Here is a 144,179-nt window from a genome sequence, read left to right on the forward strand (position 1 = left end):
TTGTAAGAAACTGTGGGAAAATATCACAGCATTATACAGAGAAGAAGGGAAGAGTGAAATAGGCAGCTTTCCTACATCCTCGGTCATCACTGTCCTACTGGCACCAATTTTTTTTTTTTTTTCTGGGATATGGAGGGTCACAGGAACCATCATGTAGGACTCTTTAGTCCGAGTTGCATTACAAGCATGTTGGTGAGCACCTGATGGGCAGAATTACTGGGAAAAGTGTATGAGATGATCTATTTCTTCTCCTTCCCTCTCTCCTTCTCTTTCCTACTAAGATTTACTTATTCCATCCTCATACAGTGAGCTGCTATAGAAAAAACAAATCACTCTTGCTAAAAGTTCAATTAATTGCTTACAGAAGCCTTTTGAAATGAAGTTATAGAGTGCAAGTTGTTTACCCCAAAGTCCCAAGGAAGGCCTAGGGAAAGCATAGCTGATTGAAAGCGCCACTGTGCTCTCAGAAACATTCTCAGGAGTACACAGATCAAATCCAATCCAATCAATCTTTATTACAGTCATAAGGAAGGTGGGATACAGTAATTAAAAAGCATAAAGGATAGATCAAGAGTAAAAATAAAAAAAATCTAAATCTAAAAAAGTGAAAAGCTAGAAGATATAGAAGATATATGAATTGAAAACTAAAAGTGTAAATACAAAACAAGAATCTAAAATAATCTAAACAAGGGGTAGATGCTTTTGATGGCTGTAGGGGAGCATAAGTCTGTGGAAGACTATATCAAGTTACAAAGAACTCTAATATGGGAAACCAGGTGCTCATTAAATCTAGCTGATAGCACAGGTCATCATCTGATGAATTTTGAGTGCTGACACAGAACCTGACAACATTGTATGTTGTAGCAGGGTGGAGTACACTGAGATCCAATGAGGGGGAAATTTTTCTTCCTTTAAAAAAGTTAACAGTGGTTTATTATTTTTGTCTGTAGCAGATGGGCAAAAACTTTCTTTAATGCTGCCCAGAAATGTAGATCAAGGGATGCTGAACAATAAAATTTCTCTAATAAAAGAGAATACATGTAGTTCGGGGTTGAACAGTGGAGTCCTTGGTGCTCTCTGAGCTTGGTTGCTGGTTTGCAGACCTTTCATTACCCAACTAGGTAACATCATTAGTGTCTGCCAGCACTGATGATGTTACCTAGTTGGGTAATGAAACGTCTGCAAGCAAACAACCAAGCTCAGAGAGCACCAAGGACTTCAAAGTAAAATGTCTGCCATATTCATAATCCCTGCTATCTTTCACACAAGCATCCTTTGGTTACTTTCTAGCACACTGATGCTAAGCACCTAACGTCACTGAAACTTCTGTGTTCTAATATGCCTCTTGAAGAATGCATAGACTCAGATAGGAAGACGCTGTTCTTTGATCTCCTCACATGAAAAAAAATAAGATTAGTGCCCTATTAATTTCCACTTAGCTCTTTTCAGAATAGTTCTCTGTGAATCCTCATGCAGTTTTAAAAGACTTTCTTTTAAGGGGTGGGGAAGTTGCCTTGGTAGATATTTTGTATTGGGGAGAGGTTCTTAAAAGATCAGAAATCACAGGCATTAGTTTTCAGTGAAGTATGGCTTTGTGGATACTCTTTCTGTTGCCATGGATACATCAAACAAGGCACATAAGAGTTCTTATTAAGAAATGTAGTCTTTCCAAGAAGCAAGAAGTCACTGGAGAATCCCAAAATCTTTTTTTTTTTTAATTAAGATGACAATACAATGCAATTTGAAAGAATATTTTAAAATTGAACCATTGTTGAGAACTGAATGATCATCAAATTCTTGACCGGCCAGCCCCACAATATCAAATGTCTACTTTTTTTTTTTTTTAAAGAAGGAATTACATTATTTTAAAATGAATTTTACTTACCTGAATTGATATCTGACTGTTTCTACAAAAGTCTCCATTTTCCTTGTGAAAGCCACCTGAAGGGGAAGCCTGGTAGAGGATATTTAAAGGTGAAACTGAAATGTTTTTTTCCTTTCATAAAGAAATACATGGGAAGGAAGAATCCAAAAGACAAGGCCGTCAGACCTTAGTTGCAACACTTTCCTCCTGATACTTATCCTCCTCTTCATCTAAGATCAAACTTGGATGGTGATAAGCTGTCCATCAATTTGGAAGCAAAAAGAAGCAGGAATGTTTTCCATGTTGGTAGACTCTTTAAGCTCATCAGTTATCTCAGAAGGAAAAGCAAAATATCCTAAATCACAACAGGTTGATATTTTATTATATTGCATTTATTATATGTAATACCCACCAAGATTGATCAAGAAGTGGCTGTATATGATGTTATTTTATTTAGATGGTCATGTTGTTCTCTGTGTTGAATATTAACAGTCGATTCCTCTGCAAAAAAGAGTCAGATGCCCTATACCTACTTTACTCTAAGGTGACTTCATGAAATGAAATCTTAATAAATTTTCCAGTATTACACTTCCCCAAAGAAATAATGAAAAGACCAGATGTACTCAAATGTCAACATTCATACCACTGAGGTAAATACTGCCGGAACAATTCACCAACTGAATCCAGGAAATTCATTTTCTGCATTTTTATGAGTTCTAAATGGCTTTAGTGTAAAGCAGTTTACAATATATGTTGCCTTCTCTTCTTCCCCCCTCTTTTATCTCTCAGCCATTCATAGCATTCACAACAAGCATTCTGTGCAAATACATAAGTATTCCTCATCCATAAGTAAGTTATTTGGAACAACAGTGTATTTATTTTAAAGAATATTTAAATTGCATTAAAAAAAAATCATTTATTCAATTTCTATGGCCGCCCATCTCAATCCAAGTGACTCTGGGTGGCGAACAATTTCAATCATTAAAACAATTACAATGATACATATAGGCAGCTGAGAATTATCACAATCATTACATAAAAATTAACAGGGCAACCAAGTAACGGGTACCCTAACCCTTTCGGGACCCCAGGCTCAGGCACATAGCCAGGTTTCTAAAGCTTTATGAAAGGCTAGCAGGGTCGGGGCCCTCCCAATCTCTGAAGGGAGGATGTTCCAAAGGGCAGGGCTGTTGCTGAGAAGGAACACCTTCTGGTACCTGCCAGCTGACATTCCTTGGCTGATGGGAACTGCAGCATCGTCAATCTACTACACCGAATTGGACAGGTAGAAATGGTTGGGAGAAGACCATCCCTTAGGTAACCTAGTCCCAAGCCCTGCAGGGCTTAAAAGGTGACAACCAGCACCTTGAATTGCACCCGGAAACACAAAAGCAACCAGTGTAGCTCCCGTAATAGTGGTGTTACATTTGCTGTATATCCGGGACCATTTTATAATTTCTGCAATAGCTAGGACTTAGCTACAATAGCAGCAGTCATCGACTGGAGCTTCAATCTCATGGTTGTACCCACTATCTTGACTTTTTGACATACATGCACACGCACAGAGGCAGACACTCCTGATGGATTAGGAGGTATGTCACCCCCCATTCTACCCAAAGTAGGTTTTCCCCCCCAGAACAAACGTGCTGTAGATCCCTGCTTATGCAAAAGAATTGAAAGGATTCTTCTGGGAATCAGGGAGCTTGGCTAGAAGCTTAGCAAAAATTCTTAATATTTCATTATAAGAGCTTGCTGAGACATGAATCAAAAACTGTCCATTTGTGTGGACACTATTTGGGATGTATGGGGGGGAGTGTGTAATTTCTCTGTGGTGGTCTTGGGAGACAAACTCGTAAGGTGATGAAGTTCTGCAGGCCCAGTTTTTCTGCTGTCCCAACAGCGTCTCCATTGTCTCAGATGTATTAATTTGCAGATCGCTACTTTTCTACCGAGCACACGCAAACCCACATGCACACACATATAGTATTTGTGCACTGGGTACTTGCCCAACATCCTAATTCCTTCTGTCAGATCTCACAGAATTGTCTAGCTAGCCTTTTCTTTGGAACTCTGTGGCTCTGTGGGGCTTTTGTGTGATCTATTTCTATGTCCTCAGGTCCTCTTGTGCATTCCCCCCTCAGGCTTTTGAGCTTTCACCATTCTAGCAAGTGTTTCAATGCAAAGGTGGTTTCACAGTTTAGCCAGTGACCCACAGAGGAAGTACTTGATTCACTATCCCAACCCCAATATGGAACCCTACAAGAGCTTACCCTAAACCAACCAAACAAAAAATTGTAGAGATGCCAAGTTTTTTATTTCATTTATGCATGAAGATGGAGAGGTTTGGCAGAGTCCAGGACTTATGGCTGCTTGTAGCAGGACAATCATTAAATGAGATTTCAAGGTTAGCAGAAATGAAAATGATATGGGGCATCTCAAACTATTGTTGAGGGCTTGGAGGGTAGAACTGTAGGTATGGAAGTGCCAGTATAACCTTCATACTGTTAGTTTGCTAACTGAGTACCAAGTTTCTAAATAATATGTTTTTTTTTCCAGCAATGATGTGGAAATTAAGGGAATCCAAAGTTGATACTAGCTTCAAAAGTAATATGAAGATATTCAATAAGTTGATTCCTTCCATATATTATGAAGCAAAACTTCACAATGGCAGGATTTTTGTATCCTCCCATATGAGTACATATATTCATTTGAGAACACAGCATATGTATCACATACATATATGAGAAAATATAGGTATATGGAAAAGATTTCTTCTAGGTAGCAATGTAGTCAAAGAGATATGAAAAGAAGCAAAGTTCTCATGTGGTAAATTGCGGGTTGGTGCCAGAATTAGATAGGTAAACTACAAGGAATTAACACTTGTGTTTTGTACCTACTTGTGTGGAATATGCACAGTGCACCATTATTTTGGATCTGCAAGTGTGCAGATATACAAAAAAGTGAGTCCTTTTCAGAATGAATGGAGGGATGCCTAGATTGCATAGTGCAGTGTTTCGTGGTAGAATTTTATGAAGCAAATGTATTAGGTTTTTATAAGGTGCTTTACAAGTTGCACAGATCAAAGATCTTTCCACTGATACCTCCACATACTGTATAATACTTCTGCTTCACTTTAAAGTGGTATGAAGAGAATATATCAGGTTTTCTAAAATATGTTGTACAACTTATTCAAATCTATCTATCTATCTATCTATCTATCTATCTATCTATCTATCTATCTATCTATCTATCTATCTATCTATCTATCATCTCCTCTAATATATCCATGCTTTTTTGGCATTAGCATAATCGTATCAGATTTATGTTCAGTAATATGGTAGGAGTGAAATTGAAGTCCCTTTAAATTGCCATCCCATATTTCTGTATAACCATTAAAATATCTCTAATATCTAGAAACTGAGTAAAAAATGAATAATTAGATCTTAAGAGTTCTAAATCTTCCAAGCTTTCCTATTAAATTTATCTCACAGTTAACCATTATTAATGTGATCAATTGGTCTCTATTTTTCTTGCAACTTCTGTATTATATCTCCAGCTACTAAGCGGAATAAACTCAGGCCATGTACAAAACAAAAGCTACTATTTATGCCTAGATCTTGGGACATGTGTGCATAATTTTCCAATTTACTGTACTTGAAATGCATTTAATTCATAAGATATATTACTTAAGTCAATGTCTGCAGAATAATTTCCTGTAGCTTTTAAGTATTTCTACAGAAAAGAACAGGGAAAGAAAATTTTCCTAATGAATAAATAAAACACCCAAGGCTCCCACCCCCGCCCCCCGTTTCCTATTCTTTCCCGTTTTAAATAGCATAAGATAAAACTGCTTGGTAAAGCAACTATTTCCCCAAACATTGACTTTTCTCCAATGAAATTTATGAACCACACCAAGAGTATGAGCAGATGATGAATTCAAAAAGTAAACAATTTGTAGAAGACAAAGTGCCACTAGGGCTCAAGCCAGGGGGCTGTGTCTTAATCCACACCTTTCCATTAGAGATGAAGTAACATAATCATGATCATTTGCATAAAATTTGCATTGGCAGGGTGGAACCAGATCACCATTGGCCAATAGGTTAGGCTGTTTCTTGTCTTCTGCTTGAACGGTTCTTGACATGGCAATCCGAATGGGATCTTTTAGAACTGAAAATCAGAGGGAGGGAGGGAGAGGGAGAGAGAGGAGATATGGGATCAACTTGAACCAAATTTTCTTCATAAATTTGATAGGACAAATTAGTGTTTGGGAGAAGCAAAACTGACTATCCATCCAGGCAAAAGACTTTGAATGCATAGACCCCCATCTCATAAAGGGGAAAGAAAGTTTTCGAAACAAATTGAATGGGAGAGAAAGTTGAAGTAGCATATTTATCCATCCTTAGCTTCAATAAGTGCTAGGTGTATTGCATGCTTTGAACGATAGATTCCTCAAAGTTGGCAAAAAGTTGTTATTCTTTATATTCAGTATTGCTTACTGACTACCAGACATATGGGAAAGACTCCCTCGGGTCAACAAAACCCCTCACTGCCTTCATGGACACATCCATGTATTATAGTGGAACCTCGAGTTACGAATTTAATCCGTTCCGTGACTCTGGTTGCAACTCGAATTGGTCGCAACGCAAGGCAAATTTTCCCATAAGGTTCAATGTAATTACCATTAATACTTTCCGGCATCCGCGGACCACGTGTCAGGGGTGGAAAATGGCTGCGGATCACGCGGCAGGGCGGAAAAACGGCTGCGGACCACATGGAACGGGCGGAAAAATGGCCGTGGACCACGTGGAACGGGCGGAAAAATGGCCACGGACCACGTGGAACGGGCGGAAAATGGCTGTGGACCACGTGGCATGGGCAGAAAAATGGCCGCGGACCATGTGGAACAGGTGGAAAATGGCCGCGGATCCGGTTCGTAAGTCGAGGTGAGTTTGCAAGTTGAGGTAAATTTTTGGGGCCGGAGCTGGTCGTATCTTGAAAAATGTGTAAGCAGGGGCGTTTGTAACTAGAGGTACCACTGTACTTCATTGGCAACAATGTTGATGTGATTTGTCAATGCTTTTTTCCAGGAGGTTCGGTTCTTTTTACTTTCCAGTCTAGCTAGTCTGCAGCCCTGGGATTTCTTGAAGGTGTTCCAACAAGACACCAACCAAGGGCAATCCTTCTTAACTTTTTTTTTTTTTAATCAGCCAAACTCAACTAGGTAATGCTCCTTGTTGCAATTATTGGTTTGGATTATCTACTAGCTATAATCTGTGCAATTCTATACGGTACATCAGCGTTACTGTTTCTATAATGCAACAGTGAGGGAGAATGGCTAAGAAATCTACCTTGACTAAGACCTCGTGAGTTCTTAACAAAGTTGAGATTTGAAGCAAATACATTCAGATTCATCATTATGTGTCTGTATGCTACATCAGCCATCATGATCATTTTTAGGTTAAAGCAATTAAGCTCTTGCGGTAAGCAACATCTGCTTTTTTAATGTAATCTGACTGGGGTCATTTGATTTTCAGTGAATTGCTTTGGTTAAAACATTGCTTTGGATAAAAGTATATGATCAAGTAGGAATTGAGGCCTTGCCTGTAATTTTGTCTGTGTTTTCCCATGTATCGCATACAGTATCTTGGTGACTGTTGATGTGTAATATGAATGAGTGCAGGGAATGTACATTTATATGCAAGGTCCCTTCCTAGTATACAAGGAAACCTGTAAAAAAAAGTGCCTCTTTGATCTGATAGAGATAGAGCTATCTAACTGGCATCTGTTTATATTTCTGGCTGCAATATTTAATAGTTCCAAATAAAGCTCATGATGATGTCTGAAAGCAGGTCTCAGGAAGCCTTGGCAATATTTGTTTCTATCTCTTTTAGGAGGATTTGTTTTCTGGGGGGAAAAAAGAGAAAGAGAGAGACATGAAGATGGGCCCAACTCTTATCTTGTTTTAATGGACCTATGACTTTCCTACAAATTAAGGAGTATGTGAATTTCTGGGGAGGTGATCTTTCACAAAAAGTTTCTCATCCTAGATAATGTTATGAAGTAACCAAGGATTTCATTCACCTCTTATTTTTCACTTTAAAAATGAAAGAATGAAGCAAGCTTTTTTAAAAACATATTTTTGAGTTGTTAAGGCTTGGATAGGTTCTTGCTCTCTTTGTACGATATTTTCTTTCCTATCTTTTTCCAAACCTGGCTGTGCATTTCTCTCTTTTTTTAAAACTTCCTTTCTAAAGCCTCCCAGCTCTTTTTATTCTTCCAGCTCTGTCATATTTTCCTGCTCAGAAATTCCATAAAGGTGTTTTGAAACTCAGATTTGAAGGCAAGGGGAGCCATGGATTCTTTTAAACATTAAAAAAAGCAGAAAAACCTCAACTATTTGTCTACAGCTAAGAAAGTTGCACCTCTTCCCCTGTCTTTGAGGGATGTTTCCTTTCCCTCTCCACCCAGTTTCAAATTGTTTCAAATAGCTTTAAAGTAATTTTCCACATTGGGTCTCAAAAACATGTTCATTGGATGTCAACACACGTGCTTCTTTCATGGAGTCAATTCACATTCTTAGCTCTTAACCATCCAGTGCTTAGGAATCAAGTAAGGCATACAAGTTACTATATAAATAGGCTACCATTTTCCAGAGAGGAAGGAAACCACAACAGTTGCTTATAAGAGAATCCCAATTTTACTGCTGTGCAATGGTAATAGACAAACATGTGTAAGCACCCCGGTGTATTTTGCATGTTCTCAACAGACCATTCTGTCTTAGGCTTTACAAGCCCCTGAAGGTTGTGTTTATTAAAGAAGCAGCTGATTGGAAATTCTGCCGTGTTAAAAAAGATTCCCTTTCAACAGGAGCAGCATCACCAGCACTCAGGCAAGTTCTAGCATTTAAAAACATCCCATCTGCTCTGTATTTCCTTCCAAGCTGGTGATTTTTCATGCCTCCTCTAAAGCTGTCACATCTATCTAAGATGCTAAACATTTAAAACTCAGTATTCTGGTTACAGTAACGATCAGCAAGCAGGGGATATGGCAGTGGCGTGTGTTGCCATGGCAACCAGTGTTGCCAAACAACAGGTTTGGAATTGCTATGTTTTAACTTCTCAGCAGCTGGGAGATAGCAACTGACAAGGAAGGAGAAACAATGCATTTTGCTAGGGTCTTCCATTGTGCGTTTGTATTTATGGATCTCCTCCAACTAATATTGTGGGGACGATCCTTCTGGTGCAGTGACTGTTTACTCCATCCAAAATGCTGATGCAGATGCCGATGTATTCAACCTATGCAGTTCTTCCATTGATGACCGGTATAACTCACCTTCCCAGTTCACTGGATTCAGAGTCAGTGATGGGTGAACATGTAATAATGCTGAAAGAGAGGATGGAGAAAGCTTTCTTTGCAAACTCTTCTCCTCCATCACATTGCTGGAATGTCTGACCCCCAGGGAGAAGCTTTCACCAAGTCCTCCAGATGTTTGGATTATAGCTCCCAGGGTTCCTCAGCATTCTGAAAGTTAAAGTACAGATACTAGAGTGTGCCCAAGTAAGGGAAGGCTGCCTGAAAGCATCAAGAGAAGCAGTGCAGAGAAAAGGAACAGTTGGGCAATACTATCTCTTGCCATTCCTTTCTTTCTACAAGGACTTCTCTTGCTTTTGGTCTAAAGTTGCATGAATGAAAGACATCTTTCCTTTCTATAAGTAACATATCTAGATTATGCCAATAAAGCAAAATAATACTTGGCTTTGTTTTTTAGTAAAATGTAAATAATCCTTAATATGATATACATCTTGGAATCCCATTCCAAAACACAGTCACCTAGATAATGAATTTCTTGTGCTTTCCATTCAAACTTGGAGGATTCACAACTCACACTTCCTCATTGCACTTCTCCCCCTGTCTTTGAGGGATGTTTCTTTTTCCTTTCCACCCAGTTTCAAGTTGTTTCAAATTGCTTTAAAATAAATTTCCACATCAGGTCTCAAAAACATGTTCACTGGATGTCAACACACGTGCTTCTTTCATGGAGTCAATTCACATTCTTAGCTCTTAACCATCCAGTGCTTAGGAATCAAGTAAGGCATACAAGTTACTATATAAATAGGCTACCATTTTCCAGAGAGGAAGGAAACCTCTGAAGAATTTATGTTTATGTTCAGCAGTAGAAAGAGAAACTTGTGTGGGTATTGGAAAAATATGAATAATCTTATAGGCGATCCAGAAGTGCTTCTTCTCAAAGGAATGACTTGGAAAGTATGGCATCAGCAATAGCTAAGAGGAAACCTATAGGGAAGGAAAAGGCCATATTGTACTAGCATGCCACCTTTGAACCCAAGGGACCACACAGGATCAGGAATCAGAGGCTACACTTGTGAGGACCCATAACCATGTCCATTTCTTTCCACTTCAACTCTGCCCAATTCTTCACTTACACCCTTCTTCCTATTCATGATGAGCAAAGTCACTGAAAGGTAATGAGGTTCTGTGATGGGATGTGAGAGTGACCTTGGAAGATGGGGGGAAGAGATGTTACCTAGGGAATGATCAGATACAAGAGAAAGGAGCCACAACAGAGTATGGCAAGGAAAGAAACTTAGGAAGGACCCATCCTAACTACTCAGGCAGTAAATAGGGAGGGTGGGAGATTCGTATTTTCAGACTTGCAAGATTCGGTTAATGTAACCTTGCAATAAAGTAGAATTAGCTCATCTAGTCATGTTTTCTGACTGGTTTACCTGGGACAGCTGACAGTTCTCTCTAATTTCCCATTGCATATCACTTTTTTCTTCCCACCATTAGTAATAGAAAAGCAGCAATCCAGATCCCACCATTGAGCTTCCAGGCTTCCAGTAGGGAGTGTTTCCTTTGGTTTCATGCCATGAAGGGCAGGAGGAAATTGGTAGAACTTTCCTGCCAGCATCCTGATGTGCTTCCAGGGCCTGGAGAACTGGCAGATGAAAACATGGTGTCTGTGGGGTATGTCCTATATGCATAAACCAGGAATTCTATCTTGTGTTTGTCAACATTAAGCAGAACTACATAAAAGTGCATCTAAAGTCAGTGCGTACTTTCTAATTGGCTTTCCATTCACGAGTGCACAGTGCCAATTTCTAAACTTTGAAGTGGCGTTTTAAAGTTTATGCTTACAAAAAGCACAGGGACTGTCATGGAAAAAGGTTTTTTTCTCCTAGGGGGAAAAAAAAAAGTCATAGATGACTGACTGGAACATGTCATTAATTAGTGAAATGGAAGCTTGTTTTCCTCCCAAATGGCACATGTAACTGCCATCAACTGAAATGGAAGGTAGTTGTATGAGTGTGCCAGGAGTTGAATTCTTTCTTTTCTTGCCCTCTAACATTTCATTTCACTTTGTGTTTGTCTAATTGGCTGCCTTTCAAGGAGCAAAGAATAATTTCTGAAAGCCGGCAATAGAAGAGGCTCCATTATTTTCTATTAATCAGTTTATTATACTAATTAGTCTTTCTTTGTAATGTTCGGCAGCCATAATGCCTTCAAACAAATATGTCTGTGGCAGCTTGATGAAGAACAAGCTGGATTAGTCGCACTACAGCTCGTGTTCCATTTGCAAGTGGAGAAATATTCTGTGACTGTTGTCTCTTTTCATTATCCCCGCTTGTATTGAGAAAAAGGCGTCCTTTGCATTGGTGTGACCCATATTTTGTAAAATAGAGGCTTTCCATCTAATATTTTGGCAGCAGGTTTCAAATCAAAGGTGATTCTTCACCTCTGCAACCTTCTGCTTTGTTTTGTTTTTTTTTCTCCTGGCCCTTCATTCTCCCAGTTTACTTACTTTCTCAGACTTCCTTCTAAAACTTTCCTTTGGATCTTCAGTCCATCCATTTGGATGACCTAGATACTTTTTGCTGCTTTTTTTTGTGGACCAATTATTTTCTTACGATTTGTTTCTCTCCTTGTTGGCAGCGTTGTGCCACATTCTGCACCCTCCCACTCATTTGCTAGGCCCTATAATATTGCTGAACCCCACCTTTTCCAGGATTCAGAAAAGAAGCCGGAGAAGATTTAATCTGTGTGCAGTTCATACGGCAAACATTGGACGTTCAAGATAGCAAGGCAAACAACTATCTGTAGGACACAAAATTCAGTTCTGAATATTTAGTGCTCATTAGGTGTTCAGATAGGCAAATGTTCAGTTTCCAGGCACAGAATGTGGATATATGTCAAGATCTTTGCACTGAAGCAATGTTCACTAGATGAACAAAGTCCAGGGCTGGGTTTTCTTGGATGCTGGTCTAGCTTGTCATCTCTCCTTCTGACGTTGAATCCCTCCTTAGGCAAATGGAGTTACTGTGCAAAAATAGAAAGATGTAGACACATTTGAATGGATCCCAAGGTAAGCATTAAAAAGGTATAGGGGAAAATATTTAGGATACACCTGCATGGGACTTTTGAACCATTTCCGAATTAGCACTGGTTATGTTGGCCATGTCCAGGAGTCAAATTATTTCCAACTCTGCTTCAGGGTATCTGAAATCACAGCAAAGTTATAAGCATCTTTTTGAGGTGGTTGTTGAAGGGCTACACCACTGCCCTTGACAAGAGTGTTTCCACCTTCCCCACATCTCCCCCCTTCCACTTATAGGTCCTATAGCATCATACTATTATTTTAGAAGCCTCCCAGATCCAAAATAGCTACAGGAGTGGGAGGGGAGGATTGATATGACTAGGGAAATGAACTAAAAACATGGATTCGTGCATTCTTTAGCAGTGCATTCTTCCCCATTTCGTACAGACTAGAGGAAGGAATTCTGCTGGTGGTAGGGCAGGACCAACCAATCTTTTCAATCTTTTTTTTTTTTTTTTAATTAGGGCTAAAAGTGCTTTAACAAAAAAGTGAAGAAATAGAACAAAAGAAAAGAAAAGAAAAGAAAAAGAAAAAACAGAAATACTTACCTGGCAGGGGAGATACCTTGATCATGAATCAACTTCAATCTTTGCATTTTCCTATTGGCTGGCTAGTGAGATAACTACTGGCTTATGGAGTTTTCTGTGAATTCTTGCAAATTTTTAATATTTTGAAGATTATGAAACCAGTCAAAGATCAACTTTAGTCTGCTTTTGTAATGGATTGGGCAGTGGACATGCTGTGGTATGGAAATACTCCAAGAGGGAGGGAGGGAGGGAGGGAGGGAGGGAGTGGGTGGATAAAATTGTGTATAGCAGTGATTTGTCTCAACATTCCCTGATTAACAGAACACTTCCTAAAATACTTCCATATTTTTGTGCGGACCAAGTAGGAGGAGGGAAGAGTTGCCTATGCTGATCATTCAAAGGTCATTTGACAGGCATGTCAATGTTGGAAGGATTTGTTGAAACTGAGAAAACCACCATTTTGCACTTTAGTGTGTCTGGTGCCACCCTTATCTCTTGTTATTGCAACTACAACAAGTGTGCGTGTGTGAACCTGCCCAGAACATAATGAAGGTAATGAAGCAGTTCCAATTCTCTCTTAGATGCTGACTGAACAGGAAATTGTCAGCTTTTCGACAACTGATATTTGTCAACACCTGATACAAGATATGGCAGTTAAACTCTCCTCCATTCCCAGATTTAAAGAAAGTTATAGAAGTAGTTATATTTCAGAATTTCTCTGTTTAACAGCACCCAGAACTCTATGCTTTATATTTGCCACCTTCTAGGTTTAAATCTTGGGCCTTTTCCTCCCACCTTTTTGACTCAGTGGTCCTATAGATGTTCTTTCCTTAACCCAATAGATTTCTGCCATCTGCTTTTTCTGCCATGAGAATTTGGGATTCCCACCTCATCAGCTTCAACCCTTACATGAATTCCACAGAAAATGGGCCTTGAGAGAAAGAAAGAGACAGCTTACCATCATCACAAGAATACTGAATTTCTCATGGTTTACCCCCCTACACACACTTGTTTTAAAAAAAGAAAAGAAAAGAAAAGAAAAGAAAAGAAAAGAAAAGAAAAGAAAAGAAAAGAAAAGAAAAGAAAAAAGGGGAGGGTTTTTTTTTTCCAGCATGAAAGTGAACGGTTGGATTGAAGTACTAGGTGAATAGTTCTGGTCACTAGGTAAGCAGTTATTGGCTGAGTCAAACTGTGTTTATTTATTTGTCAGGAAGGAGAAAATCTGATTGGCTGTTGGTTCTATCTCACACTGCACACTTCCAAATAAATAAAAAATGCCTGTTGTTATAACATTGTAATATCTAACAGTCTGCTTCAGTTTAACTATTTAAAAAAATCAAAGTATTTTAGTGAGGGAGTGTTCCTGATGCACAATTAATTCATATCATCAAATCAAAATCTTTCCTGTCTGGGCATTTTTCCCTAGAATCCTAGAATCATGTTTATATCAGTTATGACTAGGACAGGGTTCCTCAACCTTGGCAACGTGAAGAACTGTAGACTTCAACTCCCAGAATTCCCCAGCCAGCCTCTCTGGGAGTTGAAGTCCACACATCTTTAAGTCACCAAGGTCGAGGAACCCTGGACTAGGAGATACAGGCCCACTTCAATATCGCATGACTGTCAAATTAACTGTTTCCAAACAACTTTGTGCAAGATCAGAAAGGTTTGGATGAAAGGATTTGCAACCAACTCCACAAAGGGAAACTCTACCTTAGCAGAAGAAGAAGAAGAAGAAGAAGAAGAAGAAGAAGAAGAAGAAGAAGAAGAAGAAGAAGAAGAAGAAGAAGAAGAATAAGAAGAAGAAGAAGAAGAAAGGGAGAGAGAGAGAGAGAGAAAGAAAGAAAGAAAGAAAGAAAGAAAGAAAGAAAGAGAGAAGAGAAGAGAAGAGAAGAGAAGAGAAGAGAAGAGAAGAGAAGAGAAGAGAAGAGAAGAGAAGAGAAGAGAAGAGAAGAGAAGAGAAGAGAAGAGAAGAGAAGAGAAGAGAAGACTGGAATTACTGTGGGATCCTTGAGCTTGTATGTGAAAGTATGCAATAAAAGTGCTTCTGCAAATTTGTACATCCTTCCCCATTGCCCTTTCCCCCATTTCCCTCCGACTCTCTCTGTCTCCCTCTTTTTTGGAAAGATTAATAGAAAATATTCTTAGTATGAAGAAGGCGCTAAGGGATGGATCTAAAAATTGTTATTCAGGATGCTTCCAACTGCTTCAGATATGTAATGCTGAGTTTTAGAAGAAAACAAATAACAAATATTCCCCTACAATCCTAGTTGAATAACTTTATATATTCCTTCTCTGCAGGTGACATGTAAATATATTGTAAGATTTATGCTGGTCTATGACCATTATAAAGATTTGATCTGATATTGTAAGAGGTGTGTGTGCGTGTGTGTGCGTGTGTGTGTGTAGATCAGGCAGAGATCCATTCTCATTGGTAGAAGTCAATCAAGTACGATTTTGGGGGCTCAGGACCAAAGATAGTGAACAGCAACTGCTCATGAGGTTTCTCTTGAGTCAAGCCCCACCCTTGGGAATTTCATTAACATTATTATGTAGGGTTCCCCTTTTCTTTTCTTCTGGGATACTTTTTCAACTTTCAGTCTCATTTTTAATTTTATATATCTCCAATCTACAGTGGTGCTTAAAAGTTTGTGAACCATTTTGTATTTTCAATATTTTTGCATAAATATGACCCAAAACATGATCTGTTCTCCTCACCAGTCTTTAAGCTAGATAGAGAGAACCATATTAAACAAATGAGTTAAAAACATGATACTTGTTCATGTATTTTTGAAGAAAATGATCCAAAGCTCATATATGCATCTGACAAAAATATGTGAACCTTTGCTTTCAGGAACTTTCAGGGTGTGCCCCCCTTGGCCAGCAATAACTGCAACTCAACATTTCCAATATCTGTTGATCAGTCCTGCACATCAGCTGGGAGGAATTTTAGTCCATTCCTCCTTACAGAAAAGCTTCAACTCAGGGATGTTGGTGGGCTTCCTTGCACGTACTGCCCACTTCAGGTCCCTCCACAACATTTATATAGGATTAAGGTCAGGACTTGGACTTGGCCATTCCAAAACATTAATTTCTTCTGCTTTAATCATTCTCTGGTTGTACGAGTTGTGTGTTTTGGGTCGTTGTCTTCCTGCATGACCCACTTTCACTTGACCTTCAGTTCACAGACAGATACCCTGATATTTTTCTGTAGAATTTGCTGGTACAATTCAAGAGTCATAGTTCCATCAATGATGACAAGCTGTTTTGGTCCAGAGGCAGCAAAGCAGGCCCAAACCATAATACTGCCACCAACATGTTTCACAGATGGACTAAGGTTCTTATGCTGGAATGCAGTGTTTGTCTTTTGCCAGACATGACACTTTTCATTCAAGCCAAACATTTCTATTTTGGTCTCATCCATCCACAGAACATTCTTCCAATAGCCTTCTGATTTATCCACATGGTCCTTCATAAACTGTAGGTGGGCAGCAATATTCTTTTCAGAGAGCAGTGACTTTCTCCTTGCAACCCTGCCATGCACAGCATTGTTGTTCAGTGTTCTCCTGATGATGGTCTCATCAACACCAACATTTGCCAATGGAAGGGAGGCCTTTACTTCCTTAGATGTTGATAAGGATAATGATAGTTTAAAAATTTAGCTCTAGTCACTAGCTGTTCAGTCCTACCCAAGTTAAAAAGCCAGTCCAGAATGAGGTTTTGAGGACCATAACTATTGAAAAAAAGACTCTACACACTGTATATGTAGCGGTTCAATCTTCACAGAAATAGGACACACCTTCAACATTTTCAACATTCCTCAGCTCATCAGGAAAGGAACATGTCTTGTTTGCTTGCTAGCATCAGAACTTCACAACCCACATTCTTCTTCCTTCTGGTGCAACAATCTGACAATCTTTATGCATAGTCTTAGAAAGAAAGGGAAAAAATGTTTGCAAGAAAAAGTACTTAAAATGTTAAGCTGGGATTTGAAGCACTTCCACAAAGAATAATATTTGGCAAACTCTCTGATTTTGACATAAAATGAGGAGTGTCTTTTTCATTTTTTTCCCATTATTTTTGCTTAAGGGAAAGAAATGCATAGAGATACTGAGCCTATATCTGATGTCTTTCCTTGTTTGTGTGTTTGTGTGTATGTGTTCCTTTTTCCTTATTAATATTAAAAAGAAAGTCTTGCAATCTGGAAAAACAACACACAAGAACCATGGTAGGGTATTAAATTGATGGAGAGGGAGAAAGAGATTAAAAAATGTGTCAGTGTAAACCAAACACTGACCAGGAATGGTTTTGTGACATAGGTTCTTATGTTTATCCTTCCCCTTGTCTTCACCTTTATTGAAATTATTGTGTTTAATGAAGTCAATTAATTTTCAGTAGAGGAGGGAAATTTATACAGTATAGTTTGCATTTCAGTAATGTATCCCCTTTCACACTTTGGGAGCCATAGTGTGGCTTGACACTCAAGTGTCTTTCAAAAAACTATTTTGCAAAAATGTGAAGATCGGGAAAGATGCATAGGATTTTCTCTTCTGAATGTTTTAAAATGCTCCTTTTAGCATTTTTAAAATATCCATCCTGAAATAATGTAGAAATATAATGAACTGAACTTGAGACATTCATCCCATCTCTTATGTTCTTATTTCTCGGTTTTTTTTGGGGGGGAGGGGGTATATTTATTTAGATTTTTTAATTGCCTATTCCTAAAGACTTTGCATTTAAATAAATAAATGTAAATAAATCCAACATGACCACATGATAGGTGTGTTTATTCACCTATCTGTTAAACTCAATTTAAAAAAGAGGGAGAATATGATTTACATATAGAACTCCACATATTATCCCAGTTACACAAGATGTCCATAGTTTACGGAATATGAATCAGGCATAAGAATTAATTATTTATAATAAACGTAACTGAATGAGTTTACATAAAACTTCAGCAGAGTTTAAACTGATCTAATATTGCTTATTAATAATGCCATGTAATATTTGTGTAACCTTCTGAAGTGTATTTATAGGACTTTCAAGAGTTCAAAGTAAGGTGCATGCATTATTTAGTTCTAATCCCTATTCTAATTCTGAATTATAAAACAGGATTCATTATACAACAGCCTAGGAATGACTGGTCCAAAACCAACTTGCAGCTTCATGGCAGGCATTGGAAGTGAAATGCATACTTCCAAATGTAGAGCTAAGCCATTTAATAGTACACCAACTCTGCACTGATTTTCCAAACAATGACAGACTAGGTGGGTACATCTGAATTTGGACCCCAGACCCCCAGTTTTATGCAGTTTTGGCAATCACAAGTAGGTGTTTCATTAATTGTATCAAACCAACAAATAAGTAAGAAAGGAAACCTTAAGTTCAGGGAACAATTTATGCTTGAGTTTCTTCTGTATTGTCTCACATGTCTAGGGTTACCAGATGTCTGGCAAAAGCCCTAAAATCAAATATTATCTCATTCTGTTTTTTTAATATCTAACAGGCCATCTCTTCCTGAGCAGCTTTCCTCTGTGGCCCAGCACTTCCCTAATACTGCTAACCCCAAGTTAACAAGCTCCACTTTGTGACCTTAATTAGTTGCTTAGTACCCTCCTGCTGGCCTGAAATTGACAAGACCTTAATCAGTTACACACTGAAGGTTTTTGCCTCCTAACTGGATCTAGCTCATTCCTGGGATTGAAAAACCAGTCTTTCTGATGCTGGAAAAAGTAAATTCATATACATGTAGGGCTAAGTACATTTTTCTTTTTCTTCTTTGCAGTTTTGCACTGTAATTTTTTGTCATGGATGCCAAGAAAGTTAAACAGTGTGTCCTCCTTTTCCCTCCATTTGACCTCCTTTCCAATGTCCTGTGTCCTCCTTTGCCTGCTCAGATATCTGGTAACCCTACACATATCAGATCTAATCCATCCATGGATTCAGTGGAATTATAGATATTACTCCTTCCATGGGAGGTGTTCCCAGGTCTGCATGTGGAGGAATGTAGTGCATTTGAACTGGCACTAAGATCTTAATTAGAGAAGATGGATTTTGGTGACCTAAATTGGGATGGACCATATGGAAATTAACATTTTTTCTCTACACTGTTTATGCAATGAATTCTATCTCCTCAGAAGGTATCATCTGCCCATGAAGAAACATTCAAGTATAACCACTCACATTCTTCTCATAATTTATATTAGCAGTCTTAAAAAAAGAATCTAATGTACATGAAATTAACAGTGGGGAAGGTTGTGCGTGTGAAAAAAAAACCAAGTAAAAGCCTTCCTTTAACCAGTTCCACGAGTCAAGGAAAATGGCAACAGCGATGTGGCTTTTTGCAAAGGACAGTATAGATAATGTACTCCAGAAGTGTGGGTCAATAAAAAGCCCTTCTTTGTTCTCTTTTAATGATTTATCTAAATGTCCTACAGGTACTGGAAACAAAACCGTTTTCTTTGAAAACTGTTGGACTTCTTGTTATGAAACAATACCAGGCTGCTAGTCTGCTTGTTAAAAGCTTGGAGAAATATATATATATATATATATATATATATATATATATATATATGAATGTGTATGTACATATCACTATTGGTTCAATTTGAGTTAGATGTGCAAAACTGTTGCTGGGAGGGCCAAAGTCAATATAGATGAATATAGTCTTACTCATTTTATTTAGCAAGTAACTCCCTTAACAGTTCTGGTTAGCAAACAAGATGCAGTGTACAGGAAGAGATGACCCTTTAAGTAGCTTGAGCTAAATTGCAGACTTTAATATACCATTTGGAGCACTTGCTCTCAAGGCTTTTAGCTGGTGCTTGGAGGTTATAAGGACCTGGATGGGCCGAACAGGTTGTAGCTCAACCCTGGCAAGACCAAGTGGCTTTTGAGCTTGGGGGCCCAGGATCTGGTGGTTCTTAATCATTACGTCTTGATGGGTAAAATCCCCCCAAAGAGACTGTTTCAACAGGGAGGTTGTGCGGGAACCTCAAGGACACCAGTCATGCTGGGCCAATTGCATTTTTTAAGCAATCTTCAATAGCTGCTCCACAAAAGTGAATTGCAGTATCCAGCCTTAAAGTTACCTGCACAGAAGTCACCAAAGCCACATCTGTCTTCTCCAGATAGGACTGTTTTCCAGTTTAAAGTGGTAAAAGGCTCTCCTTGCCACTGATGCTATGTACTGCCTAGCATCAGTGTGGATCCAAGAGGTCCCCCAGCTGCAAAATGCTTCTATAAGGGAGGCCACAACTATATCTACCTACAACAGATACATCTAGAGCTCCTGTCTAAGTTTAATTTAATCTCCTATGTCTTGTCCCATATAACCTGGAGACATAGGGAAGCAAAACATATGTAAAAGTATGAAAGAAATCCACTAAGGTCATGAAGAAAGAAAGAATGAGGACTGATGTGCAAAATAAATACATGAAGGAAGAGCAACTGGATCCACAGGAGGGGAAAGAAAGTCATGGTTGGATGGATGAGATCTTCAAAAAGAAAATAAGCAATGTGTGAGCTAGGGTATGGCCATGGAGGAAGGAAGAAAATTTGCAAGGATAAAAAGATATAGAGAGGTTTAGTGAACGGTGTTAGAGTCAACTAGTTTTAGCAATGTTTCTCTCTTGTCTCATATCTTTAACTTCTTGCACAATCTCTTGTTCCTTTTCTGTGCCCTGCATAACATTGCTTACAGTAATGAGTATATACTGTATCTAAATATCACCAGAATATTAATGGTAATTGGCTCTGAGAATATTCCCTCCTACCAGCTTCATACAGATATTAAATAAGATGAGTCCCAGAAGGAACAATGCAAAAACCCAACAAAGAGGTCTCCCCGCTCTCCACTTTCTCGATTTCCATCCAAGGAATCCCTTCTTTCATTCACGTATTTAAATCATCTCACTTAAAATCTAATCTGATTTTAGTTTTCTGTGCCTACAAGATGGTGAAGCCCAAGATGACTTCCACATTCTCAACAATTTCTTCCCTGTTAGTAGTAAGTATTCAGTAGAGTAAATTCCTAATACTTTGTTTAAATACATTTTTTAAACTGGGAATTATGGGGCATTTATAACAGCTTGCTTCAAATGTTAAGCAAGCAGAGATCTGTTTGCACAATCTCTCCCTTCTCCTGTCTGCCTTGCTAGTGCGTGCCAATCTGTACAAATGGCCCTCCAATATTTTCAGTAGATTCAGGGAACTGAAGAGGAGATAGGGAATCCAAGTCATCAATAGTGGATTGACCTCAGTAGATGTGTTCCTATGATTAACATGGTAAGGTTTTGCAGGCCCATATAGATTCATTTTATCATCTACATTACAGAAGAATGGTTCCCATAGTTACTCTTGTGCACTGCTCTCGCTCTCTCTTTCCTACACACACAGATACACAGTCTGAAAAAGCAGAACATTTTAAGAAATAAATCCTACCATTGTGCAATATGAATTTATTTTAGTGATTGTGTAATTATGTTTCTTGAAACACAGAGAACTCTGTTAGTTTGCAATGTTGGCAAGATTACACGCTTGTCACAATCATCATCTCCACAGCTTCCTATGAACAAGCCGGCTGCATATTATTGCTTTTCCCATCTTACTTTGGAATCTTTAATTCAGTTTTGTCTTCTTTTGTTTTTACATTTATATTTATTTTTGTAATTAACCCCACTCCCTCTGTATATTTTTAAAATGCATGTTATCCTCATGCCAATGTCATGAGTATTTCCGTTGTCTCTTTTAATGTGCCAGGAAAAATTAGAACAGATTATTCAATGAACTACTTAGGTCTAATTCAGTAAAGGACAGAATTTACTACTACCACCCAATAGTAACATTTAGTGACATCATGTATGTTTGGAGCATGCTTACAGTCTTCCTCCTCCTCCTCCTCCTCCTCCTTCCCCCTCTCCCTCTTCCTCTCCCTCTTCCTCTTCTCCTAAACTAAGCTGCCTTAGGTAATGCCTACATTAGGCCTTGGTTGTGCCTGCAGAAACAAAGAATTTTGAGGCAGGAATGCAGAAAGACAGAAAGACAGAAAGAAAGAAAACTTGGTTAACATGTGTCAAATGTAACATTTTTGAGGAATTCATTTTTATCTCGTTCTAATCAGGAACCTCTCATGGGAATGTTCTTTTCAGAGTTTAGTAGTTTACTCAATTCATACCATACTTCACTTTCCTCCTCCTCCTCCTCCTCCTCCTCCTCCTCCTCCTCCTCCTCCTCCTCCTCCTCCTCCTCCTCCTCTCCCTCTCCCTCTCCCTCTCCCTCTCCCTCTCCCTCTCCCTCTTCCTCTTCTCCTAAACTAAGCTGCCTTAGGTAATGCCTACATTAGGCCTTGGTTGTGCCTGCAGAAACAAAGAATTTTGAGGGAGGAATTTGCGCTCCTAAATTCTGAGGATCTGCCCTTATCTAAAAGTCTTTGACTCAATCATTCTATGTGGTGTTTTAGTTTAAAGGGATCCTAGATTAAAAATTAAAGTTAGAACCTGATTTCACCTCAGGGTTCATGGAAGCCCTAATGCCCACCTTGATGGACGACAACATAGCCTTAGTTATCCCAGAAGAAAGTAATAGTAATCACTTCTGTAATGCTACCAAAAATCATCATCATCATCAATGGATGAAGTAACCAAGAGTCAAGCTGAGGACCATCTGGGAACTGCAGGGCTGTAAAATAGCCTGGAAAGTGGTGGTGGTGGTGGTGGTGGAGGAGGAGGAGGAAAACTCTGGCACTTTGCTTCTGTGTTGTTCTCATGAACTCCTGAATTATAAACAAGTGCATTACTTTATTTCCATTTTATTATATTTGTTCAATAGTATTTAGCATTTATCTAGCTCTTCTTAAACCTTACAACAGCAAGATTTAACAAACATTCATAAATCTCCTTTGCAGAGTGTTCATTACATCTTGCTATGGTTTTAGCATTCTATTTTAGATGGTTTTTTAATTTTATTATTTGGAAAAGAAAACAAAGATTAAACTTCTCAATTAATCATATATATGTGCATAGATAGATATTCTACCACATAATTAATTTGTTTATATTGAATTTATTCATATTTCAGTCAGTTTACCTAACATTAAAGAAAAAATGGAAGGTTAAAAATGTAGTATAGCATATGCAGGTCAAATATCTAAATATTGCTCCTTTTATAAAGGATGCTTATAGAAAGGGGAAAAAAAGGACATAGAAAAATCAGTTTCTTTCTCTCTTTTTTGAGATTTATTAATATGATGATGATGATGATGATGATGATGATGATGATGATGATTGGTCACACAGTCAGCCAGATGTTTAGACTGGATTTGGCATTTTTATCCACCTATCGAGTCCTTCCCAAGGACCTGGGATAGGCAGATGTTGTTGTTTGATGAAGTTAAAGGTATCGTTGCAGGATGTGAGCTGTTCCAAGTAAAGCTGCCTTTTGCAATTGACTGATCGTGATTTTCTCAATGCTCCAGATCTTTTGGGATTGCACCTAAGGTGCCTATAGCTATCTTTGCTTTCTTTTGCCATAGTCATTCTACTTCTATCTGCAGGTCTTTGTATTTTGCGTCTCCAGGTATTGCAATGTACACTATCCAGACTTTTTTGTCTTATGTATTGACAATTGTTAAATTTGGGGTGTTGTGTGGCAGCTGCTTGTCTGTCTGAATTCTAAAGTCCCAGAGCACTTTTGTTTCTTCATTTTCTATTACTTCATCTGTTTTGTGGTCCCACCAGTTCTTGCTTGCAGGCAAATGGTATTTCTGGCAGATATTCCAATGCACCATTGTTGCTACTTGGTCATGCCATTATTTGTAGTCAGTCTGTGTGATCCTCTTGCAGCAGCTAACTAGGTGGTCCACTGTTTCTTCAGCTTTTTTTCTTCCACTTTCATGCTCTTAACCATTGCCAGGTTTTGTTGATGTCTGCTTTGCCTACTAGCTTTTTGCGTATTGGCCATGAAATACTTTGTCTTGACATGTTTCTTTTCTATTCTTCATTTGGTCTTTCTTGTAGGCCAGTTTTGGTATTCAGTAAGACTTCATGGGGTTCTAGTTTCAGCGCATCTTCTTCACTGTCCTTCAGATATTCTTCCACTGCCCTTTTTTCTTCATCAACTGTCTGGTGTACTTGCAACACTCCACACCCACCAAGGATCCTTGGTACATAGAGTCTGTCAACATTGCTGCATGGATGAAGGGCATGATTCATTGTCATTATTTTTCTGGTCTTCCTATCCAGGGCTTCTAGTTCTGCTTCAGTTCACTCCATTATTCCAGCTGTGTATCTAATGACTGGAATTGCCCAGGTGTTAATTGCCTTGATTTTATTTCCTCCACAGTTTGGACTTTAAGATCTTCTTTATTATTATTATTTTATAAAACATATATGATACATTTTATTTTTTTGGTACAGTGGTATTTGTGTAGTTTCTTTCTAATATAGATATTGAAATTAAATATAGAATGAAAAATAAGTTCTTCAGACTATTAGAAAGAAAAAAATCTATTCTTCAGACTATTGTACAAATAATAGAGGACAGAAGTCGGTTGGTTCTTTTGAGATTAACATTTTGGGGTGGAAAGGTCAGAGCTTGTTGAAACTCTCTCCTTTGTCCTTTTGTTAGTTTTCATTCAGAAGAGCAGGAAATCAATGAATCTTCCCCAAGAAAATTAATATGTATGATAACTTCTCGCAAGAAGGAAATGGTGATAGTAGAAGACATCATATAAATATCACTTAAACATGTTGCATTATAGAGTGGTTGGCTGTGGGGCTATGAGCAGAGAGACCCAGATTTAGGTCTCCCATTAGCCTTGGAAGCCTACCTGTGTAACTCTCTCAGTCCCACTCTACTGTAGAGGGTTGTCACCGGGAAAAAAATAAGAGAAGATGCTGTGTGTTCTGCTTGAACTGAATGAAAGAGGATATAAATCTAATGCCTAAATTTATATTGGTTCATTTTGATTCTAAATTTACTTAATGTACCAGGGAGATGCTTGCTGAACCAAACAATAGGATAGAGTTGTTGCTGTGTGATTCCTTAATGCTTCTTAAAGGCTGGGGTAAAACTGGAAGCTGCATCTTTTTGTCATATGTAGCAAACCTTTCAACCTGCCTCCAGCTGGAAAGAAAAGAAAAATATTTCCAAATTTGCAACTGCTGGCATCATTCCCCCCCCCCCAAAGTCTAATATTTTTTCCCCCAATTTATGACAGGTACCTCAAAGAAACTTGGAGATCTTTAAGTCTGCTTTCCATTTCGAAGTACAGTATCTGATTCATTCAGTCCTGAATCCCGGCCCAAGCTTTGTTCTATTCTATACAATTTCATGGGCATTTCACTGCCATCTGATAGGCTGGTCCTGGCTGAGGCCTGCCATTCCTGTCTTTATAGCCCTGCTATGGTTCTGCTGGTGCTCCTATTCCTGTCCCTCATCCTGGCTGATAGCTGGTCTTAAGGTGGTTTTCACTGCAGACACCACAGAGATCATGCAGCTCATATAAAGTCAAAATAATTGGAAAGGAGCAAGATTCTGGATGCCTTATCACATACTATATCTAAAATCTGTCACCCCAGAAAGATTATAAATGCAGTCTATGGCTGTAATGTTGATAACAAACTGAGTAAAGATAAATACAGACTTGACTCAAAATTGGCTGAAGTCTTTGGAATATTCTCACCACCTTCTATTCTCTGCCACTGTCCTTAACAATGAATTGGCCAACATCCTTTGAATCTTGCTCTCTTATTCCCCTTGCTCAGTATCATAGCAGACTCACCACTAAAAACATGTTAGAACAGATTATCTGCAGGAATCATCAAGGGAAGCTTAAAATAAAAACTTTGAAATCATCTGATGTTCTCAACTAAGAGATATCAAGGCAAACATATCAGATGTTAAACAAGCATGATCTTGAAGGATGCTATGAGTTTGGGATTGTTACAAGATCCTGGGGGGTAACTTTACTTTTGTTTAACATTGATTGGGTTAATGCTTATATTAAAATTCCCCCCTTCCATTCCTAAATTCTGGAGGCAGGATCATCTGGGTTAGTGATAGCACATTACAACTGCCTCATTGAAAGTTGTTCTGAAGAAAAGTCCATATTTAAGTCTGTAATTGGTAAGGCTATCATAAGAGTATAAAGTATGTGTGTTATGTAACACACACACACACACAATTCTAGCCACCTACTGTTCTTCCAGATTTTTTGCAGCACATTACGACAAAAGTAGAGGTGTTCATTCATTTACAATTTTTGGAAGTCTGCCTAGAAATGGGCTGATCCCTCCCTCCCTCCCTCCCTCCCTCCCCGTCCCTTCCTTCCTTCCTTCCTTCCTTCCTTCCTTCCTTCCTTCCTTCCTTCCTTCCTTCCTTCCTTCCTTCCTTCCTTCCTTCCTCTCTCTCTCTCTCTCTCTCCTCCCTCCCTCCCTCCCTCCCTCCCTCCCTCCCTCCCTCCCTTCCTTCCTTCCTTCCTTCCTTCCTTCCTTCCTTCCTTCCTTCCTTCCTTCCTTCCTTTATTGTTAGACTGGACTTTTCAACATTTTGTTATGAGCCATTGGTATAGATATTTAATGACATGTCTAATTCATATTGTGTTGATTCCATGTTGCACATACATTAGGTTTATTTAAGGTACAGATGAATGATTCATGGTGACAACCTTAATTTGTGGAAAACCCAAAATTGCACTATAATAATCCATGAGCAACCCCTGCTTGAAGGCAATTCAATTTTCTTCCTTAAATAAAATCAGTAAAATAACAACAAAGAAATACGTCTTTATTCTGGTCAAACAATGGTATAAAATGATAGAAAAGAGAGAGTACAAGGATCGCAGCCATTTTGGCAGTAAATGAAACTTAAGACTGCTAACATAATGATATCAAATATGATGATAATGACATCTAACATAATGATGTCAGTAAAGTTTATACGTGTGTGTGTGTGTGTGTGTGTGTTGTTTGTGAGTGTGGAAAAAGCACCCCCCACCCAAATTCTCATGCAAGCTTTGGTGATTTACTTATTTATTTAAGTGGCCAGTATATGCAAAAAAGTTTGCCTATCCATTTAAGTGAATGGGAATCTAATTCAATTTGAACACTTAATTTAAACAGGGTCAGAAATAAACAGTAAAAAAATCATGCTGGAATGGTTAGGGAGTTAATCTACTGTAGGGTTCTGCTTTTAAAGAGCAGTGAATCAGATAAATCTTGATACTTGGAAGCAGGGTTGGAAAGCTAAAAATCCCTGGGAGTTTATGTCACTCCCAAATATTTTATTCTTCTGGCAATGAAGCTTCCATTCCCGTATGTCACATGAAGTATGAATATTAAACCACGCATTGCTTCTGTCTTTTTTCCTATTATATTTGTAAAGGCATTCTCCCTGCAAACTTACATCCTGAAATATTGGCTTATTGGCAGCTTTCCCTGCAACTGCTTTTTCTTCTCCTTTTTCTTTTTACTTTTTCACAGCTAGAGATATTGAACTAAATCAGTAGGTATTTACAAAAATCCTTCGAAAAACAAACCACTTCATTTTTTCCTTGCAAGATTAATTGAATCAAATGTTGAGTTCCCTCCCTCACCCAAACAGCTCCGAACTGTTCCTGAAAATGACTGAGTAGAAAGTCAGAATAAAACCTGGTTGCTGGAGCTTTTTCTGTCAGACTATACATTTGAAGTTAAAGGCAGCGGTGCCTCTGTATTTTTTTTTTTTTTCCAGTTTAGCAATCTGCTTTCCCAGACCAAAGACTACATAAGGCCAACAATCTGGGTCTTCAATAGTTTACTCAAGAGTAAAGTTGAGTTGTGGGTGCAGGGCACTCCATTCTCCTTGAGGGAAAAGCCATACCATGCAGAAGATCACAGTGGTAAAATCCCCATTGTTTCCAATTAAGGAATGAATAATTTTGAGGATATTAGGCCTACTTCAATTTATATTTAATGAAAGTGAAGATCCTTCAGTTCAACCATATTAGCCCTGAAAACTGTACAGAAGTAGTTTGCCATTACCTTTTTCTTAGAAGTTTTATTTTTTCTTCCCAATCTCATCTATAGCCCTGGGATTATTATCAACTGCTGTAGACTATAAGAATTTACCTAAGACTATATATTTTTTAATCTCAGTAGCCAATATAACATGATCATGGAATGCGAGTAAGTATTATTGAGTTCATTGGTTTCTTGATCATCTTCATTTCTATTACATTTACATTACATTTTGTTGTTGTTGTTCAGTCGTTAAGTCACGTCCGACTCTTCGTGACCCCATGAACCATACTGCACCAGGCCTTCCTGTCCTTCACTGCCTCCCTGAGTTTGCTGTTTCATGCTCATTGCTTCAGTGATGCTATCTAACCATCTCATCCTCTGCTGTCCTCTTCTCCTTTTGCCTTCAATCTTTCCCAGCATCAGGGTCTTTTCCAAAGACTCCTCTCTTCGCATTAGGTGACCAAAGTATCTGAGCTTGAGCTTCATTATCAATCCTTCCAACGAGCAATCAGGGTTGATTTCCTTTAAGATTGACTGGTTTGACCTCCTAGCTACATTACATTTACATTACATCAATTACAACAACTTGCCTTCTTGATATAACATCAACAATATATTCCATTCACTTTGTCTACGGAACATTGAAACATTTCTTCTGGTAGATTTCTTGATGAAGGGCAAATTCATTAAGTAATATTTATCAAGCCATTTTGGTGAACCAATAAGTCTTCAGTCTTCCAATATCATGATGCTGTTTTCTGTTCAACAACCTTCCCTTATGAAAGGTTCATTGTCTTGTGGCTTCAGAGAGCCTGGAAAAATTGAATCATCTAAACCCTTTTCAGTTGGGTTCTGATACCATTGACTATACTATCTCTCTGGATTACCAATGGGAATTAGGAGTGGGGGGCACTGTTACATTAGTGTACAATATAAAAATGCATTATATATTTAACAAAAGTCTGGATATTAAAAGAAATGTATAAAAGAAAAATTGTGTGCCAATCTGAATTTATCTATATCTGTATCTCCTTATTAATTGATACTGAAATGATACTGGAATGGTACAAAGCCCCTGTAAATATAAATACAAGAAGCAAATGTAAAACTTGAAAAAGAAGAAACTGAAAGGAACCAAAACAGGCAGATTTGTCCATTCCTGGTGCGAATGCATGTATTTCAGCTAATCAGATGAAAATACTATGAGTTTGGCCTTTGGTGAGTGCTACCAAAACAGTTTCTTTTAACAGTTACTGTTTTGGAGTGTAAGTTGTTAAAAAAAAATCCTGAAGAAAAATATTTTTCACACATCAAAAGAAAATAGTCTTCTGGAAGACATAGAAGAAATAGGAGTTACAACACATTAACAGAAACAGTTAAACATCACATCTGTAACAACACATTGGCTATGCAGAGCCTTCATAAATTAAAAATTCACATTAACTCCTGGGAATTGGGATTATAAGAGAAAAATGAAGTGTATGTACTTCCTGGAAATCTTGAATATTCACTTCATAGTGAGGACCTTTGTCTGAGTTTTGAAACCTTCCAAATAAGAAGAATTCGGAAGCATCTCTTCTTATGCATTAGATGTTATATGATGGATAATCTCTTTCTTAGGAACACCTCCCCTTTAAATCCTGATTTGCTGCTTCATCATAGTGCTGTCCTGGGGGGGATGAGCAAAGAATGCCAGGAGTGTATGCCAAGAATATATATTCCCGTCAGGGTCACCCGAGGCACAGAGGTCATCCCAGCTGCCTAGCTAAAGCAAGCAGGCACCTACTTTGGGCAGCTCTGACACAGGAAGATGCTGGAGGCAGATGATCACTTTAGTGACAAAAAGGCATCGATTCATACTGGGCAGGAGAACGTATTTTTTCCAAGAAAACCACATGGACAAAAAATATTAAATGATTGATGATATGGTGCTGGAGGATGGGGCCCTCAGATTGGATGCTACTACAGAAGAGCTGAGGATCTTTTGGTGTACTCCAAGTACTGATACAGAAGAAACTGTTGAGTTTTATGGTCAAATTCAATCTGAAATCAATAGAATATGCAAGCATGATGCGCTGCTTGTAGTTGGAGACTTGGATATCAAAGTTGGAAAGGATCAGGAAGGAGGATATAGTTGTATGGCTTCAGAAGGCCTGTTGACTCTTCCCATAGTCTTTATAGGCTGCCCTTCCAGAAGGAGAACAATTCAGCACATCTATTTAGCTAACTTATTGATCAAAATATACTGCAATACGTTTCTGAAATCTGAAGTTTAGAAACAGTTTAGAAACAAAGTTCAAGGACATCATGTCACATCTCATTGGAAGTAGTTTTTGGGATCCTTTTCAGTTTCAACTTCTACACTTTATCATTTTGAGAGGGAAAACATGGCAGAGCACAGCAGAGCAGAATAATATTTGGTCCACACTCTCCAAAATTAGTGCAACTGTGTGTGTGTGGGTGTGGGTGAATGATTTCCATATACCCATTTCCCTGATCTTCTACAGTGAATACGAGTCTCCACTAAACTAACTAGAATTCTATTATTTGTGTTTGATTAAATGTGTTATAATTAGTTTGCTTAAGATATCAGGTGTGGAATGCAAATGATACAAAAACCAAAACGGGTACTAGAAAAGTACTTTCCTTTGAAGAAGCATCATGTTTTAGCAAACATTATCATACAAACTAATCAAAGATATCAGAAAGAACAAAACATTTAAACAGGCCTGGGTAAATAAATATTCCCGAGATGGAGTGCATATTACTGTTGTTATTATTATTGTCGTTATTTGGAGGGCCACAAGTAGGGCTATTGATGAGGCCATGAGATGGGTGGAGTGTTAAGACATCCATTTATATCTGGGTTTTGACTAAAGTAAAATAACAAATGTTGGCATCGCAATCTGGTTGGGCCTTGGAGACTCCAAAATGAGGACCTGGAGTAAGGTTGCCAATCCTTAATTGAAGAGAATTTGCAAGAGTGCCTGTTCTATTTCCCCCACCCCAGAAATTGACATAGAGATTCAAATCTGTTGCCAATCCTGTTCAGATTCTTTTTCTTTCCTTAAACTTTATTTCATCCTTCTCCTCCCTATCTTTCTCATGAGTTGTGGCTGAAGCAGAGACCTGAAGTGGGGCATTTTCCATTATTCCACAACAAAGCCAACTTCTCTGTTTTGCCCAGAGCAGAACTGCAGGTCCTTTGTCCTCTGCTTGTGTAAGTAGCCTTAAATGTCTGAGGATCTTATGGAGGACTTTCTCTTGAGGAAATAATATAAGGTGGAGACCATAGCATAGGAGATTTTAGGTGTCTTTTGCTCTGCTGATAGAGCTAACAAGCTTCTCGAGCACTTGTTCATGGAAGTGATGGTAATGTTGGACAGTTTTGGAGCTGAGCTCAACTCACAGTTGATATATCTTGTTAGTATCCCATCCAAGTTCTAACCAGGCCTGACCCTGCTTAGCTTCCCAACTCAGACAAACTTAGCCTGATGAAACTCGCTGAGAAAAGTTAACAATAGGAGGAAGCAAAAAAATATTGTTAAAAATGTTAAGAAAAAATAATAATATGGGCTAGTAAATTTCATTAAGCTTGAATTTTTAATGTTTCTATGATGTACCACCTTTTAAAGAAATGTCCTGCATCTCTTTCTGGTATTAGAAACTAATTCCATTTAACTGTGTGGAGAAATACTGTAATTGTTTATATGTGTAGAAGTTTGTAACAAAATAATCCATATGCATTAGATAACAATCAGTGAAAGCACTAAGCATTTCTGAATTTTAAATATTATTTTGGACATTCTGGGCAGTGCTATTTATATATTGTTGTTTGTAGACCCTGTTGCCATTTGCCTGTTCATTGTTTCTTTCCAAAACAAAGGACAAACAGATTTTTTTTCACTATTCTGCATACATTGTTTATATAGATGTGAGTTTTGTGATAAAATTGTGTACGTGTAATGTGCAAGAACGTTATTGCTAAATGTAAACATTAGCTATTTGACAAACACCCTAAAAATAATTTTGAATATAAAATACACTCTGGGAATAAATGACATAAAAAGATTGTCAATTAAATATCTCTACGTATTTTTATGAGATTCTTAATTGAGATTTCAAAAGCAGCCTGTCATTTGTGATAACTGTGAGCTGAAATATGTATTTAGACAAGTTCAGTTCAATGTGAAAAGAATAATGGAGTGTTTCTGCTGAATGATTGGACTATTTTTGCCATGTAAAGATTTCCAAGTGAAGGATTGTAGTATATTGGCCAGAGAAGATGGTGCAGTTTAAATTCTACAGAGATGAGGAGGAAAAAAAGAAGGAGAAGGAGTTAAATAAGGGATATATATTGCAGTTCAGTAGCATTAGTTTCATTATAAGTCAGTCAAGTTGCAGTTTGAAAGAAAGGATGTTCACCTTAGAGATACCAGCAATTTTATTTTTTATGCTAAAGAAAGAGTGAATATGGGAATTCCTTTTAAATGAAACATTTGAAGTACGTGAAGAGAAGTCAGAAGTGTTTTGCTAAAAGTACTGCCATTTCTCAGAAGGATTATTCATGTTTATGAATATATTATGAGCTTATTCTTGGATAAACCCAAAAACAAATGTAGATGCTATGAATGTCCTTCCCTGAATATAGAATGAAAAAACTCCCTTCAGTTTCCCCCCCCCCCCCCAGCCATTTCATCCTTCCACTCAGAGGAACCCTGTCTTCCTATGCTATTCTGTCCCCCATTGTTATGAATTACATTTGCATTTACTCATCTCCTCCTCTGATTCTGTTCATAAATTGCCACATAAGCTAACACAATTCTGAGACATGGATGTTCATTGTACATGCACTTGGATTATTTGTGCAACTGCTTAAATATTAAGTTGCTACTTTTCACCTATAGACCTGATTCTGAAATTTGCAAGTCTGCAAATATGTGATTTTCACATGGAAAGAGAAGGGGGGGAAATGGATATTTATTGCATGGGCATTTCCCTCCTTGTCATCTTGCCAGACTAAGACAAGGACTGTTTCTCCTGGAATCTGAATTGTGTATGAATGTATGATTGGTGCTCATTTGTTGTTATATAGCATTATAGATTCTCTCCCCTTCACCCACTGGCCCCTTTTGCACTATAAAGAGGAAATCTAGGTCTGGTTCAGGTAGGTAGTGTGAGCTCACCTGTTTTCCCTTCTGTTCCTAAATTCCTTCTACAAAATCAGAATTAAGAGCTTCTACTTAACCTTTTCCTTCATATACTAATGTTCTAAATGTTCTTTTGTTTTTGGTTGGGTTTGGTTTTTTTGAGGGGGGGATGGGTTTATTTGTTGTTTGGTGGGTTTTTGTTGTTGTTGCTGCTTTGTTTCTTTTCTTTTATTTGTTTTTGCTGTTAGGTATGATACAGCCTAAGAGAAAATAGGCCTTCCATCTTCAAGTTTGTTAGACTATGGTTCCCAAAATTTCCAACCACCATTTTTAAAGCTTATATATTTATTTTTCTTTCCCTGCATGCTTCCCTTAGTAACAGAGATAAATTAATTACCTGCAGATCAAGTAATACTATACAGCTTGTGGTCCACCAAGCTGAGAACAATCTTCTAGAGGTTGTGATCTCTAACAATCCCCCTCTCTTTCAGTCAAACTAGAAACCAGTAGGATAGCAGATGTATGTCACCTGGGTTCTTTTCAGCTTACTGTATCAGCAATTTTACATCTCTACCTTCATGTTTCTGTTGTCAAGAATATTTGTGATATTTAGATACTTCCATAAAACCCATTTTTGGTGTTCATTGTTTTTAGGACAGTAGGAAGGTTCATGAACATTCCACAGCACCCTTCCTACCAATTCTTCAGCTGCCGTAAGCTGATATAATTCATATAAATAATACTGTGTATTGACAATAGACCAAAGCAAGCCACCTCGAGCAATATATGAAAAATCCTTTTTCTCCATGTCTGTTATCTATCTTAACTATTTAGAAAGGGAAAAAATGACTAAACAATCTATATACGACATCATTATTTAAATTGTCCCCTAGAAAGCTTCTTCACACATGTTTCTTAATATCACATGTTTCAACACCATTGAATTAATACGTTCTGCAAATCTGGATGTATTATGCAGCAAATTTGTTATTCATTTTAATGAGCTCTCTTTCCCATTCATCACTGATTTAGCAACACATAAGTGTGAGGCACCTCTGCATAATTACAGGTGTCTGTTTCATTTTTACCAGACAAGATATAATTAATATGTAAATTTTTCCTCATTTCTTTCTTATGGTAGAGAAGGATATTAAGGTACTACAGGGAAGTGTCTGTGCTGGGGACAGTGACAAGATAAACAGGGTGAGTTTCTCTTTGTTGACAAAAGGAAATTATAACCTTCAGAGACCCTTTGCTGCTGAAAGAACTGTGAAAGTGTACCGAGCAAAATGTGCAAAAATGGCTGCCAAGTTCACACACGCATATTTAGAATCAGTAGTAAAAATGAACAGCAAAGTGATGGCATAATCACACAAATATAAATAACTGTGGGAAAGCACACAACAGTGCAGTCACACCAAATACAAATTCATACCTGAGATGTCCATTTGCGTTGTTGCCTAAGGCTGTGCAAATCTTTCAAAATAGGCATTGTGAAATGTACAGGAGGCAGCAAGAAGCAGTTCTCTTCAACTCATTAAAGCAGCAGTGGCTTTTTTCCAGATTGAAGCAAAGAAAGCTGGAAACAGCTTTCAAAGCAGCTGCCTAAGCTTGGGAAAAGATGCAGCTGCTTTCATGGCTCAAAGAGTTTCATAGCCCTGCCACTTTCAGTTTTTAGACAGTAATAAAACAAGTTGAGAATCAATCTGAACTTTATGTTATTGAGTAAGAAACCAGTCATTGGTCCTCTGTAGATGTTAAGGGGAGCATTTTGCTACAGCACTACCATTCTTCTACAAGCCTTCAAATTGATTTGACTCTCCATAGGGATGCAAATGTGGACATATCAAAATCAACTCTATCATTGCCTGGATAGAAAACAAAGATGCCAAACCCCATTTTATCTTCTTAATAGTTTGCAGTCAATCTCTTTCTCTCTCTCTCTCTCATACACATACACAGAGATACACGCGCACACACACACACACACTGTATAAGTAGTTCATTTAAAAATAAATAAAGAAAATTGCATTACAGGGATTTCCAGGGGAGGAATGGCAAACTGAAGACAGCTGTGTAAAAGTGGACCCAAGGACCATAGCAAAGACCAAGGAACCGGTGAGTAGACCTGTTCCTTGGAAACTCTCCAGATAAGGAGAAAATGGAAGATCACCCACATGTGCTCCAGATGGCTGCTTCTCATGAAGAGACCACAGGACAGCAGTTTTCCATGGGTTTGAGTTCCGGGAGATGACAGGATTAGCCATCTTGCTCAAACCATGGCAAAGGCTTTTAAAGGACACTAAGTTCACAAACCTCATTTTTTAATCACTTTCAGAAATCGGTCATTAACTACTTCTAAGTTATTAGAGACCTTCAGAATGACAAGTTTGAAAACACCAGGTAAGTCTGCCTTCAGTCCTGAATGAAAGAAATTCTTAATCATAAGTTTAAGAATTTAAAGAATCTGAAATAAACAGCAAAAAGCTAAATAAGATCTTGATCTAAGATTATTATAAATGGACTGAGGGTCCAGACAAAATTGGAATATTGAAACTTTTACTATAAGATTTTGGAATTAATTATAAAGAACAAGCAGCTTCTTGTGGGAAATAGATTCTGTTTTGTTTTTTATAAGACAACAAAGAAAAGCAATTTCATGATTCAAAAACTGGACACTAAAGGGGATTAAGGCTTTTAGGGAGAGAAAAGATTTACAGACCTGTAAAATGTTACAAAATGTTAGAACAATGAAAATATTGAAGGAGACTTTCAAAGAATGGAATCAGAAACAATATCAGCAATGTCAGTAATGATGTCTGAATCTTTGGACAGACTATGTCCAAAAGATGTTATTGAAGGAATGTCAGATGTAGAACAAATTTTATCCCACAAGATAGAGGTGGTATTGAAAGTGGATTTACAACTGACAGGCCAAGAGAATGACTTAGAAAATGATGTTTCACTGAAACTACAAAAGAAATTGGTGAGGTTTTAAAATTTAAAGAGGAATACAAATGTCAACTAAATGAGTGACCTGGATAATTTTTTCCTATTGGATTTACAAACAAGGCTTGTTAAAGCCTTGAAAAACTCTGTGTGATGGGACAAAGAAGACATGAAGAGAAATCAAATCCTATGACAATATTTGAATGAACTAAAGATTAAGACTGCCAGAAGTGAAAGGAAGGAATATAAAGTTGGCTTGTTTGATCAAGGTTAAATCAAGATACGTTGTTACTTCTGGCAACCCTTTACAGACTTTCTGATGACACCAGGACTGAAAGGATGATGCTTTATGGATTTGTTCATAGATTAGAGATGGGATATTGGATGAAGAGTAAATGCTTGTAGCCTTAGAGGGGGTGAAGAGTTACTAAATTTGTTTATACCTGTGATGAAGTTTGGAAGTCACTTCTTTATATATTTCTTTTCGCTTTCTTTATTATATTCTTACTTTTCTCTTTTTTCTCTTTGTTCTTGCACTTTTTACTTCTTTCTATTCTCTTTTCTTTCTTTAAGTTTAGTTTGCATTAGATTTTACTGTCATAATCAAAATCCTTAATCAAAATTATATATATAAAAGAAGGAAAATTGTATTGCAAAGAGCTGTACACAAACAGACACATACTGGGAATGTCGAATTGAGCTCCCAGAGAAAAGGTGAGCCATCGATAAAGTAAATAAACTATAGGGATGTGTAGAAAAGCCACTGGGATTCAGGTTGCTGATATCCAATAATGTGCAAGACAGTGATTTTCTGAGGGATTTCTTCTTATTTTATTTTTTTTAATTTATTATTAAATTTATATGCCACTCATCTCCCCCAGGGAGTGACTTATAATTTATACTTTCTTTCAGAACTAATGGAATGAGACTAAAGAGTTTGGTCACTTAAAACTCCAGACCGTAAACTGAAACCTAAAGTCTTGGGAAAGAAAAAAACATGTTCATCTCAATCCCAAATAACCATCCCTTAAAATAAAGGAAATTGTATGTTTAATTGATGCAATCCTGACCTCTCTCTCTCTCTCTCTCTCCCCTCTGCCCTTCCTCTTCCTTTCTACACAATCTGAAGTTACAATTCTATTACTGGTCTCCTCCTCCACGCCATTTCCCTATTCTATATCGTCTATGCTGTTGGATAGTGTCAAACTTTTGTTGTGCTGGGAATTAGACAACAAAGACGGTGTTAACCCAGCTTAGTAAAAACTTCCCAAAGGGGTCTTTGAGAATCCCCTCAGCTGTGCAGCCTTCTATCTCTAATCCAGCACCTATCCAAGATTTATTATATGTTTTCCTGCCTTTGAGCGATTGTGATTGTATTGTGATCTCAGAAATTGTAGCTCCCATTCTTGTCTGAACACATAACACACACTGACAGGTGTCTGGAAAAGGTGATGGGTGAGAGATGGAGTCAGAAAAAAAGTCTGCTTATCAAAGAAAATGCATCTGTGCTTATTCATGCCACATCCAGGGATTAACCCCAAACAATCAAAACCTACATAAAGCAACTGGTTTGATTATCTGAATCAGAAAAAAAGCTACCGCCACATTATTGCTCATCTGATAAGAGGAAGAAGGAGTTGAGCAAGCAAAGAAACAAGATCCTTCTTTAACTTTATTTCAGGTACAACCTCTACCAATTTTAACCAGTCAAATGTGAACACAGTTTGCAGTACCTGCCTTGAAAATAACAACAACATAATTTTATTCCTTGAGAAAGGTTTGCAAAATTTTCACAAAATTGGAATCAAATATAATTAGGTCTTCAATCAGGCCAGAAGCTGAATATTGGTTAGGATTTGGTTTGGTATACTGATATTTAGGTAAATCTAAATGCATTTTTAGTAGTCTTTAAGATAGCAAAATGTTGGTATTCTTCATGAAAGCTATTAATATTTGGCTTGTTGTGAAACATGCTTCTTAGCTTAAGTGACTTTAAGCAAGAAGGAAGCTTTGATGAGGAAAATGTAGGATGACTCAAACCGTTCCTTGTCAACTGAAAGAGAAATATAAAGTCTCGTTCAAGTTGTATTCAACTCCAGGTGACTTAATGGATAAATCTATTTTGTTTCTTGGCAGCGATATGGATTTTCTTTGCTTTCTTCAGAGTTTTTTTTTTTTTTTTAATTCAATCTACCTTACAGCCCTGGTATTTTTTGGTGTATCCCATCCAGCTATGACCCTGCATAGCTTCTGAGCCCAGATTTCTCCCTATGAAAGGGAGGAATGGGAATCTATATTGCTGCATTTATTTATTTATTTACAGTACTTAAAACCCAGTCCTATTTTAAAAGCCTCTGGGTGGTATCCAACTTCCAATACAGAGAAAACAAAAACATAAGAGGAAATACTTAGATCAAAATCAATATCAAAACCAGAGTCAAACACAAACAGAAAACCCAAGATATTTGCTTCTTGTTCTTGTTTTTTTTCCAAATTGATCTAATTTTACAGTCATATTTCTGTAAAAACATGTTTCTGTTCAACAATAGACATACAAAATGCATGAGTACAGCCATACGAAGGTCCCAAGAGAAAATGAACACTAACTCTTGGATTGACATCAGCAATATCTATACAAAGAACACTTACTACTGTAGATGTGAGGATATTCTATTGCATCAAATGATTCTGCACCCCTAAGTCTATTTCACATATTGTTTTTTCAGTATCCAAAAGAACATATCAAGTAGGTTGTGCAGCTCTTTAAAGGCAAAGGGAAAATGGTAGTTCAAAGCTCACTGGGGCATAAGGGTTTTTGCAAATTACGTTCCAAAATTGCAGAGATCATTACATACAGAAAGAGATGAATGGAGTTAAGCACAGATTCCCATCCCATCATTCACTATAAAGCCTTAAGCTATTGAGGCTCCTTAGATGCAAGAAGCCCTGGAACCAGTTTGGTGTAGTGGTGAAGGCACCAGGCTAGAAACCAGGAGACTGTGAGTTCTAATACCATCTTAGGCACAAGGCCCATTGGGTGACCTTGGGCCAGTCCCTCTCTCTCAGCCCTGGGAAGCAGGCAATGGCAAACTACTTCTGAAATCTTGCCAAGTAAACTGCAGGGACTTGTCACCAGGAGTCAACACTGATTCAAAGGCACCAAAATAATGATGATGATGATGATGATGATGATGATGATGATGATGATGATAAGAAGAAGAAGAAGAAGAAGAAGAAGAAGAAGAAGAAGAAGAAGAAGAAGAAGAAGAAGAAGAAGAAGAAGAAGAAGAAGAAGAAGAAGAAGAAGAAGAAGAAGAAGAAGAAGAGGAGGAAGAAGGCTGTGAAGTTCTTTGGTTTCAAAAGGAGTTTCAGTAGGTGTGGGACCATAGCACTTGTCAATAAGTCTTAAACCAGATATCCCCTTCCCCAGGGTAGTGCTGCATCTGCAAAAAAGCAGCTACATGATCCTGCAAAAAAATGTAGCTGCTTTAAGGAGATGTTCATGGCAGTTTTAATTAGGAGGCCTAATTTTGAAACACCTTATTCTACCCTGGGCTGGCATGTGTGTACTCTCTCTCTCTCTCTCTGTCCATTATTGGCTAGAAGTGGTATGTTCCTTTGCCAAACATTTTGTAAGTCTAGAATGAATAGTTCATGGCTGAACTAATTCAAACCAAAGTGTTACTTGACTTATTGACTGATTGATTGTGTGTCATCAAGTTGTTGACTCTTAATGCCCACATAGATAGATTTTCTCCATGACAATCTGTCCCTAACCTGTTCTTTAGGTCTTCCAATGGAGCCCCCATCCCTGCTATAACCTGAGTCCATCCCCCTTGCTGCTTGTCTTCATCTTCTTCTTCTTCCTCTACCTTTCCCAGCATCAGAGCCTTCTCCAGAGAACTAGGTCTTTGCATAATGTGTCCAAAGCAGGATCATTTGAGCCTGGCCATTTGTGCCTCAAGTGAGAACTTTGGGTTTATTTGTTTGATGATCCATCAATTTGTTTCCTTGGCTGTCCACAGTGTTCTCAGGAGTCTTCTCCAACACCAAAATACTTCGCTAATGCCAATGCCAATGCCAATGCCAATGCCAATGCCAATGCCAATGCCAATGCCAATGCTAGTACTAATAATACTAATAATAAAAAACTTCAGCAAGATGAAGAACTATAGCCTCTTCCGATAAATGGATTGGGATTAAGTCTGTATTAAAGACCTCATTATGATACTGTCAAACAGACAGTCATTTATTACAGTCACTAACTAAAATTTTGTACTGTTGGAAAGCAAGAGTTAATTGATGCAAGGAAGGAAAGAAAACAAAATAATACACAATGAACACAGAAATTAATATAAGGTGAGCTAGAATGCAAATATTAAACTGCAGAAGGAAACTAAACTACTAAAAGCTCAATAGTTAAATTGCTAAAACACTACATGAGAACATCTTCATTTTCTTACCAACATTTTTTCTGTTCCATGTTTCCTTATCGGGCAGAATTGTGCCACTTAATTTGGCCATTATCCTCAAGTATCAATAAAAGCCATTGGCATGAACAGGGAATTTAGAGACTACAGAATATAGCTCTTCCTTAGAGAGGTCTATATTAAACTACCAATATAAAAGGATATATAATCCAGACCCTACCACACTTGTGCCCAAGTCTTTTGTGAAGGGAAATCTTTTATCCACTCGTAAGGATCATTAAAGAAGGATCTTGAAATATGTGAGAGTGAATATGCAGAGGTGTTTCCGAAGGGTGAGATGCTTTAAGCACCTCACAGTCTTTGGCCCTGTCTCTTTTCCTTGGAATAGAAAATTACATTCCATTTTAGCACTTGTAATCAATTGTTCAATCAGTCAAGAGAACAGTTAATTATTATCTTATTTGGTTGAATTTACTAAATTAGTTGGAGAGAGAGAGAGAGAGAGAGAGAGAGAGAGAGAGAGAGAGAGAGAGAGAGAGAATCCGCACTCAGTCATGACCGATTCTGTGGCGACTGCCTGGACGAGTCCCTGCAGTTTTCAAGGCAAGGTGTTTTGGAAGTGGTTTGCCAGTGCCTCCTTCCTAGAGCAGAGCCCAGCTGGTGAGTGCAGGAGGCGGGGTTTCCGTTGCTTCGCGCCTTTTGGGGGCGTGTGCAGCTTCCATGTTACCGGCAACTGATCCTGTCTCCCGTGCAAGCGCCGCCAGCATTTTCCCTCCCACCAGGGTGAGAGTCCCCATTTATCTACTCACGTAAGTTTTCAAGCTGCTAGGTTGGCAGGATGGTTATATATAGCTTGACAATTATCAGTTAAAAGTTAAAACACAGAAGAAACACAATTTTTTTTTAATGTACAGTATAGTAAACAATAGGTAACTTTCAGTCTGAAAGGGAGACAGGATTCCTCCTACATGCCACTTTTCCTAATACATCTTTCTTCTCTTCTGTATTCTATTAGCTTAGTAACAAAACAGATGCTCTGATATATCCTGCATATGATCTATTTAACAAGCATAGACATTAGAAAGGACAGAAAATAGAATTACTGGTAGAGATATCATTGCTGCACTTCAAAGTGGTGGGGGGAGGAACAGAATGATTATCCCATTGCTTTTCCCCAGATGGCATTTTATTATATTACTCTAAAATAAAGTTAAAAATGGAGGGGGCGGGGGGAGAATAAACATAACACACAAATATAATTCACTGATCATAATTCATATTATAGCTAATTTATGGAGCAGCGAAAACAGTCCAAACTCCAGTCCCTGTCTAATAAGATTATATTCTTATGGTTTGGAAGAAAAGGTCGAGAGATGTATTTCTAGAGTCTGTCCAAAGTTAGAGGTATATGTCAGAGTGGTGGAGATGGGAATAGGATCATTGCTGCTTGTTATGAGCAAATCACCAGAGATTCTAAACATTTCCTACTTAGGGTAAAATTTAGTAAAACCCTGGCAAAGGTCAAAAACTTATGTCTTTTCTGTTGTTTTTGGAGGATTTTAAAAAATTATTTAAAAAAAACAACAGGTAAGAAACATCAGCTACTGATTCCTAGTCACTACAACCATCCTTTTTGCCATGCTGGGACAATGATTTTTATATAATCACGATCTCCTAAATCAATCCCGTTTAGATACAACAGTCACACTATATAGAATAACTTTATAAAGATTTCTATTTCTATGTTGGAATCCAGGGGCGCTGAGATCAAAATAACCAGGCTCCACTGGAAAACATTGGATCTTCAGACTGTTCCCCCCTTATTCAGGAATTGGCTAACTCAGGATATACAAATGGCTAGATTGGAGTCTTGATTTCAGACAGAGAAGTGTTGCCCACTAAAGTAGACAGAAATTGAAACTCTTATAAAGGGCTTAAATTCCAAACTTTTTACTTACATCTTTCCAAGTTAACAGATGTTTGCCATTGACTTGATAGTGGAAAGGGGAAGAAGAAAGAGAAAGAAAAATATGCAAGTGGTTCAGATACGCATTCAAAGTACAGAATTAAAATACATAAAATAACATAATATAAAAGAATCCTAAGGCCAAAACATGCCAGTGATTTCTTCTGATGGTCAATGCTACAAAACAGAATTCATCATCATCATCTTCATTACGGTCACAGACCAGAATTACAAATAAAAATACATTAAAATGCATTGAAATGCATTAAAAATACATTAAATGAAGTGAACAGAACATGATAATATATTTACACATTGGTGGGATCATGAGTGGGCAGTCAAAATCTGCCTAATTTTGCAGACAGTATAACAAAATTTAGCTATGTTCAGGGAAACTAAATCATTCTAATCAGATAGCAACAACTGGACATAAAAAAGATCAGAATTTCCTGGATATTTGATCAGATGAGGAGTTACTAAATGGGTTTGTGAGTCCTTATAGAAAATACAGTATAACAGGACATGTGCTATAGTTTCAATAGCCCCTTGTCCACAGGGGCACAATCTCAGCTCATATGGGACTTTTTTGTATCGGCCCTCCAAAACTGCTGTAGGAAGAGCCTTACAGTGTGCTAGAGTTAGTGCCCTCTGAAATTTGGGGACAGTTATATAATTTAGGTATCTTGCTGGCTTGTAAGAAAAGGCTTGACTGCTCAAAAAAACATTCTTAGGCAAAGCGAGCTGGTCCTGCTGGACTTCCAGGTCTTTGATACACTGTTTGAATTCACTAAGTGCACGCTCGTAGCCCATCATTAGGAATGCCTCACTAGAGAAGCCGAGATGTTGAATTTTTTGTAAGATAGTCCTGAACCATACAATATAAAACAGAATTTAGCTACCTTCATGGAAATATTTGTGGACTGGTCCTCCAAAAAAATATATATATACTACCTCCTCATTAGGCTGATGTAAACACTTGGGAGATCTTATTAGTGCAAAGGACCAGCTATCATCAAAAGGGTAGTTACAGCAATACATGGTAACTCTTTGAATAACTTCATCTGGGCATGGATATAATCATTCTGAGATTCTGCTATATCTTCCTTCCCTCACCATTGAGGGTAAGACATCAAATCTTGCAAGAGTACAGGTTCTAGAGTATTTATTAAAATAGGTGTAGGCAAAGACTTGTTGGAATGGTTCATGGTAAGTAAATCAGTATCTCTGCAGTGTCAAATCCACCAGCCTTCATTTATAGAGATCAAAATCTTTTTCAAGGCCAGGCATAATCAAAGTTTGGGTTGAAAGGCCACAATAGCTTAAATCCTTGGCTATGTTTTGTTTGCACAAACAGACCAATCTACCAGAAGAGATGGGCTGAACCATGGGTCTACTTCAAAAGACTAGTTTTATCCAATATTTTAAGTGGCAGCATCCTGTGCAAGGCTCAACAGAGGCAAAGTCAAGTCCAAGTAGAAAAGCGCATAAGGCATTGTAATCCTCCCTGAGAGATAAATCTGTAATAATACACCACTGTGCGCCTCTATAACAGGAAGCTCAGCTTATTTGTTCTGAACAGCCTGGTGGGGGCCCTTCTACCAGGCAAAACTCATTATCCTATTTTCAGTCTTCTGGACATGAAGTGAGAGGTCACAAGATTTATATCACCACAGAGTGGAGGACTGAAAATATTTCTCCAAGAGTTTTAATACCTTGATTTGTTCTACTTGCAGGCCATTGATATTCTACTGATGATGGCAGTTTGCATGACAGTAAATGGAACTGTTTTTGTTTGGGAATAATTGATTTCAAGTTCTTCAACATAGCAAAATGTTGCACAGGCTTTCAGAGTTAGTGAAGGACTACAATGTCATCAGCATATAGTAAGATGGAAATAGGGCTGTTGCGTAGCACCAGGAGGTGAAACTTGCTTTTGGACAGGCTTTTTTTAAATAGAAAATTAAAGAGGTGGGACAAATGTACAGTACATCATTGCTTAACACTTCTGAAGGAAAAACGAAGCGGAGTGCCTTCCAGCACATAGATATTCTGTGCAGCATTGTGATCAGCTTTAATAAATGTCAATCTACAGAGGAGGGTGCTAGTTTTTCAGTCAAATGATGTATTGATCAAATGTTGGCTGACCAGCTTACAACTAGCTTGCTCTTCAGCCAATGCATTCTCTTGTTAGTCAATCAATAGTTTTCTTAAAAGGTGTCTCACAGATACTTTACTAGTCATGCTGAGTAAACTGAATAGACAGTAATTGGCTGAGTTAGGCTCCTCTCCTTTCTTTAAAATTGGAACTATCATATAGATTGTCCCCACTCTTAAGGCAGCACCAAGGATTGATCAGTATGAGTAAATTCAAAGGCCAAGGAAAGAATCCAGCAGTTCTGATTGGTTTCCAAGAATTCTGCTGGAATTTCCTGAGCTGTATTGACATAACAGTTCTTCCCAGCCTGAAAACAGCTGGTGCCTGCACGCTAGCTGCAGTAATGAAGAAGCATAGGTTCTGAAGTTATTAGAGAAACATCCTAAAAGATGACAATGGGAAACCACTTCGATATCATGTTAACATGGAGAACCTCCTAATAGTAATCAGCACTAAAGATGAACGTGATGAATCAGTGATGATTGAGAAATGGATGGATCTTTCAAGAGAGAACTTACAAGTGTAAGAAGTTTGTATCTAATTGTCTTCTTCCAAATCACTCTTTTGTGCACATGTATAGGAATAACTGTCTTCTTATAAAGCAATTTAGGGGTATATTATAAATAGTTTCAGATTTTTAGCTATGACAGTTTTTGTAACAGATTTAAAATCAATTGAAGTTTGATTGCCTGCTTGGTGTAAAGCTGGCTAAGAAACTTAAAATTTTTAAGTTAATGATGAAAAGGCAGTGCAAAGGATTCTCTCTCTCTCTCTCTCTCTCTCTCTTTTTTCAAAACCTCTTCTTAGCAGAAAACGTTCCTTTAATGCACTAAATCATAACTATAAGCATTCATTATGCAAAATTCATGGGGATTGTTCTATGTTGTTAATTATGAATTATATAGCACACACATCAATGGAAAGAGACCAGAGTTTTTTTCTTTTCTCCCAATGTCTCTACTCACTACATGCTCCAAAAACGGTTTATTACACGGCTGTCATCATGTGCTCTAGATAACACATAAGGAATGAACTGTGGAGAAGTATGGAGATGTGCAGACTAGTTCTAGTACTTACATTCTTGAGTTCCTCTTGTAAACCTTACACATTCTCACATGTTAAAAAAAAATGTGTACCATATACTTTGACTTCAGCAAAGCATTTGATGAAATAACTTATGATATTATAATAACAAGCTAATTAAGTAGGACCTATGACATGAGAATGGTACCCAAAGTCTGCTTAACAAGATTGTTAATTGAATTGAAGTGAGGTATCAGGTATCATTTTGGCCCGCAAAATCATGAAATTATGCTAAATACTGAGGAGGTGGAGAGAAAAATTAAAACAAGGATCTAAGGTGGTACCTCATCCTCCTTTCAATTCTGTCCTTATGCGACAATGTAACTTGGAAAGATTCTTAAGATTATTTCAAGTAAAAAAACCAAAACTTAACTAAATGGAAACTAGCATGCTGTGAAGTCAAGCATCAGCTTCTAGCCTTATACTTATTTCCAAGAAGGATTCTAGCAATCCTTAAAGATTCCCATCTAAGGCCCTTTCTCACCTTCTGAAATACTTTGTATAACAGTGTACCTGCTAGCTCCACAGAGTTACTAAGGGGTGATAGGAACAACCTGACCAGATTTTCTTGTTGTCATATGCTGTATGTTTTGTGACTGAAGATGCGCAACCCTGTAAATTATCTGTGAATAGCTAACTTTCCTCCAAGGAAGCTAAAAGAAGCTCTCAGCATTTCAAATGCTCCCCCCCCCCCCAGTTGTTGAGAGCTGTTCTCGGTGATCTAATAAGGCTGGTCTCCATCCTCATTAAACAAAAAACAAAAACTTGATTCTGGCTCAATCCATTGTTTTTTATTAAATAAACAATTGTTTAAAATCATAATTTAGTTCAATGTGTGACAATCAATGACTTATTTCATTTGGCCAGGATTTGAGTAAGCCAGTGAAGGAAGACAATTGGAAATAAGAATAGGAGTCTAGGCAACCTGTAACCATTCCTAATTAGATTGATCATTTCTAATTAGTGTATCTTACTATCTGCCGTCATAAAACCTTAATTATGCCTAATGGATCTTTCCCTTTACATAAAAACCTCATGTGCATCATTTTTAGTAATGGTATTCATAGAATATTACACAGACTCATTTTTCATTAATCTTCCAGTAATCACATTATGATCTTTTGTTTCCTTTAAGTGAAGTAGAATCAACCTTCTCATGGAGGAAGTAGCATGCCACATGCTTACCTCACATGATTTATTTATAAGATATTTATAGAAGGAGTTGTGTTCTTAGGAGCTCTTTTGCAAAATATCAAAGCAGGGTCAGTCTTGAAAGTGATGTAACGTCTGTGATGTACTCAGCAGGCTAACTGATCAGTTACATCAAGGATGTTATTATGCAGAATTCCTCTGTGCAGAATTCCAAGCTTCCATTTGCTTTGCATTCTCAGTCTCCTGCCCAGAAGATGGAGCATAAATTATCATCAAAGCAACTCAGTGTTGCTCAGGCCTAGAACAACAAGAGGATCAAACAGGTAAACCCAAAGAAAACCATATTCTTTCAGTCTTTTCATTTCAACTTCTATAGCTAGTGAGATTTGTGAGGAAAGAAAGCAAAGACTACGTAGGTAACTAACGCTTCAAGCACTGTGAATTCTCAACAGCACTCTTACAAGGGCTATTTTTGGAGATGGCACTTCTCTAGGCCTATTCTCTGAGCATCTCCTTGACTAATGGATTTGGCTATTTTATGTCAGCAGCTGCCAGAGGAGTTGGAGTGGAGGGGGTGAATCAGCCTGCTTCCTAATACACACACACACACACACACTCTTCATTCAGCATGTCATCATCAGCTGCATTCAACCAGGTTACAGATTTCTTAGCTTGTTTGGGGAACTTTTCAAAGGTTTGTTTACTAAGACTTTACTTATACTGAGTGAGAAAAGGAAAGATTCAGGCAATGAAGCCAACTTCAAGGAAGGTTTGGATATATGTGTGTGTGTTAAGAAGCATACAGCTACATATCACAAATTTAATGCTGTAAGTTCATAACCCCAGGAAAGGTATTTCAAATACATGGGACATTTCAGAGGTGCTGGAATGAGCTGAAACCAATCTGAGCTTCCAAAGATTAACCACTGACGGAAAACTGATAGAATGTTGTTGTCTACCCCCTTTATCTACACTTGATGGTGTCATGGAACTCTTCATGTTCTGGTGCTATGCAGATGGGTTGGGGTTACTTATCCCATAAGGTTTAGCCAATATGGCATAAAGTTGAAAAAGGTAATTCAATCTTCTTCAGTAGTATTTTGGCTTCAAAATGTCTTCCTTCAAAAATAAACCTTTTCCAGATTCATTCATGGAAAATGTATCAGGTTTGCTGTCTTCTTCAGGTGTACCACAAAAGTTGTTGTTGTGGTTGTTATTTTACTGGGCATTGGTTTTTTACTGATATACAAAAGTAGACTTGCTGTCAGCCATGCTACTTCACCAAACCCAATAACAGTGACATATTGTCAGTAGGAACCAATTTTTGTCCTAAATTTATTTATAAGGTAGATTTATATCCTACATTTCCTCTAGGAACTCAAAACAATGTACATCACAGAGTTCCCTTCTCCATTTTTTTCCCCCCAAAGACTGGGCTCAGATATAATGGTTACCCAAAGTCATCATCATCAAGTGAGTTCCCATGGCTGAGCACGGGCTTGAATAGTCTTCCGGGTCCTAATCCAGTATCTTATTATGTTTAATGGATCTATATGAAAAATCAATATGATTAAAGATTAATATTTCTAATTAATTAATATTTCAGATATACATTATGTATTGGAGTATTTTCATTCTCTGAAACATACCCTCTACTAATGGGGTGCCTAAAGGTAGGAAATAAGTTGAGTAATCTTCATAGCACATACTATTCTGTTTCTCCTTCTCATCCTAATGTTTATTTTAACTTGCTTTTGGCTGATTCCAGGTCCTTCACTCAATAGCAAAGAGAATTCCATTAACAGTATTGATACAAATAAAAGAGATGTGTGTTCTATAGTTTAAGACTTCCCACCCCCACCCCAATCTGTTAAAATGATTTTTTTTCCTCCACATGCTTATTAAACTAATCTGGCTGAGAAAAGATTGAAGGATCCCCTATGCAATAAAAATGCATCTATTTTAATTGTCTTCCTCAAGCTGCTGGCTTCATACTAGTTATTCCTTCCCAATTTATCCACTCATGTTGAACTAAATGACAATAAAAATGCATAAAACAATGTAATGATAATATTAAATGCTCTATCTTGATTGTTTTCAGAATAGCTATACTCCATTTCTATGACATCTGTCTGCAGTGTGAAGCTACCATAAAAAAAAAAAAAAATCACCAAAGTTTCTTCAGATGCTCATTAGACAAGAGGAACAAAATACTGTAAGCCAAAGTTTCAGGCACTGTTAGCTCAGATACAGATTTAAGACATGAAATTATCATATTGGTTCCTTCTTTCCTCAAATAAATTATTAGCACACTAGTGCTTTAAAACCAAAATGAATAATACACAAAAGAGCTGTCTTCTTGCTGCCTTGAATACAGATTGATAAAAAGTCAGAATAATACACTGAACTAGTAAAATAAAATAGACTGAAAATAATTATATATGCAGGTTTCTTCTATGGTATTCCTAACAGTCATTTCATCTGTTATATTCCTCAAATGTGTAGGCACAGAGAATTAGCTGCTGAATGAATTCCAGGACACATCCAGTTTATGTAGATTTAGAATTTATAGAACTCAACCAATATTCCAGGTAAATTCAATATACTTCCTAAAATCTAACTTCTTTCCCTGAGACAAAGCTCTCAGATTATTAATACTATTTTGAGTTTCATTTGAGCTACATTAGAGTCTGCAAATGTATTTAAAGTTTCACTTTAACTGATGTTCATTGCTAAAGTATGCCTCCTTTGATACTCTTTTGACTTCTCCTAAATTCTGCAGATTTTTCACCACAGAAGAATATTTGCTTTCCAATATTTTGTTGTATAAAAAATTCAGTAGTGGTTATGTAGGGAAGGAAGTCCAGCTGTTGAAGTCCAATAACCTCCAGGGGTTCATGTTTCCTAGTTCTGCCTGAGAATCATTAGTATCACACAGAGATGGGGCTTAGTAGGAAGAATATTTTTTCAAATTCACCTGATTTGTATGGGTTCCAGTTACTCTTAATTTATTTTTTAATAAGTAAAAAGGATAGAAATGTTAGAAATAGAGGATGTACAATTTACTTTTGTTTTGCAATTTTTTTTTAAAAAATGAGTAAAACAGACAACAAAAAAAGCAAAAACAAAGAGAAAGGAATACATACATACACATAAAATTAGCTTTACATTACAGCAAAGGTGGTCATGAAAATAGGATGGTTACAAAAATACTTTTTAAAAGAAAAAAGAAAAAGGCAAAACCGGCAAACATAAAAACAAAACATTAAGAAAATAATATCATACTAGTAGTCCCCTATACTTCTCTCCCTCTCTTTTTATCCCCCCTAGCTACTAATTGCTACTTAAATATTTTAATACTATACTTTGTACATCTGCAATTATTGCTGATTTCTATTTTTTGGATGAAGAGGAGGAGGAGGAGGAGGAGGAGGAGGAGGAGGACGATGGTTATGGTTGGTCACACAGACAGCCAGATGTTTAGACTGGATTTGGCATTTTTATCCACCTATCGAGTCCTTCCCAAGGATGATGAGGATGAAAACAGTTTATCTTTTTCTTCAAAAGCCATCTTCTAAACATCCTAGGTTGCCTTCCTGTGTAATAGCCTGAATTTGGTTAGACTTCTGTGAATACATACAGTCCAACTTTTTTGAATTCACTTGCTTGGTATGTGTTCCAGTTATTCTGAATTTATTTTTTAACAAATAAAGAGGATAGAAATGGAGCCAGGACAATTTACTCATTTTTAATGGTTTCATTCCATCTGAATTATCCTCTATTCTTTTTCTCCTGGATAGTACAGAATACTTGAACTGGAAAATCCAGATGATGAGAGTCAGAATTATCTGCAACCTTTTACTGCCATCCAGAGGTTGTCCTTATTTTAACAACCCACATGCTTTATGCCTATATATTCTTGATACATAACACTGAAAGAAAGAAAATTGAAATAATTGGACACACTATTACTTTAAAATTATTTTTGTATCATCATTTACAGTAAATGTTTGTACATCAATAGGTTAGCTCAAATGCTACACACACACACACACACACATTACCATAATGGCATTGCGAATATCCAATTTGACCAGGGAGGGGTGCCTGACCTTTTGCCTACAACTGTATAAAGTTTTGACTATTACAAAACTGTGAAAATTTAAATATTGTTAGTAGCAAAATTTATTTCTCCATATGGGGTGAATTATGCACAATTTCACAATGAAGAACATAGTAATTAAATTACACATTCATTCCAGTTTTCTATGCAATTTAGTCCCCAGGAATTTTTTCCTCTCTTTTCTCCCTTTCTTTTACTTACTGACTATTCTCAGCCACCATATCCCTCACAAACACAGCAAGAAGTCATAATTTTACCTTGGCATAATTAGTCATTATAAGATGGCAAGTTTCTGAAAATGCATAAATGATTAGATGTTCTGTGAGTCATATAGTTGAGATCATATACTCCTATTTGTGGCCTGGGTGAATAGGACTACTCATCATTTCTTGAAGGTAGATCTATTTTTTGTGGTGGTGGGGGAATAAAACAAATTCTAAACACTTCATTTTTCAGCAGAAGTTGACTTCTGATAGATGTTGTGCCTTGAATCTGAGTTATCTCCCATTTCACCGTGACTATCAGCAAAGTTCTATAGGACAATTTTCATCTATATGTCAAATGTTAGCCTTCAAAGTAAACTTTGAATAGGAATTTTGTCCAGGAAACAAGCACAGGGCTTTCCTATCACTACGACATGGGAAGGATCCTGTACAAGTGAGAAACCAGAGAAGATGTCAATGGCAATTCCATTTCCAACATTGCAAATGTACAAATGTTGGTACAAAATCAGTAGAAGTTTGGCCAAAAATTCATTTAGAATCCATCTCTATTGGGTAAATTATAAATTCTGTCTTTATAAAGAGGAGTAATTAAACTTATAAGCAAGTTCCATGCATTGAACATCATTAAGCAATTTTCATCATGAATTTCTGTCTTCTCTAACAAGTAATACCATTATCTCATTTTAATCCACATATAGGATTTCATTGCACAATTAATTAGGTCAGTTAAAGATCTACAGACTACATTTGGCTAACATGCTAAACATTATCATTTTTAACTCAGGGTTTTTGTGTGTGTGTCTATGTGATTTGCCCCCCATCCCCTCAAAAAATCCTAATCCAGTTTAGGATTGCGCACATTGTGCAAACCCAGATAACAGATTAATTTAGTAAACAAGTTGAGCACATTTTATGAACACAATCACTCTTTACTGTATAGGACCTTTATCTGATCTTCTAGGTATAAAAGACAAATTATCTGGTATGCACTGCAAAGGCACAAAGAATATTAGTGTGGTTTTATGAGGTGCTAGATGAAATTCAGCATTTGTAAAATGTACTCCAGCTCTTAGAATCTTCCTAAAACTTTTTAATAGTATTATTTTGAAGGTATCATATAATATATTTTGTAGCAGTTCGATGCACGCATGCACACATACAAACATGGATTGATATGAAGTTATGAATGGACATGAAAAATGGAATATATGAAACCTATTCAACACAGGTCATAGAGGCCAAACCATTTGTTCTGGAAATTTTCAGATTGTGTGGAATTTGTAGATAGATAGATAGATAGATAGACAGAGATGATAGAGACCCTAGAGGTTCAACCTCTGAAAGACCTTAGAACATTTAAAAGAAGAGATGATTTCCAAAGCCCAAAAGTTTCTCAAAATATTTAACTAGGGAGTTGGTTACATCCAGATGTGATTGATCATTCGTGGAGTTTATGACAGTGCATAGGATCTGTAGTACTTTGAAGATATCACTTAGGACAAGGTAGTAGGCACAGTGAGCATGGGGAGGCCAAGAGGACACAATGGACAAAACAAGCATCAAGACTTTTATATGTGTTTCATGCTGCATACTGGCAGATACACTGAAGCAATGAGCATGAAACAGCAAACTCCAGGAGGCAGTGAAGGACAGGAAGGCCTGGCGCAATATGGTTCATGGGGTCACGAAGAGCTGGACACGACTTAACGACTGAACAACAACAACTGGCAGATATTTTTATTTGTTTGTTTGTTTGTTTGTTTGTTTATAATAAATTTGTCAAATTTGTCACTACCCATCTTGATGAATGACTCTGGGCAGTTTACAAAATAATTAAAATCAATTAAAATTACAAAATTACAATAATAAATAGAAAAAAATAGATCCAAAATAATTGGCAATCACTCAGGGAGTGTCATTGAGGTGCCAGGCAACCCCAGGATTGGGTAAAGTTGTTATCCCCCCATGCAAGCTGGCAGAGCCAGGTCTTTAATTCTTTCCAGAAGTCCAGGAGAGGAGGGGCCTGCTGCACCTCTGGGGGGAGAATGTTCCAAAGGGCGGGGGCAACAGCAGAGAAGACTTCCCTCCTGGGCACCACCAGTCAACATTTTCTTGCTGACGGGACCTGCAACATGTCCTCTCTGCCTGACCGGGTGGATGGGTTGATGTGACAGGGGTAAGACGGTCCCTCAGGTAACCTGGACTCGTGCCATGTAGGGCTTTAAAGATATGAGATATCTTTAAAGATATGATAAAGATATGATAGCGATAAAGATATGTTGGGCTTTAAAGATATGAGATAACTAAAGATATGGAATGAAGCTTGCCTTACAACACTGCAAAACTCATTTTGCTAAACCTGTCTGATGGTGGATGTCTCTGACAGTGGGTTTCCTGCCTTAATTGTTCAGGACCTCAAATGTAGCCTGGCTAGTTAGTCTCTGGTTTAGGCATCTGTTTATGTATTAATGCATTCGTGAATCCTTTGGTTTTAAACTTCCATTTGTTTCTCAGGCTCTTGATAAATAAGAACAACAGATAATACTATGCCTTCTGTATGAGATAAGATGAAAGGATGAGGTTTGGCCCTTCATTTCACAGTGTTAGTTCTGCAATTTTTTAAATTCACCTCAGTTAGTATTGGATATTGGATATCCATGCCTGTAATAATATTAATGGTTTAGTCATAAAAGCCATGGAGAAAATCTCTCTGTGTGGTCACTAGGAGTTGAAAATGACTTGATGGCACATAATAAATCAATAAATCAATCGTAAAAGCATTAGTCTGGGACTAGAGAGATGTAGGTCTACCCTTAGTTTACCCTTAGCCATGGAAGCTGTCCAGTGATCAGGGTCAGCCTTCTCAGCATAGCTTACCTCATACAGTGATTGTTGTTGACAATGAAGCTTGAGGAAAAGTGCTATGAATGTCACCTACAATTCCTGGAGAGAAGGCAGATAGAAATCAAGCAAGCAAACAAATATGATGTTCTACAAAATGTTGGTGGTAGGTCTGGACAGCAGAGCTGAGGAATGATGAACTCACACCTTTTTTTCACTTATAAATGCCTGCTTATAAAGGTCCATGAGGGCAGGGATATATTATCACCCCTTGCATCAGAAGTATTCATTACAGTCCACAGTCTTGCTGTGAAGCACCATATTGTCCTGGGAATAACCGGAAAAGAGAAATGGAAATGAGCTTTGAAGAATATTCTCCCTCCTTTTTGCAAACCCTCCTCAGATTCAAAACAAGCAGTCTGAAGAATTGCCATTCAGATATGAGTGAGCAGCGTGAGTATTTGGATTTGAATCAAAAGCTTTGGTAAATACAATGTTTAATACTGAATAAAATTTTCAACCTTCAAAGAAAAAGCCACTGCAAGTTTACTAAGTGGTGCCTGAAACGTTTGTTTTAAGATTGTTCTGTATGCCTATTCACATAATGAAGAAGGCTGGCATTTAAGTGAAACCAATTGCCTGAATTGGTTTCAAAGCCATTTTGTCTGACTTTGGTTTCAAAGGAATTTTGCTGCAGCCTACATTTGAGAATACACAATATGCCAGAATTTGCTGGAGGATTTAGCTGTGTCATTAATTGATCATTTTGGGGGCGCCATATGATGCTTATCACATTCATAAAGCAACCCTAGAAGTATTTTATAAGGATGCTAAACATTAATAGAACAATAATTGCATCCTTGGCATTGATAGGAAGAGTTTCAAGGGTAAAGGAACTTTCAAACTCTTCAGAGTTTATGAAGAATAGCCTTGGATTCCTATAGATGAATGGATGGATGGATGTATAGATGGAATGAACAATGCAGTTTTCTGTTCCTGGATTTCCCAGTGTCTGGATTTATAACTTGATTTCAGAGGTCACATCATGTTCCAGGCCTTTCAAATAGTTGGGCTAGTTTATGGAACTGGACACCCATCATCCTTCAGATTTTCTTTTGTGGGTTTAACATACAGTATTTGAACATATGTCCTTGAGAGGTTTGTAGAATGGCAAAAAATCTAGCCAATCCAGACAAAAAGGCTCTGGTCTTCTGATATGCCCAATTCAATCTAAATTTTATTTCATGAAACGTTGCTTTTCTGAGTCTCTTCAGCTGTGACAAAAACTCCTACTGCTACATGATCATAAATAATCCCAAAAGGTATTGACTAAATACCAAACGATCAATATTAGCACCATGCTTTTAAAGGGAAACGGGGATATTTTATCTCTCAACAAAATGGTACCTTTCCTCTGAGAAAACATTGCCAACTATTTGACAGACATATATTCATGAGTCCAAGTATATCTATAACTAGGGCTACCATATCTGAATGGCAAAAACCCCAGAGGACCATGAAATGGAAGCAAAAGGATGCAGAAAATTACTGGTTTGCTGCAATCTAGTGGTAGTCCATTTTTTTTACAGTCCAAATAAAGTAAAGAGATGGGTAGTCCCTTTCATTTTTAATACTAGCTTACCTAAGCTAGGCAACAGAGAAGGTTGATATGGTGGGGATATTCCTCTTCGTTGCATTCATTTGTTTATGCATTTCAGTAAAACCAAAGAGCAGAAAAACACAACTGAAAAAAAAAATGAAACCTTCTGAAAAATCAAGTAAGATTTGATGTCATTTTACAAACGATGTAAAAATGATTTGGAAAGAGCAACCAGTTAAAAACAATTAGACTAAAATATAGGTCAAAATGCAGATATGCAGTGGCAATAAATCTGCTTTCTTAAAAAGGAAACGAAACAAAAACAAGGGGGTTCTGGGAAACAAGGTAGTAGGCAAGCTTTCCTGAATAAGGCTAACCTATGTCTGAACATTGTAACAGAAAAGGCTCTTTCGTGACTTTGTGTGGGACTGGGACAATGAGAAAGATCATTGCAGAAGATCTCAGAACACCCAGATGAGCTAGATATGTTCCTGTCTTATTAACATGTTATAATAAAATATAAGCCAGTGAAAGTGTGATGGAATGGAATTATAAAGGCCAGGCTCAGGGAGATAAGTATTTTCTTAGCTCACCACAAGAGCGTGGGAACTACAAGAGGATGAGGCTGGCACCTCCCTGAGGAATTCATGGTGTTGTGGCTGGCTGGCTTGGGAGCTGGGGTTTCAGTGTGGGAAGATTGATGTCAGGTTTAGCCCAAAGAACTCCAAGAGGCAATGCAAAATCAGTTCAGCTATGTTTATTAGCTACAACCTCTAGCAAGAATCTTCCCAGACTGAAACCCCAGCTCCCAAGCCAGCCAGCCACAACACTGTGAATTCCTCAGGGAGGTGCCAGCCTCATCCTCTTGCAATTCCCATGCTCTTGCAGTGAGCTAAGAAAATACTTATCTCCCTAAGCCTGGCCTTCATAATTCCATTCCATCACAGAAAGCATTGTAATGAGGAGTTACATAAGTCCTGTGATCTCTTCCAATCTCTTAGCTGCAGCCTTCCATGGCAGACCGTATCTGGACTGCATAATTCTCAACATCTACAAGATGACAGCAAAGAGAAGGTCAGGTATGATTCTGTGGCCATCTGGTAGTCATCCAGATGTGGGTAGCTCAGGCACAGAATGCTTAAGCATCCTCAACTCTCTGAGAATACCTCAATAAAAAAATGCAACAGAACCTTTTCTTTGGACCCTGTTGTCAGTAATAGCCATGGAAAATGCAGCCTACTAAAGTTTCTAAAAGTTTGCATCCCTGTTCTTTCTGATACTGCTTGCTGTATAGCCCTGAAATCACACCACCTCCAACACCTTTCCTTAAAAACCAAGGCAAATATTCTCTCACTAGCTACAAACTGAGCCTTACATTCTTGCTGCTTAGTGTTCTAAGACAAATTCATGCCCACAAATGCTCAATTATCTCTATAGATTAACACAGAGAATATAGAATCGTTTTTGTCACACAGTGTGGCCAACAAAATAAACATGTTCCCTCACTACTACTTCTTGTTACACCAATTTGCCCTGTCACTGTCCCAATCACTCAGCACCATCCTAAAGAGAGAATCAAAAATGGCAAGATGGTGCAGGTGTTATTCCGGTAAAATCCCTATCCTTTTTGTACATACATGCAACAGAGCTTGCTCTCCTCTTGCCTGATTTGCCTCCCCTCTCCCCATGGGCACTGCTGCGTCCCTGGTTATTTTCTATCCCTTTCACTTTTCCAGCTGCCCTGGGTCTCTGTCCTCTAGGACCCAGTTGCTCATGTTGGTTTCATTTCATTTGTTAGATAAGGCTAAGGAGGAGATACAAAAAACAAAACAAAACAAAAGTCTTACTACAGTGGTACCTCTACTTACGAACTTAATCCGTTCCGTGACTCTGATCACAAGTCAAATTGGTCGCAAGTCGAAGTAAATTTTCCCATAAGGTTCAATGTAATTATCGTTAATCTATTCCGGCGTCCGCGGACCACGCCTCAGGGGCGAAAAAACGGCCGCTGACCATGCGGCAGGGCGGAAAAATGGCCGCGGACCACATGTCAGGGGAGGAAAAATGGCCGCAGACCACGTGGAACGGGTGGGAAATGGCCACAGACCACAGGGAACGGGCAAAAAAATGGCCGCGGACCATGTGGAACGGGCGGAAAATGGCCGCGGACCACGTGGCACGGGTGGAAAAATGGCCGCGGATCCAGTTCGTAAGTTGAGGCGAGTTCATAAGTAGAGGTAAATTTTTGTGGCCAGAGCTGGTCGTATCTCAAAAAATTCGTAAGTAGGGGCGTTCGTAAGTAGAGGTACCACTGTATATACAAATGCATTGTTGGAAATAATGTTAATCAAAGCAATGATGAAGAAGAACAAGACTTTAAAGTTGGTGACTTTGATGGTGATGGTAATGAGAAGGAGGATGGACGATTTTTCAAAGCCATGCTGTGTTACAGTTTGACATGATATTAAGAAATTAATGAAGTATATCAGTCAGGCCCAAAAATTATTAAGAATGTTTTTATGGGAAGGACAACCTCCTAGGCCTTCTTCATCCAAATTGTGGCCATTGTATGATTCTGAGGTTTTGTTTTCTTTCTTTTTAACTTTACTGACCTTCAGCTTATCGCTGGGCATAAATTTTGATCTCTATTTCTTTACTGAATAAGTGATCAACTTGGAAAACAACAACTTTGGGGACAATTAGAAAGCTATTATAGAACTACTGTGATAACTTGGCAGGGGGTTGATTCCTTTTTAGTCAAAATTCAATTGTATTTCCAGCATTAGGCTCCAAGGCATATTTGGGAGATGTTGGGATAGAAGTTATAATTCTGACCCTTCTTCACAAGACAAATTTATACTCTGGGATAATCCCAGATTGAAAAATGCAGATAAAACTATCTTTTGGAATTCTTTGGCTAATATGGATATTCAGACTTTAGCTTAGCTTATTTCTGATCTCGTTTTTAAACCATTTAAGTTATTGCAAGAGGAACTTATAGTAAATTGTCTAAATCTACAGAATACAGGATATTCAATTAACTTTCATTGCAGTGTTGAATTCAGAGCTTTGGCAGCATTTAAAAGTCCTGGATTACTATAAGCTTTCTAATGTGTTTTGGTCCATTCTAAATCTGAAGTACTTTTTATAGATGAAGAGTCTTGTTAAGGTGAATGTTAATTATTTACAAGAACTTTGGAATGAAAAGTTGGAATATCAATGATCAAGAATATTAAGATTGCTTCTTTAGGATCTTCAGATGAGGCTAACTCAAATATATACGTACATACACACACACACATATACATACACACACACACACACGTATATGTGTGTGTGTATGTATGTGTGTGTGTATATTCATTGCCTCTTAGACAGGTCAGAGAATGTTTTAAGAGGGTTGGTTGTCAACTTCCTCTTGCTAAAGTGTAAAAAGATGGAGGGGCTATTTTTCCATATGATGGATAAACGTGACCCATGATTATTCCATTTTTATTTAAAATACATGTTTGTTAATCGTTTGGGAAAGAGCAACATGGTTTTAAGATGTTACTGTGATTCTGAAGTATGAATGAAAAAAAAAATAGAATTAATCCTTATGGAAAGATCTTTCAAGCATGGAGTACTGGAAAGAAAAATACTCTTTTTTAATGGAAAGATGGTGCCAACCTAGATTTCCAGACTTGAACTGATTATAAGTGTTTTACTCTCTGCTTATAAACTGGCTCTTTATCTATGCAATGGGAACACTAACAGTATTACTCCATGTGGTTGAAATTTATTACTATGTTTTAAAAGTGAGATAGATAGATAGATAGATAGATAGATAGATAGATAGATAGAGAGAGAGAGATAGATAGATAGATAGATAGATAGATAGATAGATAGATAGATATATTATGTGTGTTATACACACATGTACATGTACACACACACACACATGTGATCTGTATTATAATAAGTTGCTATATCTTCTCTCTCTCTTTTCATTTTCTATATCATAGAGTTTCCTCCTTCTTTTTATATAGTAAAGCAATAAACTATATATATTTTTTAAAATGGCATCCCCAACCGATCGCCAACTGCCTCCACATGTAGGTGGTGATCCAATCATAGATTACTTGAATCAGTGCCACCGACATGCACTTTTCACCCATGCTTGACAAATCAGATCTTGAACTCCCAATTTATTTTAAAAAGCAGTCAGCAATTGCTTTAATTTAAGTTTAAATGTTAAACACTTTTAAAGATTTATATTTAGACAACAAGGATACAGTTTTAATACAGAACACTACTTAGGGTTTGTAATTACCTCCAAAATTAATCATTATGTTGGTTTATAGCTCCTTAGTACTTAAGATCTTGCTTATATGTTTTCCCATCAACTAAGCACCTCCTATGGGAAAGAATAATATCTCATTAAGTTCAACATTCACACATGTTGAAATAATTTTTCAAGATGGGTCCTAGAATATCACAGTTGTTCACATTTATTTATAACTGGACCCATGGCATTTTAAGGAAGACCTCCAATCAAAATTTATTTAAAAACACTTTAGGAATTCTTGCAAGTGGGAACCAAATCACTGCTGAAGAAATGATGAGAATATTTGCAGTACAACTGGGGTAGTTTGGGAACATCCCTCATGGGGATCTTAATCAGGACACAAGTGTCTATAATGCCACTGCAATTTAGTCAACACCTAAAAATTCTGCAATGTTTAGCTGTTAACTAAAAATTGCAGAGGAGCAACATGGCCCATGGATCTTTTTTTCAAAGGGTGACTCCCAAAACAAGAGAATAATGTATATATCATTTTTATTTATTTATTTATTTTGCTTTGGCAAGGAGATGGGGTGACAATGGGACTTCCATGTTTTCAATTGTTAGGGACAGATTAGTATGCAGGACATCAGAGAATGAAGAATGTAATGAAATCCCAATGCTTTTCTATTCATTGGATGACACTAATTTGGTTTTTGAGAATGTGTTCATAGACAACACATACTCAGTAACATAACAAACTTCTGTAACTTAAAATTTACCACTGCATCACTCAGTATTCAAGATTCTTCTCTCTCTGCTTGAAAGGAAACCTGATTGTTTTGATCATTTGAAATATAGATTATTTTGACTTGAACATTTAGGAAAGTGCACAATAGGACACTTTGTAAACAAAAATGTCACCTCAAATGACAGACATTACAGACAGCAAATATTGCTCCATTAACATACAGAGCTACTATCACAACATGAAGAAATGAGAAGGGAGGAGAGAACCCTGTGAAACATACAGGCAGAAGATAAAAGGACTCTAAAGCGCATCAGAAACAATGCTTTTTAAATCATGCTGTGCCTAACATGCTCTCTAATGGGTTTCCCAACCAATCTTCTTGAAGTCAGAAAAGCAGCATGAAGCCTCAGTATTACATAGAGCACGACCAATAAGTGGAATGAGAGTTCCACCTTGCTAACTGGTAACTGTTGAGGGCTGTTTGTCAAGGAACAGAATGTTCCTTCATCTCACATGCAGAATATTTCAACACAGAAAGCAAAAGGAGAGTGTGTTGGTGTGTTTGTGTTTATATCACCCCCTTCTCCCTAGAACTGTAATTAGGGTTTGTATGTGTGTGTGTGTGTGTCTATGTGTACATGCATGAAATGAAACCTATACCAGATTTGTTTTCTTTCCCCCTTGCACTGTGTAGCTGTGTTTATATGTGAGGACACCAGGTGATTGAGTTTGTCTTCAATATGCCATTTCACACACTGAGGATGTACGAATCAGGGATCAGATCTGTTGGTTTGGACATTTGGATGTATTCGAACTAGCAAGTTGGATTGAACAGACATACCAAACAGTTGAATCAAATTAACAAATTGATCAGTCTGAATCCCACTTTTAGGAAGTGCATATTAGGACACTTTTTGAACAAAAATGTAACTTCAAATGAAAGATGGGATGAGTTATAGAAACATGTACGCAGCTGCTATGAAGAATATTCTAGCTACATGGTAGATAAAGTCACTCAGAACTGCTCAGAACTGGACTCTGACTGGTCAAGTAAAGTTGAGGTGCCTGGGAGCATGTTCTTGTGGGTTTGATCCTCTGACTCCTGATAATGTGGACAGGGTCCTTCAGACTGAGAGACTGGCCATGTGTTTATTAGATCCATGTCCCTTCTGAATTATTAAAGCTGCCTGGGAGGTAACCTGTGCTTGGATCCATGTGGTAATGTCAGCTTCCTTGAAAGAAGGGGGGTTCCTCTGGCCTTAAAAGAGGCAGGGGCAGCCTCTGCCTCAAGAGGCTGCCTCTGGAACCAATGATCCTGGACAATTTTAGTCCAGTCTCCAATTTTCTGTATTAAGGGAAGGTTGTTGAGAAAGTGGTTGGGCTATAGCTTCAGAAGGTCTGAGAAGAATTGATTATCTGAACTTATTTCAGTTGGGTTTCAGTCCACTGTACAGTATGGAGATGCCACTGTGCTCATTGATGACTTTTCGCAGAGCCAGGTGGGGCAATGCATCCGTCCGGATACTCCTTGATCTCTCAGTGGCTTTTGATACCAACATTCTGGACTGGTTATGGGAACTGGGAATGGGAACAGGGGCACCATGTTAAGGTGGTTCTTCTCCTTTCTCTATGGCTGGTTCCAGTTGGTGTTGACAGGAGAGAGTGAGGCTAAGTCTATGGCCCTTTGCTTGTGGGGTACCTCTGGGCTCAGTGAGTTTTCCCCTCCTGTTCTAACATCTACATGAAACTGCTAGGTGAGGCCATCTATCAGTTTGGAGTTTGGTATCATGTTGATGTCCTGTCCCAGGGTCTGGAGGCTGTGTAGATCTGAAAGAGGAGGAAGAGACTCATGCTCAGTCCTAACAAATCTGAGTGGTTTGTGCAGTATTGGATGGATAGCACTTCCTTACTTGAGGCTGGTACTCATTCTGTAAATCTACTTCACAACTCCTGCTGGAAAAGCAAGTAGCTGCTGCGTTCAAGAGAGCTTTTGCACAGATTCACCAAGTGCACCAGTTGTGTCCATTCCTGGATTGGGAGGCCCTTCAGCTGGTCACTTATTGCTTAGTCACTTCACAAATGGACTATTGAAATGTGTTCCAAATGGGGCTGCCCTTGAAGACCCTCAGAAGCTACAAAATGCACAGATAATAATGGGCATGCTGCAATATATCTGTGTGGCATCATTGCTCCATGAGCTGCACTGGTTACCAGTTGGCTTCTGCATGCAATTCAACATGCTGGGACCACCTATGAAGCCCTTCTGACATAGGGCATGGTTCTCTGAGAGTCCACCTATCTGCATCTCTAGTAAGATTGGGCAGAGTTGGTGCATTCCAGGTCCTCATTTAAGTAACATTATTTACAGTATCTGGACCTAGGAAGCATGACTCCTCTGTCACAGGACCTGCTCTCTGGACCAGCATCCCCCAGAATCAATATGGCTACCACCCCTGATGATTAGAAAGTCACTAAAAGCCTGGCTATTCTCCCAGGCCTTGGGGTCAGGTGAGTGCTGAGCTTCTGTAGGATGTCTTTAGCTGTAATGGATTGATTTCTGTTAAACATGTATATGTTTTTCAACTACAGTTTCTTGCTTTTAAAGTTATAAGGTGCCCACTAAATTGTATAAATAAATTTAAAAATTGGTCAGTCTAATTGAATTTTCTGATGGAGTTACAAAAATCAGCCTTCTGTGCATGTGCAAAAGATTTTTTTTACTATCTGAATCCAATCAGATAATTCAAGCCACTTCAATAAACTGATCTGACACAATAAATCATTAATTTGATGAGATGAAGCTTTGCTCAGACCGATTACCACAATCTCTGTCAAAACTGAACAAAGCAGAGTAAAGAAAGAGGAGAAGAAAAAGGCTGGTAGGTTAACAAACTGTCATTTCAATTTTCCAAGGAACTCAGAATTCTCATCAAGAAATTACTCAGTGAAGAAAAAAGTAATAGGAGATGTTAAAAATATGTTGCAACAAAACAAGCTTAACCAACTCTATAAAAACTTAAATTAGATAAATCAAGTTAAAGGCCAAATACGTACATGTATGCAACCCTAACTCTATTATTATTATTATTATTATTATTATTATTATTATTATTATTATTAATATGCTGCCGACTCCCAGCAACTCTAACTCTTGAGTAGGGTTAACCTGTATGTGTGTTTGTGAGGAAAGGTTGCTTAACAACCTACCCATTTGATTAGGAAATGGTTCCATTAAGTAACCAGATTATCATATTGACACAAGGAACATATAACAGTAAGGACATGCTTACTCCCGAGTTTGAGACAGGCCCAAAGTTATTTTTGTACTGTTCAGATGTCTACTCATTAAGCTAGATTCTCCTAGTGACAAGATTAAGCTCTTTTTTCCTGTAAATAGAAGCCCAGATCAAGAGCACAACTTGTGTACGTAGTGGCTGCAGAACCTTGGGTGTGTTAATCTCCACCCATTTACATGTTCCGTCCAGGCAACTCTGCAGCTCAAAAGTAAAACATTTGAAGGGCGTCCCTCTTCAGGTATTCTTCTGAACATATTGAGAACTTCAAGTAAAGCAGAAGATGAGGCACACATGTGAGCCCCATACTTTCCACTCCCAAGGTCAATAACGTGGCCTGAAAGAGAACTGGACTGTTTTTTGCTTGAATGTTAAAGAGTGTTCTCAATGTAATCTAGAGCTTGATTGGAATTCCAGAGGTGGACTTGCTGTCAAGCCTTTTGCCATCACCCCTTCAGATGTCTGGACTGACTGGAATTCAGATGGACTACGAAGTAGAATAGCATTGGTAGTCTCCTCTATATATGGGTAGCCCCATTCACTTCTCTGAAACCTCCCTTGCATTCATGTGCATGCTTGGAAGATGGAGTTTCAAAAGATGTATCACACTGGCTTACTCATCCAGAAAGGTTAGCATTGTGTAATGTGTGAAATGGCCAGAAGGGAGACATATAGGAAATTCAATTCAATTCACATGAGAAGGATTTTCTTCTATATCCATAGCATTAGGATGACAGTGTGTTATATCTAATTTCTAAGCACTACTAAAAACACATCTAAGCCTCCATCTTTCAAAATCTGTTACCAGGTTTTATTCCCACTGCTGTCTCTATTTTCTATTATATAGACAGCTGCCTTGAGCTTCAGATGTTAAAAAATACAGTAAGAGAATACATTAGCATGTCCCACTGCACAAGCCATGTGACTATCTTCTTGCCAATAATCAATGAACTGTGTTTAGTGTTTTCTGGATGGCTTGCTAGGATCATACCCAATAGAAACCACAATGATATTGCCACCTTTTAATCTGATCTCAATATTCCCTGACTTCTACTAAAAGGAGAATAATATTGTGTTGTTATCTATTTTCATTAGAAGCCTTGTCATTCGAATGTAACTGCAGAATTTCCTCTTTTATGTATATCATGTAAATGAAATTTGCAGGGTCTTGTACCCAATGCACACTGATCTTGCCAGTTTGTTTAGCTGAACAATTTCACCCTGAAGCCATCTCTAACCATGAAAGAAAATAGTGGTGTTCAACTAATTAACATTCTGAGTGACCAGAATAACACAGTACCTTCACACAGTGCCCCATTTTCCCAGAATGTCCTGAACATTAAAAAAAAAAAAAAAAATCCAATAACTCATTTAGTGACAAAGATTTTAATGAGAGCCAAAAGCAGCATAACATAAATCAGTTTGACACAAATATAGAAGAAGAAGAAGAAGAAGAAGAAGAAGAAGAAGAAGAAGAAGAAGAAGAAGAAGAAGAAGAAGAAGAAGAAGAAGAAGAAGAAGAAGAAGAAGAAGGAGGAGGAGGAGGAGGAGGAGGAGGAGGAGGAGGAGGAGGAGGAGGAGGAGGAGGAGGAGGAGGAGGAGGAGGAGCAGCAGCAGCAGCAGCAGCAGCAGCAGCAGCAGCAGCAGGAGAAAAGAAAGGAAGAACGAAGAAAAAGAAGGGAGGGGGGAAAGGAACAGTAAGAGTTCAGCCCAATCTCATTAGTTGGATGATTTTAAACCTGTGGGTTTATTGCACTGCTGTGGTCCAACATAGGGGAGAGTTGTACTAATTTGCCAAGCAGTCCAGCTAATAAAGTAATACAGAAGCTACAGAGAGACAGAGAGAGATTATTTAGATTACCCCAACAAATAAATGAATGAAAAAAACATCTTGCAGTTCCCTGTTCTTCAAGAAGGGGTACTTGTTATATCCCTCCCATTTTATTAGAAGACGTGAGTTGCTGATATGAGGCAGTATTTACTGCTATGACTTGACACCTTGCATTCGGCTTAGAATGGGGCAAAGAAAGAGATCCAGATCACAACCATGAAGTTCTTGAGAGGCCATCTTATCTTACTAGATTGATATGATTGAAACAAAACCAAAATATAGGAATAAAGGTGGGTCAGAAACATAAATAAAGTTGGTGTAAAAGTAAGATTCCACATAGCTTGGATCTACTGTGGTTGTAGCTTATAGAAAAATTATTGTTATTGCTGTTGTTATCCTGCCCATTTCTTGAGTCTCCTATATAAGGCTCCAGGACTTAGATTAAGGAATAGCTGCCACAGTTGACCCTGAGTAGTTGTAACCTAAATAGATAGACAGACAGACATGCACATACAAAAACCCAACACCATCAGCTCCACCACTGTATTTTTTTGCATGACATTCTGGCTTAATCAGTCACTAATCCAATCAATTTCCTTACTGGTACTGGCAGCACACAAACTAACTGGGTCAAAAGTTACCCTCTGATGTTCTGCCTGATTCTACTTCCCTCACTTCTGGATTTTAATATAGCTTCATATAGTTCTGACTGGGCAACAGCATGTATTACAGAAGGGCCAAAATAGAAGTTACAGTGCCTTATTTTGAAGTTAGAAGTTAAGAACATAAGCAGTGACCTGCTGGATTGACCTGCTGGCTCATCCAGCAGTCTGTTCTCACAGTGGCCAACCAACTGCAAAGGAATTCTCTAGTCCCCTGTAGATGCCTTCAGAGGCAGTCACACTGCCATCAAGGTTAATAGCCATTGATCTACATGACTTCTATGAATTGGTCCAACTCTTTTTGGAACTCAGCCAAACTGGTTGCCAGCACCTTGTCTGATGGTAGTAAATTCCGAAGTTAGAACTTGGTATGGTATCAACCTTCACTAAGAAATGGAAGTGAGGTTTAAGTTTCTTTAGAAGGAGGAAGGGGAGGAATAGGGGAGGAAGAAGAGGAGGAGAGAGAGGAAGAATTATTTATTCTTCAAAACTACATAAAGCTATGTATTCTGGAATCCTTCCCCCCCCCAATTAAAAATTGCTACTTTATATTACTATCCCAGGATACAACATAAGCATTTCTAGGTCAATGTCCTGATCTGGAATTATGGAGAAAACTTGAGAGATGTTGATAGCTTCCAATAGCTGAAAGAGATTTATGTGCGTGCTTTGCATATATGTTGAGATTTTTTTCAAGTGCTTCCAATATTTTTTAGAAGAATCAGAAGAGGATTCTACACATGCCTCCTCATTTCATTTACAAGCAGGGAGCCAATGTGTTTCATGAAGTAACTCTGGGCAAAGGGCATTGCATGAAACTTTGTTGAAGCAAAGTGTTGTGCAGATTGAGTTGCTTATTTTATCAAAACAATTTTGCCTTCCATAGACTTTCCCTAGCGATTCAAATGCTGAGGGAACTCCAGATTTCTTTGATGGCGACACTTTTGCCAACTAAATCAGAATATGCAAGGTTGCCTTACACTGAACACATCTAAAATAAATGATGTACTCTTCTCAGTTGGAACCTCTGTCAAGTGAAAAAAAGAAAGAAATATAGAAGAAACATAGAATGTTCAACAGCAAGGGTTTTCACTTATCACAATTCTTCAAACATTGCTACAAGAAGAAACCTTTGGGTTCACTCCAAATTAGCTTTAGGTGAAGTGCAATTTCAGTGAAAACAAATGCCATTGATTTCATTTGAAATTAATTCTAAGCAAGTGAGGTTTAAAATTGAATTTCAGCTGCCCATGCTGATAGCTGCACTTACGATGCTGAGAAAGCAGGTAGCAGATTTCCACTGGTTCCTTTCTCTGAGTCTTGGAAACAAGTTTATTTGTTTTTGTTAAAAAGGTCCTCCCTTGATTCTTCTCTTTTGATCTAACTTTTGTCCAGGGCCACTTCTTCCCTTTTGAGGCAAGATACTTGAAATAACAGATCTCTCTTAGCTCTCTATTCGCCTTTCTACTATTAAAGTAGTGGACCAGTTCTAATTGTTATGTATGAAACTCCACAGCTTCTGCATTGGCTTATATCATTAATGATTTATTGGTGGCCAAGGCAAACCATCTATTATCCATAGGGTGCTAGTAGATCCATCTGCTGTATTTGATATCTTAAACCACCAAATACAGTATTTTGGTCCACTGAAGCTTTCTTGGCATTGTGTTTCCTTCAGTGATTTCAGATGTTCTTGGTTTTATGGAATGGTTCTATTTCCCTTTCTCTGTAGGAGTTCCTCAGAACTCAGTTTGGGGTCCCTTAACTTTTTCTTTACAAACCCTTCTATTTGTGTCCTTGATTTTGTCTTCCCAGTTCAATTATCACATCTATTCTGATGACTTTCAGGTTTATTTCTCTGTCTCTGCTCTAGATGAGTGGGGATCTTTTTTCAACTACCTGAAGACAGGTTGTGCTTCCACTGTCTTAAACATAGCATGGACAAGACAGAGATGATTGTATTCCATTCCTATCAACTCTTTCATCCTCCTCCAGATTCTTCCTTGCTCTTTCAAGATTTTTACTATTATTATGGCTGGTTGTCAGTACCAGACTGGATTTGGCATTTTTATCCACCTATCAAATCCTTCCCAAGGATCTGGGATAGGCAGATGTTGCTGTTTGATGGTGTTTGAAGTATCATCGCAGGACGTAAGCTGTTCCAAGTAAAGGTAGCTTTTGCAATGGACTGATGGTGATTTTGTCAATGCCGATGGTTTCAGGTGGTGCTCCTGAGGTTTTGGGATTGCACCCAAGGCGCCTATTACTATTGGTACTATCTTTGCTTTCTTTTGTCATAGTCATTCTACTTCTGTTTGCAGGTCTTTGTATTTTGTGATTTTCTCCAGTTCTTTCTCTTCCGTTCTGCTGTCTCCAGGTATTGCAATGTCCACTATCCAGACTTTTTTTGTCTTACTTATTGACAGTTGTTAAGTCTGGGGTGTTGTGTGGCAGGTGCTTGTCTGTTTGAATTCTAAAGCCCCAGAACATTTTAGCTTCTTCACAGACTTTGTCTGTTTTGTGGTTCCACCAGTTCTTGCTTGCAGGCAAATGGTATTACTGGCAGATATATCCAATGCACCATTGTTGCTATGTTTGTAGTCTGTGCAATCTTCCTGCAGCAGCTAACTAGGTGGTCCACTGTTTCTTCAGCTTCTTTGCAAAGGCAGCATTTGATGTCTTCTCAATTCTGGCTGAGCAAACTCCGGGAGGCAGTGAAGGACAGGAAGGCCTGGTGCGATATGGTTCATGGGGTCACAAAGAGTCGGACACGACTTAACGACTGAACAACAACAATTCTGGCTTTGTATGCATTTGTTCTTAAGGCTTGGTCTTGTGCAGCCGTCTGACTCTAATATTATTATTATTATTATTACTATTATTATTATTAAAAAAGAAAAAACACACACACATAGGAAGTGTTTTAACAAAACAGTGAAAGAAATACAAAAAAAATATTAATATATCGTTATAACAGTTAACAATTACAATTCTATATATACTTATCTAATGCAAATATTATTGTATGTATATATTTCTAACACATTTATATGACTATCATGTAATAGTAGTAGTAGTAGTAGTAGTAGTAGTAGTAATAATAATAATAATAATAATAATAATAATAATAATAATAAAATAATCCTTGCTCTTTCAAGCTTGCCAGTTGGGAGAAACCTGGAAATCCAAATCAGCGATGGAACTGTTTGAAGCATTTCATCACAACATTGATGAAATGCTTTAAAATATGATGAAATCATGTAATGAACATTTTCAGGATCTGTTGGCTCAAATTTATCATTTATTATGGCTATAGGACCATCATGAGATAAAACAGATTAAAAATGGGGGGGGGGAAATAAGAGAAATTAATACAATTTATCTCAGATGCAAAGAGAGGTGGATGGTGCATATATGTAGAGACACAGAATTGAGCAACCCAGGAAGATATATCCAAACAATTGTCAGTCAGCAGAAATAACAATTAGAAGTCATGCTCTTTGGCAAGGAATTTCTTTGCAATAGGATGAATAAATATCATCGAGGATTCCTTGTATACAGAACAATAAAAGAGCATATGACCCAAGGACTCTACTGAGTCATCCCCACAGCATCATACATTGATGTAAGGGAGTGTTTTTGTAATGCCCCACAGAAGGACAGAAGGCAGTGCATCCAGTGTGGCCAAAGAAAAGCCCTGGCAAAATTCCGTGGTAGGGCCGAGGTAGGGGCTGGTACATATGGTAGCCATTTGAAAAGACCCCACATGCTGCAAGGCTGGAAACCAGGTTGATTTAAAGGCCAGCGTCCCAGAATTGCTGGGATTATTAAGGATATTTCTGATGTTTTCAAAGCCTAAAGGTTTTCCATAAAGAGTCCTAGGAAATGAACTTGCTAAGAACTTTTTTTTAACCAGGCTGACTTAAAGTAGCCTCTAAGAAGCTATGGAGCCAGAAAAAAGAAAGAAGCAGCTTAGCCAAAGGTTAAAAAGATAATACCAACCTCTAATATCCATGGAGGCCAAGCACACCTTTCAACACGGTGCATCATTCTGAATCCATCTTAGACTGTTGTTTTCTCACGACTGAGATGACTGAGCAGTCAGTTCATGTCTTGGATGTCATACTTGACTTATTATAACAGTCTATCTCGGCCTGCACTCCATCCTTGGATTCATGTCCAGAATGCTGCTTTTCATGCTATGCTGAATCTTTCTTATTTCACATGTACCTCTTTTTATAGCCAATCATTATATTCACTTATGCATTTGATTCAATTACCAGGCCAGGTTGAGATTGTTCTCATCCGACTCTGATTCTTTAGAACTGATTCCCATGTGAATTATGCTTATAGTCAGATAACTTCAAGCTTTAAAAAGCACTAAAAATCTTCTTTTTTGGTGGGGAGGCTGTGAGGCTGTTATCATTTCTCTTTTTTCCATAGGAATGTACTGATATTTATATTAATAATAGAACCAATCTGGTGTAGTGGCTAAGTGCTGGACTAGAAACTGGGAGACCACAAGTTCTAGTCTCCCTTAGGTGTGGAAACAGCTATGTGACTTTGGTCCAGTCACTCTCTCTCTCAGCCCAACACATCTTAAAAGGTTGTTGTTGTGGGGAAAATAGGTAGCCTTAAATGATATAAAATAAAGGCAGGATATACATCTAATAAAAAAAATATTACATCTTGAGGTTTGTTATTTTATAGCTGATTGCAGTATATAATAGAAATTGTTTTAGTCCTATGCTTGTATACACTTAATTATTGGTACATGGTTTTATATATATATATATATATATATATATATATTACTACTTCTCCTCCTTCTGCTATAGTAACTGAAATAAACCTGGAACATAACTGAAAAAAGGTGGGTTTGATTCTGGCTACAGGAACTCCCAACAAAGGAGCAATTATTATAATACAAACATGAAGAATTGTGCTGAGTCTTCTCCATCCAGTTAGCAAGGGATTAAAGAACCCTAGGCTTTGTTCATACAACAACAGTAGTTTGAGTGTAATAATGTATCAGTGAGGATCTGGAAGGATGAGATAAAGCAAGAGTTCATTGAATGAACTGTCTGTTTCCAGCTTGCTTCTAGGGCTTCCTTCAATTGCTCTGTAATATTCCATTTAAGCTAAATAAAATGTGAAGGTGGCCATAAATATACTTTTTTTTAATGACATCCCAGACGTTTATGGAAGTGAAACGAATCGGGTTGGTGGGAAAAGTTGTCATCACAAATGTGGTGGCGAGGGGGAATGGCATTTAATGCGTATAAAGCAATTTTTATATACTAAAATCTACTATAGACATTTTAATAGGAGGACAGATGGCATCTGCAAGATCTAGACTCTTTAAAAATAAATGACTGGGCAGTCTTCCAAGAGGTGCCAGTGGGCCTGACTTAAAGGCTGCATGTGGTAGAACTAGAGGAGGTTATGACAAGCGTTTTAGCAGGAGGTGCAGTTATAGAGTATGAAAACCATATCTGGAAATGTCAACTGATAGACAACTTTTTGGATCAATTTCCAGCCCATTTGCTTCATGCAGCTTGACGTTTCTAAATATGTAAATAGGTGTGAGCAGAGGAAAAGGATGGGTGTCGTGACAGAACCTGTTGATTTCACAGAAACCTCTTTCTGAATGTTGTGACATACATAGGACAATAATTCCTGGGCCACGGGCCATGGAGAGCGTTATTTCCCAGATCTAAATCCAACACTCTACCTTCCAGTTACAATATTCTTGGTTTCAGGCAAGATGTTCCCTGCCTTCGTTTTGCCTGGTTCCAAACAGGAATGAAACAAATACCTGTGATTTTTTTGTTCTGAATTTTATTTTTGGACATGCACAGATGCACATGTTTTACTCCTAATTGTGGGTAATTGCCTTGAATGAGCAATAAGTTGTGTTTCTCTTCTTTTCTTTTTGACAGACAAGAAAGTAGAGGAAAACAAAATACTTGTAGTCTTTCTTATCTGTGTGGCAACAGAATGCCTCCTCATTTGGAGGCTGGAAGAACTACTTCAGATATGCTGCTTGAAGAGGGGCTGGAATTGCGCTGAGTAAAAAGTCAGAGGTTTTTTTTTTATTACAGAAATCCAATGAATTCAATCCTGTTGGTCAGTTATTGTGAATAGGGATGAACATTTCCTTCACTACCACATCCAACATTTAGAGCTATCCATCTTATTCTTCCTGTTCTGTGCCAGAGCTAGGTATCGGCACACAATTTAATATGAGTTTGCTGCAAGAGTGAGAGACAGAGATGCCAATAGTGATAAAATGTTTGTTATTCTCACTGAGCTATTACACTGTTGTTTTGTATGTCACTGAGTAGTTTTATGTGTTTATAAACACTTTTATTGTACGTGCTGTTGCAGGCAGTTTTATTCATAGTCATTCATTGTTCATTAATTTCCTTAAAATGGTTAGTAAGAAATGAGTTCCATTAAAATTAAAAAGTCTCATTTTCCAGTAACTAAGTTTAGGAATGCTTATTATTGAAAATAACGATGTGTTCTAATGCAGAGTAAAATACAGCATTGATCCGGAATGGAGAGATTTGGGGTGATTTTTAACTCAGTCAGGTTGGGATTTGCCTCTGACAGGCAGTTCTGGATTTCAGCATGCTGGAAAGTGTGTGTGTGTGTGTGTGTGTGTGTGTGTGTGTGTAGATGGGAGAAGAGGTATGCCTTGAGCATTAAAAATAAAAATGGTATCTTTTGGTGGTCACTCTCATAATCCTAGGGTGGGAAAGGGAAGCTGTGCATTCAGGATTGACAGGCCTTTCTTCACATCAGAGTAACTCTTACAATCAGTCATTCACATGTCGCTGTTTGGGGTGACTAGTGAGATTGGACATGGAGAGAGAGTTTGACATATATTCACTCCTTCCCTCACATCTCATTGTTACTTTCCTAGCAAACCATCCATTCATTCTGATTCCCATTCTAGGTTGATCCTTCTTCAGTTACTTCAGCCAACTTTCCCTTCCTATCCATCTTTGCCTTGACTTTACAACACTGCCTAATAATTTATTTCTTTAATGGAAATGGTGTTAGAATTGCACTAATTTTTTTTTAACTTATCTATCCAGCCTTGTTCATTTATTCCTCTAGCAGATTACTTATGATTAACTCTTTTTATAGATGATAGATAGATAGATAGATAGATAGATAGATAGATAGATAGATAGATAGAAATATTTTCTTCTTCCCATTTCTTATCTTTGAAAGCAATATATGTAGGCCTTTTGATAAGTGTGGGTTAGTATATTAAGGCAATATCACTGGAGAGACTGCATGCTAAAACAAACAGGCAAGGACTTACTGGGGAAGTTAAGGGAGTGGTCTGAGTAAGAATTTGTCATATTTGTAAGACACGTGAAAGCTCCAGTACTGCATTCCAGAACATTCAGTATGGCCTCTTTGTGGCATTGATTTGGTTTACTGTAAAAACCATTGATCAGTTTGCTTAATAATGTTTTTGGCTTTCTTTACCCCATCCTGAGGAAGAATAAAAAAGTTATGATGACTTTAATAATCTAAATTATAAAGGAATCATAGAATTGCTTAATGTAATGGTATGTGGGAAAGGCCTTGGGAGACTGGGCCAAGTGACGCTGCCAAGCGAATGGTCAGATAAGAGACAGCATAGTCCACAGATGGATAGTGGGTGGGGTAAGAGCTGAGAAGAGACCCTTCCTAATTTCTTGGGGCTGTAAAGGACACAGGGCAGAATTGTACTTTCAGACTTGCAAGATTGATGTTGGCCTCACGGGGCAAATTAGATAGGAATCACAACCAGATGAGCTAATTCTAATTTATTGTAAAGCTACATTGACAGAATCTTGCAAGTCTAAAAGCACAATTCTCCCCCATCTCCTTTATAGCCCAAGGAACTTGGGAGGGTCTCTCCTGAGCATCTTGCCCTACTCACTATCCAGCATGGGCTATGCTGTCTTTTATCTGACTGTTCCCTTGGCAGCATCCCTTAGCCCAGTCTCCCAAGGTCTTTCCCACATACCATTACACTTAATTGGAAGGAAATGTTTAAATTACTGGGTCCAATCACTTGCTCAGAAAAGTGATTAAAGTGTCCCAAATACTATCTCCATCTGAACCCATCCAACAAAACAGAACCCACAATGCCTCTGAGTAATTGAGGGAGGAGGGTACAGCAAAGGATACTATGCAAGTTTGAATGAGTTTTAGCAAGGTTTATTGTCTGATAATATTCTAACTCTTTGAAGACTTTTGCCTCTTTCCAACTGAAAATAAGCAAAGCTATAGGTACATTAGATGGAGCTTGAACCCAAGCCAGATCCAGCCCTTTCTAAGGTGAGTATCTGGCCATGCAGTGGATCAGGTGGTCCTTGCACAGAAGTACCACAGAACTAGAAATCCTGAGTAGAAGTGAATTGCATAACTTTGTTTCCACACACATTCCATACCAAAGGAAATCTCCAGGTCTTTCTACATTCAGAGTAAGGTATGAGTTAGGAGTATATGGATCAAAGGCCAACATTCTGGAATAGCTTCCATCCTGAAGTGAGATTGGCCTCTTCACTCATAGCTTTCCAGAAAATGGTAAAAACAAAGCTTTTCCAAAGATTCTTTTGAAGAGTAATTACTAACATTGTATTAAGATTTTTGCTTTGTTATTTAATTTGGTTTGTATAGTGTTATTTTGGGGCATAGGTTGTGCTTGGGGGATATCATGGATGGTGTTATTTTTCACATATGTTATTCACAAATATTTTAAATGCAGTTTCTGAGCTTCAGGACCTAAAAGAGAACTGCATTATGATTTGCACAATAGTCCAAAGTGGGAATTAGATCATTTCAGTTAATTCTTTGTCCCAAACTTCCCTTCTCTGAGCCTTGTTGAAATTTTGTAAGTGTATCCTAAAGTTTGTTTTATCAGGGTATCTACCTTGTATTAGTCCACATCTAATTAAGACAAGCATATCTTAATTCTTCACTGAACCCTTGACTATCCCTCCTCCAGATTTATTGGGTTGCTTTTAATAAATGTTAATCTACAATCTTGACCTATAGTATGAAAATCCATAGAGTTTCTTCCATACAGTTTCAAGTGCTCATACAGCTTATGGATACTGTACTTATGAAGGAAATAGATGTTGCATCTATTACTGTGTTCCTTATCTTGACTTCATCCATGAACTGCTCCTTCAACTGTCAACAATTTCTTCTGTCTTGTCATCTTTGAGCCAATGTTTTTTTGGAAGGACTACACCATCTATTTGACTACATATGGTGAAAAGAGTTTATCTATTTTGAGCAAAGCAGGCTGTATCTTGATTCAGAAAATTTTAAACTATGCCCATTTTTAAAAGAAGAACTTTTGTAAGCATCGCCAAGCTAAATTTGATACATGATATAAATCAAATAGGCAGTGCATGAAAAATCTATTTATATTTGTTTATCTACATGCATCCATAGCCATATCTATATCTATGTGTAAGTTATCTTTTTGTGAACTGTGGTAAATCAGAGGATGGCTGTACCTTTTTACCAAGATAACTGACAATGAGGTTTCTCTTCCTGATAAAAAGATACCCATAGATGAACTGCAAAACCTGATTAGAGAAATTAATATAATACTGTCTTTGGAGCTGGAAACCTTGAGTAATAATCAGTATTATAATGCCAAAGAAGAAACCATTACTTATTGTGAAAAGAGGTCTGCCCCCAATCATTATTCAAACCTTGTAAATGAATTCTACTTATATAGTCTCTCCTTTTCTATTGACATCTGAATGAGCATCTGCATTTTTATAAATGAAGAGACCTTGAGGTTATAAAACAAATGTCTGGAATGATTTCAGTCTTCTTCCTTTATTCTGCTTCCTACACATTTCCAGCTTTAACGTAAAACTTTTGGAAAGCATAGCTTTAAAGTTTTCATGCAAGCTACCTGCATGCCTAATTTAGGCAAAGCTTACATGGCACAACTCCAGGTGCAACTTACAAATGATGTGCAGTGTAGTTTAGAAGTTTAAAGGAGGTCAAAAAGAGGAGAGAGATATTAAACATCAGAGATATGATCCCCACTAGTACTATTACTGTCAGGGGGAAAAAAAAAAAATCTCCAGCATTATTCTTTAACAAATCTCAATCAATTTGAACAAAAAGAGCTTGCTGTTCAAACTGGCTTCCAGTGAATTTCTCACAGGGGGAATGAAGTTTTCTTTCACTTACATTGGTGTGGAGTGAAGGGGGTGTCCAACAGGGTATTCTGGCTTCCTACATGTTCAGTTAAACCTCATGATACGATGTTATGAGAAAACTCCTCCCATTGGCCTTTAGGGGCTTTTGGGGATTGAAAATTTGGGTAACCAGAGAGGGTTTGGAGTGAGGAAAATTCTGTAACAGAAAGTAGCAACAGCAGTAGTAATACCATTACCATCTCCAAAAATATAATAATGTAAAACAATGACAACAGATCACCATAAATTTCAAATAAACTTTGAAGCATTCTGGGATCAAGGAAGAAAACCAGTTGCTTCCCCACCCTGCCCCGGAGGTCAAAAAAAAAAAAAGCGGGTGTCAACTTATGATGAAACAAATGGTTATAGACAGAGGCGTAGTTAAGTCCAGTTTATAAGGGTGTGAAATAAGGTAATGGGCTCAGCGTTCAGAAGTTTCCTTTGAGTTAGTGGTTTCCAGTGATCATATGGGTAAAATAATGAGAAAGCTAAAAAGAAGGAATAATTGTTGATTAGAAATGATGAATATTGTACCAGACAAAAATAACATTCTCAGAATTATGATATTCTTTATGAGCATCATTTTGATAACAGGGCAGGTCACATGCACTGTTATCATTAATGCACTATGCATTCTTTTTTTTTCCCCCTGAATTTTGCATTTAGTTCTCATAGTTTCCTCCTCCTGTAACATACCTTGTACAAAATAAATAAATATATAAACAACACACCCAACAATTTTGCAATTCATTTATTTTCTCCTTTCTGATCCAGGAAGCAAACAAATATCTTAATCATGCAGGCTGATTTCAGGTTGTAACTCTTTCTTTAAAATGTCATTGTATGAAACCTTAGAAAAGAAAGAAAGAGCAAGGATGCTTATTTTAAAATAACAAGCATTAATCAATGCCATATATGTGGCAAATAACTAGTTGTATCTTTTAAAGGGCTGTTTTTTTCTCTCTAGCAAAGTTATTTCTAAGGGAAATTATCTCATACAGGAAAGCAAATGCTACAAATTTAGATTTGTACCCCATTTTAATCCCACCATTAGGACGGATAACAAAGAAAATAAGTAACACAAAATTCCATTAAATTTACCAGCTTGAGTGACAAGTGTCCAGTTGGTAAAGGAAATCTCTGAACATCCCTTCAAAGATCTGACTTTTAGTCTATTGGGAAAAAATGAATTAATTGGGAACTATTATTTTTAGTATACAGAAATCTATATTTTGCGTGCAATTTATATTAGCAATTCACTACCCTGTCACTTAAGGGCATGACCCCTAATTTGATAAGTACAGTCTATAGGATAATTAAATCTCTATAGGATAATTACAGCTCCCACCTGTCTCATTAAACCATTAATAAATTCCATTGAACCTAACTCATTCAAGCAATATTTTATAAATCTCTGTTTAATCATCATAAAAGAAAACATTTTCTAAGACATGTATGCCCTAATCCAGTTCAAACTCCATTCCCACTTTTTGGAGAAATATTTGTAAATATTTCCAACCATCTAATTAAATTATATTTTGTAATGCTGTTGACATATAATTGCTTCAAATTTCAGACACGTTCTACAGTTCTTTTTCTTAATAATTAATTCAAAGTTCCATTCTCAAGTAATTAAGCTGAAATGGTTTCAAGATTTCCCCCCCTCAGTATTTTACTTAATGTTTTATAGAGAGTGTATACTGTAGGTAAAAACAAATAGAAAATAAAGAACAAACACAAAAATGAAAGAATAAAGCACAAATGAGTAAACAAGGGATTAAAAAAAACATCAAGAAGGTTATTGTTTTTCCAGTATATTATTATTAGTAAGTTATGCACTATTAAATATATCACTTCCCATGACTAAAAATCACTATTAAGCTTTAAGTAAGAATACATATAAGAATTTTTTTGATAGTTTTTTTTTTATATTCTGATTTAGGTTTTTACCCCTTAATTCACTTAACCACATTTTTCCTCATAAACTCACATATAATAATAATAATAATAATAATAATAATAGCAGCAGCAGCAGCAGCAGCAGCAGCAGCAGCAGCAGCAGCAACACAAGAAGATGTTTCAGAAATAGGGTCTGATCTCTCTCTCTTTCATACCACAAGTTAATTACTTGTACAGGAACATGAATTAAAATACCACAATTATATTTAACACACTCCATAAACTGCTTTCCTACACAATGAAAGATAATACTACTCCAAAATCAAAACCTTAACTTTGCTAAAAGTAAGGTGAAGGAAAATAGTTGCAATTTAATATATATTTTAATATGGGGAAAGCCATTCCACATGATTGATTAGATAGTTTTTTTGCTGTAAGTCTTGATCTTTTTATATCTAGTAGTTTTGAAGAAGACCTACACAAATATCTCCAAATCATGTTGGTTGTTAAGTTAATAAATAACTTGCATGTATTCATTTCATGATTTATTTGACACTGATGGGTTTTTGAGATCTGTTTCCTTGCCCAGAAACAGCCAAGACTTTCAACTGACAAAATCTTAAAAACAAACAAATCTCATATGCAATAAACCACAATCTGTGATTCAAATGCATAGATAGAAGCCCATAACTGATGAAAGAGAAGAATAAACAGGGATGTTAGGAGAAATGAAATCCAGAAGTTGTAAATTAACGATTGACAAATGACAACTTTTTCACAGTGACAAAACCATATATGAAACAATGTTAACTATGACCAAACCATTATTAAAACAATCAAAGACATAGATTATGTTGCAATCCTAAAATAATGCATGCAAAAGTAACAGTAAACTTTCCTTAAGCCATAGGAAATATTACCAAACCTTTTAATGAATTCTGCCTTGGCAGTTTGATGATAAAACTGAACTTTATAATGATTTTTTACCAGAAGGCCCACCCTGAGCAACAGAATGATCTGTTGCCTAGTTTTGGAGCAGAATTGTAAGAGTGAAGTGCTGTTCTCTCATTGATTAGCTGTAATTAATTAATTAATTAGTTTCTTTGTTTCAGTAGCCTGGGATTTTTTCAGGCTTGGGAGCATCTTGTCAACTAAGAATGTGGGTGATTTTTTATTGAAATTCATTGAGGGATTTTTCAAGCTTCATCCCATGAAAATCAGAAAAGAGACTGATCATTAAGGGATGATTTACAGTTTCAGTCTCTGGTTAATGAAAAATGAGCAAAGAAGCAGGATTAGTTAGATTAGTACTTTGGTCAGAAGCCTACCTCAAGTATTAAAAAGTCAGAAGTCTGGTAGCAACTTTTCAAACTAACAAACATTACTAAAAAGCATAAGACTGTGTGAGCTACAGCTCAATTCTTCAGATGTAATAGAGTCTGATTGCATCTGATGGAATGAGTCCCATGTGCTCCAACTGATTGGAGTTAGTCTGGATTCCATTGCATATGATGGACTGAGCTGTAGCTCACAAAAGCTTTTGTCATGTAATCAAATTACTCTGAAAAGACACCACCAGATTGCTCCTGATTTGTTACCTATCATAGACTTACAGGGCTTTCCTCCATGTCCAGTTCTGGGCACCCACAATATAAGAAGGATTTGGAGAAATTAGATCAGGTTCAGAGAATGGCAATGAAGATGGTCAGAGGACTAAAAACTAAATCCTACAGAAAAAGATTGAAGGAACCGTGTGCCCTGAGAAAAGGCATTTGGGTAAAGGTTGATAGCTTTCTTCAAATAACCTGAAAGGATGTCATGCAGAAGGTCAAGACCTGTTCTTTGTCATTCCAGAGCATAGCACATGGAATAATAGCTTTAAGTTACAGCAAGGGAGATTGAATGGTAGAAATAAACAGTAAGAATAGTTTGATAGTGGAACCAATTTCCCAAAGAGAAAGTGAGCTTTCCTTCACTGGACATGGACAAATGGGGGCTAGACAGCCATCAGTCTGGGATCCTTTAAATTGAATTCCTGGGGAATTTGGACCCTGCTAAGACTAAAACAACAACAGCAACAAAAATCTGATTTGAACTTTTCTGCATCTATGTTCTGCTTTGCCCAACTGGACCATTTTGAAGGAGGAGATAAGAAAAGAAGTGTAGAAAGCTAGATCCCAGTAAAAAAGCTTGTTTTGTGAACATACATGATAAGTCCCCCCCCCCTCTCTCTCTTTACTTTTTGCCAGGTAATAAAACTCCATCGTTGGGACAATATAGATCACTTGATTCTTTATATATTCCTCTGATCTTCCTAACAACCATTGCATTTTGTATAAACAAAACATATAAACCAATCTCATTCTTTTGAGAGGAGTGATTGCAGTGTTTATTTTATTTTATTTATTTTATTTAATCTCATCTCATTTCATTTCTTTTCATTTCATTTTGTAGGCTGTCCAGCTCCATAAGACTAAGGAGCAGCATCTATATTAAAAGTGGTGAAAACAAGAAGAACAAGAAAAGAATCATGTCCATCCAGAGAAAGCAATTTCTCAAACAGATGAGATGCTATATCCCAAGGCTGGGGCAACAGCCAAGTTTTTAGAGATTTCTTAAATATCATTGGTTTGGTTTGGCTTAGTTTGGGTTGGTTTGGGTTGGTAACATCTCCAGATTCACAGATCAGGAGGGAGCTTGGTTGAACAGAACAGAAGACTCAGAACAGAATAGATTCAGAACCAACCATGTTGTCATGGAGACAAATTTATCCTGAGCCACTTCTGGATCCATCAAAATTCAAGGTTTTGCAATCCACATACTTTGGATTCCAGCTTGCCATTAGCTACCACAAGCATGGCCAATGGAAAAAAAATATTGGAGTGATGCTGAGGAACTTAGTTCTCACCTTGAGAAGGTGGTGGGAGAGATGAAACAGTTGGTCAGCCTTGGGAAAGTAAAAGGCATGAGAAAGAAATCTAGAAGAGCCCCACTTTGACTTTGTTGTCCTTAAAAATGGGTGGTGAAGGTTTTGGATAGGCTTCCAAGATTCTGTTAACGTACAGTATCTTAAAACAGTAGAGTTGCATTACTGGAATCCCTGTGGTGTCTGTTTCTTGATCTGGCCTACCTCAAAGGACTGACAAAGGACTGACTGACCTTATCTGGTGGATGCCATGCCTAAATCCAATGCCCACTCCTTGAAATTAGTTCTCCACAGTATTCAAATTAAGCACATGGTACTTTAGCTCTTACTCCTATATTAAATTAGTGCTTTTCTAAAATAGCTCTCAGTACAGAGCTGGGAAGGAAGTGGAAAGCAGAAAAATCAATTAAATGGAATCCCATCTTCTTCAGGACACTTCCTTTCAACAGTTCTTCATAGGCAGTTTCTTCTGTTAGGTCTCACCCACATTTATACTCTGTAATGAGTCCCTACAGAGCAATGCAAGCTTTTTCTGAAGGATGTGTGCAACTGTTTACAACATACACAAACCCCAGATTTCCTGCTGGAAAGCTCTAGTGCTGATTGATGATGATGGCTTGCTCACTAAAAGGCAGATCCTGTGATGTCTACAAACCAGAGATTGTGATGGGTAACAATGGCCCCAATGAAAGACAAGTACTGTTGTTTGTGGAATTGAAGTGCTTTTTTCTTTTACAAATCGCATACAAAAGAGAGGAGTAAATGGTGAGAAAGCACTGGAGAGGAAGCATTTTTCCCCTCTCTCATCCTATGCAGAAACCATGACATTTGTAGAGGAATCGGTATCCGACTTACCAATGCCATTTTCACACATTTGACTGGCTGTTTTGTAAGCATGAAGTCTATCTCTTGCATTGCTCCAGAGAGAACTTTAAAAAGACAGAAAAGGTTAAATAAATCCCAGTATTTGCACTAAACTTGATAAAGTCACTTTAACCAAGCTCTGAGCACCACATGGAAGGCAGAAAGTCCTGTTCTTTCCAGAAGTAAATAGGGTCACTCATTAGCCCATCAGGCAATTTAAACAAAGAAACAGCAGCATCGTACCAATGGAAGGCTGCCTCCCACTGCCTTCATGGGGGAGGAATGGAAAGGTTTTCTGCAAGGGTGTGATCTAAATTTGATACCAACTGGTTTGGAAGTACTTCTTCATCTTCTTAGCATCCTCCCACTGATGATGAAGATTTTTCCATAGGCATGCCTTGATATTCCCAGTGTCTTTTACTTGTCTACTCACTTTCAGCCTTCTCAACATCTTCCCACTATTTATGCCATTTTATTTCCCCCTTCAAATGTGTTTTAGGACAACTCCTCTCTATTATCTATCTATCTATCTATCTATCTATCTATCTATCTATCTATCTATCTATCTATCTATCTCTATCTATCTCACTTTAACAAGGAGTGATAAAATATGAGATTTAAGTTAGGAAAAACTTCTGTTTTATTCCCTGGCCTTCTCCTCCCTTTCTCTAAATGTTGTTCAGTAGTATTTTCCACACTTAATTTGGCAGAATGATATATGATGCTCATGTTGCCAACTGGGCACCATTTTTTGTTTCCTTCCTCTAGCTAATGACATTTTCTTACAGCTGTTTTCTGCCTACTATATGCCACATTTTCAGCTTTGCTTTGACTTTCAAGGTTAAAGAAGTTCTATATGGAAAAATCATGATGGCTGAACCCTTCAGTAACATGGACTTCAGAAAGGCCAGGGGTAATGTCTAAAGAGAAAGCAATGCATGAGGGCAATATTCATGTCTTACAACCTTTTAGAACAGTGAAAGATATGTCACAAGATGTTTAAGTGATGCTTAAAATATAGAACAACTTCTTAGATAAATGCAATTTAGGGGGAGTGGAACATCACACTGCATCATTCAAAACTTGAAGAGAAAGCGTCATTTCTTTCATTCGTAATTTAGAGGTGAAATTAAGTACTATATTTTTAAGTCTGTGCACACACACACACTTATATGCATCCACTGAGCAAATCATGTCTTAAAAGAACAAAAGTATTTTCTGCTTTCCCTTGAAGTAATTTTGAAAGGCCCAAATGAAACATATCTCTAAATCTGAGTGTAGATGTTTATATCTTGAATAATTTGTTATTTAGAATTGCAGCAGGAATTATATATATGGCATGCAATGAAGAGAGGAGATCCCGGTATTTGCTATTCTAAAACAGTAATTTATTTTCAGCCTGCCCCAGATAAGACATTTTTGGAAGTAGATATTTTGTTTAACTCATCATGTGATATAAATATGGATTTCTTCTGTAGCACTGTAACCTTCCCATAGCAATTTGAAGCTTCCAGATGGAGTATTATAATTATTTATTAATAGTATCTAAAATTATTTCTTGTTTAGATGAATAGTTTATTTTTCCTGTTAAGTTTCCTTAACTATTTTAACCATAGTTCAGAGGTATGGCCAACATATTTGAATTTAGCTCTTCTGGTGACATGATACATTGTTATGGGACAATCTGATGGAGAATTTACCAAATTTACTTGCATAATGTAATCCTGCATTGCAATATTTTAATGCAAATTTAATATTCCACATGCCTTTCTAGATCAGACCTACAAACAAAGAGTTATCTGTAGTTCTTTTAAATCTAGGGCTGGACATTTCAGTACTAATAATAACAGTAAGAAAAAATAAACTTGTATACAACTGTGCTGTAACAATATCATTCCTGCTGCTGTTATACTTCTTTTTGCTTAAAGAAATGCTATTTCTATAAAGCTAAATGTAGCTTCTAAGTCTGTTGGTGTACCAGGCAGATGTGGAACAGATGTTGATTGTTTTCCCCCTTCTGTTGCATTACTATATTGTATATGTTCAAAAAAGGAAAAAAGAAAGAAAAAGTTACAGCCCATGATTATAAATCAGTGCACTATTTAGTCTAGCTGTGCAAGGTTTTAAAGGAATGGCCTGATACAATTCAGTTCAATTCAATTCAGTTCAAAGTTTTACAAATCAGCACATACAGTAGATCTGCTTCAAAGCAAGAGACTGCAAAATGCATCAGAGATTCCTTTTTTTATTATTTTGTATTATTTAAAAGGGAAAAAAATGTATAAAGTGCTTTAAGAAAAAAGTGAAGGAAATACCAAAAAAAACCCCAACCCACATTAACAGTAAACAATTACAATTCTATATATATTTATCTAATGCAAATATTATTCCAGTATGTATATATTTCTAATACATTTATAAGACTATTATGTATGTGTGAGAGAGAGTGTGTTTGCATATATATATTAACCTACTGTATTTTGTCTAAATGAGTCCCATATTTTGTTGTATTTGTCCATACAAAGACTATGTCTATAGGGAATCTGCTCATAAGTAGCAAGTGCAATCAGGCCTTCAATCCACTGAATAAATGGGGACATACATTTATCTTTCCAATGCTGCAATAACAGACTTTTGCCCACAGTAAGGGCATGGAGAATCTATTTATGTTGTCCGGTTGTCAAGTTCCATGTACTAGGCATATAGTTCAAAAGAATATTATCCTCTGAACAGAGATTCTTCTTTTAGAACAATACTAAATGCTGCAACTTAACTTGCATATATGAAGAATTACAAGGAGACAGAATGATGCATCGTTGACATGTGGGGCTGGCCAATAAGATGTATCACCTCATTAAACCCTGTGTCTATCACACCTATTTGGAGATTCATTTACCTCCTCAGTTCTCAGATTCTTTAATGTGAACCCAAGTCTTATTTTAGCTTCACTTGTCTAATGGTGTTTTATACTTTGGCTGGTCCTGCCACCATAACTTCACACTCAGCACTCTAAAGAGGGGCTCAGTGCTGCCCTTATTTCTAAAGTCTGCATGGTTAAGGCAGATTTAAGTCTCCTGAAAGTGAGTAAATGGACACCAGGCTAACACTGATCTGCACTGATCCAAATTTTAATGGGGTGGCTGGGTTGCATATGTCATCCAAACTCTCTCTCTGGCTTGTTAAGTTCTGTTGCACTACATCTCCTTGTGCCATCCTGCTACCTCTCCTAACTACACAGAATTTGGCCAACAAGCCACCACCCTGACACAACTGGTTCCTCCCAGAAGGGGTGAAACTGGCCAACCAGCTGTGCCAACCTTCTTGCCATCCCAGAAGACCTGGTGATCAGAGCCAATGAACCTGCACCATCCAGAAGAAAGTCAGCTTTGCCAATGGACCCCATCTGGGCTGGCACTCTGGCAAAATTAGTGGAGTGTATACTTGCCAATAATCTACAATGGCCCTCCTGGCACCCAGAAAACAGTGATCAGAGGCAAGAAAGCATAAGTGCAGAGATCTACCTCCCCAGCAAAAAAAGCCACCCTGGAAAGATGCTGCTTGTCTCCCATCCTTATGATTTTAATCCATTCTGCCAAAACGTGTTGCTGCTCCAGCTGAATTGAAATTTCCCCATTATAGACTCTGTTAAAATCTTTTAAAAAAGAAAGAAAGAAATCTTGAATCACAAAGTGTCACAAATCAAATTGGTTTGCCATCAAATCCTGATTCACAAACACAAATCCAATTATGTCCTTTCTGAATCGTAAATCTCTAGTTGAAAGCACATCAGGGCTGATTTGCAAAGGCCTAAAGATCAAGGAACAATGAAGGCTATGTTGTATATTTTCTGCTGCATGAATTTTTCACTTCCTTGCTTGTCGGCAGCATTGAAAATGCTTTCTCCTTCTTTCTCTGCTTTCCTGCAGGTGAAGACCCACAAGACTGTATATGGAAAAATGTTGATATGTATTATAGAAGAAGGCAAATTTGATGCCTGGGTGCCATTTTCAGAGGCTGTTCTGTTTCCTGATTAGCCTTTAAAAGTATTATGAGATTTTACATACATAATGTGAGTCATCCCTACAAAAACTTCCTGAAGTGAGTTTGTATCTCCATATTCACCTAGGAAAATGGTAGCTTGCCTCTCTCAGCCCATCTGTTCTCTTGGATGGGTCTCTACTTTCCCTTAGAAACTAGCTCTAAAAGTGCTCAAATGGCTCTGAGGCACAGTTTTGATAAATCAGATCCACAGCTGGAGCTTTTTTTTGAAAAACGGGGAGAGTTGGTTTAGGATATCACAATATTTTCCTCTGCTAAAAAGCAGAAATGTTACTGATGCAGAACAGGGCAACTTATGTGTTGAGCAGGACCTGCTGTTTTGCTATAATATGCCAACTCTTGGATGTTTTATGGGTTACTCACCCCTTATTGAAGACCCCCCAAAAATCTTGAGCTGTGCTTCTCTTGTGAACCCATTCTGTGTACAATTCTTCCACAAACATCCTATCCTGCAACCCACTGTGATATCCCAAGGCAAGGCTTATTGGAATGTTTATTCTGTGGCAACACCAACTTCATGAAATTCTTTGCCTGAAGTATCCAGTTGGGTACTTTGTGTCCTTAAACACTACACAGGCCTGGTAGAAAATGGTGGGAATAGAAATGAGACGACTTCTGAAAAACATCCTTGAGACAGTGACAATAAAGACTGTAGGCAGTGAAAACCAAAGGAGAGTTTTGGTATTTGCTGCCAGAATCAATTATCTTCTTTTACATTCTGGTACTCTATTTGTAAATAAGACATTCATTATAAAGGAGTTTCTTGAATCTCATTGCTCCTCAATACTGTCTGCATATTTTGTCTTTGGCCTCTGACATACACCTTGTCCAGACTTTAAAGATAAAGTGTCTTTTGAATTGTGCTCAATTCTTGATGATTTTGTAGACCTACCCATCAACCTTTCCTGGCAGCAGTATGGAATAGTCCTTTTTCAAGGATGATTTTGGACTTCTCAGTTTAGCTTGCAGCCCTGGAATTCCTTGATAGTCTCCTACACAAACTCTAACAAGTCTGAGGTCATTTAATTTGTTGACATCATCTAAGCTGTGCAAAGCCGAAGTGGAGGCAATCTGATCGATGATTACCTATGTTGAAAGTTGGATGGAGAGTGGAAGATAAAATGCATATAAAATAAATACATAATAACAGAAGTGGGAACTTCTCTGTTTACCCCACTTATAATGTTAGCTACTAACATTTAAAAACAAGATGCACATGACAAAAAGAATGTCAGGATAGTGTAGAATAATACATAGCTTCCATACCTCCATAACAACACATCAAAGGGGGCAGAGTTGTTGAGTATCTAGATGGTCACAATGCATGACTGGTAGAATCCATTGCTTGATGGACTGCAGAGATTATTGATCCTTTCTTCCAGTCCAAATTTCTGTTCAAATGTTACATTTCCTACTTTGGTATAGGAAAAATGATAATTCCACTATTATAGAAGCAATTTACAGCAGATTAGGAAAATGGGTGGGGGGCAGTTTACCATTAAATAAGGTCTTCCCCCCAGCTAAATAAGCAAACAAAGACAGATGAGCAAACCGCTGCCTTTTTTCTGTATTCTAAACAGTCACAGGGGGACGCGGTGGCGCAGCGGCTTAATGACGCTGAAAGTTGCTGGCCAGAAATGGTCGACGCTTCAGCGGTTCAAGTCCAGCCTTCGCGTTAAACAGGGTGAGCTCCTGTTTCCTCCCCAGTTCCTGTCAACCCAACAGGTCGAAAACTCACGTGAGTAGATAAATGGGGACTCTCACTCCGGTGGGAGGAAAAATGCTGGCGGCGCCTTGCAAAAAAGGAGTCGGGAGCAGTTGCCGGTAAGCGCGAAAAACCGCGCGCGTCCGAAAAGGGTGCGAAGCAACGGAAACCCGCCTCCTGCGCTCGCCAGCTGGGCTCTGCCCTAGGAAGGAGGCTCTGGCAAACCACTTCCGAAAAACAATTGCCTTGAAAACTGCAAGGACTCGTCCAAGCAGTCACTGCAGGGTCAGCAATGACTGAGCGCAGACAAAAAAACAACAACAACACAGTCACAATGCTTCAACATGCAAGGCAAGCAAACATGAAACTTGAAGGTTAAAGTAGAGCTACACAATTTCAGAAATGGTATCAGCCAATAAGATGGCACCAAAGAGATACAACTGTCTTTGGCTCTTTTCTAGCAACTGGTGGTCAACCAGATTTTTATAACACAGGTATAGTAGGTCTAGAAATATTCACTAAACTAACTGGAAGAGTATCAAAGAGTAAAGAAGAAATTATACCAGGAAGTAAATGGAACAACAGAAAGAGAGAAAGGGTTGGATATGGGGATGCAGGAAAAGCGAAAATCAGAAAGATATTTTTTTTAAGAAACAAGGACCTGAAACCTTTTTTTTGCGGGGGGGGGGGGGCTAGCCAAATATTTTGACAGGCATCTCTTTTCATAAACTTGAAAACCAATCCTACTTTTTCACTGCCATCGCAGCAAACCTTCTTACAACCCAGTTGCCCTCTTGCGTACACGAGAACTTGAGAACTTTGTTCAACTTATACTTTTCTGCCAACTACTACATTTATCTTTCCTTCCCAATCATGGTAGAAATATTTCCTTACCTGCAAAAAGGCCCTCCAAGAGCCTACATTGCCTCTTTGCAAAATTCTCTGGCACTTCAAAATAAACCAAAAAATACTGCTAGCTGTTTATCCACCAAAATCCCAGTTTATTGCTAGGTTCCTTTTATTCCCTTTGCCAAGAATTCAGTCTTAAGGCAGAGTTGGCAGTTGAAATAAGTGACCTCCAAATATGCAATTATTTTTCACTTTCTAAACATTTTACCAGTACTATTAACCCAAAGATAAAATGTATAAGGAACTAATCTGAAGTTGATTTTAGAACAGGAAGAGGTGGAATGAATATATGTAGTGGCAAGGTAGATAGTTCATGGATCATTCATGCAGCAGTAAGATGGTCTTCTGGTCAGAAGGAGAAACTTTTTCCTTCAAAGATACATAATTTTCGTGCTCCCTCCCCCCAACTCAAAATGAGCAACAGTGTGGGCATGCAGGAAGTATACTCATGAGTAAATAAAGAACTGCATGCCAATATTTTGCAAACATCTGACAAGCAACATTCAGCATCAACCTCCTCTTTCAAGAGCTCTCCATGTCAGGATATCAAAGAAAGCTCTGTGTTTTATGCTACATGCAACATCTCCTTCAGATATCTGGTTCCTTTCATTCTGCCTTTTGAATGAGGTATCGTGAAAACAGGACCTCCTTCTGTGACAAAGTCAAAACAAATGCTTCATCTGTAGACAGGTAAAGCATACTTCTTTCAAGTCCACCTAACCCATCTCTTTGCTATACAATGTTAACATGACATTTATAAAACTAGTAGGGGGACAGAGCAAAGAAAGTGGATGTTACACTCTTTTTTTGTCTTACTGTCACAAAATGAAGCCACTTCTTGAGTATTCAGTAGCTGAGGATGTGATCCCAATGCTTTAACCTTTTTTTAGATTTCTCTGTCTCTCCCTCCCTTTCTTCTGAAAATTGTGACAAAAAATGGGAGAGGAAAAAGGGCAAGATTTAAAGGTCAACTGTACACTGGTGATGGGGATATGTAGAGACACTTCTATTTAAAAACATAGCAAAGTAAACACCAGTTCTGGTACTGAAGCAGATGGCCTTTATGGATTACTTGGAAAGTGTGCTGAACAAGAGTATCGCTTTATGAATAAGATGCAATTACAGTGCAGCAGGGCCAAGCAGAAAGAACATCCATCTCCGTGGTTTATAGGTATGAAACCCAAAAGATAATGCTGCTTTGCAATCTCCACATTTATGCTTTCATTTATTCCCCAGGCTGGCATCTCCATCCATACCACAAGGTAAAGTCACTTCTTCAAACAACCTTTTCAACAAGAGTAACATGCTGTTAAGGCTACAATTATATGTATGTATGTATGTATGTATGTATGTATGTATGTATGTATGTAAACCCCCTAGTAACTCAAACATATTCATATGAGCCTTTCTAACACACACACACACAACACACACACACACACAACACACACAGACATTTATTTATTTTATTTACTTAAGCAATTTGTATAGTTGCCCAACTCACTCACGGTGACTCTGAGCAGCTTACAAGAATAAAAATCCCAAATACAAAATCCACTCCACCCCCACACTCCACATGCACACATATGCAAAGTTCACAGATACAGAGCAGGTAAATCTCTCTAGGAAGGCTGTTTCAGGGCCAAGAATTCACTGCCTATGAGGCTTAGTAAAGATTCAGAGCAGGGATAGTTTTTACAGTTCATAAGAGCTCTCTTTTACATACGGAATTTACTTATTTTCTAGCTTTACACAATCCACTGAATTCTAAGCACACTGGTTCACACAGATCACTCAGCCAAACACCCACCCACAAAGAAACACAAATACACATGCGAAGCAGGGCAGGGGGATCCGCAACCAAGAATAATACTAAATAAGCTCAGCATGTGATACAGATGGAACAACTAGGGTTTGTTTTTGTTTTTAACTGACCTGGTTAAAAGAGTTGTGAAAACACAAACATTAAATCCAGTCTGCCTTCTACTAAGTGGTGTCTCATCTGAATTGTAGAAGCAGGTCTCCAGCCATGCTATTTCTCATCCCTGCTCTTTGAAAATCTTTCAGTGGTCAATGCTGAGGGCTGATATATGTACCCTGAGTTGTGTGCCACTCATGAATATCTGGATACCTATGGAATCTCTGTAGGACTTGCAATCCTGCTATACAAGAGAGTTAGAGGGACCTGTTTCAAATATTATGACCATGCAGAACAATTTCCAAACCATGCCTAGAAATATGAGGAGCAATTCAAAGAAGAAATTGGAATGTGGGGGTGGGGTTGGGGATCAGGGGCTGAAATTCACTCTCCAGAACAGCCAGGAGGCCACCGGAAGCCATTTGGTGATGTGAGGCAATCGTTGACAAAGCAGAGTCAAACCACTTCCAAAGTTGGGGCAGAAAAGAGAATAGGGTGGCATATATAAACAGGGGTGCAAATCTGGACTGAAAGGCGACATGATACAAGTATGTTATGAACATTATATTAAAGAACTCAGTGGTTACCCTTCAGCGTAGCAGAATTGAGAGCAAGGCAGAAAGTCATTCAGTTCAAGTTTCAGTGGAAATGTATCTCTTTTGCACACCCTGAACACATAGTATGTGGAATTCCACTTATTAGCAATATTGCCTGGAGCTGTTCCAAACAGGTTGGTATCAACATTTTATTATTAAATAAATAAATAATGGATTTTGTAACACTTTTCTTACCAGAAATGCATTAAAATAAGGGAAAGCATACATAAATTTGTGAAAATAACACACATAATAACTTGCTCAGAAAAATATGTAATTAAAAATATATATCAGAAGCACAAGCAAATGGTGTGTGTGTGTGTGTGTGTGTGTGTGTGTGTGTGTATCAATGCAGTGATGGAATGGCTGAAGTTTAATGTTTAGGAAAAAAAAAAGGTGAATAAGATTTAATGTGATAGGTTCAGCCATCCCTAATAATTAAACATATTTTCAGATGACAGTAGCAAGGCCTGATATGAATTATATGAAGAAATTCAGGGATGGGTTAGACATAATGCTAAAGATATCATTATCATCCGGTCTCTCTCTCTCTCTCTCTCTCTCTCTCTCTCTCTCTCTCTCTCTCTCTCTCTCTTTTTCTTTTTCTTTTTCCCAAACAGGTGTGCACATGATGACTGGTTTTCATTAAACCCACAAGAAGCACTGAAAGGACCAAGTATACTCTCTACATGAGGGGGGCTTATATAAAAAAATCATAACCTCCATACGTCTTTTTTTTTTCCCCAAAGTACAAAAGTTGCTGACAATAATGTATTTAACATAATTAGTTTATTGTTGGTAAAGACTTAAAGTGTCATTATAGTTCTTGTTGGGTTTAGGCCAAGCCCAGTAAAGGTTAGACACTGAACATTGTTTGCAGGAGAGGAAATGATCACATATTTTATTCATATTAAATGCATTATATTCCTGAATGGCTTCCCCAAGGAGAACAGAGTAAGGGACCTCTTTGACTTCTGCAAAGGGATGCTCTGGGCAAGAACATGCATGCATGCATTCAATCAAGATGCCCATGCTCGATTATGCTTCAACTCATACACAGTGACCCCCTGGCATGCTGTCTGTTCTGCTACAGCCTTAGATCTGAAGACTGTGAGATCATGAGGCTTGTAAGATTGGAAACAGGGCTGGTCAGTCATTCCTGAAAAAGACTTTGTCATTCATAATAAATCAAACATGCTAATTTCTTACTTCATTCCAGGTAGTGTAAGAAACTGCAGTTGCAGTCGGAGAAGTTAGCAGGTACAGTTTCAGCAGCTGTACCTTTCTTTAAAAAAAGTGGAAACAAAATGTCTAGGTCTTTTCTTTAATACAAAACAACACCTTCTAGAATTCCTGCCTTTCTTTTAGCAACACATCTTGTAACACCATGTGTTTGTCATTCCTAGATCTTGAATTCCTCAACAAAAGAATGGAAACTGTGATATTGATATTGTTGCTGAGATAATGAGCAATATCTAATAGTTGATTGCTGCTTCTTTATTCAGATAATTAATAACTAGTAGCCGTTCAACTGTTGAAGCAATACACAGAGGTGAACTGTTCTGTAATGATGTGTTATTACATGAACACTGACACATTCAATAATGGCGAATATATATTGACATCCTCTTCTCTTGAATGTATGCATTCTAACTGGGGAGGGGGAAAACCTTCCAATCTTATAACTTGCTGGTAGTTAAAAATCCTCCTTTCATGTCCTCTCTCTCAGTTTTGAAACTGAAAGACCTCATTAGCTTTATCATATTTCAATAAAATAAAATAATGTAATACAAAATACCAAAGCCATTACCAAGCTATTATTCTTATGAAATAAATTACCTGTCAAGTTTCATTTTAAAAATTTAACACATTTTTAATTAATTCTATTTTTTTTTTAAATGAATCTCTCGCAGTTGTTAATTTTTATATGAACAAAAAGGGATTTCTTTTTGATAGGCAGTATAATTGTGCGCAGGTGCTGTGGCCTTGCAAACTCTCTTTGAGTCTTTGTGGTGCTGTGCTTGGATGAACTCTGAACTAAGGCTAACTATTTCCACTGCAAAAATCCACATGACCATGAAATAGCAGCAGTTTAACATTTTCTATCACCATCTAGTGGATGTCTGTATTTGTGCAACCCAGAGATGGTGCTGAGAACAGAGTTAGGACTATAAAACACAACATTAGGAAGTAAAGGTAGGAGAGGGTCCTCAGAGGTGAGATCTCACTGTTTTATTCACATAATTCAATGTTCAATGTATCCAAAAGGAAAAATCACTACTTAGCTTTTAATGTGAAGGTGGAAATGTCCCAATGCATCCTCTTCTTATTACTTCACTGTCGCTTTTGTGACATATTAACAGTGATATTTCAAAGGGCTGTTGGTTGCCATTTTGAATTTGAATATAACATCATGTTCAAGAGACTTGCTATAAATAAATTAATTAATCACTAAAAATACTAGGAAGACATATTTATATGATGATGTAAAATAATTCACACTAAACTTATGGGATATAAAATGGCAGCTTCTAACTTCATAATATTCAAGGGAAAGTTTTGCCATCTTTTGACTTCCTTTTCCCCACAGAGTTCACTGAACCCCCCTCCTCAAATTACCATCTTGAAATGAAATGGTCACAGGGGACTGTTTGGGTTCAAGGTTGAGGAAAGGAAGTTCATTCTGACTCTGGACAACTGGACAACTCAAATATGGGACTTCAAACACTGGACTTCTAAGAATGTAACAGAACATATTTACCTGCTGTAAAGCTACAGTTACTATAATTGACAGTAAATTGACCCATCATATTAAAAAAAAATGGTTGAGGAAAACAGAATAGAGAGTCCAAGACTGATACCTCTTACACACAGCACAGTCCATAGTTCATTGTCAGAGCTTTCTTGACTGAGAAGCAGAAGTCTGGTCCAGAGATCAAAAGCTAATCTCAGAGTCTTCGTCCATAGTTTTGAATATATTAGACAGAACCACAAGAAGATAATGGAAAATCTCAGTTGTAAAGGTCCATGAGATCAATCAAAGGGCAAAATTAAATATATAGAGCAGGATGCTGCCAAATTCCTCTGCTAGAGAAGCTTGGAATTCTGCCTCCACTCAATTTCCTCTATTCTCTTAGACCTGAAGAAGGAACAGAATCCAGCTCAATCAGTTCCTTCAGCTGCATCTTCTCTTAGAATGTCTTATGTTTTCCCCTGACAATGGCTAGGATGTCACTGCCTCCTGCAACCCTTAATTTTGAAAGGATCTCAACTTTTCATCACTGACTCATCAGATGTAGACATGACAGTTAGGGATGAGTCCTCAAGGGAAAGCAATTTGGTTCCAAAATCTAGCTCTCTCTCCAGTCAAAGGGCACAATCTCACTGTCATGTTCTGATCCGATGGTGAATTCCCATAGAATTGCCATTCTCAAGCTTCACAGAAGTCTGGGACTATAAAATAAAGGTGATATTTTCCAGTGGAGAAGATGAGGCAGTAAAACCTAAGTTATCCAAGGGTTTCTACCTTGATATTGCTTGTTGTGTTTGGCTTTCACAAACTCAGTAAACTATAATGGAAAAGTGGAACAGTAGAGGACACAGACAATAAAGTTAATCATAATGACAGGACTGTAAGGTCAGATCGAAGGGCCACCTGGTTTATTTAGTTTAGGGCTATGATATCTGGGCTTCAGAAATCCAGATGAATATATGGTAGCAACAGATAGGGTTTTCAGTATTTCTTTGCTGATGGTTACTGGGATCTGAATGTTTCAGCCCAGATTTGATAGGTCTGCATTAGCTTTTTTTCCAAAGACCATAAACAAAATGTCCATCATACATTCAATGGTGAGTTGACTTCTATGGTTTTAGTAGTTCCTTATCATTCCATTAAAAGTAAAGCCTACAACTATTCTCTATTTTTTATCTTATACAAACAACTATTTGGAGACACAGTGGTCTAAGGCTTTCTAAGAATAAATGTAATATAGATAATTGCATCAACCATCTTGGGCTGAATAAAAGCTTTATGTATTCAACTGTGAAGACATTTTCTAACAAATGTCTTCCATACCTCTCAGACTGACTTCAAATAGCTTTGGGTCAATAGTACTTGTAGGATTCATTAATAATGACTAATTGCTTGCTTTCTGTGAATGGCCTCATAAGGACTCGAAGCATTTTAACTGTTCTCTTTGGCCCAAAAGTATTCAACCACCTAGATGCATCTGTGGAACGTATTAGTTTCAGAAAATTAGCTTCTCTTAGTCCATGATCAAGTAATGTTCTGTTTTGGCTCCCAAAATCTGGGTATCCACTAAATGGCTTAAAGAATTAGTTTTATGTAGAATTTTCCCCCTGCCATGTAATGGCCAACCATATTTTGGCACCCCTGCTGTGATAACCCTAGTTCTCTAAACAATTTAACATAGTACTAGATCAGTACAGTAATCCAGCATTTCCTTTTCTTTTTAAAATAGTTGGATTCTTGCACTTAATTTATTTTCTCTGGAATTCAGCTTGACACCATCCTTCACTTCCACCTTTCCAACAAATAATTAAAAAAAAGGGATATATAAAGTAATGGTGCGATAATCCCTGGCGGGTGAGTGACAACAGATTCCTCCTACTTCTGTTCATAATTAACAAGTTCTATTAAGAAGAATAAGGGTTCTCCCCCCCCTCCCCCATTCTTTGTTTTAGTTCATAGGCATTTACAAAGCTGATGTTGGAATACGAAATGGGGCTTTTTGAAGGATAGGAATAATTTTTTGGCAGGAAGACAGAAAGTTTATTTCAGTTACCTGGTGAATCAAGCTTGCTCCCTGAAGCTTATTTTGTGTTTCAAACAATCTGGGATCGTGTCCTTGTAACTTCATAGCAAATCATTACTGCCTTTCAGGCACCTTTATTTATTTATTTTACAAATGCAGCTATGAACGGCGTATATATACTTTTCAAATTACATTTTATGAGATACAGGAAAGCTCAAGCTGAAAAACAGTCCAGTGCAAAGCTATGAAATACACCAACTGCAATGTGAATCCAGTGATCAGGCATTTGCAATGTAGAAACTAGAGAGGTTTATGTAGAGAAGCTGTAGAGCTCACTAAAGAAAAAGGAAAAAGGAAAAAAAATGCCCCTTGCTGGATGTTCATTATATTATTCATCTTTTCTTTTCCAATTTATTACAAGTTAAGAACTAGCCACCTGCAGTTTGATTGGCTCTTATATGCTTTTCAGAACCCTAGACATTATGTAATAATGGGAGTTGTCTCTATTTCTTGCATTGTTGGGCCACCTGGTAGAATGGACACTTACATTTTATATGAAGAGAGAAAAAGTATCACCAAAACAGAGGATGAAGGAGGACAGATTTGAGTACCTGATAATTTATACATATGAATTCAATGTTAGAAACGAGCTCTGTAATGTAAATAGAATTACAATTGTACTGTCGGTGATTGGGAAGACTGGGGGCAGTTGTTCCTTAGCTCTGCCTTGTCTGCTGCACAGGTGCTGAGTATAAATGGACTACTCCCAAGATCTGTGCTCCTTTTTTGCAATGTGTGTATAGCCCAATAAACATGCCTTCAAACGGAGGAGTATCTTCTGTATCATATTCCCCTTTATTCTCCTTTGCTCAGATGCCGCCTCTAGTAACCTTGTCCAGTTCTGGGCACCAGACTTTGAGAAGAATTTGGAATAGGTTCAGTGAATGACAATGAGGATGATCAGGGAACTAGAAACTGCTGTAAGTTGTATGAAGAGAGATTAGAAGCATACTTAGCCTTGAGAATAAGTGACTAAGGGGGGATGCAGTAGCCTCTTGAGAAACTTGAAGGGATGTCACACAGAAAAAGGTCAGGATGCATGGTATGAAATTACATGCCATCGAGTCATTGTCAAATCTTAGTGACCACGTAGATAGATTTCTTCCATGATGATCTGTCCCTAACCTAGCCTTTCAGCTCTTCCAATGGTGCACCCATGGTCACTGTAACCACCTTGTTGCTGGTCTTCTTATCTTTCCACCTTTCCCAGCATCAGAGTCTTCTCCAGAGTTATGGTATGGAATAATGGATTTAAATTAATACAAAAGTAGATTTTGATTGGTTATTATGGGGAAATGTTTGGGATGCTTTAATTTGGATTCCTGTGCAGAGCTGGGGGGTGGGCGCAATAACCTCAATGGATCCTCCCAACTATAAGATTCTAGGATTCTCCAGTAGTCATATCTACTAAGTGGTGCTAATATTTCATGGGTTTGACAAGGAAGCTTTAGCACCTGAATTGTTATGTCATGATACTTCAGCCTTGGCTATATGAATCCCCATTAAAATCCTGAAAATAAAATAAGCCCACTTGAAACAGGCCTACACTTATCTTCAACAAAGATGATCTGATCTTGCCTTCTTTGAACGTATCCCATCCCTTTTTCACCATGTGCAGAATTACACAAATCAAGAGGGGATATACAGAGGAAAGTCCTTGAAATGACTGGCCAGCAAATTCAATTACTAGGAAATTACGCCAGAGAATTTTGAATTGGACTACAAGTCCCATGATGCTTCAATGAAAAAGAAGAAACAGCATCACTTGGAGCAACAGAGAGGCTCAGATGAACTCTTGGCTGCTTTAGAAAACAGTAAAAAGTTGCCTTTTCTTATTCAATATGCATTTTATGCTGCTATAGTAAGAAATCACATTCTTGTTTCTTTCTTGGCATTTTTACTGATGCCTTGTGATTATATTGTGTATAGAAGTGAAAAAAAATCATATTTTGTTTTTTGATTTCTGACACATTGTTCCAAAATTTACCTTTGCAATAAAAACATTCCCTTAGAATGTGAAGTTCTCTTGTTTCTTTAATCTCAACTGATTAATTATACTACTGGGATAAGACTATTGCCAGAATGTTGCAAGAAAAGAGGAGATGACAGATTTTGACTATTATTGCAACAATATTGAATTTCAAGGCCTGCTGAATTCCATAGATTCTCTATTTGCACATTTAGAAAATATTAGCTTTCAAAATTCACATTGCTTTTGGGGGAACATTGTCATATCAGCTTCAACAGTGACCTCTCTCAAGCATACTCAATGAAGAAATAACTGCATGCTTAATAAACAATAAATTAAAAAAGCAGAAACAATCCAATCTGTCTGCAACAGATTCCACTGTAGAATCCTGCCTATAGATCCCCAGTAGGATCCACAGATAAGATAATTAACCATTTTGGATGAAGAATAACTTGGAGAAAGGATAAACTTATGGAGTGAAGATACAGTAGCTAATAGAGCTTCTTGTAGCACTGCCCCTCAGATTACAAAAATGTATATCACTATATCATATTTTCTGTATCAAGTGATAGTATTTTGTAAACAGGTAAATGCCTTGACATAGCTCAGCAATCATTTTCTTCCTAAATGGATTTTATATGAGTCCATTGGATGACATAGGAGAACAGATGTTTGTTCCTGCAAAGCTGATCAAGTGGAAAAGGTGGTTGGGCTGAGATCCATTTGAAAATCAGGACCATACGCTTCCATCATGCTACTGTAAAATATTTAGCAAACAACCTACGAGATCAGTGTTCAGCGAAATACAAGGCAGAGGACAGACCGAAGGATGACAATAGGGAAGGACAATGGATGTAGAGGGAGTTCATAGCACAGCCAGATTTTCCAGTCATTTTCTTGCCCCATCTAGTTTAGATCTGGAGCCTTTTTAATCTTGAAAATGTGAAGGAGCTTCTATTCAGTATGGGGGGGCAGGTGAGATTGGTCAGAAAAATAGATATTTAGGGAATAAAGTTGCTTTGTTCATTCCTTCTTTCCCTAAGCAGTCTGTGCATTATAGATAAGGCCTTTTATGCAGCATGGCTCAGATACCTGGTGAGCAGATCAACTCAATAACTCATTTAAGACCAATGGTTCAAAGTACATACCTTCATTCTGTTTTTAATTATCCACTGTCTATCTCCAGAATTTGTATGTCCTAAATGTTACCATCCATTTCTCATCTTTCGTTAACATTCACTTTCAGCACCTATTGCTCTAGGTTGGGTGTGTGTGTGTGGGGGGGGGGGTACTTTGTTTTTGTAATTTATGTTTCTTGCAATAATTTACTCACTTTCCCTGGGCAAACATAACAATATTGGTGGTCAGTGTATTAATTTTCAGATCCATACTCCTTATTCCATTATACAGTCTAACATTAACCAAACATTATTCAAGTTCTCAGCCAAAGACAGATCTTCATTTCTGTACAAATGTACATACACATTCATGCCCTATTAATTTATTTCCAAGATCATCACAAATATTCCGTCTCTGTCTCTGTTTCTATCCCCTTAAAATATTAAACTTCCCAAGTTTTGTTCATTGACACATCTTGCACCTTATCTATCAGAAGTCTAGCAAATATTTGTTTAGGTACCTGTTACAAACTAATCCCACCTTAGTACTGGCATTCAGTCTTGTTACGGAGTTGAACTTCAGAATGTTATGCAGTAATGAAATGCTCAAGGGAACACACGGTGGGTCTTTGTTATACTACAAAAGCTTTATTAGTTACAGTTGCTTAAACACACACACACACACTCACTCACTTGTCCAGCTGTAAAATGACCAGGGGATAACATGAATAAGGGAAGACAGGAAAGCCCTGTAGATGACACAAATTGGGGGGCTTCCAACCAGTCTTCTGTCCAGCCTTCCTTGTTACCATTTTCCAGCTACCATCTGCCAGCACTCTATCATATATCACCTCTGCTGTTCTTTTACTGACCTGTTCAGTTTCAGGATCAAACGTGACTTGCTGGATGACAATTAACTTTCTTATCTCTAGTTGCTGCTTCAGAGTTTACTTCCCAGTCTCTTCAGCTTGCTTGCTGCCACACAGCTACGCATGCTTCTCTAGAGTCAGGTTTTAGTCATTTTGTTCCATCTTTGTCTCCCAGGGCTTTAGTTTCTTTTTTCTTTGTATAATAGCACAATAACTGCATTCTTCCAACTATCTGGCACAGAGGCAGCTTTCAGAGAAAGAGAGAGAGAGAGAGAGAGATTAAGTCACTCTGTAAGCAAAGTTTTAACGTTTCTCCAGTTGAACCAGTTGCACCTGCAGCCTTACCATTTTACAACAATCTCACATTTAGGACTTCTTTTTCATATATCTTTTTCGTAGACATTCACATTTAGAATGTTCACTGCGGTTGCAGTCTGTACAGCTATAATCCCTGTATAAATCTCAGAAATACTTCTTCCAGCATTACTCACTTCCCCCCATTTCTTCCCTTTTAGTTTTAATCCAATTCACTCTTCCTTTTATTCCCTTTATCACTTGTTACCCACTTCCAAAACCATTCCATAAAAATCACTTTGTATTTTCTCTCTCTCTCTTCATCTTAACCATTCCTTCTTCTCTTAGACTACATTCTTTGCAGGTGCACTTCTTCTGTCTGTACACATCATGCAGTTACTTTCTCATATTTACCCTCATCTTGGTAGCATTCATTCCTTCATATGATTTTTTTCCCCTCATTGCCAGCATCATTTATTTTATGGTTCCATCAATCAACCTTTTTAGTGCAACCCAGCACACTTTGTAGGCACTCAGTAATGTAATTCTTTTCACTCCGTTCGAAGCAGCTGCCGTATCCTTTCCCTATGTCCACTTTCCACTCACTCTTTTGGAGACTAATGTAACTTCTAATAGTTTTTTCATACAGGGTTCATATGTTATCTTCCTACAGTTGTTTCACCATTACTGTAGTTTTTTTCATTGACTTTCTTACATGTCCATTTTTTTTTCCTGAAGATCTAATCTGACACTACCCAAAAATGGTTTGTCCCAGATTCAAAACCACTCATCACCCATTTATCCTTTACTATTTCTCTCAGTCTGTAGTCAGGGATGTTTCCTATTCATTCATATCACCAAACAGGATATTCCCAACCCACACTGACCCACCCCACTTTGGATCAATGTATTCAGAATCTTTTTTTTTTTTTTAACTTAAATTTAACTCTGATTAAATGCATGCATTCCCAAAATTTGAACTAGGCATGCATCCCTAGAAACCAAAGCAAAGCAAATCTATCTATCTATCTATCTATCTATCTATCTATCTATCTATCTATCTATCTATCTATCTACAAATATATTCACATTCTTAATCCCGGCTATCAAAGACTAGAAGAAAATACAGCAGATGTGGTAAATCCTGGGATTAGATTATGAAACATTGATAGCACTAATTCCAAACACAAATCTGAAAACTTTTATGTGTTATAGTTTTGTGCCTTTGGCTTACAACTGAAGCTTTCTAGTGCTGGCCACAATGATATATTTAATGACCAAAGCTGAACACTTATGTACAGAGATGATGCCGAGGTTAAAGTGTTGGATTAAGATGAGGAAGAGTGAGGTTCAAATCTACTCTTATTCATGAAAGCCAAGGGATTCACTTGGGCCAGTCACTCTCCCTCAGCCAACTGACTCCAATTTTTGGAGGGAAAATTGGACGAGGGTTGTACCATGTGTAGCACTTTGCAGGAAAGGCAGAATATAAATCTAATAGCTCACTAAATAATACTTTCCCATGGTCTTACACTTTAGGAATTATATTCAGGATTCCAGTCCTATACATGCTCATCTAGAAAAAAAATACTGTTGAAATGGATGACATGTACTTCTGGTTGCAACTGCATTCTCAGAATTTCAAACATTTCTTGAATATTCCCCTTTTCAAAAAGGATATGGATTAGCTTCTTGAACTTGATCAGTACATGGCTCATGCTCTGAATGAATGCTATTTTCAACCCACCCAAACCGTTATCCGACCATAAATAGAAATAGATTGGTATCCTTTTCTTTTCTTTTTTTCTTTTCTTTTTTCTTTTCTTTTAGACTGTTGAACTTTAATTTTTTCACACCTCTTTTGAGTGCAGCTGGAGTGCTCCAAGAATTAGTAATAACTTGGTTAGCTGGAACATCCCTACTGTTCCCATTTATATAATCTGAATTTAAAATGATATGGTTAAAAATATTTATTTTATTTATCAGAGGAGGGGAAAGAGTATTATTTTAAACTGCTTCTTCACAAGTGCTTTATATCAGCATCAAAAAGCTTCACATTGCATTGTCAGTGTGAAGCTTCTGAAACAAATTGGCTAAGTTGATTTGAGATGTTCAATTGGTCATAGAACAAACCTATTTGCAAACCACTATCTTTGAAGGATGGGGAACTTTTGTTTAAATTAAGCCCTCATAGAGCAGATAACTAAGGTCTTAGAAGAGAAAGAAACTTTTGAAGCAGAGCATCAGCATCAATTGAAAGATAGGTAGAGAGAGAGTTGGCAATCAAAACGGTTCCTCAAAAACATAATGTAAATTTGGAGAGCAAGTCTTGGGGGAAAATGAAACATGGATTAAGGTGAAAGAGAGCTAACCAGCTTGAGACATGGAAAACTCTCTGTTGCCATGTACAGGTACTGAAGAAATGAGTGTTGGATTCAGTTGTGGTAGTAGATTCAGTGGTAAAGAATTAAGAACGTAGAAGGCAGTTAATTAAAAAAGGGAACATGATCAGGCAATGGGACAAAAGAACAAAACAACCCCCTCACCAAAAAAAAAAAAAATGATATAGAGCTTAGTGCCAAAGAAGGTTATCCCATTTTCACTCCTTTTGTTAGGGTAAAAAAATACAGCTGCACAAAGTAAATGTAGAAACATTAATATTCCTTATGCTCTATACAAATAGATCCGCCTGTCATTATTTGGACTAAGAGGGGACATTAACAAAGGGGGGGGTGGAGGATGGTATTTGGCTTACACTTACAGGCCCTAGCCTAAACATTACCTATAAATACTCCCTTTTCTGTGCCAGATTCCCTCTCCGTGACATGCTTACTTCTTTGCCATTGTATCTCAGTGTGCCAGCCTGCTTCTGCTGCCTCTGCTAGTTAACCAACATTCAGCATTTCCAGCAAGCTACAACCCTGAAAAAACCAAGTCCCAAGGAGGGGTCCTTTCCAATCAGTTTTGCTAGTTCAGCTTGAATCAGGGCTGATTTGCACATGTTTAGAAGCTACCTGATACCAAATTAACCCACTGGTCTATGCAAGCGAATATCATAGCAATCAGACAGCAATTCTCCAAGGCATTTTTTTTTAATATAGATTTTTTCTAATCTAGCAACTAATGTCCTTTTAATATATCATTGGCTAGATGTAGAACTCTTTTAATGCAGAGATTATCATGGTAAGTGTGTCCATTACTGTTTGCTTTTCTTGTCTCTCTTTGTCCTCTATGATGAACCCTTATCTTCACACATCTTCGGAAAATGTATTTTCTTTTAACAGTGAGCAGTTGTGTTCCTGTCAATGTGCATCACATAATTTAATTCATTCCTAAAGCTCACCTCTGAACACATTTGTGTATTTTGCTCACGGTCCCTTCCTGTTTTAATGTCCCCTCTTAGTCAAAATAATGGTTCTATTTGTATTGCATACCAGAGACATTAATTCTTCTATGCATACTTTGATCAGCTTTTTTTTTTTGGGGGGGGGGAGGGATGTAGCAAAATAAATGAAAATGGGATAAAATGCCCTAAGCTTTTATGAATATATATGATTAATCTTCAAGGGCTGGTAGACTATATCCAGTTCCATAATACTGTCTCGGTGTGCTTTTATCTCATTCATTATATGCTGTTTATTACTTACTACTGAGTATTTAGTGAAGGCATTGTCATACAATAATTATGGAGGAATGCTGGAAAGAATACATATCAACAGCATACCAGTGGCCTAATGGTGACCTTTGGTATATAGGGATAAAATAAGATTAGAGAAAGGAGAAAAGTGGCAGAAAGGAGAAAACAGATCAGGAATAAACAGAAAAAAATAGCCAAGTTTGAAGAGTGCAGCTCAAGATAAGGTAGAAGTAAAAGTAGCTGGTCAAGGTAGTTTGTCAAACAGAAAGTTCCAAAATGCCCTGTGCCCAGGAGAAAAACAGCAATAATAACTATCTGCTAATACACAGATTCACCAATACACAGAAGCAGCCAACTGACCTTGACTAATGGAAGAGTTGACTCTGTCTTAACTATTGGAAAAAACAATATTGCACTAGTGTATAGTGATAGAATCGTCAAAAGAAAATATAATTATTAAGAACTGGTGTGAAATGTTAATTCATAGATAGAATGAATATCATTGTATCCACTTTTTTCCAATAAAAAAAAATGGTTCGTGATGGTTTGGAAGAAGTCTCTGATTTGGAATGGTCCAGCAACAGATAAAGAACTACTAGCTGTCTTCAGCTTTTTATTGTTTTGGTCTTTCAAGGAGTTCCAGGAAAAAGTTCCAGTTGAAGAAGACCCCCGGTGGTCCTTCACATTTTCTCCCAACTGAGCTTGCATTCTTCCTCTTCTCTCATTACATTCCTTGTGATCCATGAATTCTCCAAACCAATCTCATATTCTTCTTCAATCAAGTCTTGATATAAGTCTTCACTATCTTGATGAGTTGACTGCTATTTCTAGCATGTTCAGGAAAGGAGAAGGAGGCATGGGAGAAAGGAGAAAGAACACAACTGTCTACTAATTAGGACATCACAGAGATGACCTTCCAAGCCACACATAATCAGAAAGAAATAATTTACTGTACAATTATCACTAGGCACATCTAGCTCCTGAATCTGGATATACAGTTGAGGGGTGTCACCTGAGGTCTCATGTGTTTCCATAAAGTAAAAGTAGTATGACTATTTGACTGTGGAAGTGGAGCACCTTGACTTACATGAAGGTGGTAGGCAAAACTTTTAGCAATGGGTGGGAACGAGGGAAAATTAAAGAAACAGAGATGGGACAACTTTGAACTTTCTGAACTGATTCAGACATTAATTTGCTTTTGAACCAAAGCTTTGAACCAAGTTCCATATAAGACTATAAGTATCATCATATTTATCTGATCCATTCTGGAATTATGACAGAATACTTCCACACTTTCCATCCAATATGACTTTTCTATAATTTTAACAAAAATGAAGGAAGGACATCTTCCTAGGTAGTGCCACTTGTATAGGGTTGTTCCCAAGTAAGTGCATACCATCAACCTATTTCTTAACCCTCCCAAAAATTACAGCATGCATTTAATACAGAATTAATATGTGAATGTTGCATGTAGGCATTGATACTGAGCTAGAGTCTGTTCAGTTAAACTGGGGCAGTTGCTGTATTTCTGGTCAACTGCCTTAACAGAGCTGCTGTATAGCAAAAATGTCAAAGTGTAGAAATAATGTTGAATTAAAACTGTTTTGAATTTGAAACAGGCTGTTCCAACTGTGACTAGAAGCCTTCGACAATACCTTGTAACTAGAAGTGTTCTGACCTCACCAATTTAATCTAATCCTATCAAACCAAATTGGCCTTCACTGCCTTTGCTGCCCTTTGAGTCTTTGCTTTCATTGAGACAAAGCCCCCTTGCAATCCCATCAAAATCAAAGAACAGAAGCCTTGTACTCACAGTATAGCCCAAGGGAAGCCCTAATAAGGGAACTGCAAGACAGTGTAAAGGTGAGAAACCACAATGTTCCATCCCTAATTAGAGACCCTTGACTGATTACCTAAATGTTCCATCTCCTTAACCATGGACTTCTCCATCATTCCTGCCACTCCCAAAAGGGCAATTTTTACCAACAACAGAAATATTCCCATGTACATGGACAAGGATCTCCTTAGCTTCCCCAAAAGTTGCCAACAAATTAAATCCCTGAGATTTCCCACCCTGTAGCCTTCCTTCTATACAATCTTTACTTTCCCATTGCTTGGAGTTCCTCTTTCTTATAAAGTAGGGAGCCAACAATCATTGCAATGAATGTGGTTCTCTCTCCTCAATGTTGTTCTCTGCTCTTCTGAATTTTCCACGACAGTTGTAACTGTCTTTGATTTTCAGATGGATCAGATGAAATCTCTGGGAAAGCTTGAACCATATGAAGGCATAAAGACTATCTGATCTCATAGAAACTGGAGAAAGGTTTATTGAGGTATATCCTTAAAATGTGAGGAGGAGGAGGAGGATAAATGCTCACATCAAAACCTTGCTGCTTAGGGACAGAGTATGATGAAATTTGAAGGAATAATAGGCTCTGTAGTATGGAATCTTTGCTGACTTTAGGATAGATGGAAGAAAAGAGGATTTATAAAGAACAAATATTATTTTCTGTAAGAATTATCTCTTCCTGAATATGGTAGAACTGAATGTTATGGACTGAGGTGGAAATATAAGGGATTAGCTCAGTGAAGTTTTCCATAAATCCTAGGTAATATAGTACCTAGTTTGAAGAAATTGAATTAATTCTCTGGTTTATTTCTGTAAGAAGAACTAGATAGCACCTGGCTGACCTTGTCTAAGATCAAAAGGTGAGCATGGTCGGACCTGATTAGTACTTGGATGGGAAATAACTAGGAAATATCAGGACTAAAAACTAGACTGGTGAGAAACAACAACAACAAACAGAAAAAGGCAAGATCAATCATTCCGTACTGTTGCCAAGAAAATTTCAGATTTGTCTATTTAGTTACTGAGAATAAGTTCAAATCAAGGAAAATGTTCCATTCATGTGATCAGAAATGGTTGATTTCTCTAGCCATACTCCTGATGATGAACTATATTTTTCTTCAGCACTAAATGTCACTAGTGCACTATTTTAATTAAAATTTATTTTAATCTTGGATTTAAACATGTTGATGGTACATTGTTAAAAATCCAAATCAAACTCCTTCATTTTTCACATATTCAGATCTTAATTATTATTATTTTATTATAATCCATTAATAAGACATAGAATTTTCTGGTGATATTTTTAATCACCGGAGTTGAAATTCCTATTTAAAATATAATTGAATTTTACAGTTGTCCATTTTTAGCAGTAATTATTGTATCATATTATGAAATTGAAAATGCTGAACCTAAGGGGAATATGTGTAGAATTAGTTCACCATACAGTATAAATTTATGCTGTTCTTAATTTTTAAAGCATGGATTTTATTATGGTATTTTGATAACAGACTAATAATTCCCTAATGATGGATACATTTCTTTTAAATTGATTCCATAGAAATAACGCCATTGTGAGAACTGTGAAATTTGTAATTTTTAAAACAATCAAACAAAATATAAAGTAGGAAATGCAACAATAAAATTAAAGGCAGTTGAAATCAAAATTGCAATTAAAATCTGTTCTAAAATATGATAGCACTAGACAAGCAAGACACTGGTGAGGACGTGACATTATTTCACATTTTACACCTCCAAAGGAAGAAATGATTCTGTGTTAATCTCTGACATTGCATTCCACATTATCTCAGTTAATAAATGCAAACAAGATGAAGCTGCATTACAGACACACACACACACACACAATGTTTTGCCACCAAACCACCTCAAACACTAGAGATTAATAATGGCGAAGTGAAGAGCCATCAATTTACTCCATCAACAGCCTTCACCCAAGTTATTAAATCTACATCTATCATTTGACATAATAGAAATAAAGCCATTTTAATAAAAATGTTGTCATAAGATCAATATCCTTGAAAACAAATGTCTTTGGCATCATGAAAGTGTTTACAGTACATTGTAGCAAGATATAATTTTCTTTATAGAGTGACCGACACTTCTGAGAAGGTAGGATTAGAGGAATAGCAGGTGAAACATGTTCCCATTACTTCTTATAAGTAGCATGACTGGCAGCTTTCACACACAGTTGCTAGGGGCAACATCCATACTGATAAAGAGCCAGACACTTTCTACGCCTTACCTGCACTTGTCAAGTTAGATGATTATGTCCAAGGCACACTGTCTCCCTTGCAAGTGGTTTTTGAAAAACTCTGAGTCTTAATCCATTTGAGCCCCTATATTCAGACCTATCCATCTGATCTCACATCTGCGCTCTAAGATGCTGCGTTATTATATTGCCTGGTAAATATTATTGGCGCATGGGTGCTATCATAATATCGGTGGCTATACTGTCATACTATATGATTATAGCATGCCTTTACAGCTAACTATTAGTTATGGTAGTATCTAATGGTTGAGGTTAAAGTAGTTTTTAGAATTCTTCTTTTAAATAGAAATGGGAAGTTCTTGGGATCGGTGTAGAATGTTGTCATGATGTATAATGTTCTATTCATCACTTTGGCTACCACCCTCTCTTGCTTTTATTTTTTTATGCAATCATGAGAAACGTTAGACTTCTTTAGTCACAAGAATCACATGCTTGGTGGTGTGACCATCTGCTATCGGTTGCTGGTAGGTATCATTTATCATTCCTTACTCCCCAGAGAAAGAATGCCTGCCCTTGTTCTTAGTGGGGCATCTTGAAAACATCACATTGAGGATGGCCTGTGGTAAAAGCAACTCCTCCTCTGAATCATTCTCAGATCTGTGACACAGTATTTGCTTGAGCTGACCAAACTGGACTGCAACAATACAGATACTGATTAGATAGCAGCAAAGTGATATGGAAACCTCTCAATTTTTGAGAGGTTGTACAGATTTTTGAAGGTCAGATCCATAGCTCTAGATTCTTTCTCCAGCTCAGAAACAGGAGAGGGAATTTCTTAACTCAGATGCTTGGATACTATTTCTCCAGTGGGGCTAGTGGTCGGAAGGCGGATGCCACCCAATCCAGAATCATTACAGTCTCCTTGTAAGCCAGTTTCCCTTGAAGTGACCTAGAATGATGTAGCAACTTGTTGGGTCTCCATTTGGAATGATTAGAGCATCTCTCTCTGCTGAAATCTTTGTGAATGTGTCACAAGTATGGTTGGAGAAAATCTTCTGGAATGTTTCATGAAAAAGAAAAGACTTTGCTAGAGCATTGAAGATTTATCATTTCCAGAGAGTAGATGAAATTCAAGAGAAATAAACTGGATTAAGGGATTTAATATACAGAGAACCAGTTTGGTGTAGTGGTAAAGGCACCAGGCTAGAAACCAGGGAACTCTGAGTTCTAGTCTTGCCTTAGGCACAAAGCCAGATGGGGGACCTTGGCCCGGTCATTCTCTCTCAGCACTAGGGAGCAGGCAATGACAAGCCACTTCTGAAATCTTGCCAAGAAAACTGCAGGGACTTGTCCAGGCAGTCACCAGGAGTCAACACTGACTTAAAGGCACACACGTACAAGGGATTTATATCTAGTTTTTCATTCACGTTGTAGCTTTGGGCTACAAAATCTGGACTTGCAGATGCAAAAATACTAGGTGGCAGCAATGAATTATTGTAGAGTTTTCTGCATCTCTTTTACTTCCATTTCGTGGTCATCCATATATTTGCAACCAGGTATGATAACCCTAAAACTGATCATTTGAAGTACTCCATAGTGCTTCCCTGCCACTTACTTTGCCATTTTAAGCATGAGACTTCTTTTGAAATAGTGTTGTCATGGAGAACCATAAAGAAATAAGTTAGGTAGCTAGAGGCAGTTACATTGATGGGTTTAAATGCCTATGAAAGTGAAGGACAAATCTTAGAAAAGTTATCAGTCATAAGAAAATGATAGTATTAAAACTGTTCGCATTCAGATGACCCAAATTTAGGTGAAGCAACTATATTGCACTGCTCTATCCAGCTATAGCAAATGGGTTTCTTTCAAACAAAATGCTGATCAGAGAGCATTCAATACTGTTGTATCGCTTTGATTTTATCTGGCGAAAGGAATTGCCTATTGAGAAATATCTCTATCTTGCATTGTGAAGTGGGCATTTAAATAGTAGTGAAGTGCTCTTTCGAGAGTAAATAGTGTGCCTTTCTCACAACTCTTATTCTGCTTACCCATTCTGTCAATAATGTTCATGAATATGTACTCAACACTCACTAATGACACAATGAATGTCAACAGCTTTAATGTTCTCGAATAGGAATAGAAAAACTAAAGCATGGCACATTTTTACAGATATTTGCTGCCTTAGACTAATTTCCATAGTGAATGATAAAAGTAATGGGATCTTTATTAGGGCTGAGGAAAGTATTTCCTTCGTAGCAACTTGAAAAGCAAGACTGAGCATTAAATGTTTGCTTTGTGTCAAAAACCGATCTTTTTTCAGTGTCGTGAAGGGCACTGTCATCTTTTTTTGCTTCCCTATTCCTTTTCTCCTGCCAAAAGGAGTGCATTTCTATCCTTACAACGCCATGTAAGGTAGGATTTTCGTTCACAATGGGGTAATTTGATTCCAGCACAACATTCAGAATCATCAGAGTACGCTTCAATGTCTATATTAACCTTGTATTTGAAAGATAAATCTATTACAGCATTTAATGTAACATGGAAACTATTTTTAGACTATAATTCTACCCACAGGCTTGTACCACGTCTGAAATTTCTCTTAACATAGTTTTAACTCTTAAGTCATGGATGATTTCTTAATTAAAGGTAGATTTCCTATTGACTAGACGAGACTGTAACTTCTTTCATTTTCATTTATATTTTTTTACTGTGCTGATTACTGTTGTTGATATTCATTCATTAACCTGATTTTAATAATGATCTGTTTAAAATGACATAAAGTATTTAAATACATAGGGCTAACATTCTGAGAATTAGTACTTAATTTACTTAATCTTATGTTCACTGTAAACCTCTTACAATGTGCTTTTCTTATTTTTTTTCCCTTCATGGTTCTTTTATGTTCAATAAGATAAAAATTAAAAACAAATTAAAATTGCTTTTCCAAATCTTTTCATACAGATGCCTAATGAGTGGAAACGCTCTATAAGCATCTCCATTTTCAGAAAGGGAGACAATTCCAATTCAACAAATTATCACCCAATTAGCCTATTAAGCATAACAATAAAATTATATTCCAGACATCTCTATATGTAACTGATGGAATGGATAATGCAAGAGAGGGGGGAGAAAAAACTTAGCTGTGCAATAAGCCAGCTTCAAGCTGTTTTTGGTTATAATGTCACATTCCAATGTTTGGCCAAAAAATATTCTAGCTGCCCCCACAGGATCCTTTAAGTTATCTTCACTGATCTGAAATTGTCCTTTGACTGAATTCCTGTTAAGCAGTTATCACAGAAACTTGCCACTACCTCCGGTGTTCAATGTTAACTCTGGCTAACTGTAATCCTTCATGCCTCAATGCAAGTTAAATGCAGTGCCAATGGTACACTCACGTTTTCGGCTTCTACAAAAATGGTGTTCAGCAAGGTTGAACCCCTGCACCCCTTTTATGTCATGTTTATGCCAGTGTATAATCAGCAGCAGGTACAACCTTGAGGAACAGCAGGAATGGCTGCACAAAGACAACAGATAAAAGAAATCTGAGTCTGGGGAAGAAATGTAATTTGAGAAGGTGACTCGGACAAGAGATTCCCTAGTTCTCATGAAGATAAAGGGAGAGAAGGGGAAAGCACATTCAAACTTGAAAGATTCTGTTACTATAACCTTATAGTAAAGGTAGGATTGCCATGTGTGATTTTGATTTTCTAGTCTGGTCTACCTGGAAGGGTTGACCCAATGAGATCATTCAAGCCTTATCTAAGCAGGCATTTCATCCCTCCTCACTAAACCTTAGTTGAATCTTCTTTATCCAGATGATACCACAATCCTCTCTTCATAATAAGTAGTTGTTTGTTGAAGCCTTTGAGCATTAGCTGAATACTGCCACACTGAGGAGTTGGAAATTATTTATTCCAAAATGAAGGTGCTGCTTTTGACCAAGAGTTGCTGTCACTGTAAGTGGAATATCAGTGGCTTTCCTATTCAATAAGTCAATGTTTTAAAATGCCCGTGTATCTATCTGCAGCTCCAAAGGCCACTAACAGTATCATTTACTACACTAATTGAAATGGGACAATTCACTTCCTGCTGCCATTAAGTATTTAATGCCAAAGTATTAAGCCTTGTTTGGCACTCAGTTCTGGGCTTATCCTCATACATTGCACTTTCAGGTCACCCAATCAAGCCTTATTAGAATTTTACTATGAGTGTCCTTTTCTACCTCAAACGCCCTTCTGTGGCTGAACTAGGATGTATTTCCTATAATAGCTCATTTGAGAATCTACCATCTGAAATACCGGTCAGCTCAAAGTTTTTTAAATTTCTGGCTCACCTTACTTTCACTCACACTTTCATTTCCTCTTTGAAAAACAAAGCAAAACATACTTAGGAACATTGCCAAAGATCTATCTTTCTGTGGCTTCTTCCTTCCGCTTCTAATATGAATTGGGCCCAGCAGAACTGTGCAAGAAAAAGAGTCTTTGATTGAGTCTCTGTCCAGAATGACAGAGTTAATATTTTTCCTTACTGCTTCAAGTATCTCTATCATAACACTTTTAAATAATGCTCCAAAGCATAATTGTTGTCACAGACAGAAAAGCTCTCAATGCAGATGGGGAAAGGATTCAGTCATAAGCCTTTTTGAAAGGGTTTTTGTATCTTCTTTGTATATGAAACAGAGACCTCATATATGTCCACCACCTACTCTGAGACTTTTCAGTGAAGATCTCCAGGAATATAGCAAAGCTCTGATCAATTGTCATCACCTTCCGGAAGTGTTGGGCTTAGTTCCAGGGAAGATATGGCGAAGTGAAGATGGCTCTGAGAAAGTGGAGCCAACCACCTCAGCAAAGACCAAGGAACTGGTGAGTAGACCATTTCTTTGGAATCTCTCTGGGTAAAGAGAGGACAGGAGATCACCCACATGTGCTCTAGATGGCTTTTCCCCATGAGGTCACCTCAGGACAGTGATGGTCCATGAGTCTGAGTGCTGGGGGGCGGGATGGGCCATCTTGTTCACAACCGCAGTGGAGATTTTTAAAGGACACTAAGTTTGCAAACCTCATTTTTTAATCACTTCTGGAAAATGCCTATTAGCCAGAAAATGCATATTAGAGATCTTCAGAAAGAAAGTTTGAAAAGTCAGAATGACATGTTTGAAAGGTTGAAGATAAAATTGGGTGAGTTAAGCTAAATAATATTTTGATCTAAGAAAGTTATAAACGGATTAAGGGTCCAGATAAATTTTGAATATTGACTTTTACTATAAGATTTTGGAATTAACTATGAAAGATAAATAGCTTCTTGTGGGAAACATTTTGGCTATCCTGGTTATTGTAAGCCATAACAAAGATAAGTTACTTTATGATTTTAGGAACTGGACACTAGAGGGAACTAAATGGTCCAAGCAGAAGGGGGGGAAAATACAAGCCTGTTCTTGATGTCAGTTAATACTGCGACTTACAAAATTACACAAAACATTATAACATCAGAAACATTAAGGGAGGTTTTTGAAGAATTGAGCCAGAAATTAGTAACTACAATATCAAAACTGTCAGGAATTATGTTTGCTTCTATGGATAGACTACATCTAAAAGATCTTAATGAAGGAATGAAAAATGTGGAACCAATTTTATCTGACAAGACAAAGAAAGTAGCAAAGCTGGAACTACAAATGACAGGCCAAGAGAATGATTTGGATAAGGATGTTCTACTGGATATACAAAAGAAACTGGCTGAAGTTTTAAAAATTAAAAGGGAAATTCAAATGATAAATCAAGAGAAAGACCTGGAAAATGTTTTCCTACTGAATTTACAAAAGAGTTTTGTTAAAACCTTGAAGAAATCTGTGCAGTGTGATAAAAAAGAATTGAAGAGAAATGATATCCTACAAGAATATTTGACTGAATTAAAGATCAAGATTGTTAGAAGTAAAAGGAAGTTGGTTTATTTGATCCAGGTTAAAATAAGATTTTTTTTTTTTTTTTGCAAAGTTCTGGCAAGTCTTTATGGATTTTTTACTAACACCAGGATTGAAAAGACGCTTTATGGATTTGCTTATAGATAAATGATGGGATATGAGGTGAACAGATATCAGTTTGTAACCTTATAGGGGGTAAAGAGTTACTAAATTTGTTTATACTTGCAATGAAGTTTGGAAGTCCCTTCTTTATATATTTCTTTTCTTTTTCTTTATTATATTCCTTATTTTCTTTTTCTTCTTTCTTTTTCTTTTCCTATACTTTTTATTCTTTTTTCTATTTTCTTCTCTTTCTCTAAGTTTACTTTGTATTCTTTTTTATTATTTTAATCAAAATTCTTAATAAAAATATATTAAAAAGGGAAGATTTGGGCTTAGTTCTTAATTGACATTACCAATCCCTCCTCCTCCTCCTTCTCCCCTTTTTCCTCCTCCTTCTTTCTTTCGCATTCTTGTTGGTCTCTGAGCATAAATTAATAATAAAGTAAATTACAGTAGGATAGCCAATTTGATTCTCTGTAATGCAGGTGGAATAAAACTCTTTATACTTGTCTCTAGTCTTCTTGCAGTATGGGTAAAACAATAACAAAGGAAATCTATTTACCCAAAGTAACAAAGTTTAAGAAAACTCTCAATGAAACTCTCTTTAAAACTTCAGTGCTCACCACACAGAAATATGGAAAGGAAAAAAAAATATCCACACTGCTGAGAACATAGTTCTTCTATACCTTGGGTTCATCTATAAAAGGAATCATAATAATACAAATAAAGGTGAGTTCTCCCTCCAACTGAACATGACTCCCAGTGTCTTCATGGACTTATCTCTGTGATTTTCTTAGCAACAATATGCAGGTGGTTTTTCATTATCTTCTTCTAAGAAGTGTTATTTGACTTTCCAACTAGTTTATAGCCCTGAGATTTCATGGTAACCCCTTTTTCAAGAACTAACCAAGTCTGGCCTGTTCAGCATTTTTGAGATCAGGAAGGTCAGACAGTTGCTGTCACCTAGCTGGATACATAATGTGGCTGGGACAAGATCCCAATATCAAGGGTTCACTCTGTGTTAATGCTGACATAAAATTTTCTTTTTGATGAGAACCAAGTCCCTACTTCCTACTTCCCACTAATTAAGGAAGGAAAGGAAGCCATTACTTTAGAAGGACAAAAATATGCGAAGTAAATTTTAAACACATTTTATAATGATAAATATAATCCATATCACCCCAGAAGAACTAGATGGTAATACAGGTAGTATCACTTGGTGATGATATATGAAGAAGGCAGAACACATCAACTTCACTTTTAGAACTTTTGATAACTCTTCAATTTAGAAGAATAAGAAGGGGGGGGGAGAAATAACATAATTGCTCTCCCATTAAACAGTAGTTACCATGTAAAATAGCTGACTCTTTTCTAACTAATCAGGTGTGATTGCAATTTTACAGCTCACATATTTGCACCTTTCCAAAAACGAAAGGACAACAACAAAAGCTTTGCTGTGTGTTGCACAAATATCTGTAAAGGCAGAGAAACAAAACAACAGCTAATAAGAACAGAAGATTTAAGAGGGTGGGATGGAGTGAAAATTTTATGCTTCAGTGAAGTAGGCAAAGAAATAGGTAAGAAGATGGATAGATGGATGGATGGATGGATGGATGGATGGATGGATGGATGGATGGAGAGGTTCTCTTTGTTTATAGACATCATCAACACTCAGCTTCATGTGGCCACTCTGACAGTTGTGATAAGTTTATTTCCTTTGTATGTCATGATGTGATACCAATGGTATCATACGTATAGCATGTCTGTCTGCAACAAATGTATATGTTTAGAGCTCTACACACAAAACTGTTCATGAAAAGTCAGACTCCAGCACATACTAAGTATTTCTAATTAATGTATTTTCTGAATGGGACTGTAGCTATAGAAGCAATAGTACAACCTAGGGAATTCCACTAATGGGGAAACAAAAACCTCTGCTTTCGATGACAATACCCACCTTGGACTTCTTATTAGGAAGGAAGTCATTCAACAATCTGATTTTCAAACTTTTCTCATTTTCCAAAGTGATTTGCAGTATTAGAGACTGTTTGAATGAATGCCAGTACTTTTTTAAAAAAGTTAAGTCATCCTTAAACTTAAATGGACTGGAAATACATGTCAAGGAGAAGTTATATTTGTTTTTGTTTTTTAAACAAAAATATTTATTTATATTTCAGCTAGCTTTATTTTTACCTTTTGTATTTGAATTTTTAGAAAGCAAGATTTCTTTATTTTGCTGCTTTGAAGACATGTTCAAATAAAGTAATAGAAACCTGGAAAGGTTGACCTCTATTTTGCATTGATCAGATCTTCACTTCAATTATGGTGTCCAGTTCTGAGCGTTACTTTTTAAAGAAGATTCAGATAATTTGGGAGAGGTGCAGAGAAGGGAAATGAAGATAATCAGTAAGAATTATCAACTAGAAACCAAGTCCTATGAAGAAAGACTGGGTGGGTTAGTTCTTGAGAAGAGAAGGCTATCACAGCATTCCAGGTCCTGAAAATCCATAATCATGTCAACAAGACAGATGTGCTTCTTGATATTTTGAGATGCCGATGAAGGCCATGAAACAATTGAATAGATTGTGAAAAGGAAAATCCTATTATTCTTTCTCCAGGACAAAATGATATAAATATAATTTTAATCTAAATACATTTCAATTAGGTTATGCTGTGTAGGGTCAGATTTTTGCTCTTCAGGAGGTCACTGAGAACTGTCTGAATGTGAGAAAAAATTGTACGTTAGTTGATTTGGAAGAAGTGTATGAAACAATTAGTAGACTTAAACTCTGAAGTGTGTGTGACTATGAAGCTGCAGATTAGTTGCTGAATGTAATAAGAGTGATTTACATGGAAGCAAAGCATGCGTGGTATTGCTTAATTCACCATAAGCAGGGGATAAGGATGTGTGATGTCCCATTGGTTGTTTGTAGTCATGTTAGGGATGTGTTGCTGGGGACATGAATGTGAGCATATTTCTGTAAGCAGACAATGTCATGCTGTTGTTTGAGAACCTGAATAATCTGCAGCAAAGTGTAGGTTGTATGACAGGATGAAGAGTGTGAATCTGAAAGTTAATATATCAAAGATCAAGGTAATCTTGCTTGACATAGAAAATGGTGTGATCAATTGCAAGTTTATAGAAATAATGAAAAATTAGAGCAAGGAGATGAATTTGTGAGGATGAAAAATGGGGAAATTTTAAGATACACAGATGCTGGGAGACAGGTAGTAAGGAGTTTGTGGTCTGTTGTGAGGAATGAATGTTTGACAAAAGAAGCAAAAATTTACATGTATAACAACATATTCTACTTCCTTTGTTGTATGGAATTGAGAATTGACTATATCAAAAGAAACATAAAAGCTGAAGGCAATGGGAATGCAGTACTTAATAAATGAATGTAGCCAAGAATGAATGGAAGCTGAATTAATACAAAGCTGAGTGATCAGCATGAAAGTACATTGAGGTTGTTAGATCATACAGAGAGAATGAATGAGGATCAAAGCACAAAGCAAGTATATGAAGGAAGAGTGAATGGGCCAAGAGGAAGGAGAAGACCAGGAAAGGCATGGTCAAATGAAATTGATGAGATCCTGAAAAAGAGTGAGGTGAGATATTTAAAGAAAAGATGAAGTATGAAGCTCTGTAGAAATGTGGTGGTAGAAACAAGGATGGTTTGAAGGGATAAAAATTGAGAGGTATACTTGTTTAGCAACTGCCTCATTTAGTGACCATTCACAGTTAAGAAAGTGATTGAAAAAAGTACCAATCCTTGCTTTTACAGGTCTGTAAAGCAAAGGAAAGCTGAAGTAAGATAATAAGCACAGTTTCACTTAGCAACCACTTTGCTTAATGACTGAGTTGCCAGTCCCAATGGGGTTGCTAAATGAGACCTACATAGTGTTGTTCAATAAACCACATTTAGCTATACTTCATTGTCTTTTTCTTATCTCATGCTTTTCCTTCCTTCCTTCCTTCCTTCCTTCCTTCCTTCCTTCCTTCCTTCCTTCCTTCCTTCCTTCCTTCCTTCCCCCTCCCTCCCTCCCTCTTCCTCTTCCTCTCTCTCTCCTCTGCATAACTTTGAAAATATTGTGACTGGTATGTATTTGTGTAGGGAGGGGGAGAGGTTTGAGGTCTATGCAGAACTTCCCTTTAAGGGTTAGATCTATAGAAGCAGAATCTCCCACTTCAGTAAGACTGTTTCATTCTCTTCTTCCCTTTATTTGCCTCATGAAAGCCAAAAAATAAAATCCATAATAATGATACATTCTGTTCTCACATAATCATTAGATGATTTAGCCCCTTAAATTTATGAAAACTGCTTATATATATATATATATATATATATATATATATAGAGAGAGAGAGAGAGAGAGAGAGAGAGAGAGAGAGAGAGATTTATATGTACAAAATGTACATAAATTTATGTGCATGAATAAAATTATATAACTGATATTGTGGAATCTCTCTCTCTCTCTCAAATCATAGAATAAGTTTACATGAAAAATGAAAATTTTATTAAGTAAAACAGGTAGATTTGCCTATCTTTAAATAAGGGAAATTAATGTAAAATATAAAATTTAGTCTCAAGAATCTAAAGCAAAAGGTAATTTTGAGATTATAATTTGTTTAAAATCCAATAAAGCTGCCTCTGAAGCATTTTATGAGGCAAAATTTGAAAAGGACATAGTACCTTTCCTTAAACGTCTGACAAATTTGATGAATTTGATGAATCCAATGTGAATGTTGCAAGGGGATTCCATCTATGATCAATAGACTTCTAAAATTAGAATGAAATGTTGGAAGTATAGAAAGTATCCTTACATATCAACAGTGCTCCAGTCATTTTATGTAACTTCTTCCTCTTTTCTTCTTCCTTTGAGATATCTTTCACATCACATGATGTGAAATTTACATATGTGAAAAACATCCTGAAGGTCACGTCTGAATGAAAGTCTGAATCATGCTTTCAGACCCAGAGCCTGGCATGAAGTGTTGGAGGCAGTCTGAGGATAAAGTCGATTGCCTTCATGATCACTGGAATGCTGCTTTTGACACAGTACATGTTGGCGTCCAGTTAGCCACCTGGTAGGGCTACCATATCTGGATTGCAAAGATACAGTTCTTCACTATAAGGCACGGCAGTGATACAGAAAGCGTTAACTCTTTGTTGCTATTCCGCAAGTCTGTATGTGCAACTTAGACTTCCGTCTGATTGAGGTATGGGATCACATTTAGTTTCTGAGGCCTGAAGAGTCTGTCAAGAGGGTGTAGCTGTCTAGCCAATCCTATTTTCTCTTAACTTCTGACCATCTTGACTTGCTTGAGATGCCTGAATGGGATAGATTGAGTTAAACTCAGGTCATTGTAAAGATGTTCATCCATGAGGAAGAAAACTAAGAAAACAGACTTAGAGAAGCCAGTGAGCTGGTATAGAGTTAGGAAGATTGATGTCAGCACTTTGAGGTAGGCCAGGTCAACAAACAGATCCCGTAAGAAATATTGAAATTCTACTGTATTGATAGAGGCTGAAGTAACATAATCTTGAAAGAGTGACAGTTTTTATCTCTCTCTCTCTCGTTCTCTCATCTGTCATCATCCCATACATGTACACATTCTAAAGAGAATCATCCGACTTATAGTAGCTGAACCTCTCTATTGAACCAGCTGCAATGGAAATAAGCAGGCTTCTCTGATATATGGAATTTAATTCCCAGAATCCTCAGATATAGAATCTTAGTTAGGGAATTCTGGGAATGGAATTACAGACATGAGAAGGCAACCATGCTGGGAAGACTGGAATAGTTGGGTGAAACTGGCCAGCCTTCACATTCCCATAGGCAAAATGTGTCAGAACCAAAGAAAATGTACTCAGTAGAAAAAAACCTGGAAAGCAAACAGCCAAAAGTGTCTTGTGGAAATTAACTAGAGTGTTATTTGATATCAGTGAGTGAAAAAAGGTAATCTTCTTCTTGCCTATAGTCTCAAACACTTGACCGTGCTGGATCAACAGATAGATAGATAGTAGATTATCATCCTAAGCATCAGTGGGTCTTTCTGTTTTCATGCCATACATCACCAAAAATAAAGCACAGCCTCCAAACTGCAGCAATGTAAATATAATACTGATTGGCACTACTAAGCAAATAAAATCAATGTTATTTACATCATTGAAGTTGTTGACGATGCGAAAGGATTGAAAAATCACTGTTATCCCTCCTCCATTTTTATTTGCCCCCCCCCTTTTTTTTCGTCACTAGCTAAATTACTTTTAGATAGTAAAACACATCTCTGGATACAATCCCTAATATTGGCAAACTTCAAGTAATAACCAAATGAAACACATTGTTCAGAATCGATACTGCATTTTCTACAGCTTTCAAACACATGATGAAATGCTCAATGGAATATGTGCATGCAATTGTTGAAGCACATTAAGCTTTCATGTTTTATTTAACAAGAAGAGAGAGGGGAGCAAGGAGAGGGAGATCTCATCAAGGGTGTAAAATATGCTTCCAGAGAATCTGTGAATATTTTTATTCAGATGTCTTTTTGATTTAGAGCATGTATTAGACAAGTGAAATTCTAGCGTGCCAAACTTTTTAAAGCCACATAAACAATTAGAATGTGTGATGCTGTAGGATCAGAAATAGACATTTCCCCCACAAAGATTGATGAAAACTGGTGCCCAGTTTCCCTTAATTTTTAATAATATTATAGCTTCAAAATATGCTGGTCTATGACCATAATAAAGATTTGACTCGATCTGATAGCTGCAAAAATATTGCAAGTGTAGACAAGGATGGCCACTGCTCTCATACAAAGATTTAGCGGTTCTCATCCATCCATACAATCCCATTAGATAGAGAGATCAATATTTATTATTTTTAAAAATGGTAATACATGGCCTAAAATACAGAATGAGGGAATGCTATCATTAACTTGATCCCTGAAATGAGAGTTATTACATTACCTAGACAGGATAAAAAATACAAATTTCTATGCAAAATGTTTCTTAATATTGAAGATCCTATGTGTTTTTTTGTCTTTGTGATTGTTGTCATCATTCTATGATTCAAAGTGGACTTTTTTTTTTTTTCCCACAGCCTCACTTACATTGGGGTCTACTCCTCTTTGGTTCCATGTCTAAACCACAGACTGTTTCTTCAGTTAGCTACATTTCCCCACTTTTCATATTATTTCTTGCTTCTTTTAATTAATCTAATTCTCGCTAACCAGATTGGTTATCAGTCAGCACCTGTTCAACTCACCTGGTAAGTGGCAGTAAGCAACCTCCCATTTCTTCTGGTTGTACAGATGGTCTCAGTGAAAAATCAGGTTTCATGACTAACAAGATGATTATCTGTAATGGGAGACCTTGTTCTATGTGTCATCCCTTCCGTATGAACTGCAAACCCAGGCTGCCCTAGTTCCAGTTAACACAGGAAGAATTGCCTATAAATTAGGCTGCACATTGTAGATAATCATGCTGTAAACATGGAGATCATCTCTTCAGTTACGTCACCAGTACAATTAAGAAAGGGGAGGGACTGTTCCCATGCTGGACTGAACACCGACATGTCTGAATTGGACAACACATCATCTTCTTCTATCCCTAGGCCCTGCAACATTTTCTTACTACAGAGGCTCTTATCTTTTCTATTGCTGTGTTCTTCAGACTTTTGTGGTCTTCACCTAATCTTTAACCAGGATTTTGCAACTCATTTGTTTCCTACTATGAAACCATTCTACAGCATCTGCCTATTTGTTCTCCTACTTCTGAAACCATTTTCAGTTTTCAGTCTCTTTAGCTGCCCACAACATTTGACCCCATGGGCCTGAGCAACACATTACATTGAACAATTTGATTTTTTGATTGATTGATTGATTGATTGATTATGTGCCATCACGTTGTTTTCAACTCCCATCAGCCACATAGATAGATTTTCTCCATGATGATTCCCTAACCTGTTCTTTCAAGTCTCCCAATGGTGCACCCATTGCCACCCTGATTGACTCCATCCACCTTGCTGCTGGTCATCTTCTTCTTCTCTTTCCTTCAACATTTCCCAGCATTAGAAACTTTTCCAGACAGCAGGGTCTTCACATAATGTGTCCAAAGCAGGATAATTTGAGCCAGTTCATTTGAATAAAGGGATCACTAAAACACACAGAGATATGATAAAGATTAGTATTATTGATAGTTTCATTCCATGATATTACAGCAATTTATTATGGAACTTCTAGTCTTCATTATTACAATATCTCCCCTCCAAAAAGCAAAACAAAGAGGAAAAACAAAAAACAAAAACCCACACACCAAATCTGAGAAATCAATGAATTCAGCTGCAAGTATTTACAACTATTGTGTATATATTTATTTTGAAGGTTAGATGCTGTCCTTCTATCCATAGATTGGCTTACAAACATCATGATTAATGCATCAAAGGCACACAAATGCATGGATAATGAAAGATTTTTTTTTTTTTTTTTGGCAGGGAATTAAAATAATGAAAACAGCCACTGTCATGCAATTTCAAAATGAGTGCTCCATTTTTCTAAAGTCGGAAACTGTAAATTTATCAACAGGAACCTACTGAGAAATCCATATTTTATTTTCATTTACTACCAAATATTTCCCTATTATTAGACATTACCCATGCCACAACATTCATGTGGTCAATATGTTTACTTATAAAGATTGGATTGATTCAATATATGTGTGAAGTTCATTGTCACTGGGAAAAAAAGAGAAACAAAACAGCTTTATCAGTTTTAAACAAAATCTTCCACCTTCTTGCTTAAAGTGTGTACAAACCTTTCTTCTAACTAGCAGATGTCTGTATTTGCAGACTATAAAATTATTACTGATACTCATTTTATATGCTTCAGACTCCTTAAAAAATACAGGCAACTTTGACACGACAAAGTTATTGACATATTCACCCCTACTTAATGTATGACCATCAACCACAGCATAAATAGGAATGCTGTAAATTGCTGGATTTTCAAATATGAACTAACATAATTGGCACTTTCCAGAGTGATGTGCAGATAGGAATGTAGTTTCTCTATGTTTTCAGTGTGCTGACACAGGCCTCAAAACATAACAAATTCAAGCATCCAATGGGGAAAGAGAAAGCAATCGAATAATAAGACATTTTAAAATGAAGATCTTAGCTGTGGGATGAAAGAGAAACAACACTGTTTTGGCAACACAGTAGTCATGTTCCTTGTTAGGGGTAAAGAAGCGTTCTCTATTGTGTCATTTTATTCTTCCAGTGCCCTCTGATAAAGCTGGTGAGCCTTCCTTTGTCACACAGTACTGCTGGGTTGCAAAACCAAAGAAAAAAACGGTGGTGTGCATATTTCTTAAACATACTCATTGTCTTTAATAGCGGTGTACAAGCAGAAAGATATCTTTGGTGTTTCTCTTCCTATGGTGGAAATGCCTTAACGATGCTAATGACCTATCTGTTTATGTTTCCTGAACAGCTTAGCGTCCTTGTTTTGCTCCTGGAAGAAGTTCTGAGATTATCTGTTGAGGCAAATAAGGGAAGATTCTCTCTGCAACCCCACTTCTCAATTTGGCAGTAATAGTCACTGACCTATGTATCATCTCTAATATTGATGACAGTAAGTTTATCTTCAGATCAGTTGCTGGGTCATGAACTTCTGATGGACATTAATGCTAGGGTACATCGGGAAGAATGCCAGGGTACATTTACTTCAGGGATCTTCTTATGCTGTTATGATAGCTGATCACATCTCAGTATTTTGAATGAAGTCAAGTTAATGGGCTTTAGAATATCTCCCACCTATATTGTTACATTGTTAAACAAATTCTAAAACAAACACCAATTAGCAGTTAAGAATCCAGATCTCACATTTGTAATTACAAAAGATGATCCATCTGGGGTTGCATTCCAGATGGTCCATCTTTTTTTTTTAAAAAAAAAAAAGAAGTTAAAATCCATGAAATTGTTTTGTGGTAAAGAAATTGAATCATTCACAAATATGTTACAAGAATACATTAAAAATGCATTCAATCCATTAATTCCTCACATATGTATGAGAGGAAAGTCAAAGCTGGGAAAACATTGGTAGCTATTATATTGTACCTATTTTTTTACTAGAAATAGCTCCTATTATAGTTCTCAGTTCTTTTAAATAATGATAAATGACATACTCAAGGTAATTGTGAAAGCAGAGATACCTAACTGTACCTTTGCTCTATTGCTATTGGTTATTCTTGTGATCACTATTAATATCACAAAGAAGGAACTGGATAACATAGTTCTTCTAAAATTCTAATTAAAGTGTTAATTAATTGCAGCTGGTATGCCTTAATACAGTTAATACAATTAACCAAGATGGAGAGAACAACTCAGCTAAATTATTCATGCCAGGGGCATAATGTTTCCACTTTATCCCACTCTAAACTTACTGTGTCATATGGTGAGATTATTCTAAAATATCAGTGTGAGAATTGCTATTTCATTCTCTATATATTCATGAAAATTTGGCTAAGTTTTTTTTTTTTTTTTTAATGCAACCATCTGGCTGCGAGCCACAGAAGAAATAATGAAAGTAAGCCATGCTTTGTTATGATGATGTAACACCACTACCCCTGCCCAAAACAACAATATCAGCTGGGAGAGCAAGCAGTGCGAGTAACAGGAGTTTGGCAGCAAAATTTAATTGGAGAAAAGGGCAGAAAAGAAAAGTGATGGCCAAAGAAGCGATATGTTCTTTGTGGTCAGTTTGGATGTTGTTCAAAAAATTATATCCTGAATAGATGTTGACTGCAATAAGTTTGCCTGAAGACCTGCTCATTGCTGAGCATGGTTGGCTGAATGGCTTCCTGCAGAGTAAGCAGAGGCTGCTGCACAAATCAGGTAGGCAGCTTCCAGGAAGTGAATGAATAGGGAATTCTAACAGAAGTCTAACAGGAGAGTTCTGTGTAGGGCTTCAATGTAGGGCTACAAAAAATGTGGATGAACACTAGTTGGCATCAACAAGACATAGATATGTCTAACTCTTTGCTGCTATCAAGTAACAGATACATAGATTTTTTTCAGGATATTTAATAAACCTAGTTCAAATGTTTCTTCTAAGTAGTCAGTGCAAGAAATTAGAAGATAAAATGAATGGAGGTGGCTCTGCAGTTCTACTTTGCAATGCTTTCTGGCAAGAATTAAAAGCAACAAAAAAACCTATTTGCATCAAATATAAGCTCACTGCAGTGCTTGGGGACAAAGAACTATAGCAGCAAATAGACATACTTCAGCTCATAAAGGTGAAGAATTCTTGGACCAACCAAAGGAAGTTGACACAACCCTTTACAATAAAGCAAACTGAGCAGCAAAGGAGGCCCAACAGAGGAGAACTAGATCAGAAATCTGAGGTTCATTAATTCCATTGACATTAGTATAGATTTTGTCTATACCTGTATATTGGTGGGTCACAGCAGGATGCAGTAAGATTGACCTTTGCTGTCCTTGAAAAAGCAAAGAATTGAATTTGATTAGTATTTAGATGGAAGACCACCACCAAACTCCAAGGCTGTGTGCTAGACTAGAAAGATGTGGGGAGGGGTTGGGGGAAAGGTTTCCTAATAGAAAGCAATGGGAAATCATTGTGATTCTGTTGCCAAGAAAACTAGGTAGGTGCATCTTTGTATCTCCAGGAGTTAAACTTGACTCAAAGAAGTTTTACCTTTTCATATATCAGCAATTTCTGGAATATTATTGCAGAGGGGGGTACAAGATTCTTAATATTCCTTAAGCCTAATTATAAAAGCAATGTGTTTAATCCACATAGGGAGAACTGAGTTAGCATTGGGTTTACAAGTTATAGTATCTTGTAAATGATTTCAACCCGTCCCACCCGATCTCACAGAGAAGGCATGCTCCAGATCCCCGTGGTAAAAGGACTTCAATTAGCAGGGTCCAGGAGGCGGACCTTCTCTGCTGTAGCCCCCGCCCTTTGGAACATCTTGCCCCCGGGGGTGAGACAGGCCCCCTCACTCCAGGCCTTTGGGAGGGATTTGAAGACCTGGCTCTGCCATCTGGCCTGGGGCGGGGAGGGAGGATATCAAAAATGGGGTTGGCTGGCCCCTTAGCAGCCTGGTGTGGCCTCTATCAGCCTCTTGGATTTTTTTAGCTTTTTTATCTTTCTCTTTTAATTATGTATTGCCGATTTTAGTTTGTTGTAAGCCACCCAGAGTCCCCCGTTGTGGGGAGATGGGTGGGGACAAGTCAAATAAATAAATAAATAAATAAATAAATAATAATAATGATAATAATATCTAGGAAAACCTGTTTGTTTTTTATTTCTTTAACAGAAAAAGAGGGGAAAAGTTTTCCACTCTGCTTTTTATACAGACTAGAGACATTTTATTTTATTTTTTTAAACGTAGTCTATCTCAGAAAGAGAATCTGTACTGATAATAATTATATTTAAATTGAGTTTATTGCAAAAATTTGGTTGTGGACTGGCTTTCTGTTTTAACAAGATGAAACCATTACTGAAACATTTCTTTTAAAAAGCATTGCTTTTAAATCTACCTTGTTAAAAGATGTTCCACACAAAACATGCCTGGACAAAAATAAAATAGAGAAATTATTAGAGCCCTTCTTTTGTTTGTTTGCCCCTTTGAGTTGACAACCTCTGAAAGTCCATAGCACATGTTTCCTCTTTAAAACACTACACATTTTATGATATAGGATGCAGCATATACTGAAGCTTCCTCTTGAGAAACCAAGAGGAAAGGAGGTGTCTTCTGCCCTCAGCTGATTTGGGTACAGCTCAATAATAGTTCAGCACGTACTGTACTCTCTCTGTTCTGTTGCAGGTCTCCAGCAGCAACTTCAGCCTGCTACCAAAGAGACCAAGAGACCTGCTACCAGCAAGGACAGAGTGCATGCTGAACTAGACAACCTAATTGTCTGCCTTGGTGGTTTCATAGTATTGTGATATTTTCACTATTACCATCATAATTAGTCTGATCTGGTTTCAGGCAGTTAGGAGACTCTGGTAAGGCAGAAAGGGAAAATAATATTAATAATTTCCAATTTGTGTCTTCTTATTAGGCTCTCTCTCTCTCTCTATCCCACCCCTGCCACCCCAAAAGCTCAGAACAGGTCTAAGTCCAGAATATACAGAGACTTCAGGCTGTGTGGGAGATCTCATTAAACCTATTATTATTATCTGCATACATTTTGTGCAAAGTCTACACATCATTTTTCCTTAATCAATATCCTCTAAATCATTTAATCAACATATTAGAATCTTACCTCAAGGCTTGACAAATGTATTGCATCTGAATTTCATGCCATCTGCTTTTGAGACAAACTGTGGAAGAATCCTGGGTTTGGTTAAGATATTCAACCACTGAAGGGAGTTTGAGACCCTTCCAAATTTACAATACATTTTGCATGACAAAGATTAGGTACACAAATAAATATTAAAGACACCTAGCTACTCAATCACATATCTTATAGTATAAGCTTTCCTTGTGCCTGTCCTAGGCTGTGGGATTCTTTGTTTTCATTTTGCAAATACTGTGAAGTTTAAAAGGTGGTCTTGTTAAAAGCTATGCAGCAGAATGGCTGTACAGCCTTTGGACTCATAGGCAAAAACATGTTCCAGCGGGTACAAGAGCACCCCAATCAGGAATTCTTTAAGGCAGCTGCGTCTTTCTCTAGGACTTCATGGCTGCCCTCCCCAGCTGCTGCGTGATCTTGAGAAAATAAATACACACTTGGTTTAAGAAGTCACCAACAGCCCTTGCACACACTGAAGCACTTTTTAAACCTTTGAATCTGCAGTGTTGTGCAGCTTTATCTCATTTATCTCACATGAAACATACAAGGAAAAAAAATGGGTCAGTTTGTTGTACTGGTACATGGTATGCATGCAAATGTCAGCTGCCTCCTATATTCCCGCTAAGCCACTTCCCTGGAAAAATGATGGAGGTTGTCTGGGGCTGTGTAAGAATTAAAATACTGATGAATTTGAATCCAATCCAACCAGCCACCTCTCTTCTGAAACTTCAGATTCTGTATTGCTGTGGATCTTTCTTGTTTAGCTCTCTCAAGGAGCAGATGAATATTGCTAATGGAAAAACATGCCACAGGTAGCTATGAGGCTTCTGACTAAATGTAACATCAAATCTAGGTGCTCTTTTGAAAAGTATGCTGAAGTTAAATCATATTGTATCGAACCAGCTGCTAACAAAACTGTTTGAAAGCGGAGGGTGGCTGCTAAGGAAGTTTCCAAACAGGTAAGTGGAATAAGCTTTCCTTCCCCTAGCTTCTGCATACAAAAATCTATTCAGTTATATACGCTGCAGAATTCAATAGTTTCAGTAAAGGAGCTCTTATTAAGACACAATACGTGCTTTGCACATTGATTTTGAAGGGAGGGTCCTGAATTAAAAAGGACTTACTTCAGAGTAAAGGAAGATGCAGGTAGTCCTCATTTAGCAACCACAATTGGGACCGGCAACTTGGTTGTTAAGCAAAACGGTCGCTAAGTGAAACCGCAGCTGGGCCTACATTCTTCCTTCAGCTTTCTTTTTATTTATTTATTTATTCATCAAATTTATATGGCCTTCATCTCACAAACTCTGGGTGACGCACGACAAGACTAAAAAACAAATAATAAATAAAAAACAGTTACTATTATATTAAAAACTTTTGCTATAATATAAGATATACCTTAATATAACTTTTCACTTTTGCTTTACAGACCTGTGAAGGTTGTAAATGAGAGGATTGGTCATACAGTTACTTTTTCATCACCATTATAACTGTGAATGGTCACTAAATGAGGCAGTCTCTAAACGAGGACTACCTGTAAAACAGTAACTTGGTATCCACATTCCTAATTTCAGTGGTTTTCATTGGAAGGGAGAAACTAATCTGGGTGTCAGGGGAAGAACATATATCACACTCTAAGGCTAGATTCAGTCATAAAAGACATTACCAAGTGGCTCCCCATTTGATAAACAACCATAAATGAATTATATCTATATTATTGTATGGACTGAAGGATACGGAACACTGTTGTAGTATTACCTGGCTAATAAGAGAAGCAATTCTTATTTATTTCACTGCCTGCAAAAGCCATCTGTTCCTCCAGACAAGTATTCTTTAAAGAAATCCATCTCAGTTACCCTTCTCTAAGGGCCCATTTTGTAAAACCGATGCCCTCAATATATAGTCAAAAGCTGTGAGAAAGAATATCTATAGAACCCTTTATGGGCCTCAGGATTTATTCAAGTCATGCCCTCCTGTACTTTGAGGTGATACAGGCAAGGCACTATGGAAACACTGCACTCCATTCTCAGGAGGGAGAAAATGTCTTGCCTTCCCTGAGATTTGTCTGGCAAGATTATTAGAACTGACAGGGCTACAAAGATAAAACGTGTTATCTTCTTAAGGTGGGAGAATGGTCTCAGCTTCCTGAGAGAAAGTGGTCCAAATTTTAGAAGTCCATAGTCATGGATGGTTTGCACATTCCCCCATCTTTCAAGGGGAGGGGGGAATCCTCTGTTTGCCTGAAACTGAACAAGGATGGGGTTCTGTTAAACCTTCCAGCTGAACAAAGCCTTCTTCACTTCAATCCCTCATTAACCTTTTGAGCAAACCCAGAAGTTGATTCAATGGATTAAACAGAGTGGATTACATCTGAGCATATGAATACACATACATGCCTTTTAACTAATTAATTGCATGTGTTTTTATATTGCCAAATCATTTCATGGAAGTGTTTCTAAAGATATTAATCTCCTCTCTAACTCTCTCAGAGGTTTTTTTTTTAAAAAAAAGAAACATCAAGCAGAATTTTAGACAAATCCAGAAAGAGTCAATTAATAATTAAAGCTATGTATTTATTACAGGGAGTCATAAATCCAAACATAAAAAAGTAAAAACAAAATGTTTTACTCTTTCTGGCTACACTGATATAAATAAAAGGCTATTATGTCGTAGGATATTCCATAGAATGACATTTGTGGTGTACAAATGATGTTAAATATTAATTTCCATGTTGAATTTATTTTTAATAACTTTTCTCACTTTTCTTCCATCAGGTGCCACATGTATGATCACTAAAACAAAAACAAAAAAACGGAATAGGTTGTAATTATCTTTATTTAGAAGATACAAAGCTCCTGAATGAAATAAATTGAAATTTAGATGTTATCTACCTCAATATGCAACTGAAATAATTCATACTGAGGGTGGAGTTTAATAGCAATACAAACATCTTTTAACCACACCACCCCATATGGGTGACAGCCATATACGGACCTTTGTCTTGTATATGTACTGGATATATACTAATGAGGGAAATGCTACTGGATCTGATGAAACTGCAGCATTTTCCAGAAACCCCAAGTATCCAAGCTTTTCTAAAGCAAGCCTTTCTAAAGCTATAACTCATATGTTGGGTAGCAATGTCTGATTTTAATAAGATAGATTTGAATATGATTTCGATCAGGGCTATACCTGAAAGGGATGGTCTGCTTCTTTTGAAATGCTCATGTACTTTGATCCCACACAACATATGCAGATATACCGTTAATAATTTGGTAAAAGGGGTGAAGAAGCACTCACGTAAAACCAAAAATGATGGGTCGGCCAAAGAAATGTGCAGGTGGGCATTGGACATAAAAAGCAAAGCTTATTGAAGCAACAATGTCTTTAAAGACTTTTGGACTGTGTCCACAGTTTCCCTTTTCCTTATAGGTCCAACATCTGGATGGCAAGGATGAACACCTGAGATCAGCAAATATAATCCATGTTGCACTAAACCGTATTGTCTTTCTGAACATCTTCAGAGGAGATAGGCTAAATGCTATGTATTCTCCAAGGATATTTAGGGGAGGGGATAAAAGCTGCTATAAGGGGCTTGATCCTGTGCGAGAGTGGGATAATGACATACATAGGGCAAATTCATAAAAAGTGAGAGCCACATCATATGATTGAAACTTTAATTATTTGTGGGGAATCAGCAGATACTTCTTTAAAAAAAAAAAAGAGCATGTTTTCTATTTTTTGAAAGTCTGAAACAACCATACCATATCATAAGATGGGCCTCCAGGGCTGAAGGTGGTGCTAGAAGTGAGTTGTGAAGGAAAAAAATCAATCCATACAATGATTCTTCATTGGCTTGCAAAATCATCCCACACATTCATGGCATGAAGTATAAGATTCCAGGATCCTGGCTCTTCAAACGGTGTCCTGCAGTTAGACAATGAAATGGTGTGGAAGGAAGTTCTGGGAAATAAAAAAGTGACAGAAGTCGATACCCCAAATTATTAAAATAGCTGTAAATGCAGAACAGAAAAGGAAACTAGAAGGAAATTTGAGGGAGACGCAGAGCAGAATAAGGAGTAGAAAAATTTGACCAATAACTGAGGCACAATAGGTAATAACTGACTGGGACACTGCCTATTTTCTATGTTTGCATGCTTTAATAATTTCATCAACATTCTTCTGTTTGCCTTGGGTTTGGGCCAGAGACAAGGTTATTAAGAAAAGGAGTGAAAAAAAAAAAAAAGTTGGTTGATGGATTAATTAACATTGGAGAAGAGCACCAAGGATAATTTTTGGTAGTGGGCCCACATTTCACAGACTGAAATAACACGTCAAGAGTTAGGTGGTATTGGAAGGAGGTAGAACAAGAAATAAATATTTGGAGCACTCTGATATGTGACAGATGATATGAACCTAGACAATATAGGAAAGACACAGCCAGAAAGGCATGAAATGTTCACAAAATCATTATTTTCTTTTACATTTCTTTTTAAAAAGTGGTTGGATCCTAGAACTATTCTGATAGTAAATAAGGATCGCATAGAGATGAAAAATCACCATTTTATCCCAAAGAAAGAAGGATTTTCTTCTTTCTTTCTTTCCTGGTGGCTGAGAAATAGGGAAGACTTATTGCTGGCAACAGGGGGCTGGGGATTATCTAGAGAAAAAATATCCTATATGACAAAGGGAAGGGAACATGCAATCAGCATCTATCTTGTCTCTTCCAAGAAGAATATTAGAAGCATGTTTTTTAAACTGAAATTTAGTATTCCATAGTTTCGTATGTATGTATGTATGTATGTATGTATGTATGTATGTATGTATGTATTTATTTATTATTATCATATTTATATAGTCACCTATCTCACACAAAGTGACTCTGGGCGGCGTACAACAATTAAAAAGAATAAATACATAAAAACAACTACAAGTAAAAAACTATAAAAGGACGCAAAGCAGCACACAGAATAGGAGGGGAAAAAATTAATAAGGGAGCCATCTCAAAATCTCCCCGTAATGGCTAAACTGAAGTTAATCACAACTGTGTTTATTGAAACAGATCATTCTTAGTATAGCACAGGCTAAAGTAGCTAGCTTCAGCAAAGTATGAGGGAGCTTAATTATGGATTGCCCAACTTTGAATATTACGTTAATTTGTGGAGAACAAAAAAAGGAGTTTATTTTAGCATTACAGAGGAATAGCAATATGTGGATCAGTTCTGATCTAGTTCACACTGTCAAATACTGTTGATTTATTACTGTTGATCTGATGGTTTAAATTCCTTTACAAAATCCATTTGATTTAATTTCTTCAACTGATTTGAAAAAAAAAGTCTACCAAGTTTGAATAACAATTTAATTCAGAGAGTCAACTGAATTGCCTTCAAAACAAATCTCTGAACTGAAGCTTTGCATTACCCTAATCTGAATGAAGCTCATACCTTCAAAGACAAAAAAAAACAAAAACCCAAATCTGCTACATGGCTCTCTGAATTAAATTGTTATTGTCCAGCAACTTGTACCCCATGGCTGGAAGGAGTGAGTGGAGCCTAAGAACCAGATGGAAACAGTTTCACTTACTGATTTCAACTAACTAGCCAGTTCTAGGATATAGGTTTATTCTAGAGAATTTTTTTCTGCCTTGTCCTTCTCTGGAAGAAGGATCTGTGCTGAAAGTTCTGTCCTTGGTTATATCTAATTCTCCTTCAAGCATAGCTGTGGAACACAACAGAACCATGGAACCATTCTAAGTCTTTCAAAAACCACATTTGCTTTTAATCTGACTTCCCTTTATGTGTGACTCACTGACAACTTGATGCCTTCTATTCTACTTTATATTGTCATGTGTAGCTTCATTCTTTGAATCAACTATAGGGAGTAATCCTCTGAGGATAAAAATCAGTTACTTATGTACTTGCTTCCAGATGCTTGTGTAACTGTAGAATTAATGAAGTGAATGTGTGTTTTGTTCCAGAAAAATCATCCTTCTTGGCTTTGTTTTGAGCTCAGGTATTCATTGTTCATTAATGAAACAATCTTGCTTATGAAAGTTCATGCTGAACAATGTAGGAATTCACTTTAAGGCTCTTTTTTATTTCAAGGGACCACATAAAATAGCCATTCCAAACAAAGTAAGAGCAGAAGGGCTCTTACTCAGATTTCTCCTTAATGAGTACATGTTGTAGGTATAAGATACCTTTTATTAATTAATATGTACAGTGAAATAAATTCTCAGTGGTATCAACATGCCATCATGCATCATACATAAATTATGAATAAATAATAGAAGTGAGAACTGGTTTGTCAGTGCCATGCAATATAAAATTTGCATGAGTTTGTGTGTGCTCATAATCAAAACTGCTTCTTTGCATCTTTATGCTCTAAATATTAAAGAATGTCTAAGTGACTCAATGCTTATTTATTTACTTGTCCACTTGTAAGTCCCATGTTTCTTCCACCACTGTAAAATAATGTTATTGATTTTTTAAAAAAATGTTACAGATATTAATGCATGAGAACTAAACGTATTCATTTCTGTTTAAACTATTAAAACAAAACAAAACTATATACTGCATTTGGAAAAGGGAGGGAGGGAGGGAGGGAGGGAGGGAGGGAGGAAGAGCCCTAAAAGGATTCATACCTAGAATGCCCTTTCTGGTGGATGAGATATTTATTTATTTATTTGTTTGTTTGTTTGTTTGCCAGATTTATATGGCTGCCCAACTCATACACGTTGACTCTATCCCATACTACAAAAGCCAATAATCCACCCACCCACCCATCTCCCTGGTGGCAACAAACACAGTCAGACTAACCATTTGATCAGCTCCGTATCAGCCTGGGGTCTTCAGGTCTGACAAACCATGTCTCAAGGCCTTCCGGAAAAGTATCAAATTCTATGTTGTGCAAACTATCAAATCAAATTTTGTTTACAGCAACAGACCAAAATTCTGTATGAAATATCAAGCAACAAAGCAAATAATAAAAGTAAAACATTAAAAAGGTAAAAGGCATAGATAATTGCCTTCCAGTGTGGAAAATAATCACATCTTCTTTACACCTTATTTATTTCCTTACAGTGATCGTGACTGAACAATATTTTGCTACTTTTCTGAGGTTTCCATAGATTTATAGGCTAATAGTAAAAGCACATTCTTTTCCATAGAACAAAGTATCCATCCATTCTCCTGATGAGGGGTCAGAATATCGTTGTACATTTGTGGGGGGCACTGTGTGGGGTGGCATTGGACGTGAGGCATGAGAGAGAATTGGTTTTACTTACACATTCTCATTAATAAGAATATTTCACTGTTCATATAATAAAGGAGGGAAATCCTCCAAATTTAAAGTAAAAGAACTGAGAAACTAAGACAAATAGACTCCTCTAGCAAGACTTGAGCGCACAGGTGTGCATCACCATTGTGTAGTTGATTTACAGTGACCATCACATGTCTGACTGTCTGTCTATCTATCATCATCTCATCCATATCTTTGGAATGCTGGAAATAGGTGCCAAATATACCTATGAGTGACAATTACTTTGTTTTATATAGATGATATGATATGATATGATTGATATGATATGATATGATATGATATGATATGATATGATATGATATATATATTTCAATCATATTTCTTCAGCAACGGGATAGAGAGAAATTGAATGCTGGGGGATGTTACTATTCTGAAGTGCTGGTTTTGCTCCTTACTTAACTAGGCCCTTTTAAGACTAGGAAAGCTGTATGGCAGCTGATTCCAGATGCTTCTTCCCATGTTTATTTCTATATTCATTTAAAAGATTTATATAGCCACTCATCTTACATATCATAACCCTGGGTAGCTTACAAACAATAAATAGTAAAAAGGATAAAACCAACATAAACACTCCTAGCACTCCTAAAGACAATACACTGCTCCTATCCAATAGATAACTCTCCTGGGGTCCAGCCAACACACTACCCTAAAGTGTGTTATTCTTGGATCATTCTGAATCCACAATCATGAAAGAAGAACCAGAGATATCACTTCTCTTCATAATCCATCAGCTAGATAGGGTACCAATCCTATAGATAAGTACATACAGCAAATACATCAATATATAAAGTATGTTTTGAGACTTACTATGCTGTCAAAATAGTCAGGTAAGAAGATACAACAAGCATCACCTATTTATACTTCTCTTTTTTTCTTTTCTTTTTTTCTAAATGCATGGAAAAGGGCTTAGATCTGTCCCAGTATCTTCCCGAATGGACGGCTTGAAGCTTCTAATTTTTTACTGTGCTTCATTTGAAATCTTCCTCAGGCAGGGAAGTAAAGGAAAAGAAAGCCAGAATTATACCAACTCTACCTTTCTCTGGAACAGAGAGTTCAAATGCACAGACTGTCCCAGAGATTAGTCGCTGTCAGTCCTTCCTTACACAGAGCGTCTCTTAGAAACTGGAATGAGCCACCTTCTTACTCACCCTCTATTTTCCCATTAGGATTGACAACTCAATTTTAGATGTGAGCATCCACAGGACATTGTATGGTTCACTCTTTCCAGTCTCAGCAAATCAATGCTGACCATTCCATGTTATCTGCCATAAAACATCAGAGGCATTTAGTCAACCCACAGCTGACTAAATAAAGTCCAGATAACTTAGAACTGTCTATCCATTCATGTATGCTGACAATATTTGATCTTATTCTTGTACCTGGAGAGGATACCTGCCTAATTACCATGGATTTATTTAGGAGAACAGATTAAGTTGATTTTTCCTCCCTTGCTAACATTAAGGACAGTGATAATGTCACTGGAATTCCTACCATTTCTTGGCCCAGTTTTTAAAGTACCAAACGAGGCCTTGATGAACTGCAGAATTGTACATTTAGCATCCAATAAATCTCTTTTTATTTGAAGAATGAGAAGATACTGCCTTAAAAAAAAAAGCTAAGCGAGCAATAAATTTTTATTATACAGGTGAGAATGAGAGGGTTTTAAATATTTTAAAATTCTAATGATGACTTCTGCAGTGTGGTCTAGTTACTAAAGAGTGACTCAATCTTCTGGGAATGTTCCAAGGCCTTTGGACAGGGAGAGACATCACCTTTCAGATGTGTAAAATAAAGCATGACCTGATCTGGCTGGGATGTAATGGAACACAAAACATGTCCATTAAACCTTTCAGTGTCAAAGGAGGAAGGTAATGCCCTTATTATAAGATAGAATGCAATTACATTAGGTATTAAAGGCCTTTTGAAAAGTAAACACACACATATACACACACTGCTGAATATCTTCATTTTGCAAACAAAGGTAAATGTGTATCTTCCTTGGGGATTCTAAGGGGTGCAGAAATCAGCTGAGGGGCTGAGTGCAATTGTGAACTGCTGATTGCTCCCCTTCTGACACATTTAACTATTTATGGATCAAGAAGAGATACTCACATGGAATGTTTATGAGCCACTAATGAAAGTAATGTGCTTTTCTGTTCAGACAAATGACCATAATAAACAGAAAAAGAACTTGAAACAGAAAAGCAATGTTTTGAAGATACTATACATGCATACAATGCCTATGTGTACACACAAACACACAGACAACTATTTGTATAGGCTAGGAGTAATGGTACAGTACAATATCCAATCTAGTTTCTAATTTCCTGCATAATTCATAGACAAACTATGATTTTGCAATAATAACATCCCTTTGAGTTAGATTTTAAATTTCTCAAGGAAGGATTCAGTAAGTGAGGCATGAATATATCCCCAATATATCAGTTATCACAAGACATTTGTGAATCTTCAGAATGGATAAAGTGTTACAAAAGTCAATCAGTGATTATGCAAATGGCAGGATTCCACTAAAATCCATCTTAGTTCTCTAGCCTCTCATTCAGAAAGATAGGATGTGAAATTTAAAAATCCAGCTAGGTACTGTATATGTAAAGGAGTAAATCAATTAATCAGGATGTAGCTCTTATGGTTAAGTTTACTGTGGATTTCTTGTGTGATATCTGAATTTCTAAAATTTAGCTACTATTTGAAAAGAAAACATTCTACAACCCAAGACATAAAATATTAATGTCATATTTAACTGTAATTCAGCCTTTGAAGCAAGTTGATGATTATGTGTTTTGATAAATTCTGAACAGTATTGATTATTTCTAACAGTTCACAAGTGAGCTATCTGCACTGATTTACATGCTAAAATAGAATATTGTAACCAAGAGAGTCATTTGGTAGAGCTTAATCGGCAATTCTTTAGAATAAAAATCTAAGTATATGAACATTTCAGTGGTGACTACGGTTCATTTGTGAGTTATAACTGGTGGAAAGCTGAATGATTTCATCTGGCATTGATTGCCAAAGCCGACATGGCTCTGCCATCTACTGCAATCCAAAGAGATAAAAACACTATTTGTTCAATTCAGTTGCAACCATCCTTACAACACAACAGTTCTGGCTTTGAGGGATATATGGAAGGTCTCAGTCTGAGCTGCATAAACTTGGTGGGCTTTCCTATATTGGTCACTTCTATCAGATGTCCAGAAATACACATTATTAAAAAGGGGGGGAAACATTGTCATCATATAGACATTTATAATGGACATTTGTAATAAGCACTTTTTATCCACAATTTCCTCTGTTGTGCCTATTTTCAGTGGCGTCTTCAGCTGAGAAACATCTGCGAACAGCTTCTAGCCCTTCTGTACATAGGCAGCCCACTTCAAATATCACAGTGTATCTGGATGAGGGAAGCACTAAGTAGAGAACACTTTTTTTTTCCTCGCTTTATTGTTGAATGTCCAAGGAAATGCCACTCACCTTCTTCAGTAAGCCCTGGAAAGAACATTACTCATCTTCTCCAGACGGCTTGCTGAAACAAGCATGCCAAGAGTCTTTCAACTGGCAGCTTTGAGACATGTTGTGGGCAAGTTCCCAGTTGTTTTGCCCAGACAGATTGGGTCACCTCCTTCATTTCAATGAAGTGAATCATGTAGCATTCATGGTGCAACTCATTTCATCTAATGACTGTCATTTCTCAGACGGCCAATCAGCTGCACTCTCTTACTTTCAGCTCAAGATATGTAATTGAACTTTGAAAGTATATTAAAGTCAATATATATAATAAGCAGTGATGTCTGCAGGGAGGGGTGAAAACGGCAAGATGATGGACATAAAAAAGAGACAGTATCCGCCATCCTGCCCCTTGTAGATGCCACTGATAATGAGTTCATAATGGTTGGTTGTAGTTTAAGCAATTTAATTTGTTGGTTTGATTTGTGAGTTGATAATTAAGTTTGTCCAATGCAAAGCTGATTAGTTTCTTCTTTGTCAAATATATTAACAAAGCAATAAATAAGATCCAACAATTAACAACTTATTTTGAGATCAGTTTGCATGATGAATTTCATTAGATTTCCCCATAAAACTTATTTTTTCTTTCTGTTTGAGTTCAAATGAGTTCAAAAGAGTGTAAAAGTCTGCACCTGCTATGAAAATAAAGAGGCAGGGATTATTTTACAGATAACCTAGAGCTGTAAGGGAAAATATGCAAAGCTGGAAAAGCTTTGAATAAAGCCAGATCGCTCAGCAAGAGGCTTAAAGGGCAAATATGTATCCACAATTGTTTATGCACTAATTACATTCCAAATGTTTATTAGAAGTGTAAATTTTAGCAGAATAACAATAGCCCAAAGAGTTTATAAATAATCATTGTAGGAAACATTAGGGGCTATTAAGTGTTCAGTCCTTTTTAAAAAATAAGTCAGTAACAAGGATTTCAGTGTTGAAGAAGAAAATATTTTTTCTGTATTTTGGACAAATGGAGCAAGATTTTTAGCATGCAGGAATCAAATGTAGAAACTACATTCAAGCGTGTAATGCAATGATCTTGCTGTCAGGTGGGGCTGTCCCGGATGAAAGCTAAACTCCATCTGTCTTTAAAGATACATACCAATTTTACAATTTGCGAACTCATAAACGGAGAATTCAAAATGAAGTATCAATACCTTGAACTGATCTTAACTGTTCACCCTTCATTGATCATAATGGGATATGTTTCAAGGGAAAGAAAGTCAACACTGAGGCATAACACAGTACAATTCTGTCTTTTTGGTTAGGAAGCTAGTAAGACCTTTTCTGATTTAAAAGGCTTCATGCATTGCTAGGATTCACATTTACTTCAGTTTTATATTTCTAAATAAATATAAATCCAGATTTGGACCTAGTAAAATGAAAATAATGTATGTGGTTGAAGAAGATTGGTGTGGATTGGATATTTATTTATTTATTTATTTATTTATTTATTTATTTATTGTTAAACTTGTATGCTGCCCATCTCCCCCAATGGGTGACTCTGGGCGGCTCACAATAACAAAAAAGGAAAAAACACCAATCCCTCCAACAATGGCTAAAATCCATGAATAATTAAAATAGAAACATACATTAAAAATGTCCTAACCCCCCACCTGTAAATTTTAGCCCTAAAACCTTCAAGATGCTGGGGGGGGGAACCAAACCCATCACCCCACCAGCCATCTCCGCAGATGCGAGTAGACACTCAGTAGGCCAGAACTGGTAGATGGACCAGCAGCATTGCCCCACTTTCCCTCTTCTCCATGTGTGGGTTCTGTATGGAAAAACCCAATAGAATCACTTAGACACTTTAGCATTAACAGTTGCTATTACACTGTACAGGTATTCCTCAACTTATGATCATTTGTTTAGCAACCATTTGAAATCACAACAGCACTGAAAAAAGTGACTTACGACTGGTCCTCACACTTATGATCCTCACAGCATCCCTGCGGTCATGTGATCAAAATTTGGGCACTTGGCAACCAACATGTATTTATGACAGTTGTAGTATCCCAGGGTCACGTGATTGCCATTTGCAACCTTCCCAGCTGGCTTCCGACAAGCAAAATCAATGGGGGACTTCACTTAATGACTGTGTGATTCGCTTAACAACTGCATGATTAACTTAATATCCACAGTGATATTAGAACAGGGTCTCACAACTGGCCACTTGTGGAGCAGTGCCCCTGAAGGCCAATAGAAAGTCCTGGATGAAAACTGCTACCCCTCCTCCCCTGCCCTGGGGTCTTGGCTGGTGCCAAACTGTAACCTGGCTGGGCACATTTGTGAAAGGGGCACCCCCCCTTCAGGGCCCAGCCAGGTCTCAGTAATACACGGCAGGTCAGCCCGCTCCTCGGTGATCAAATCACATATAAGGGGGGCCTTGTTGTTAACTGATCTGGCATTAAGAAGCAGCAGCCAAAAGCCCAGGCCACCATGGATTTGCTGTCCAGGGCCTGGGTCTGAGTCCAGAAGGCCGGAACACACCACCAGTGGCAAACACCAGGGGCGCCTTCCCCAAGAGCGGCCTGCCCTCTGACTCCTGTCATAACATGAACTATTACCTTTAGTGTTACCTGAGAGTTCTCACCAGAATCTCTTCCAACTCTTCCATGGAGTGCCAGAACTGAACACAGACCTGAAATGTAGTCTAACCAGCTGTGAATACAGCACAATGGTGTTCCTGAAACCTTACAAAATTTTAACATACAAGGAATGTTAGGACACCAAAATCTTGAGATTTGACTATCTTGTTAGCTTTGGGCCACTTACAATTTTGTTTTAATTAAACTTGGTGTCCTAGAGGCATCATCGCTAAGAAGGGATTTGTGCGAGAGCAGGTGTCATATTGTTGATCTCTACCAAAAGCTTTCACTGATAATTATGGAGTAGTTCACATAAAGGAAAAGTTTGAGATGTGCTGTTTTATACAATGCCATTTTAACGCTTAACCAATTCTATTCTCAAAAAGGATAAGCAGGACTGTGCCTGGGTAGTAAGTGGGGAGGAGATCAACAACAAATACCAGTGTTGTAGTCAAGAAATCCCAGAAGAAGACAATGTCAAACCATTTCTGTATTGTTGCCAAGAAAACTCCAAGCATTACTCCAGGGAGATTTTATCTTTTTTTAACACTTTCAGATCCCAATTCATAAGTTCTGAGAAAAGTGGGGAGAGGAATCCTTGGGTAAAAGAAAATAAATAAACAAGAGAGATCAAAGGAGTTGGGGAACTTTCTCCTTGTAAGGTGCCAAGCCCAAGATCTGTGCATACTGTACATGAAGTTAGCATCTACTCTGTTGAAGCATTTCTTGCTGCCTTAATGACTAAGCATTTTGAAGTTTGGAGCCAGTTTCTTCTTTCATTTTCACACACACATTGAATAAATCAAGCCAAGCAACAACATACTTTAAAGCATTTTTTTCCCCCTTTCTAGCATTTTCCCGCAGGAGCAGGGTCTGCTTTGTTCAGATTAAATGAACATTGATCAATTGATTGCAACAGGAATTTACCAACCAGCTTGTCACCTGAGCTTGATGTCATGGGCTGAGAGAGAGGGACTGGCCCAAAGTCACCCAGCCAGCTTTCATGCCTAAGGCAGGACTAGAACTCACAGTCTCCTGGTTTCTAGCCTGGGGCCTTAACTGCTAGACCAAACTGGCTTTGAACTCTAAAGCGAAATGGATGCTGAAAACCCTTTTTGTGAAATGATAGACTTTGAAGAATGGGATTCAAATTCCAGAATTCGAATTGCCCTGTTACTTACAGAATGATAACCGGTCCCACTTTAATTATGGCAATGTCAAGTCCACAAAGTCCAAACCCCAATTCAGAAGAATTCTCATGAAACCAGGCCTGGTTCAGATAAATGCTCCTTTATTGTGTGGTACATGCAGCTTGAAACAAAACATTGCTAAAACTAAAGCCTGGGTAAACTTCCCTCTATTTATCCCCCCTCCCCTTGTTGCCCTGGTGCCTCAACTCCTCTTCACCTGGTGGTGACCTCTTTCCTTCCCCCCAGGGACACATAGCTCCTTCCTGGCCATCAGGCCTCCACTGGCCTTGCCTGCAATCAGGTCCAGCCTCATTGCCCATATAAGGTTAAGCTCCTCACCATCTCCCATTACTACTTGTATTACAACCATTAACTACTAGCCCCCCTCCCTAGTCACAATTGGCAGAAGCAAATCAATCAAACTCCCATTGACTGCTATGCTTTGTAAATTAGCAATTGTTGGTTGATGCAGGTTCTGACAGGCAATTTGTATGTACATATTCTATATTTACAGGATAGACACTATTACGCTGTGACACGGCAGCATCATATGGGGTGGAAAAGATATGACAGAGGCAAGAGCACATGTCTGAAGTGCAACAAATATTGAACCTAACTAGTAGGAACCAGGTACAGTTTCAGATCCACTTTAGACAACAGAAGATCCACTATCAAAAGTTTCTAGAAGTCCAAATTCAGAACTACATTTTCAGTTCAGCCCAATAATTTATATGTGATTATATGCATATTTACTGTTGATGAGTGAATTCATGAAACCACAGAATTTTGGATATTTTGATTGCTCCATCCATAATTTGGTGAAATAACTGAAATCAGTAAGGTATAGAAATCTGACTGGCTTCATTCTACATGGGTTTACTGTGGAATTAAGTCCTACAACGTTCATTATATCCTGGATTTAAATTAGCAACAATAGAATGGAAGCCTTAATTTTCCTCTGATTCTTTTTACATTTCTACAAAATGTAGCAAATGATGTTTCTATTACAAGATGTCTTTTTATGCATCTACTTATTTACTGAATAGATAGATGGGAAGACAGCTTTGAAGCTATGGGCTTTGAAGCCCATAACTTCTATGCTTAGTGAAAGATATAACATAGATTATGAGCATAGAAGTCTTTACTGATATACTGCTGAGCTGTATATAGGCTCACAATACTTTGGAACTCATCAAATAAGTAATTTTTAAAAATATTTCACATTTCCTGTGTCAAGAAAAAAAAACTTATAAAAATATTCTACTAGTCTTCAAATCTGGCTAATAGAGCTGTGCAAAACTTTGATTCAAAGATTCAGCTTTAAGGCAATTCAGTTAAAACACCCCTTCAAACTGCATCTTCAGACTGAATTGCCATAATGATTTGATGTATCAAATCAAATTAGGAGCCTTCATATCTGTTTGTGCACACATTTTTAATTAAATGGTTGATCAATGTCAAATCAATTTCATTCCTTGAACTGAATTTCCTTTTGAATCAAATTGTCTTGATGATTTGAATCAACATTTCCAATCAGATTTGTGTTTCAGTAGTATGTAGCCAATCACACACCAATAAAAGGATAAAGAACCATCAGTTTCTTGCCTTCCATACATAATCCCAATAGCTACACATAAGATGTTGAAGATAGGCCTACAATACACAGCAACATCAATTTCTGTTGTGTCTCTTACCCATTATATTTGAGAAGGTTCCTTATTTATGCCTAGCAGATAACTTTAATTTTTTTTTTAATTTTCTTTTACTGTTAGGACACCTAATTGCCCATTGTCCTTTATATCGTGATTTTCTTTGGAGTGGTTGTTGAATATGGATTGCAAAAGAGCCAATCATTTGAAATTCATTCCCAAAAAGATGAAACTATGATATGTAGACCATTCTTTAGATTATTTCAGAATGATAGCATTTACATCTTTTGTATTGGGTTCATATCTCTGAGAGCAGAAGCTTATGGATAATTCTAGGGCTTATCCAAACAGCCTTCTTGCGCAAACTCTGAGACAGATGAC

The sequence above is a fragment of the Python bivittatus genome, unplaced genomic scaffold (assembly GCF_059951505.1).
Source record: "Python bivittatus isolate LINGU-HERP-01145 unplaced genomic scaffold, Pbiv_v1 ctg000210_np1212, whole genome shotgun sequence".
Classification (NCBI taxonomy): Eukaryota; Metazoa; Chordata; class Lepidosauria; order Squamata; family Pythonidae; genus Python; species Python bivittatus.